The sequence below is a fragment of the Chrysemys picta genome, chromosome 1 (genome assembly GCF_011386835.1).
Source record: "Chrysemys picta bellii isolate R12L10 chromosome 1, ASM1138683v2, whole genome shotgun sequence".
In the NCBI taxonomy this organism is placed as follows: domain Eukaryota; kingdom Metazoa; phylum Chordata; order Testudines; family Emydidae; genus Chrysemys; species Chrysemys picta.
In genome coordinates, this window is record NC_088791.1 from 79,839,541 (window position 1) to 79,983,719 (window position 144,179).

At 45.4% G+C, this 144,179-nt stretch overlaps 1 long non-coding RNA gene across 2 annotated transcripts; it reads left to right on the forward strand.

Moving 5' to 3' along the window:
* The first annotated feature begins 12,168 nt into the window (after positions 1-12,168).
* LOC112059853 (uncharacterized) lies at positions 12,169-107,627 on the forward strand. Of its 2 annotated transcripts, none has more exons than XR_010591246.1 (3): positions 12,169-12,658; positions 22,831-22,920; positions 107,150-107,627. It is a non-coding gene; the product is annotated as an uncharacterized LOC112059853 (long non-coding RNA). The 2 variants fall into 2 exon arrangements; XR_002889116.3 differs by lacking the exon at positions 107,150-107,627 and adding an exon at positions 23,409-27,875.
* The last annotated feature ends 36,552 nt before the right edge of the window (positions 107,628-144,179 follow it).

Here is a 144,179-nt window from a genome sequence, read left to right on the forward strand (position 1 = left end):
CAGAATTGAACTGAGAGATATTTCAGTATCCAGACTACTGTTCCATTTACAAATATTTCATTGGAGGGGTGGTGTTTGAGCTCTGGAAATTGACAGAACAATCTGTCAAACATGAAAGCACACTGAATTCTTTTCTGTTTGCTTTCAAAGTGCAAGCAAGTGATAGTGCATTATGCTTGCATTCATGAACATTATACATTTGGCTGGAAAGCACAGTAAACAATGCACATAATCTATATACCTTCTTTTCCTTCAGATTCATGGACATTCAATTTTCATGTTTGTGATTACAATAAAAGAAATTTAGATATCTTACTGCCTTTTTATCACAATTTACACCACCCATACACAGCAATTTTCTGCTCATAATTGCTTTCACTCAGCACACAGAGAATAGATGTTTGCATTTGTTTTCATTGTATCTATACACTGTGAAAAGAGACAATAGGTACCATGCTGTATAGAGAGAGGGTTTTATTTTGTGTTTTTGGGGGGGATGCGAGTGTGTTTTTTTTAATTGGACTAAAACTTATAGAAGTGAAAGTTTCTGAAAGGAATTGTTTATAGAATTCACTGCGGGGGGGAAGGGGGGACGACATCTTTAGCTGCAGCTCTTCCCTTCAAACACTGGAAAATACCCTACTGGAAATTGTAATGGCCCTTCACTGAACCTCCTATGCTTTGAGAATCCTTCCCAGTACTTCCCTTGTTTCTGTGCAGTCTTTTCCATTCAAAATCCCTGACTGTTCTGTGGCTTTTGTGACCCCTCCTTTGTTCAGTCAGGCCTTGACTCATTGTCTCTTTGACTCCCTTGTGTGTGTTTGTCTCGATATTCCACACTTCTCATTCTTGTAGCTTTGCCCAGGTATTTCAACAGTCTTAAGGCTTCATATGTGTCTCTTCTTCCAAGCCTGACTCTTTTCAGTGCTTCTTAAGGGTTACCTTTCTCATTCCTACCATATTATCAGTTTTCAGTGATCCTGCTCAGCTCCACATTCCTATCTGCTCTCTTAAGGATCTTGTAACCTTTTCTGATTCTCTGTCACCATCCACTCACTTCCCTCTCCTGCTTATATTCCTCCTTTGTAGTGCCTTAGCTGCACTCTGATGTGTCCACTCAATTTCACCTCCTGGATCATCTTTCATGAATTAACAAGCTCCCCCAGCTCCCTTTAAATGGACACTTGGGATCTTCTGCTATCCTCTTAGCCTATTGTAACTTCCTGGTACCCTGCACAGATTGCCCAGATTCCTCAAGCATCCTTTTTGACTGCCTGTGATGCTAGCAGACCTGGTGCCAGCTCATGCCAAAGCCCCAGGCCTCACTAAATGCTTGCTGTGACATTCCCCCGGGTACAATATGGACTGATGGACAGCTGTGTCCCCTCAATTCTCCAACCTGGGGTGCCTTTTAAACTGCTTTGTTGTGAGAGCTGCCACTCTTGATCTGCTCTCACACCGCCTCCAACATGTAAATCACTCCCAGCTACACTATGTGAATACTATAGCAAGCCACCCATGAATTACATTACAGGGCAACACCAGCAAAGTCCTGGTTCCAGAATCTTCCCCAGAAATGTGCATCTTGTACAGCCCAGAACCCTCCTGGACAATGCAAGTTCATATAAAGTCCCTCATTTTATTAATAGAAAATTATATGTACAAACACTGTTATCTCAAACGGAGTTTCCCAAATACTTCAATCCAAACATGCATTGGTTTAGATAAAACAATAAAACCAGTTTATTAACTACACAAAGATAGATTTTTAAATGATTACAAGTAATGAGGCATAACACTCAGAATTGGTTACAAGAAAATAAAAGGTAAAATGCAATTGATATCTAATTTAACAAGCTCACTGGTTTCTCTCACCACATGCTTCAGCAATCTTACTGGCTGGAATCCTTTCAGACAGGACCCCTCCCCTAACTCAGTGTTAAGTTCGTTGTCCTTCAGGTGTTGTTGATGCTGTGAGAGAAAGGGAGGAATCATTGGGGGAGGGGGGTGTTCCCTATTTTTATATCTTTTCCTCTTCTTTGAGAATCCTCTCCAGTTCAGGTTCGGGAGATAGCCAGTCTGTGGGAATGGGAAATTCCAGCTGTTTCTTTGCCAAGATGTACATTTTTCATTCACACCCTTTTTCCTGCCAAAGAATGGCCACTTAACCAGGTGATAGTCCATTTGATTTTGTTGACACCTGGCTGAGGAATCAGTTTGCCTTTTGTCTCTAAGGAACTGGTTCGTGCCTGCTTTTCTAAATGTGGAACATGTCTCAGCAATACCATACAGTAGATTTTTTTTATAACTTTACATACAATGTTGCCACATGTATTTTACCATCACAGTAATGATCAGCAAATTATGAGTTTTCAAACGATACCTCACAAGGCATACTTTGTACAACTTTATCATAGTCTTGTAAAAGGGGTGAACATAAGGGTACAGACTGTCACACTTACGAATGCATAGCTTGAAGCCAGGCCAATTCAATTGTGTATTAGTATAGATCAAAATGATTTGTTAAATGTGTAAGAGTGAATTTGGTGTTTAAATTTTAAATTAATCAAAACTAATAGAATGTTACATGCATTGTTCATTGTGTGTGATGATCAGAGGTCAAAGAATCTAAATGCATTCCTCACCCTCTGTCATCAAAGGAAGAGCCCACGTGGGTAGTGACCCTGTCAGCTTGTTTTCAGTGAAAAGAAGTGATAAGTATGGATTCAGGGAAAGATTCTTCATTTTTGGACTGTTGGATTCTAACGGGTGGAATGACTGAACAAGAAAAGAGTGATTCACCCCAGCATTACTCTGGGTAGCCCTGAGAGAATTTTGGGAAACTGGCAGATTACTACACCTTTGCTGCCATTTGGAATTATAGACACCGACTCATCTGTACATATATTTAACCTCCTTTAACTTCTCAGTAACTTTCATTCCTTTTCCTTAGCTAATAAGCCTTTAATTAGTTTACTATAGAATTGGTTACTAGCGTTATCTTCGGTGTAAGATCTTGGGTGCCAATTGATGTGGCTTAAGTGACTGGCTTCTTGGGACTGGAAACAACCTAAATGTGGTATGATTTTTGGTGTAAGTGGCCATTTCTCACAAAGTCCAGTTTGTCTGGGTGGCAAGATAGACTGGAAAGTCTAAGGGGACTGTCTGTGACTCCAGGGTAAGACTGTTAGACTGATCCAGGAGTTGACATTTGCTATTGGTTTGGTGAAATCTAATTCTAGAACACACCATCAGCTTGGGGTGTCTGCCCTGTTTTCTGACAGTCTGCCCTGAGGTAGGCACTTACAGTTGTGAGCCACTCTAAACAGAATCTAAACTTGCATCTGAAGAAGTGAGGTTCTTACCCACGAAAGCTTATGCTCCCAATACTTCTGTTAGTCTTAAAGGTGCCACAGGACCCTCTGTTACTCTAAACAGTGTAACACCTCCATAAAAAAATTGTCCTACCTATAACCACTCTCCTACCACACCATACAAAATCTATTGACAAGAAGGTGTTGGGAGGTCTTGTCAAAAGCTTTAACAGAACCAGCAACCACACTAATGTATTAAAATGACTTTTAATAATCCTCATCTATGCCTTTCTACAACAAATGTGTCAGTTGTCTCCACTGGGAGCTCTAGTTTTACAAGGAAGAACACAGTCATACATCACCACAAACTGTATCTTACAAAATCAGCTACTGTGGCTGTTCTTGCATGCTATCCAGTGGTGTAGTCCAAAGACACAAATAGCAGAATCAAGCACTGACTTCAATGTAGCCTGGCTCAGTGCAGGAAATATATTGGGATTATGGTAGTTTGGAAAATATTCCCTCCTGACAATCAGAAGGATCTTCTGAAGTAGAATCTAAAACCTACATTGAAAAGAATGATTAACATTATTTTGGGACTGGAATATGTATAATGCTTTGGAATAAAATTGTTTCAGCTGCTTCAACTGTACTTCCTAAGCTTATGTGAAGTTCCCTGTAGATTGCTTCCAAAAGAGTCAGTCTTTTATTTCCTCTGATATTTTGCTGCCTCCTGAACTTAGTGCATCAGATTTATTGTCTGCAGAGGTTCCCTTCACACATTTCATTATGGGTGTTGCCTTTCTCTGCAGCAGCCTCTGTTTATAACTTAGCAGTTTGCCCAACTCTCTTTGCATTCCTAGGACTTACAACTCACTGCAATATTAGTTCTTGTTGCCAGGGCACTTTGTAAAACACTTGACTCTATTTTAATGCACATCTATTTTTGGAGCAGTGCAATGAACAGGCTTTCTTCTTGATAGTTTATTTTGCTGAGACATTTATTTGGAAGATGTTAGTCCTGCAAGGGTTTTCACAGCTGCCCCGTTTGTTCATTCAACAACTTGTAATAGACCAAATATGGCCAAGACCAGATGCTCACTGCTGAAATGTGAGCTAATCTTATACTACTACAAAAAGGGGTCTACTGATAGCATGGCTTTAAACTTGCAGAGTCTGATTCTCCTTTACCTTGAACTTGGTGTAGTGAGATCAAATTGGCTGTAAAACATGACCTCTTGGAGGGAGTGGAGAATTCTGACTCAGAAGCATTTTACACCCACTTTGTATACATAGGGATGTTATCACTTCAGGTCTAGCCCAGCAGAGGCAACACAGTACACAGTCAAGCTCATACAGTGTACTAATATCCCACTTTCTATAGCATCAGATCTTTCCTGCTCAAGTGGATACTGTGAGGTCTGAAATGGAGCTGGCCCTAACTCTCTGGGTAGAGCCTTTTGGTAGGGTTACCATATCTGAACTTTCAAAAAAGAGGACACTCCATTGGGGGGTAGCCCCACCCCCTATCCACTCCCTCCCACTTCCCGCCCCCTGACAGCCCCCCCCGAACTCCCGACCCATCCAACCCCCCGCTCCCCGCTCCCTGTCCCCTGACTGCCCCCCTTCTCCAACTCCCCGGCCCCCTTACCGTGCCACTCGGCTTAGAGCAGGTGTCTGGCTCCGCACCCCAAGATGAGCCCTGCCCTGCACTGCTGAGTGGCGTGCTGAGGCTGTGGGGGAGGGGGGAAGCGTGGGAGGGGCTCTGACCACCGCTGCCAGCCCCACCGCCGCGTTCCCTCACAGGCGCATAGCCCAGCGCTGCCGGGCAGCGTGCTAAGGCTGCAGGGGATGGGGGGAGCCGGGAAGGGGATTTAGCTGCTGAGGCCCCAATGCGAGCGGCGCTCGGCCGGCCTGTCAGCCGCTTTTCCGTCGATGAATAGCCAACCGGGGGGAAATCCTGGACATTTTTAGATTTTTAGAAATCCCCCCCAGACGGCTATTTAAAGAATGAAAAGCCGGACATGCCTGGGGGAACCCGGACGTATGGTAGCCCTACCTTTCGGAGCAGAAAGTCCTAGTGTGTCTGGTCTCTGCAGCATGTATGCAGTTAGTTAACCAGCACGGTGTTGCTCAGGGGTGCAATGAGGGCCTCGAAGTGTGGAGAGACACAGATGTCCCAATCCCACCTCCACCACAGTTGGAAATTTGGCCTGGCCGCCCCGCTCTGTAATGGAGAAGTGACAGGGCCAAATTAGAGTGGCACAAAAACCCCATATGCCTGCTTCCTCCTTCTCCCCCTACCATCTAGGCAGTCCACTGTCCTTGGACATTGGGAATCCTCTGTGCCCAGGAGGGTAGAAAGATTGGATCCAGGCTTTTGTGCTTCCTGAGGAAGTAGAGACACAGAAAGACAATGAGGTCTGGGGCTCCCAGAACTACCTGGCCTATGGGTGGGGATGGTACTCTTATCCTGACATCCTCTCCAGGTCAGAGCTCGGGGTTGGATGCAGGAGAAGGAGAGTGGGATAGGAGGGAAGTGTGTGTAGAGCTGGGCGCAGAGGGGAGAATGCAGGGCTGGGTGCTGAGACAGCATGAAAGAGCTCAGGAGTGGGTATGGGGGAGGCAGCAGGAGACACCTTGTGGGTGGGTGAGTGAGTGCAGGGGCAGGGAGGGGATGGAGTGTGTGGAGCTGAGTGCAGGAGGAGACTGCGGGGGAGAGAGCTTGGGGCTGGGTGCAGCGCAGGGAAGAGAGAGCTCTAGGCCCCTTACATAAGAAAATGTGGTTGCACCCCTGGTGTCCTCATTTGTAGGCAGGGAACTCTCAAGGGTTAAAAATATGGTGCACAGTGTACGCTGCCAGTTGTGCTAGTCCGATGCATGTAAGAAAGGCTCCCTAATGGGGACCTCTACCTCAGCTGTTACATGTTGAATTAAAGGGAGTTTTCCTGTTAGGAATCTTATTAGGACTGCTGCCTGCCCACCAGAAGGGCTTATGTTTAAGTCATAACTGAAGCTGGGTGCATATCACACAGCAAGACAAACCCCCCACAATAGGGACTACGGCTGACAAGTCTGCTGTGTCTGGCCTCCAGAAGGAATGCACCCCAGCCACAAGTACAAACGCATTGATATCTTCATGGAACACCCCAAATCACTGGGGCCTAGATTCCCAAAAAATGTTAGGTGCCTAATGCCCTTTGAAATCGATGGGAGCTATGGGGCCTAAAGACCTTTTGAGGATCTGGGCCTGAATGTTCAAATATGAAGTAAAAATAGTATAACATTTACTACGAGTGGCAGCAGTAGGAGGTGATTATAGTGGGGTTGCTGGTGGGTGAAAATACTAAGCACGAGAAGACTCCTCTAGTCTGTGACACTGGCATCCACCACATGTGATGTAGCAGGCCACAATTTGCTATCTTCTCCCAGTCCTTCCTGCCACTAACTCTGTTCTACCCTCCTCTCCTCTGTACCTCACTCACTTGAAATACACCAAGGGCAAATATTTAAAGATCTCATTTAAGTGGAAGACATCCTCCTTCCAACACCAACCTGCGTTTCCTACTGACACACTGTGCCTGCCCCACAGCATTCAGCCTTTCCTCTGAGGCTGAGAGGAGGCCCTGTGTCTGGTACTGTTCCCTCAGCTTCTTGCTTCAGGTGGATTGGCAGTGACAGCGGGGGAAATTTATAAGATGTAGACACTATGAAAATCTTTTAAAGAAAAAAACACTGGGATCTTTGCTACTCCTAAGACTAATTTTCCTCCATGAGAGAGTATGTGAGGGGAGGGGGAAAGGGCTGGGTCAGTGGAGAAGGGCTACAAGCTCTAGTGGGTTTTTCCATGGAACAATTTATCCTGGATTACCTGACTGGAAAACTAAGGCTAATTTATGGCCCTTGGAGCCATTGGTACACAAGTGGGGGAGAGTAGCCATAAAACTTGAGTGACCCCACTCAAGGGGAGGAGAGGCATTATTCTTGTTTGAGGCAAACGTAGTGCTTCCAGAAGTGCTGGAATGAACCATTGTTAACATCAGAAGATATACTCTGTAGGTAAGGCTGTTCCCAAAGCTGGCCTCCAGGCAACAGCCAGAATGCAGGGTGGAGGGTTGGACGCAGCCTAACCAAACAGACTGCCAGCAGCGTTACTAGGCCCTCTTATTCTGAAGCAGCCTAACTCTGTGTGAGTGTGAGAATTGCCCCCCCTCCCCGCCGTGCAGATCTCCCTAGGATATGAGTTATTACAGCCCCTTCTCCCCAAGGCCATCTCATTTTAACTCAAGCTATAGCAGCTCATCCTTTGAACCAGGGACATCAAGACCTAAAGCTCCAGTGTGTTGGCAAAGATGGGAGCCATCAGAGGAGCCTCTGAGACGACATTATGCCTGTCTACTGTGTATGAAGTGCTGAAGGGAGAAGTTCCTTCCACCCTCCCCATTAATGTACCCATGAAAGGGCAACCATTGTTTATATATATTGTCAAGTAAAGTGTAACTCTTAATACACAATGCACTCTAGATCTTGGGAGGCAAAGAGGTCATCTGAGCTTCTTGGGAGCTATGGGTGAGTGTGCGAGACTACTAAAGAAATAACCATCACAATAAATCATAGACTTAAACTCAATTTGAAAGTTAAATTGGCTCATTTTCCTCTAAACAGATTGTACTTGGGTATCTGAGTCAATTTTGGAAGCAAATAGCTCATGCTCTATCTTATTATGAATGTGGTAATACACCCAGAGGATGCCATTTGTTACTGTAATGACAGTTCCTCTATTCCCTGATCACCTAAAAGAAAAGATTTAAATATGGCATTAGTTTTGGATAAGGGACAGTCTTCTAAGACCTTGAAATCCAAGTCTCTAATTAGTTTTGCAATGTCTGGGAGATCTAGTTCCCGTAAGAAAGCCTTTCTTAAATCATTGGCCAGTTTCTCATGAATGATGGTTAATATGTGCAGGATACATAAATCATGTTAGTTAGGTACTGCTATTAGATATTAAAGGGATGGTGCAACTTGACGCTAGTCAGTTTCAAAACATGAGTTAAAAGTATTTTCAGGTATTATGTCTGCCCTTAATTCCTCTGGCCAGTTTTTCTGTGGTTTTATAATCACATACTCTTATTAAAAATGTTTTTCACACTCCTGTTGTTGTGTGAAAGACCAATACAAACAATATGGGTAGTTAACTAACAAGGACCCTGATCTTATAATGTGAAGTTGATGGGCCTCTGCACAGACTCAGGGGTTCACCCACATGCATCATTCTGCAGGATCGGTGCTTAGCTGACTATATACAGAGTTCTGTCACATGTACAGAGGAAACAAACTGGACCAATAAAGAGTTTTTCTCTATTTTCTAAATTACTAAGTTGACGGTGTCCTTGTAAGGTACTAACTAGATTTTTTGGAGTCCGGATAACTAAGTTAAAATCTGAACCAGATAACAAGTGAAATGTATTTGGTGGGAATCAACCTTGTACTCAGTGGGCATGTGTTCACATCCCAAAACCACAGAATAATTTTGAAACTTTACTTTACATATTTTGAAATAGCCCTTGTGGGAGAGTATCTAGTCTGTGGAATGCTAAGTCCTCCAGCAGAGTCCAGGAGTAAAGCCTTTGTAAATACCTACTCTTCTTTATATATATATATATATAAAAACACTAGTTCACTGATGGCTTGAGGCTTGGAGGTTGGAGTTATATTAGTTTCTCATCAATTTGAAGTAATCAACCGGAGACCTGATTAATATATCAGGATCAGCATGATAGGAATTTGGAGTGCTGTTAATTTTAAGCATGTGTGTGTTTTTTTTTTTTAATCTATTTTCCTTCTTCCTGTCTTCACTCTCTCCTCTTGCTCTCCCTGTCTGTCATCTTTGAGACTCAGCTGCAGCCGAAGAGTAATACTGGGAGCGGGTCCACTTGGATTGGGTCTGGGGATGGGAACAGGACTAGAGGGAAGATGCATCAAATCCCTAAATGGCCCCAGCAGGGTTACCTGGAAAAGAGGTTGGGGGTTGTATCTGTCATTTCAGAGGTGCACCTTCTGCACAAAGGAACTTGGTTAGTGTGTGACTCACAGAGGGGTGTGCTGCTGGGCACTCAGGGGCCTCAGAGCTGGCACAGGATGGCCCTGGCTTCGTGTGGATTCTGGGGGAACTGAGGAGTTTAGAGCAATCTGACCCCCAATTAATTCCCTCTGCAGCTAGTTCTGCTTCCAAATCACTTCAGTGGGGCATTTTTTGCTATGCCATTAATTAAAAAAAATAAATACAGGGGATCAGGATGGAATTCAGCTCCTTCTTGTGGACTTCCGGAGATCAGTAGAAGGGGAGAAACCCCAGCAAGCCACTGGGGTTCACCACCCCCTCTGAGTCTTAGGCATGTCAATACGGGCTCTCCCAAAGCTCCAAGGAGCCTTAGCAAGCTTGTTAGCCCCCTCATAATTTTGGGGGCCTGATGAGTGTATGCTGGATCCTTGGGGGCCTGATGAACCAATTTGGACTTATTTGAGGTTCTAGAACTGACTTTTGGCTCATGGGGTACTGGAACCCCCTGATGCTGGGGAATGGAGGGGACCTGGAAAACGAGCTAATGATATGTCTACACTGCACGTAGCTGGCAGTGACATGTAGGGCAGGTGTAGCTACGCACTGCAGTGAAAAGCAGGCTGTGTCCACGCTGCGGTGTGTAACTACACACATCAATGAAATGCTCTGGCAGTGGTGAGGCAATGAGAGGGACACTACACTGTTAAACATAGCAGTGTAGATTGGAGAGGCACTGCTTGGGTGTGTGGAGAGCCATGTAGGGTACGTACCACAGGTTCTGGTGTGTGTTTTGCTCTAGTCCCCTAAGCAGTGCCTCACCATCTACACTGATATCTATAGCTGTGCTGTGAGGGGGAGGGGTGTGTAGTGTAGACATCCCTAAGACTCATGAGGAGGTTTGGTTGGGTCCCCAATGAGCATCCTAACGTTCACAAGAGGTGTGATGCCCTGATGAGCCTTTTAAGAATTGGAGTGTAGGGGCTGGGGACCCCTGACTACTTCATAAGGAGAGGGCCTGGACTACTTGGACTCACAGGGAGTTCAGAGTGAGGGACAGGAAAAAGTAACAGGGTGAATAGCCCAACCCCCCCAAACCAACTTCCCCTAGGTCTGCTGATATCCAAGCCCCCTGCCTGCCCCTTCTTGCAGACCTTAGGATAAATACCCAAGTCCTCTGGACATTAGTCAGTTGACAGAGAGAGAGGCACATGCCTTCATCAAAATGTATTAATTTAAATCAGTCCCTTCTACAGTGCAAACTACATCAGGTGTATAAAATATATATGCTGTGTTTGGGCATAATACAGATCCTCCTGCAATGTATATGTGCATGATAAAGATTTAAGATTTATACTAGTTACCAGCTAAGCATCCATACCCTAGTAAAAATGTCACTGAAAGCTATCCGCATACTTGGTAAATTCTGTGTTTGAGTGGTAACATTTTAGTTTCCGCATTCCTTGTGGTACGGTCTATTAATTGTAATGAAAATTTAAAGCAGGGATGGAAATTTACTGGATGTTCACACAGTGCCTAGCCCAATGAGTCCTGGCCTTGCCTATGCCTCTAGGTACTACTGCAAACTACATGCTTAATATTAATATTTGGTAATAATTTAATTAATGTGTAAGAAACATTTTTTGTATTTTATCTGGAGCCATTTAAGTCTTTCGTATCAGACCGTCATTTTGTATTACAGCGTATACCACCTTTGGTCCATCATTCATGTTATGGATGATAGAGTATTAAAACCATGTCTCAAGTTATTTTGCATTAAATTAGATTTAAAATACCAAAACCCACAAAGAGTTACTGAACTCTGTGCAAACCCCAGCCTGTTCAGTTTCATACAACTCTAGCTGAGAACTGCCACCTTTTACAAAATGATTCTATGTGGTGTATTTTTCACATTAAGAAATATATTCTCATCTTAATTTACAGGGAATTATCTTGTGTGTCTGACCACTGTTCTCGTTAAACTGTACTTTCTCCTTCCAGGAAGCTTCAACAGTTTTTCTTATGATAAGAATGTGTGTATTGTGACAAACCAACCTCAGATCAGGGTTGCAGAAAAATGCACCATGACGCAACACTGGGGATTCAGCAGGAGCCGAGTACATTACAGCTGAAAGTGTGGTTTTGAATTCCAACACAAAACGGTAGCAGGGAGCATTTAAGCATGTCTTCTTCAAAGAGTCATTAAGGCTTTCAGGTACTATTTGACCAAGTCTACTTACAGCTAGTTTAGACTGGAAATTTTCCCTAATTGCACCCACTAGTGTCCAGTCATCAGCGCAGCTGCACCACTGCTAACCCTAGAGCGGACTGACAATGCCACTATTTATACTTGTGGTACTTACTGCATTTTCAAGCATTGTAAACAGCTTTGCCTGCTTATGGTGGGGTTTGCACAGTTCAATAGACTGAGAGCTGAAAATCCTCAGTCTAGACAAACCCTCAGACTCAGCTGAGTAACTGCCTTTATCTATCAGCGTTGGTAGATCAAAGTATCCTGGGCAGGGTAGATAGCCTTTCCTTCTGCCCATGCTGCCATGGCTACACTCTATTTTTAGCATGCTAGCTTTGTCAAAGTTAGTGTGGGCACATCTCCTTGAGCTGGGAATTACTCCCCTACCCCAAGTGTGTGTGATAGAATGTCCACCCCACACTGGCAGAGAAGGGGTCAAAAGCAGCCTAGGGAGGCTGCTCAGGAAGCAGCCAATCAGGGCTCAGCAGGCTCACATAAAAGGAGCTGCAGGGAGCCCAGAGAGCTGCATGAAGATAGCACCTTGGACAGGGCGGCTGCTAGCAGGGACCAGGGGAGCTTGAGAGAGAGAGAGAGAGAGAGAGAGAGAGAGAGAGAGAGGCAGAGGCTGGCTGGCTGGCTGCTGGGACTTGCAGGCTCAAGGCCCTGAGAAGAGGGTGAAAAAGGTGCTGGGACAGTGGAGAAGTGGTCCCAGCAGAACTGGTGAGAAATTAAGAAGAGGCAGTAGGAGGATGCTAGCTACAGGGTCCCTGGGCTGGGACCTGGAGTAGTGGCTGGGCCTGGGTCATCCCCCCCTGCTCACCACTGGGGAAGTGACTAAGCTATCACTTTCAGCCCCAGAAGGTGAAAACATGAACAGTGATATGGCTGGAGGGCTGAGTCATGAAGAGGACGCTGCAGTACTTGGACTGAGGCAGGTCTGTAGGCAGTGACAATGATGGATGAGACACCACCAGGAGAGGGTGCACCGGCTAGCAGCACTAATGCCTGTGACAGCCAGCTGGAGGCTCTGCAGTGGTGAGTGAACCCTGTCACCGCGTAGACATACCCAAAATGGCTTTCAGATAGTTCCATTCATGCTCAGCTCCTGCCACTTGGAGCCCAACACAGACCAGCCATCAGGCTGAGCCCTAACTCCTATCCAACTTCCCAGAAGCATTTGCATAGCTATCGTCCGTGTACTATGATCAATGTGGCACCCTAAGAACACCCCCAAGAAAGGAGAAAGTCAAAGTAGGCCTATGTGGTTGGGAGTGTTAGTATCTCCATGAGTACTCAATTCCTACCATTGTCCTGATTCCTCACCTGTTCTTCCCCATCTTGTACTTTATTTTAAAATAAAAACACTGGGAGGCTGATACAGTACGTGTTTACTGAAAGTGCTGGAGTACAGTCTAGTAGTTAAAATAAGCAATGGCACAGGAGCAGAAATAGCAATAAGTAAATACCATGATCACAGTATATAGTTCAGCATATCTAAGAGGAACAAGGCAAGACATTAACATGGGCTTTAATATGATTTTGGATGGTATTTTGAAAGGAACTTAAGGGAGTTAGGTGTCCAGTTCCTATTAAAATTCACTGGGATTTGGGTACTTGACTCCCTTGAAAATCCCAGATCTTATCAATAATGAACTGTGTAAATCTCCAGTTAACAAACTCACCAAGCTTAGCTCTGACCTTCATACAAAGCATACTCTTATCCTAGATAATTTACAGCAAAATGCCATGCAGTCAAAATAGCAATAGAAAACTTGGAGGGCCTCTCACAGCAGAGCTCGTCATTCCAACAGCATTTCCATGAATATTAACATTCACAGCAAGATTGTAAAGGCCAGGCCATTTTTTCAGAGCTTAGGCAAGACCCCCAAGGTCAATAATGGGTCCCTTGAGGAGAGCATTCCAAAGTATAGTAATGTACCAAACACAGGTTACTGTAGTAGGCTAATATACTGCAAGGGACATTGTGGGGATTTCCAATCACAGGTTGTAAAACCTGTGGCTAAATTATCTCAAGAAGCAGCTGCATGGGCCTCTCTGAGCTCTCACGGCAGCATACTGCCAAGTAACACAGAAGTGACCATTTCACTTCCCTTCACTTGGATGATACACAGTTGTAAATCTGCACAGTATTGAATTAAAGAAAAGTAGCCGCCCTGATATTGGAATTTCCCTCCCTACATGAGGATGCGTGTCACCAGTCATTACTGCATTGCTTGCCATCCAGCAGAAAAGTTTATAGGTTCTTTAGGCTGGATACACAAGTGGGGATGTAAGTGTGGCATAGCCACATGTTGATGTACCTAACTTTTAGATGCCCGGCTGTCTAGTGGGATTCACAGCCCCAAGTTAGGTGCCCTGGCTACCCACACAATGCATGGGGAGAGTTAGATGCCTAAAAAGGGGATTCACAAAAGCCAGCAAGTTGAGCAGGGAGCCACCTAAGCTAGCCAATAGGAAATGCCAAGCAAAGGGGTGTGGCCTAAGGTCAGCCCTTCAACAGCAGTTAGGTATATAACTCTGGGCCAGAGGTAGGCCCCTATCTCCACTTGGGATTCATAGCCATGACCCCTCTCCTGGAATTGGATGCCTAAACCAGGTCAGCCCTATGTCAAGAAAAACTAAGGAGAAAGTGGTGATGTTCCCCTGCTACCCATAGCCCAATGATTAGGCCACTCCCCTGAGACGTGGGAGCCCTAGGTTCAAATCCTTCCTCTAGCAATTGTGGAGCAGGGAGTGGGACACAGGTCTCTCACATCCAGGTGAGTGCCCTAGCCCCTGGGCTATTGAGCATTTTGTGGGATGGACACACCAGCCAGCCCCACAGAATTCTGACCTGCTTGCCCCTTTCTTGTGTGAGAACACCTACCAGATCAGGTCCCACAGGCAAGATAGGAAGAGGGATGCCTAGTCTAAGAACAATTGCATGGGCATAGACTTGTGCGAGAGCTCCTGGCAGTCCATTAGCTCTGAGGTGGTGTCAGGACTTGGGCAGCTGTTTGCATGGCTGTGGGTGGAAATGTAGGCACCTATGGGGATTGAGTACTTACAGGGTATGGGGGACAGCTGGGCAGGGGATTTAAGAATGTCAGTGGTGCCTGAATATTGGATTTGTGGCTCTAGCCCTAGTCCTCTAATTAGCTGGTGTTGTGTCTCACTGAAACAATTGGGAGTTATAGGGAAGGAAGGACTGGTAGGTCCTCTCCACTCATCTCTTTTGCAACTGGTTTTCTGTGGGAGCCAGACTCCTTGATTGACTAGTCAGACCTCCTCCTCCTCCTCCTCCTCGGGCAGAATGCCACTTGCTGACGGTAATAGACAGGGGTGGAGCTGCAGAGTCATTACAAGTTGGAGTCCCTGGGCAACTGATATCAATAAGAGTGAAGTCAATGCAATTGTAGAGGCTGTATGTCATTGATGAATATCTCATTACTTTTTGGTAGCCATGTGCTGCAGCAGCCACAGGTGATTGAGAAGGTCCTGCCTAGGCATTTCCCGTGTAAAGCCTCTCTATTCCCTCCAGTATATGGCAGGATGGACTTTGAATCCTAAAGATTCATGTTCACAACTGAAATGAACCAAAACATAAAGGTAGCTGGATTGTGGGCTGCAATCTGATGACTTATTGTCTTGCTGGTTTAGGAGCTGCCCACAGAAACAGCAGACTGCTAGGAGTACTATTAAGAAAGAGGGTTAAACAAAAGTCAAAACTGCTTGGGAAATACTCAATTTAAAAGTGTACAGTGTTTCTAAGCTCTCTGGCTTAATAATGTTTGTTTGCAGAAGAAATTCATTGAGTAACATTTATTATTATTGTTTTCTCAGCCTTGTTACTTCTTGTCTTGCTCAGATTCCCCTCTTGGCACTCAGCTCTGGCTTTGAAACTGCATCCAGACCCTGCAATATTTCATAAAAAATGCCTTGTTTATCTGTTATGAAATATACTTTAAGAGATTGCAATATATCTGTTAGCATCCAGAGGTGTTCCCAAAATACTTGCATCACAAGCAAATACAATGCATTGGGATGCCTTTCTCCGAATTACCTCTGCTAATTCATCCCAAGATAGATCATTGCTTGCTGATCAGTTTATCTGATGCTGAAACATCATTCTTGGAACTATGGGACTCTATGTGAAAGGACTTTTAGGGGTACTTGTTACTTTTGCCCCATGACAGTAGGTGGCAACAATGCTTCTTTTGCTGGCTAATGGGAACCCCTTATAGATACCATATAAAGATATGCATGAGACCCTAAGCTGAACTATGCCATGGCTATTATGGCAAGCAGGTTGTTTACAGCATGGAACTGCCCTGCTTGTTCTCCTCCCTTCCACTTTGCACTTGTTTGCACTTTACTTAACCATGTAAAATGGCATTTCTGAAAAAAACATTTTTCATTCAGAGGACTAGATTCATAAGCAGGATTTAAGCACCTAACCGTCCCTTTAGGTAGAGCCCTGCGCGGATACAAATTTATATCCATGGATATCCGCATCCGCAGATATAAATCTGTATCTGCGGGGCTGCGGGCGATACGGTCATGCCGTAAGAGCTGCCAGTGTGGGGCGTGCCTCCTGGGAGTGGTGGCCCCAAGTTCTGCTCCTTTTGCCACTGCAGTTCCCAGGAGAGTCCTGCAGTTCCACCGGTACTGATTTATATCCACATCTGCGGCTATATATAAATTTGTATCCGCGCAGGGCTCTACCTTTAGGTGCATAGGTCCAACTTTTAAGTATTAGTGGCATTCAAAACCACTGCTCAGCTGCCCCTAATCACCACAGGTACCTAAATTTCTGCCTGTGGGCATGCAGATAGCTGCCAATGTGTTGATTCTGCCCCCAGAGCTAACAAGCTTCTGAGAATCCTTGCTCACGCCTAATCCCGGTGGGATTCTCAAACTATTAATGGCTTGGCTGTAGGTATAGCGAGCATACTGATCAAATGTGCAGATGAGACAAAGCTAGGGGGAGTTGCCAACACTTTGAGAATAGAGCTAAAATTCAGAGGGATCTTGATAAATTGGAGAATGGGCCTATAGACAACAAAATGAAATTCAGCAAAGACAAAAGTAAGCTGCTACACTTTAGGGAAGAAAAACCAAATGCTTGAATACAGAATGGGAGATAACGGGCTTGGCAGCAGCATTGCTGAGAAGGATCTGGGAATTATGGTGGATCACAACCTCAACATGAGTCAGCAATGTGATGCTGTTTCAAATAAAAGCAAATACAGTTTTAGGCTGCATTAACAGAAGCAATGTATGCAAGTCATGGGAGGTGATAGTACTACTCTACTCTGCACTGGTTAGGCCTCAGCTAGAGTACTATGTCCGATTTTGGTTGCCCAGGTATAGAAAGGATGTGGAATACTGGAAAGGATCCAGAGGTGAGTGTTACCCGTTTTTCCTGTTACTTTGGGGTATGCTCATTTATTAGGGTTACTCTTCTGGGTGGGGGGAGGAGCTGTACTTCTATCAATGTACTGCTTACCCACTAAAGCTTATGCTCCCAGTACTTCTGTTAGTCTCAAAGGTGCCACAGGACCCTCTGTTGCTTTTTACAGATTCAGACTAACACGGCTACCCCTCTGATACAATGTACTGCTTGTGTCACTTGTGTTCTCATACACAGCTCTACTTTTCCCTGCTGTCAGTTCCCGCCCAGTGGAGATATCCTGCAGGACCTAGGTTCCCCGGGGCTGGGTTCTTCCAGCCCCAGACTCAGATAAACACACACACATTAACAGAGCGCGTCTGCGAGGACCGGGTTAATCAGCACTCCCAAGCTGACCCCTGATATGTCCCTGGACTCAGCAGGCTGGGTCGAGCAGCACTTCCAAGCTGTCACCCTCCTATACCATGGGCACCGCACTGGAATAGAGTACACCTGAGCAGGCTGGGTTGAGCAGCACTTTCAATCTGCCACCCTCATATATCCCAGGTTTAGCACATCCCTATCCCCACTTTCACGTTACAATGTTTCTGTAAGTAATCACTTGATGAGCAAATCCCATAGGATTTTGGGGCTCTGCAGGGATATTTTAGCTTAGGTATGAGGAGCGTTGAAGCAGAGCGAATGAGGAAACCAAAAAACACCCATGGGGGAGGGGGGAGAGAAAAGCAACCAGCTTAACCATGAAAGTTATTTATTGCCAGGTAATAACCATAGGGAAGCCAAACAAACAAAACAGTTATAATATTAAATCTAACTTCAATTGATTATAAAACTCAGGTGTAGAAACTGTAACTGATTACACAAGTCAGGGTCAGAAGGCTATACAGAGAGAGAGAGAGAGAGCGCGAGCTGGGTTCTCATCAGTCCGTGAAGCTTGAATCGATCAGGGGTCCCAGGTGGTGGTGGTAGCTGAGGGCCCAGAGTGTTGGAGACAGGCAGAGGCCCCCAGCACAATAGTCAGGAGAAGATGAAGTCCCAATGGAACTGATGCAGATTTTGGATCCAGGCATCAGAACATTTACTTGAGCATGGGTAGGGGTTTTTGTAGAGAAACACCAATGGTTCAAGGGAGAACACTAGATTTTTTTTTTTATGTGTAAACTGATGGCGCAAGGGCGTATACCATAGTTGTTTTGTTCAGGCTAGACAGTGGGAGCTGATCATTCCTGGCTATGGGTGTTGTTCCTTGGAGGGAGCTCACAGTGCAATTAGGGAGCTTCACTATTTTGGATGCCAATAAAGGATTTATTATTAGAATTGGTCTGATAACTACTGAGCTGGGTGTGTGCAGGTGTAGGTTCATTAACATCTGGAGCAGAGATTCGCCCATTATGCAGTGTTTCCCTGCTTTTCTGGTCCCAGAGTTCCATGCAGTTCTTGCCTTGGAATTTCTGTACTCCATTCTGTATGCTAATGGAGATGCCTCCTTGTCCCATCTTTGATGCCAATGAGGCTAGGGGAGTTTCCTTAATCCTGTCACCCTTATCCCACAGGTTTAGGTGAGTCTCCCACTGCCTTTTCATTGCTTTTGTAAGTCTTTCTTCTGATCAGTTTTGGTTCAAGCAGAGGCTGGAGGGGGGAAGGTCTTTCGTGAGTCAGACTGCTGGGTACTGCGCCCTGGTTCCCCAAGAACACAGAGCTGCTAGGTAACACTAGTGACAAAGATGATGAGAGGGATGGAATGCAACCCATACCAGCAAAGAATGAAGGAATGGGGTATGTTTAGTTTGGAAAAGAGGAGATTGAAGGGGGATGTTAGGCGGCTCTCCCTTCACCCCCTCCCTTGGTTCTTGTCTCACAGACAGAAAGCAGAAGTCCGAAGTGCAGGCAATGCAATGTTTATTTGGGTTAGTTTCAAGCAAGCGTATCCATAGCGCTGATGCTGCAAAGCCTTATTTTCCAGTGTCCCCTTCACCCCCCTCCTTAGGGGGGAGGGATAGCTCAGTGGTTTGAGCATTGGCCTGCTAAACCCAGGGTTGTGAGTTCAATCCTTGAGGGGTCCACTTGGGGATCTGGGGCAAAATCAGTACTTGGTCCTGCTAGTGAAGGCAGGGGGCTGGACTCGATGACCTTTCAAGGTCCCTTCCAGTTCTAGGAGATGGGATATCTCCATTATATATATATATATATATTAACAGGCATAAATATACCTGTAATACACACCCCTAGTCCTACCTCTTTCAATGTATGGTCATGTTCTGTTTTGGGAAGGGGGTCATGAGTCTGGACTCTTCGTCCCACCTCTTTTGTATCCCATGGGAGGGTTAAGGAGTGAGGTTGTGCACTGGCCAAGGCCAGGCTTTTCTTTGGCTTTTAGTGTTTCTTATGCCTCCCTCCCCCGATCCCTCTTGCCCCTGCTAACTGGTTTCTTGACCTGGGCTTGAGAGAGGAGCCAGGCAGCCTTTCAGTGTATGATCATATATTACATTCCCACCATGCCCAGTAACATGAACTTTAACCGTTCTTATCTGTTCCCATTATACTAACAAACCCATCTAGCCAGGCAGAAGCAATACACACAGTGTCTTTGTCCTTTGTTCGCACATTTGTAAAGATATAAGTGTATCAAAAATCAAACGGGCAAACAAGACCCAAAATTCTATCTCAGGTGAAGATACAGGCCTGAATCCTACATTATCACTAGCACTCCTAACAGGGGACATGATTGCGGCCTTCAAATACTTAAAAGGCTGCCATAAAAAAGATGGAGGAAAGTTGTTCTCTCTTGCCCCAGAGGGCAGGATAAGAGGCAATGGGAACAAACTACAGCAAAATGTGGTTTGTAGACCCAATGTGTGAACACTTTGGGTATGTCTACTCTACAATAAAAAACCTGCAGTGGGCCCGTCCCAGTTGAAACAGGCTTGCGGGGCTCAGGCTAAGGCACTGTTTAAGTGCAGTTTGGGCTAAGGCTGGTGCCTGAGGTCTGGGACCTACCCCATAGTGGGGTCCTAGAACCTGGGCTCCAACCCAAGCCCAAACGTCTACACTGCAATTAAACACCCTCTTAGCCTGAACCCTGCGAGCTTGAGTCAGCTGGCATGGGCCATCTGCGGGTGTTTAATTGCACTATAGACATACCTTTGAGTTTTAAAATTCAGCCTATAGCTGCCCTCAACTTCAATATAAGAAGAAAGGCCTTTGCATACTACAAATCCCAGGGTGTAGTGCTCCAGTTTGATCTAAATAGATCTGTGAAGGTTACATTTCTGCATTTAAAATAATGGTGGCTACAATGTTCATGTAACTCAGGCACGTCTCTCTGGCTCCAGTAAGCTGCCAGTGCAGCTCTTGATTGGGCAAAGTTTGAACAGTCTTGCCTCTTAAACACCTCCTGATAGCTGAGATTATATATTAGTTGTGTTTTGACTTTGGAATGCAAGAGTTTGTATTGGAAGTCACATAATTTCTTTAGGCCTACCAGTGTGCCATTCAAAAGGAATGATTTATTTTTAAATGTAAATTAGATCCTGTGTGTGATTAGCACCAAGTTCAAGTGCCTTACACAAGGACTAAAACCTGGCAATACTGACATGAAAAGGGGTTAATAGATGGCACAAACTAATTTCTTTTAAAATTATTTAAGGAAATATAAATGTCTTGGAATTAACTTTTTAATTTTTGTTTTTCATGAAAAGTTGGATCCCTATTGTTCAGCAATAAATTTAAATAATAAAGGGTAGGAAAAATCAGTGACAAAAATAGTCTGTTTCAGAGAGTTGGGCAGGTATAAATGGGAAAAGGAGATTCTGGGGGAAGATGTGTTAAACCTGACAAGGAAGTGATGCTAGCAAACTCACAAAAACTGAAATCATGGAAGGCTACTAACAATAATGTTGCACTCAGGTTGCAAACTCTACAACTAATCCTACAGACTTCAGTGAGAGTGTTCATGCAGAATGGTGCTATTCAATGTGAATAAGGGTATCTCAATTTGTCACAATAATATTAAGAATGTCAACAGTAAAGTGTGGAGTGAGGAGGCCACTTGCATGTGACCAAGGAAAGGAAGGAGAGAGAGAAATTTAAAGACCAACTGTTGTATAATCCATTAACAAATATAAAATCTCAATGGAGAGGAGGGGATATTTTAGCAAAAGTGGTATGGTATTCTGCATTGCAATCTGGCGTTTTCAAAGAGCACCTGTCACCATGAGAGGGGACCACGTTCTTCTCTCATTTATACTGGTGGAATACTATTGAGTTTAAGGGGGCTTGTAATTCTGTAGTTCAGAGGGGAATCTGGCCCAGCATATAGAAATTGTGTTAAATGTAGATAATTTATTACCAGTAATCCAAAATTTCTCTTATTCTGCTGTCATTTTAAACTCAAAGCACTGTTCTTGCAAGGACCCTTGGATTTTGGGTCAGCACCTAATTGTATTAGTATAATTATACGCAATATAGAAAATCCTATCTATGCTTCAATGGAAGTGAAGTGTATACGTGTCTAATCTCTCTCTCTCTTTCTCTCTCACAAACACACCCTTCCACTGAGACACAAATATTAGGGCTGTCAACCAATTAAAAAAATTAATCGTGATAAATCGCACTGTTAATAATAGAATACCATTTATTTAAATAGTTTTGGATATTTTCTACATTTTCAAATATATTGATTTCAATTACAACACAGAATACAGTGCTCACTTTATATTTATGATTACAAATATTTGCACTGTAAAAAATATTTTTCAATTAATCTAATACAAGTACTGTAGTGCAATCTCTTTATCATGAAAGTTGAACTTACGAAGGTAGAATGATGCACAAAAAATTACTGCATTCAAAAATAAAACAATGTAAAACCTTAGAGCCTACAAGTCCACTCAGTCCTATTTCTTGTTCAGCCAATCGCTAAGACAAACAAGTTTGTTTACATTTGCAGGAGATAATGCTGCCTGCTTCTTGTTTACAATATCACCTGAAAGTGAGAACAGGCATTCGCATGGCACCGTTGTAGCCGGCATTTCAAGGTATTTATGTGCAGGATGCACTAAAGATTCATATGTCCCTTCATGCTTCAACGACCGTTCCAGAAGACATGCGTCCATGCTGATAACAGGTTCTGCTCAATAACCATCTAAAGCAGTGCGGTCTGACGCATGTTCATTTTCATCATCTGAGTCAGATGCCACCAGCAGAAAGGTTGATTTTCTTTTTTGGTGGTTCGGGTTCTGTAGTTTCCGCATGGAGTGTTGCTCTTTTAAGACTTCTGAAAGCATGCTCCACACCATGTTCATCTCAGATTTTGGAAGGCACTTCAGATTCTTAAACCTTGGGTCGAGTGATGTAGTGATCTTTAGAAATCTCACATTGGTACCTTCTTTGCGTTTTGTTAAATCTGCAGTGAAAGTGTTCTTAAAATGAACATCATGTGCTGGGTCATCATCCAAGACTGCTATAACATGAAATATATGGCAGAATGTGGGTAAAACAGAGTAGGAGACATACAATTCTCCCCCAAGGAGTTCAGTCACAAACGTAATTAATGCTTTTTTTTTTTTTAAATGAGCATCATCAGCATGGAAGCATGTCTTCTGGAATGGTGGTTGAAGCACGAAGGGGCATATGAATGTTTAGCATAACTGGCACGTAAATACCTTGCAATTGCCATTCAGGTCCATCTACAACTACAGCAGAGCGGATTTATATTAAATCTCAGGAACAACTTCCTAACTGTAAAAACCTTTGGTCTGACCCGGTACAGCCTTTCTTATGTTCTTATGTTTAGGGCACCACCTGAGATGCAGAAGACCTAGATTCAAGTCCCTGCTCCAAATCAGTCAGAGCAGAGGGGTGAAAATATTCTCCCACATCCCAGGTAAGTGCCCTGATCACTGGGCTCTTGGCTAAAATGTGTCTCTCTCTCTCTCTCCCTCTGGGTTTTCCAAAGCAGGGGCTTATCTGGCTTAGGTATTTGACTCCAAGAGAGGGTGTGAATCTGAATGGAGACGGATGCCTCCCTCTGGCCCATCAGTTAGGTGCCTAAGTATCTTTGAGGATCTGGGACTAAATCCTGCCCCTTGCTTCTACATTACATTCTTGGCTGTGGTAGTTGGCTTCCTGCACAGCTTGCTGGTTATTGAGTCCTGGTCTACACTACAGAGTTAAGTCAATGTAAGACAGCTTACATCAGCCTCGCTCTACACAAGTCTACAGTAAAACGTAGCTCCCACCAATGTAACTCGCCTACTACGCTGACTTAACTCCACCTCCACCAGAGGCGTAGAGCTTAAGTCGATGTAGTTAGGTCGACGCAGTGTCAGTGTAGACACTGCATTGCTTACATCGTCTGTTGCTGTCTTTCAGAAACCTTCCCATAATGCCCCATGCTGGCAGTTAAATCAATGCAAGCGCTCCTGCTGAGGACATTCTCCGCTGACTCAAGGAGCGTAGTGTGGATGTGTAAAACCAATTCAATTATTGCAGTTGCTGTAACTCGATGTAACTTAGGAAGATGTGGTTCACAAGCCATGCTCTCGCTTAAATTTGGATCATGCTATGAAAATGTTGGAGAACCCTGATGTACAGTATGCAGTGTAGCCTCAAAGAAAAATCATCTTCTTAAAGGTTTATATATATAAATATATATAATATAGCCTTAATGGGCTCAGTCCTGCATTCTTGTGCACTCCAAAGTGCCACTGACTTCAGTAAGAGTTTAACATTCGCAAGGAATGCAGAATTGGTAACAATGTTTGTTTAAAATGTTGGTAGGAAATGAATGGATAAAGTGCATGATGGCTTCCTGAAGTATCCTGTCCATGGTAGATCATAATAAAATCACTTGGTGCTGTGGCATATAGATGCTAATGAGCTTAAGTTCCTTTTTTCTATGATTTGCTCTTAGAACAGCAAATTATTAGAACTACAGCTGTTCAGAACAGTTTGAAAGTTGTGATAGAAAACAGCAAAAATGTTTTATGGAATTTTTCAAAGAATTCTTTGATCAGCTCTAATTACAAAAAAGTATACCTTGCTGCTGAAAGCAACTGATCCTGTTTAATCAGTTAAAACTTCCTATATAGATTATCACTAATCATTGTTTACTTAGTTACAAAAATACAGTACTATGTTGTATTAGAATTAAAAAATGTCACTGGAAAAGACCAGCTCTCCCCCCTAAAGATTTAAAACATTCAAAAAGCTTCCCAGCCTTAAAAATGCCTACATCCCATCTCTCCAACTAACCCTGATCCCAAGAACAAGCCTGGTAAAACAGGTGAGTATTCTTTGTGGACAGAATGCCATCAAATCCAAAGTATGGTAGACCAAAGGATAAGCAAGTTTTCATAGTCAAGGTATTTAGAGACTGTGTTTCTATAATTGTGATAGAAGAATATACAGGAAAAAAATCTGAAATTGCATTGTAATTACTTAAACTTCAGACATTAGTGTCACTCATATCAATCCTCTATCACCATTTTCTCAACGTTTTAACTAGTTCATCAGACTGATAAAATCTCTTCTATGGATGTCTAAAAAGAAAAAGGAATGTCAGATTTATGTGCAAAAATTACTTTGGAAGTGTGACTATTTAAAACAGGATGAGTCAATAGCCTACAGCTAGCACAACTGGTGCACAAGAACTGGCTCACAAAGCAAGACCAGCATTTTTTGCTGATGAGTTTTAAGTATGTCAGAAAAAAACAATTTAACAAGTGTTTTCTTTTTTGAGAGATGTGGTCTAAGTGAGGGACATGGCACCAGGAACTCCTGTGTTCTACCACTTGCTCAGAATCTGACTTCCTCTGTGGCTTTTCTTAAGTCAGTTAACTTCTCTCTGCCTCCGATTCTACTCCTCTAGAATTGAGTTAATAACATGCTTTCCTCAGCCATGCTGGGTGGATTATGAACTAGAGTCACAAAGGTATTTAAATGTTGCAACACTCTTTTGGAGTAGGGACTTGAATCTGACTTTTCCACATCCCTCCTGAGAGCCCTGACCACTGACCTATAGAGTCAATATTTCTCCTGCTTTCTAGCACAGTGTATTTTTAATTCTTTATACAGCTCCAGCAGGAGCCAGAGAGAGCCCCGTCCCCCTCAGAGATCCAATAGCCAGATGGTTAGGGCACTCAGCTGGGAGATGGGATACCTGGGTTTAAGTTGTGGTTTCAAATCTGGCAACATGGGATTTGAAAACAGGTCTCCTACATCTCAGGGGAATGCTTCAACCACTAGGCTATTGTCTGTTCTGATGAACACACATGTGCACCAGCCAGCCCCCAAAAGTCCAGATCTGCTTTCCCCAGCTGGCTTCTGGGTGGATTAGGTGTGCTCAGAGCACACCTACCAGAGCTGGTCCTGCAGGCAAGATGGGTAGGAGAACACCTAGTCTGAGAGTCCTACTGAGGCTTATGCATGACTAGGGGTCCAAGCAGTTTGTTCACTGTGGAGCGGTATCAGAATGTAGGCAGCTTTGGATATGCCCACAGCTGGAAATTTAATTGCCGATGAGGATTTAGACACCTATGACTTAGGTGGCAGTTGAGTGCTGGATTGTGAATGTCAGTGGTGCCCAAGAATTGGATTTAGGCATCTCAGGAGGTAGGTGACTAAGTACCATTGTGAATCTGGCTCTATGCATTGATTTATTGTGTACCTATCATGCACTGTCTAGATACAGTTACAAAAATTAAAAATGGACCAAATTTATAACTGATCTGCGCTGTCTTGTGTAAGTCTTCTGGGGGTATCTATGGGTCAAAATTCTGCTGGGGAACAGCTTGCCACCTCAGTTACAGTGGGTTAAGGGAAAATTCTTAGATGCTGTAAACTTAGTTGCAAGGAGAGGGGAACAGGCTGGTACAGTGCCAAAAAAAAAAAAAAAAAGGCAGTGTGAACATGAGGGGCAAGACAATGCTGATGCAGTGGCTGTCTGGATACCCGCTTGTTGGCAGAACTCTTATGGTCGGGGGCTTTATCAAACATTTAAAGCTGACCCCTTCCTCGCACCAACTTTGCTGCAATTGGCCCAGTTTCTAGGATACCTGCAAGATACAAGGCACTATGTACATGTTTATTATTTATTATCATTATAAAAACTTAGGGGGTTTTAAAAAAAACTATAGTCCTATGATAATCCAGTAACTGTTCCAACACCACTTTTGGGATACATCAGGCCTATTTCTGTCATCAACGATTAAGGGAAAAAAACACTGGGTTTTCTTTTGCACAATATTCTCTCTCTCAGTAATGAAGGGCAGACATAACCTCAATGTTTAGTGACTTAAAGTGTTCTAGGATCCCTGTAGGTTGAAATGATTTGCAAGGTTTTTCATTCTAGCAGTTCTCTTTTGGCTGGGATTTTAATGGATCTTAAGGGAATTAGGGATCCAACTCCCTCAGGTACCTTTGAAAATCCCAGTTTCTGGTGGTTTGGTCTTCCTATTTTTAGTATGTTCAGGGTCATCAGTGTGTTACTATCACTTGAGATTGGGGACATGTTACCAGAAACTTCTCTGAATTTGGACTGTCCAGAGAAAGCTCCCATTAGCATCTATATTCTGAGCAGTACTATGATTGCTTGATCAGTTTCTTTCAGACCTAGAACAGCATTACTTTAAAATGTGTGTGCGCCTTATTCAGCCTTATTATGCAAATTTAGTATAAAATAGCACAGATGAGTCCAGTACATCTGGAAAACAAAACAGGCTGATTAAGAACTATTTACTGGCAACATTTTCAATAACATGTCTCCAAAGTGAAGCTTTCATTTGTCTTATAAAACAGCCCTACTTAATTTTTCTCTGTAAGGGCATTTGTGACATGTGTACTAAGCATGCTACATTAATATGTTGTATAAGTCAAAGTTAAACATCTGTTAAAAGGCTATTCCCAGAGAATGGAAATTAACCAATGATGCGGTGTTGAGAAGGCTAAAAATGGCTACTGATATACTTTTAGATGAATTATTACATTTCAGCAGTTGCTAACAATCCAGTTTTAGGGGGACAAATCCATTTCCCAGATCAGTTTTGATGACTAGATGTTATCATGCTAAACACCCTATAAATGTGGTAGATTACACAGTAATATTACGACTACTTAACTCTGATTCAGCACAAAACTAGAATAGATCAAATATTTGACTTCTGCATATAAATGCATGCAAACATGAAGTTTGTGTATGCTTGCCTGTTCAGATTCTGACACTTCCTTGTCAGACTCCTTCCACTGGCTCCACTTTGCCCTGCATGTTAAGTTCAAACCTCATGTTAGCCTATCGAGCGCTCAACTCAACTCTACCCCTACCTATTTGTATAAACTCACCTCCTACCCTGTTCCCTCCCACTGCTTTTCCAATGGCAACAACCTTTGTTTCCTCCTCCTAGTCCCTTCTCCTTGACTTTTTCTGTTTGTCTCATGTCAATCCCTGTTGCCAAGCTGTTTTCTTCCTATTCAAATCCTTCCTAAACACCCACTGCTTCTATGTTGCCCACAAGAAGTGAGTAAATTTAGACACACCAATAAAGAGATTAATGGAGTCATTTATACATGCGCAGTAACTGATCTTATTTGTGTTACCCACATGACACATCAAGTGGAAGTCTATTTATGTGATCTATAGAGCACCTACTATGTACTGTACCTTTTATTTACCTTTCAGTTTCTGATAACTAGTGATAAGCGTCTATTTCTGTGTATTTAACCATAAACTTACCTATGGGTGGATGAGCGGGTGGGGGGAATAATCAGACATGTCATAGCTAAAGGACCAGCCATTTTTCAGTCATTTACATTTTTATTGCTATAAAGTATGCTCATTCTTCGATCATGGAAATCTCCAGAGGCAGGTATAAATCAGTGTAGAGATAATGAGGTTAGTTCAATCAGGGAGGGTGAGGTGCTCTGCTAGCAGTTGAGGTGTGAACATATATAACATTGGTGGCCGGTCTGTGAAAGTGAGGGATCATTGTCCAGGATGGGTTGTAGATCACTGATGATGCGTTGAGAGGTTTAAGCTGAGGACTGTAGGTGATGGCCAGTGGAGTTCTGTTGGTTTCTCTTCTGGGCCTGTCTTGTAGCAGGAGGCTTCTGGGTACACGTCTGGCTCTGTTGATTTGTTTCTTTATTTCCTTGTGTGGGTATCGTAGTTTTGAGAATGCTTGGTGAAGATCTTGTAGGTGTTGGTCTCTGTCTGAGGGGTTGGAGCAGATGCGATTGTACCTCAAGGTAGTACCTTGGGAGGCAGGCCAGTCCTCGCCCACAGACAACCTGCCAACCTTAAGCATATTCTCACCAGCAACCACGCACCGCACCATAACAACTCTAACTCAGGAACCAACCCATGCAACAAACCTCGATGCCAACTCTGCCCACATATCTACACCAGCAACACCATCACAGGACCTAACCAGATCAGCTACAATATCACCGGCTCATTCACCTGCACGTCCACCAATGTTATATATGCCATCATATGCCAGCAATGCCCCTCTGCTATGTACATTGGCCAAACTGGACAGTCACTACGCAAGAGGATAAATGGACACAAGTCAGATATCAGGAATGGCAATATACAAAAACCTGTAGGAAAACACTTCAACCTCCCTGGCCACACAATAGCAGATGTAAAGGTAGCCATCTTACAGCAAAAAAACTTCAGGACCAGACTCCAAAGAGAAACTGCTGAGCTCCAGTTCATTTGCAAATTTGACACCATCAGATCAGGATTAAACAAAGACTGTGAATGGCTATCCAACTACAGAAACAGATTCTCCTCCCTTGGTGTTCACACCTCAACTGCTAGCAGAGCACCTCACCCTCCCTGATTGAACTAACCTCATTATCTCCACACTGATTTATACCTGCCTCTGGAGATTTCCATTACTTGCATCTGAAGAAGTGAGGTTCTTACCCACGAAAGCTTGTGCTCCCAGTACTTCTGTTAGTCTCAAAGGTGCCACAGGACCCTCTGTTGCTTTTTACAGATTCAGACTAACACGGCTACCCCTCTGATACTTCAATCATGGAGGCACTATTTGGATTCTGAATGACACTGAATCAGACTATGAATGCCTCACTCCCACTGCTGAGGCACACAAATCAATTGGGATGACTTGTATGAATTACCAATGTGAACAAAGATTTCACAATCTGTCCCATTACATTTAAATCCTTATTGCAAGTAACTTTGAGGCAGTTGCCTTGAGAAACCTCTGTTTCACTAAAGAAACCTGCTTTAAAGAAAACAAACTTTTCTCCTCCATCTCTGGGCTGCGTGCTTCAATTTAGTACAAAAGAATTAAAAATAGTCTCTATGAAATGGGATTACCTATATGAGTAGGAACTACTGTGCAAATAAATGCATGGTCAGTTGCTGTGCTCATGCTTTGAGGCAAGTGAAGGGCACCTTCACATATAATAATTATCTGTTGTTTGGGTGGTTTTAGCTCTTTCCGTTATTTTAAGGCCATCAGTGAAAGCAGCAGTGTGGAAAGTCTGAACATGTCAGATTGTGATAATAATGGAGAAATTTCCTTTAATGTCTACAGGGGAAAGTCATACCAGTATGCCAAAAGTATGAATTTGAACCATTATAATTATACTGGTTAAAAAAAAAAAAAACACGCAGACACTTTAAACTAGGTTTTTTCAATTTAGCTTGTGTCACTTGGGGAGGAGCTTCAGCTAAACCAAAGAGCACCACCATGCTTATACTGATTCAGAGTATCTGGGGGGGGGGAAGGGGCGAGAGGACGGTGTTATACCTCCACAACTATATCAGTAGAACAGGTAAAGCTTTCTTGTGAAGATAAGACCCCAATGACATCAATTTGGTTTGGATGATAATTCTATACCTTCTACAAAATAACTTGTTTCACGCACAGATGTCACTAATAGCCAAGACCCTAAGAGAGAAGGTGATTTTAAACTGTGGTTTCTACACTACACAGCTATGACCTTCTAAAGGCCCCATTCTGCAACCCTGCACTCATGCCAGTAGTCCCTACTCATATAGATAATCCCGCTGATTTAGAACTACTTGCATGAGTTGGGAATCACTCATGGGAAATGGTTTGGAGGACTGATCCTTGTGTGGCCCATCGTGTTTTCAAAAGATATTACTTGGAAATGCACACAGAAGCAACATTATACTTAGTTTTATAACATTTGCCTCCTCAAAGAAATACAAATAAGCATGAGATGAACTTCAAGTGTGCTAACCAATTTAGGAAGAGCTTAATACAGTCTCTAGAACACTAAAGTGCTTAGCATGCTGTTATGTCTATACAAATAATCAAAATAAGAATCCAGTTTGTTTTTTTTTAAACCACAATGGACTAAAGTCCTATTCCTCCAATAAAATTATAAAAAGGACATGTGGAACACAATAGGGCCAGATTCTGACCTTAGTTACATCAGTGTAAATCTATTTTCATATAAATACAACATATATCTTGTTTGTTTTCTTGTGGCAAGATATAAAATAATCCATTCAGTTACAAATGTTTTTTGAAGAGGACTGGTGCAAAGTATTTTCCTATGAAATGCCACCCTTTAGAAGGATTCGACTATTTTTAAAAGTAACAAGAGCTTTTCAGAAAAGTTTTATAAAATTGTTTAATGAAACAAGCCAGCTTTCTTGGTCCTGAAATGTGTGGCATTGAGAATCTCTTTTGTGGCATAGATAATTTGGATGTGCTGCAGAAAGCGTTAAAAAATAAAATGGAATACCTTTGAAATATTTCGGCTTTTTCTACATGTAGTCACAATAAGGCCAATGTTAATTTGGAGTCAGATACCTGATCTTGAAAGAACACAATGCATTAACAGAAGAGAGAGAAATTGCAATTTTTATTAAAAACCAAGAGCAGCTGATATTTTAGTTCAGGAACGTTAATTAATATCCTCTCTTTAATTTTCATTCAGTGTTCTTAGCAATTTTTGACCTGTCAAAGCAATTTAGCACTCAAGACAAGCTGTGAAAGGGGGAAGATCACAATAAATTTATTTTTACTTAGAGAAGGCCTGTTAAAGGTATTCTCCAGTGAAGCAACAAAAGAATTAGAGTTAGATGAACCATTTCGGGGGGCTGGGGCCGGGGGGGAGAAGTGCTGTTTTCCTCATAGACTTGTCATAGACTGGCTACCCCTTTAAGAAGAGTTAGGCTAACCTAGTAGTTAACTCCTAGCTGAACCTGATCTGGATTCAGTTGCAATTAGTGATCCCAGATGTGTCAGGGAGGACTACATAGAGAGAGGGGAGAAGCGGACCCAGGAGAAAGGAGGCGGGGCAGTGCCTCTCTCTGGGAAGGATCTGGTGAAGGAAGATAGAAGAGGGCTTTAGGGATGGTATTAGTCCCTGCAGTGGGTCCTGGAATGGGGCAAGGTCCAGTGAGACAGTCCTGGGTCTTGGTATTCCAGGGGGAACAAGGAGCTGGGAGGAGTCTGTGAGGCTTGGGAACCAGAGGAGAGGCTATATTAACAGGATACTGGGAAACAGCACAAGGCAGTTGGAGACAGAGAGTCCCCCCACAGAAGCAGCAGCCCATCTAAAGGAGCAGCCTAGCTGCTTAATACAAGGTCCCAGGAAGGAATGTTAGAAGCTGGACACAAGGACTGTTCATCCCAGGGTGAGGCTGAGGACTGAGCCCAGCATATGGATTAAGGAGTGGCCTGGAAGGGGTGAAAGGATCTTTTGTTCGGACTTTAGTCAGACTTTTGTTACCCCAGAAGGGAATAGAACCGGAAATAGGTGACTTGGCTGGAGGGCCAGGCCACAGATGTTGCCAACCAGCAGGAGCGGCGCCAGGGTTTTTGGCGCCCTAGGCGGGAGTCCTTCCGCGCTACCGGTCGTCGTCAGCAATTCTGTGGCGGGGGGATCCTTCCACGCTCCCGGTCTTCGGGGCACTTAGGCGGCGGTTCCCGAAGTGAGTGAAGGACCTGCCGCAGAATTGCCGCTGAAGACCCGGAGCGCAGAAGGACCCCCCGCTGCCGAATTGCCGCCGAGGGCAACAAAATGCTGCCCTCCAAATCCTGGTGCCCTAGGCGACCGCCTAGGTCGCCTAAATGGAAGCGCCAGCCCTGCAAACCAGGCCATCACAGGCAGGGCCGGCTCCAGGCACCAGGCAACCAAGCACATGCTTGGGGCGGCACCTGGTAAGGGGCGGCCAATCTTGGGGTGGCGGGGGGGCAGCGTGACGCGGCATTCCACGGGGGGCGCTCTGGCAGCGTGGTGCTCAGCGGGGGGGCAGCGCGGGGCGGGACGCGGCGCTCGGCGGGGGCGGGCTTGGTGGGGCAGTGCTTTTTTTTGCTGCTTGGGGCAGCAAAAAGGTTAGAGCCGGCCCTGGTCACAGGGCCAAAGATTTGGGCAACAGGGAGGCTGAAAACTAAGACCCCTCTAATTCCATACTTTGATGCCAGGGAGTGATATGGTGGTGAGTACAATCACTTACAAGGCTTCATTGCAAAACATAGAGGCACTCACACTCTGTGGCTAGCCAGATATTTTACAATTCATGAACCACCCCCTGAATGCGACCTCTCATCCAAATGGCTTCTGGGGTAAAAACATAAGGGCAAAAAAGGAAGCTAGGGGAGGCATTTTCTTATGTTTTATCATTCCATGCTATCTCATATGACCTCACTGGCCTTCTTGTGCTATCAACAGCTATTTCAGAAGTTGTGGGTGTCTAAATATCATTGCCATGGCAACAGATTATTTAAAAACAAAATAAACAATTAAAAAATGTAATCAAAGATACAAAAATCAAAGGGCCAAATGCTGTATTGGATATACAATGTCAATATCCACCTTTCAGAGTAGCAGCCGTGTTAGTCTGTATCCGCAAAAAGAACAGGAGTACTTGTGGCACCTTAGAGACTAACAAATTTATTAGAGCATAAGATTTCGTGGACTACAGCCTGGCCCTGAATCTAGTAAAAGAGCATATAATGTGGTTATAAGAATATTTACTTTTAAAAGAAAACTGCCAAGTTTATCAGTCTCAAAGGATAACAATCCCTTAAAATGATTTTAAAAATTAAATAAAAATCTGTCCTCAGGACAATGAAGAAATCTCTGTACTCAGGAAAGAGTACTATAGCTAAATGAGCCAGGAATCCTGCAGAAAAGTCATGTGATCGTATAATTAAAGGCTGTATCATCATGCAGATATACATAGATAGATATATACACACACACACCCCTATATAATTGAATGTTCTTATTATTCATATTGTCTAAGCCTGTTTGACTCCTACTAAGCCATTGACTTCAGTGTTATCTTGAAGCAATGAGTTCCACAGATTAATGATGTGTTGTATAGAAAACTATATTGTTTTAACAATATTAAATGTGCTGCCCTACAATTTCATTGACTGTCCTCTTATTCTTGTGTTATGAAAGGGGTAAATAGGAACACCTAGTTTACTTTCTCCATATCAGTCACTATTTTTTAATCCATCTATCATGGCCCACTCTTATGCATCTCCTCTCTAAAATAAAGTCACAATCTTTTCTATCTCGCTTCACACAAGTTTTTCTATGCCTGTAATAATTTTCACCACATCTCTGAACCCGTTCTATTTCTACTAAATGTTTTGAGGTGGGGAGACTAAAACACAACACAATAAGCCAGCTGAGGGCATCCTATTGATCTATATAATGCAATTATAATATTTTTCAGTGTTGTCTGCTCCCTTCTTTATATAATCTAACATTTTATTTACTACTACACATTTGCTACTACACATTGAGCAGAGGTTTAATTGATTGGTCTGAAGTAACATCTTGGTTGTATTCCTAAGTGATTACAGTTAATTTAGAATCCATCAATGTATATCACTAATTCATATTATTCCCTCCAGTGTGCATTACACCACATTTGTCAGCACTGAATTTTTTATACTCAGTTTCTATCCATTCTTTGTTAGGTCCCTCTGAAGCTCCAGCAGGTTTCTCTAACCTGAATGTAAATGATTTTGTATCACTTGCAAATTTAACCACCATCAGATCCTTAATAAAGCATCTGAAAATTATACAATTTGAAATCAATTACAGGACTATAAGCCACACATACTTAAGGTACAATGTGTTATTAAACAACAATTCAAAGAGAATCACAAGGGCAATGAATACCTTTCCTATTACTCTCAAAAACCCCATCAGCTCTCTCATTATTCTTACTCAATAGCTTAACATTTTTATCAGGAAAAGTCTTGGAGAACAATAATGCCTTGCAATGACAGCATGTTCATACTAGAACAAGGTGAAACAGGAAGTGAATTCCATACGGGAGGGCCACTCATTGACAAGACACTGCTTGCAGGCTGTCAGGAGTGAATCTTGAGTGCCTTGGACCATCTCCATTGTATGTGAACACACGGGGAAAGAGAGGCAACATGTGATACCCAGGACCAAAGTCATTTAAGGCTGATAGGTCTATGATTTATATGCCTTCTTTGGTCTCTCTCATTAATAAACTTCAGTCATCCTGTATAACTGGCATGGCTTGCCCACAAATATTTATCATGTTGCTGTTGTATTCCTCCTCAATTTTTCTATGGGGGGAGGAGGGGAATACAGGTTGCTTTCATTTAACTGCATGGTTCAATGAACCCAAGCTGGTGTGAGAATTTATTGGTTTTGGGTCTTGCACAAGAATCCAGAGAACTGGTTACTGCACTGTCCTTCTCTAATTAGAAAGAAAGGCCCATATTCTCTGCAGGGTGCAGCAGAAATGGCAGCAAGGGCGGGAAGAAAGGGGCATGAAACCATTTATGCTTCTTTGATTTTTTTTTCAAGCCAGGGCAGAGTTGCTCTAAAATATGCCAGATGGTAAAGGCTCTGAATCCCAGCTGTGTGTATCCCGTCTGGGGATAGCCAGGGTGCTATCCTGGCCACACCTTCTCACCAGCCTAAAACATGTCTTAATCTGGGGATTGAAGGCAGAGGCTTGGTGTAGATTATGCCAGCTCTGTGACTGCTGGGGACTTCACAGTTTTGATGGAATCCCTATTTGGAACGATGTGGCCATTTTCTATTTCCGGTGCTGCACTAGAGTGGGTCACAGAACAGGGCACAAACTTAGGCCTGGTCTACACTAGGAGGTTATGTCGAATTTAGCAGCGTTAACTCGAATTAACCCTGCACCCGTCCACACAACAAAGCTATTTATTTCGACATAGAGGTCTCTTTAAATCGATTTCTGTACTCCTCCCTGACAAGGGGAGTAGTGCTAAATTCGACATGGCCATGTCGAATTACGGTAGGTGTGAATGGAATTAGACGCTAACAGCTCCGGGAGCTATCCCACAGTGCACCACTCTGTTGACGCTCTGGACAGCAGTCCGAGCTCGGATGCTCTGACCAGCCACACAGAAAAAGCCCCAGGAAAATTTGAATTCCTTTTCCTGTCTGGCCAGTTTGAATCTCATTTCCTGTTTGGACATCGTGGCGAGCTCAGCAGCACTGGCAATGATGCAGAGCTCTCCAGCAGAGGTGACCATGCAATCGCAGAATAGAAAGAGGGCCCCAGCATGGACTGATCGGGAAGTCTTGGATCTGGTCGCTGTGTGGGGCAATGAGTCCGTACTTTCAGAGCTACGATCGAAAAAACGGAATGAGAAGATCTACGAGAAGATCTCAAAAGCCATGACGGAGAGAGGATACAGCCAGTATGCAACGCATTGCCGCATGAAAATCAAGGAGCTGAGACAAGGGTACCAGAAGACCAAAGAGTCAAATGGACGCTCCGGATCCCAGCCCCAGACATGCCGTGTCTACGAGGCACTGCATTCCATTCTAGATGCAGCCGCCACCACTACCCCACCACTGTCAGTGGACTCTGCCGATGGGCCGCTTCCTCGGAGCTGTTCGCAGACGGGGAAGATAAGGAAGGAGATGAGGAGGACGAGGCAGTCGACAGCGCTTTCAACTCTGATTTCCCCGACAGCCAGGATCTCTTCATCACCCTCATGGAGATCCCCTACCAACCCTCCCAAGGCCGTAACCCGGACCGTGAATCAGGGGAAGGATCAGTAGGTAAGTGTTTTAAACGTTTATTTTGAACAGAATAGGAATGGTATCTTAACAATGGGTTTTTCATGATTAGTTTGCCCTAGGCGCTTTAGTTTTTAGTCCTTGCCAGTGCAGCTACTGGAAAATTCTGTCAATATGTCCGGGGATAGAGCAGAAATCCTCCTCGGACATCTCCCACAAAGCTCTCCTGGAGGTACTGTGAAAGCCTTTGCATCAGGTTCCTGGGGAGAGCGGCCTTATTGCGTCCTCCATGGTAGGAAACTTTTCCGCGCCAGGCTAGCAGCAAGTACTCCGGGATCATTGCCTCGCAAAGCATGGTGGCATAGGGCTCAGGTGTTTGCTGGTATTCACACAGCATGCGCTCTTTCTCCGCCTCCGAAATCCTCATCAGAATGATATCACTCATGGTGACCTGCTTTGAATTAGGGGAATGTTAGTATTGGGACTGATTGCCTGTTCCTTTACATAACTGTAACCGGCGGTTTACAGCCACGCGGTGGAGGCGGGACAGGGGCAGCATGCAGGGATCTTTCCCGGGGACAGCCGCGAAGGGGGCGGGACAGGGACAGAGTTCATGCTGGCCGGATTGCCGGCAGCAGGAACTGGCCAATGCTAGGAGCATTGCTTGGAACGTGAAAGGAGGGCAGCGCTATAAATTAAGCTTTAAGCAGCCAAAAGTCTACGGCTTACTATGTCTGCCTGCTAGCCGAATTCAGTTGTCCGGCCCCGCTTGTGTGATCTGTATAGCAAGACCCCAGGCGCTCAATGGGAAGGCCGAAAATTCGACCTTGTACTGAATGCGCATGCGATAGGTAATGTGCATGGTCTTGTTCACAGAGAGACTATATTCATTGTTCACAAAACTGTATCTTTGTGAGGAATTCGCTCCCTTTTTCCCATCCCACAGCTGCGAGCGTCTCCCGAGCTACCCTGGCATCCCCCTCCCAGAGGCTGGTGCAGATCAGGCGACGAAAGAAGGACACGGGACGAGATGTTCTCAGAACTTATGGGCTGCTCCCGAGCCGAGGCAGCACAGCAGACCCAGTGGAGGAAGAACATGTTGCAATACCAGCGATCACACAGCGAACGGGAGGACAGGTGGCGGCAGGAAGGCCAGCAGGTGACTCAAATGCTGCTTGGACTAATGAGGGAGCAAACGGATACACTCCGGCGCCTTGTAGATGTTCTGCAGGAGGACAGAGCCCTGCTGTATTCTATCTCTAACCGCCCTCCCCCGCCACAAAGTCCCATCCCCCCCCACCCAAAGTCCCAAGAAGGAGGGGCGGCAGGGGCCGTGAAAACAGTCACTCCTAGGGTGACCAGATGTCCCGATTTTATAGGGACAGTCCTGATATTTGGGAATTTTTCTTATATAGGTACCTATTACCCCCCACCCCCGTCCCGATTTTTCACACTTTCTATCTGGTCACCCTAGTCACTCCACCCCTGCAGCCTGCTCAAGTAGCAGAAGGTTCTCATTCCTCAAGATTTGATAAGTCCTTTCCTTCACTCCAAAAGCACCTCACCCAAGCCTACGTCCGTTTTATCCCCTAACTGTGTAGTCGTTAATAAAAAAATATGTTTGTTAATTACTGTTTCCGTCATGTTTTTAGAGGACAGTGTGTTTGAAGGGGGGAAAGGGGGTTGGTAATTGGAGAGGACAGTCACCTTTACCAGGGTACAGACACGGGGGTAGGTTCAGCAGAAGGTCACACACACACTGCAGTCACTAGGCACCCTAGTCAGTCTGGGAGGTGGTTTTCATGTTGTGTGGGGGGCTATGTGAGTTTGTGGCGGGGGAGGGCAGTTACAGATCTTATACAGCGGTCCTTAGCCTGGATGACAGAGCCACGCAGGAGGGGATCTGTAACCTCCCTCCCCCGCCACAAGGTCACATAGCCCACACACACACACACAGAGTCCCGAAAAGGAAGGGTGGCAGGCTCCCTTGAAACAACCAGTCCACCACTGCAGACTGCTCTGGGAGCAGTAGCCTGTCATTCCTCAAATTTAGAAGCATCCTTTCCATCACTACACCCACTCCCCACCACAGTCTGTGTCCCAGTTTCAACCCTTTACTGCAAAATCCTTAATAAAGAAAACTGTGTTAATGAACAAAGTTTCATTTATTTTATTTTTAAAGGTGTGTTGGAAGGGGGGAGGGGGTTGGTAACTGGAGAGGATAGTCAACATTAAGTGGGTAAAGAAACGGGGGCAGGTTCAGCTTCTGTTTAAACAAACTTAATAGTCACAGGTTACCCTGCTCACTCTGTAACCTAGCTTTCAAAGCTTCCCGGATGCACAGCGCGTCCTGCTGGGCTCTTCTAATCGCCCAGGTGTCTGGCTGGGTGTAATCAGCAGCCAGGCAATTTGCTCAACCTCCCACCCCGCCATAAAGGTCTCCCCCTTGCTCTCACAGAGATTGTGGAGCACACAGCAAGCTGCAACAACAATGGGGATATTGGTTTCGCTGAGATCAGAGCGAGTCAGTAAGCTTCTCCATCTCCCACAGCTGCCCACAGTGCACCGCTTCCAATGTTGACGCTTGCCCCGTTAGTGTGGGCTCACAAAGTCAAATTACTGTCCTTAGTGTGGATACACACATTTGACTTTGTAATATCAGTTCCACAAATTCGCTTTAAGTAAAATCGATCTACTCTCATAGTGTAGATATACCCTTAGTAATTTTTAATCATGCAAGGCTGCTCTCAGTTAAATCATTTTCCCCCCCACCCGATTTTTGCTGTTTTGCTTTGTGTTTATTTTTTTTAAAATCCATCTCCACTCACAAGCCTTTTCCTTATGTGACATGGCATCATCCCAAAACCACTTTCATCTGTATTCATTCTTCTAAATATCATAATGGCTGTGTCAACTTCCTGTAATTGTTCCATTTAGGTAGGATTTCTTAGTCCCCTTTAATAACTCTTCTAATTTTAAAAAGGCTTCTAATGTGCTTTTGGTTTATACACTAATACACTCGGATAGCAGATACAGGTGGAGAGAATGTATCGATGCATTTTGGAGACAGACAGCCTTAAAGATCAAGAAAAATAAATTAGTAAAAGAAACTCTGAACTATTATTGTAATTTATCTGGCTTGCTCAGAATCTGAGGATTCTGTTCCCTTCAAGCAGATGATTTACAGTGATGTCTTAGGAAAAGGAAGAGGAAACATGAGAACACAGATGTAAAATAAAACAATGATGTAAAGAAACCACTGGCATTGTCAAAGCTTTCACTAATCGCTAGCATTTATGAAGCGCTAAATGCTAAGTAACCCTGAGGAAGAGCCAGGTATCATCCCCATTTTATAAAGCAAGAACAATATACAGAAGACCAAATTCACTGCTGGATGTAGCACCCTTAAGCCATGATACCAACAGTGAATTTAGCCCAGAGAGATTAAGTGATTTGACCAAGGCTATGCAGGGAGCCATTGGCAAGAAACAGAGTTAAAATTCTGCAGCTTATGGCTTCCAGGCCTCTAGACTCTGCTGCCTTTTTGCGAGGATTTCACATCAAATTTACATAGTAGTATTTAGTTTTCATTAAGGAATCGGCCAAGAAATGTTTCCACAGCTGGTTTACTTAGAGGGCAGGAGATGTGCAAGGACAACCAACACAATGTCCCCAATATGCCAATCAGGGAAAATTGTATCCTAGGAATTGCCACACTGGCTCCGACCTGCCTATCTAGTCTCTCTCTCTCTCTCTCTCACACAGTAGACAGCACCGGATGCTTCAGAGGGAGGTGCATAAAACCCCACAGAAGGTAGATGTGGAATTATAAACCCCCTTTAAAGGTCTCATTCTAATCCCACTTTAGACCCTGAAGCAGGAAGCTTTATAATTAAGGCTGTAATTTAGTCAGAGGTCATGGATTCTGTGACTTCCAAAGACCTCCATGACTTCAGCCAGCCCCAGCTCGGAACTGCAGGGTCCCTTCCCATAGCTCCAGCTGCCACAGATGGTGGGGGGACCCCCCCCAATCCTCCCCATGACCGCTGGCAGCAGGAGGATCCCTGCAGCTCCTGCCACCACGGGCAGCAGGAGGGACCCCTGTAGCTCCCCGCTGTCACGGGCAGCTGGAGGGACCCCTGGAGCGTCTAGTCACCGCGGGCAGCAGGAGGGACCCCTGCCACTCCTCGCCACCCCAGGCGGCACGGGGACACTTGTAGCTCTCGGCCTCTGGGTGGCAAGAGGGACCCCCAGAGCTCCTGGCCACCATGGAGGCAGGGGAACCCTCAGAGTTCAAAGCCCCCAGTGGAGGGTGACCCTGAAGCTCTCAGCCCACCCACAGCTGCCAAGGCTCCTCATTTTATCATGGATATTTTTAGTAAAAGTCAGGGACAGGTCAGGGCTTCTGTGAATTTTTCATTATTGCCCATGACCTGTCTGTGATTTTTACTAAAAAAATCAGTGACAAAATCTTAACCTTATTTATAATTATGCATTGTGTGAAAAAAGTTCTGGGCAGTAGTATTGCATAATGTTTTCCAACATCAAGGATAAGCATGCGGTTTCAAGGACAAATGAGGAGGAGGAGAAAGAAGAATTGTTTAGAGTGCTACCAAGGGGTATAACTTAATATAAAGAAACAACACAGAAAATTTAAGCTAAATATCTGGAAGAGTTTCCCTGATATTGAGATGTAGTCGGCTGTGGAAATATCTTTCCATAAAGTGGTGGGCAGTCCCCTCACTTGGATATTCTAAAAGTAGACTGTACAACGTGTATAGTGATTTGTTGTCTATTCAAGTACTCATACAATACCCATCAGTATGGTGTCTGAGAGCCTTCCAGAATTAGGAAGTCAGACAAAGGGCTGATGTCTTGTATGTGTGTGACAGGGTGTACCTGATCTTTGTTGCACCCTACAGGAGCCCCCATGGTCTTCCTACACCCCAACCCAGAAAGCAGTCATGTGGGAGGAAAGGAGCAGCAAAGGGTTGTCCTCATGGTCCAGGCCTGACTAGAGGCCTATCTGAAGCAGCCATTTTGGAAACTACAGAGACCTGATCCTCCAAGGGCTAAAAAAGTTAGCAATAGCCAATTGGAGCCCAGCACACTCCGGTAAAAGGAGCTGCAGGGCAGTGTTTAACAGGGAGCAGGAAAGGGTGCTCCTCTCTGGCTAAAGGAGCCTGACAACTAGCCAGGGTCTATATCTGGCTGGCTGCACTTGCATAGCTGGGTTTGCAGGAGACAGACCTGAGAACTTTAGCCCTGAGCTAAAGATGAAGATAAAGGGGTCAGGGAAGAGGCCCAGGGAAGTAGCAATAAATTAAATTGAGCAGTATATGGCTGCTGGCTAGTGTCCCTGCAGTGGAACCCAGAGTAGTGGGTGGCCCAAGGTTGCCCCACCAACACTGGCATGAACACTGAGAATGGGGGACAAACCTAATCTAAGCCCCGAGAAGGGCTTGTCTGGAACGCAGAGCAAAGAGCAGTGTGACGGTGCGGAACTCACCCCTGCAGCGCCTCCTGCTGGTCATCTCAGGGAATTAGCGTTTCCAGCCTCTGGAGCGCCCTCTGCAGGTCATTGTCCCACTGCTGCAGGCCCCCTGTGTCCCTCCCAGGACCCAGGTGCCCCTTGTCTTTGGGGTGCTGCCCCCTGGCAATACCCCTGAAGTCTCAGTCTCCCCACCCAGGGGAACCCCCAACCCTCTATCCCCACCTTGCCTCAGCCTATGGGCTACTGCCAGTCACCATCTAGCCCTCTTTCACTGGGGCAGACTGCAGTCTGTATAAGCCAGTCATCACAGGCAAGGGGGGGGCAGGGGTTTGACCCGCTGCCTTTCCCTGCAACCCAGTACCTCCAGAGACCATGTACAAGGCCCTGCAGCCCGGGGAGTTGCTGGCTTGGAGCTCCCCAGCTTCTCTGGCCTTTCCCCAGCTCTGCTTCATTCCAGTACCCTTTAGCACTCAGGCAGCTAGGTCCCTCTCCTTCCTCAGCTAGAGGGAGAGTCTCTGGCTTTTGGCCCCAGCCCTCTTATAAGGGCCATCTGGGCCCTCATTAAGCCAGCCTCGGCCTGATTGGGGCATGGCCTCCAGCTGAGGCTGCTTTCCCCAATCAGCCCCACTTTTCCTTCCCTGCCACAGCCCTCTTCCTGGGCTGTTTTAAGCCTTTTAAGGCAGGAGCGGGTGACCACCCTGCTACAAGCAGGATTTAAAGGGGCCAGAGCCAGTGCTGAAAACATTGGTAAGGGCAGATAGACTGTTGGCTGGATTCTTTGCTACCCTGGAAGGGGTTCTCTCTGACCGTGTGATTTGGTTGGAGGGGTGAGCCACTGAAGACCCACCAAGTGAGGTTGACAATCTACCGGAGTGCCAGGAGTGGGAAAAGTACGGGAGGACCCAGGGCCGGCTCTGGCTTTTTTGCCACCCCAAGCAAAAACAAAAACTTTGCGGCATGGCCAGAGCCAGGGTGCAGGGGGACTCCCTGCGCTGGTGCCCTGGCTAGCTGGGGGAGAGAGAGAAGGGGGCGGCTAGGGCTTCAGTGGGGCGCTGTCAGCGGCCCCAACCGCCGAGCCACCTGCCGGGAGGGCTCCGTGCCGCGGTCAGCTGGGAGGGAAGGACGCGGGCTGCCCTGCCGAGCTTGCTGCAGGGCGCTCCCCTTCTCTGCACTGCCGCCCCCTACAGGGCGGCCGGAGCGGAACAAAAACAAACAAACAAAAAAAGCGGCTGTGCAGCCCTATGACTGTGCCGAATGCCGCCTCGTACAATCTGCCGCCCCAAGCACGAGTTTGCTCGGGTGGTGCCTGGAGCTGGCCCTGGGAGGACCACACTCAACTGTAAGGTGAGACTCAGGAAGTGAATGTCCCCTTTACAATGTGGTTTCTCTTTAGTCTCCCCCTTTCCTCACAGGAAAACTGTATGTATTGCAAGTGTTTGATCTTTGTTTCAAATACATTTGCTGTGTGTTCTTGGGGAAGGCAAGTTTCAAGGAGCGTGACAGAACACTCCTTATGTTCTTATACGGCAGGGGAATGGGCTGAGCGATCTAAGAAGTCTTTGGTTTCTTTGATGTGCTGTTTTTGATGAATATCTTACAGGTTAGACGTGGGTACAAATCTGAATCCATCCAAAATAGCCATGTTCCAGTTTACAAAGCAGAGCTTGACCTTGGAAATGTACATTCTTTATACGATGCAGAAGGAGCTGTGTAGCCATTTTTAATGTAAAATGAAAGTATCCCATTAAATACTGTGAAATTCAGTATTTAAATTTAAAAAATTGAGGTGTCTAGTAGCTGAGTGCTAGCAGCTCCCTCAGCTGCAGTGTGGCACTACCATAAAAGTGTAAGCACAGGCTACTCTCTCTCTCTGTCATAGAGCTTGCAGGAGGGGGAAGTAAGCCATGTGGGTGCTATGGGGGCTGGAGGGACTAGTTTGCAGGAGGGGGTTCAAGTGGGGTTGGTCTTTACTCCATGTCAAGGGAGGTAAGGGGATTTGGGGCAAGTGCCATTGATTTGCATGGTTTGGATCAGTTCCCAGAGCAGGGCCAGGTCAGGCGCTCTGAGAACCCGCCAGTATCCAAACCCTTATTAGCAGGCACTGGCGGCCAGGCGGGGTGAAGAGGCAGGAGCTACCCCAGAGTGGAAGGTGTCAGAGTGGCAGGCAGGTTGGGGCTGCACCCTACTCTGAGCAAGAGAGTTGGGAGGAGCAGGAGCTAGGTTGGGGGGTTGGAAATGGTTGAATCTGATGGCATGGTGAACACTGGGAGATAGTACCATAGAGCTGCCTTGATAATAGATGCAGATTAAAAAAAACCCACCAAAGCTTAATGAGCTTGACTCATCTAAACACTTTATTTTTATCAGTATTTTCCTATAATAGTTTTGTTGGTGTCTCCTGATAAAAATGTATTACATAACTTGGAACAAATTTTACACTCACTGAATGCAGAGAATGCTATCTAAAGTGAAGATAAAGCTGCACTAATGTATTTGAGGACAGAGTTTGACCCCCAAATGGGAAATAAAATAAAAAGTTTTGTCACTTATAGTAAAATCTACAGAAGCTGTTGTAGGACAACCAATTAGAAAACTGTTAGTATAGAAAAATACTTGCTCAAAATGTGCTCCATATCTCACACTCCATTCATATGAACTTGACACTGAATGCTACAGTAACGGAGCTGGACCTTTATGTTTGGATGATCCTTAGCTGACCAAAAGGCAGTGGATACAGTGTATCTGAGAACACTTAGTCTGTGAAACAGCACTGATATAGTACACTTTACTTAGGTTAAATCTGCCCAGAGGATGAGAAATTCAGGTGTGAAAATGTGTGCAATAACCATGCAGATTAAATAAGATATGATTTTTTTTTCTCCTTTGTGTTGTATCGACATGCCTATGGCTGCAGGCAAATGAAAGACTAAATATAAAAGCGGCTTTTCACATGCTAGGTGCTAAAAGCAGCAATCAAAGTTGTAGTATATTAAATATTTCTTAATACGCCCTGGAAAGTATCTGATAAGATCTCCGGTTTCTGGGAGAGAGGAAACTCTTATTTTGTCTCATTCTATTCCACATACATAAACTTGTATACAGCCCTCATCAGCATCATGTCTGAGTACCTTCCAGTAGTATATCAAGTGCTGTAACTAACATCTATCACGTGTCGTTCATTCTCGCTCACCTTTGCTCCATGAGGAGAACTATGTGAGCTGTGGAGTGTTTTGCTTTTAATGTACATGCTGCTCTGTGTTGGAGAAGGCAGGATGAAGTGTGTCCTGCTCTTGGGTTTTGGGGTGGTCTGTAGTTCCTGGGGGACTTTATTCCATAGTCTTGGAGCAGCTCTGAGAAAGCTTTGTTTCCCCCACAGACAAGCTTTGTTCTTGTGGTAGGAAGTTCCATTGTGCCTGTGGAGTTATTCACCTTGGTCCTTATCCCCAGCGGCAGATTAGGGGTTTGTGGTATCCTGGGCCAGAGCTAGCAGTGGCCTCTCCCCACTCATTCTGCCTGCAGTCCCCGCTATCTCCCCCGCCCCCTTCCCTCTGGTTCACCTGCTGGGGAGTGGGGTTGGGATGCAGGGGCTTTCCCCACTCCACCTGCCTGGCGCTCCTGCAATGGAGCAGAGGTCAGGGTGTGGGGGGCTTCCCCTGCTCTCTGGCAGGAGTGCTGGGTGGGGGGAGTGGGTTGGGGTGCAGGGCCCCCAATTGGCTGGGGTCCCTGGCCAAGGGCCCCATTGGCCTAGTGGCTAATCCGCCACTGCTTATCCTAGAGTTGTAGGGGATCTTCCAGATGTGCTGGCCTCAAATCATTGAACACCTCTGAAGGTAAGAACCAAAACCTTAAACTTGATTCAATAGTCCAAGGGAAGCCATTGTAGAGGGTAAAGGACAGGTTCCATTTGTTTCTGTGCCTTATATATATACTCCTGCATTATATACAGACTTTATACAGTATTTGTCAACAGTAAAGTGGCACGTCCACTATAATCAGACATACAGTTTAGTCACCTATTTTACTGAATAGCTGTAGCTAATATAAAACCAACTAAGCAATAACTGCTGGAGATAAAACCACCGTGCTGCCAGACACACGCTTACATGATGTTGGAATGCAAGATTAACAGAAAAAAGCCACATTAGAAGGTCCTAGTATCCTCCAGAAAGAAGAGACACAGCAGCTCCAGAGGGCTGGGAGAGAGGGCTAGACCTTCACAGGTACATGGGTGCAGTAGCTATCCCTCTCCCCCGTCCCTGCCCATTTGAGGAGCCCCATGTTGGCTGGTGCCATCCACAAAATTTCTCCATGGGAGTGTCCCTTTAAGAGAAAAAGGGGATAAGTGAATAGGGGGCTAGGTAATGGTCTAGTGCCAGCAGCACCTTCACAGCCACTGACTGCAGTGCCATCAGACTGTACTCCTTATAATTGGTCATTGGACTTTCTGCCCTCTTGCACCTGCGAGAAGCAGGGGATCTTATATAAGGAGAATGATGGAGACCATTTATATTTAAAGGGGGGAAAGACCTAATCATGCTAGGTAGAGGGGCAACTGGGCATTGCCTGTATGGAGGCTGAGGGATGGGAGACGAGCAATACATTCTGTCCGAGACTAATACAAGTTCGAATGAGGATCGAGTGGAAGGGGGAAAATTGAGACAGAGGCAGATTGCAATTCAAAACAGGTGGCCGTTTCTTAATGGGGAAAAAAATCACAACTTGGGCTGGGGAGGAGCACTTTTACCAACTAACAATATAAACTCAATTGAAATAGGAACAAGTAACCAACCAAAACTGTCACCAGAGCAGCACTATAAAACAATCTATGTACACTTAACAATAAGAAAGCAGTAATATAAAACAAGCTATATACATTTAACAACAAGGAATCAGATAATTTACAACCAACTATTTACCAAAAACCAGAACAAGCATACAAAACTGAGCGAATTGTAACAATTTGCCCTCTATACACTGTATCTGAGATTTGGTACCAAGTAATAAAGAAAAAGGGCCTAACCAACAGAATGTCTACAAAAATTAATATACGCATATCACACTCCAGGCGCAGCTGACCAGCAGTACAGACACCAAGGACATGATGATTTGTAACCCGAAATTACACGACACGAGCCGGCTAAATCCGGAGGAGATCCTGGCTGAAAGGGTGATCAGGCCTTCCAGCTAACACGCGGACACTCCTGCTGATTTAGGCGAGGGACATAGTTTTGTTCGAAGACCCTTGCACATGTTGGCATCTAATTGGTTCCCCGCTCCTACACCAACCAACCCTCTACATAACAGGCACTGCACACGGCACACTAGGCTTATGCACACGGCCCGCTGGAATTGTAGCACACGGTACCAATGTGACCTACAATTGACCAGGCTGAAGGTTCGAGAATGGTCACACGGCCCCAATGTGTTGCACACGGCACCAAGGTGTTGCACACGACACCAATGTGACCTTCTGACAGACAATTGGCCATCCGGACGCCATGACAGAGCATAGGGCTGCGACACATTCATATAAAAACAATGAAGCCCATTGCCCTGCTTTACTGGCGCATAAAGAAGGGAAGTATTAATGGAGTGCCAGGTCATGGTTTGATTGGGAATTCTTGATTTGAAACCATCACGTTGTGCCCTTTAGTAGTCCATGTCACTGCATGATAGTAACTTCCTCCCTTCCCTCTTATTATTCATAAAACTCACTTGTTGCATCTTGTCTTTTTAATTAGGCCTGGATTCAGCAAGCTATTTAATTATGTGAGTAATACCATTGAATGCAATGTTACTACACACTTTCTTAGAGTTAGACACATGCTAAAGTATCTTGCAAAACTGAGTCCTTAGATTGCAAGCTCTTTAAGGCAGGACCTCTCTTACTATGTATTTGTGCAGTTTCTGGGACAATGGGGCCCTGGTTTCTGTTGGGGCCTCGAACCACTATTTTAATATAAAGAATAATTGTGGTGATAAGCTTTTGGGGCATAAGCCAAGAATATCTGTCCACTATTTGTGTGTATATAGTGCCTAGCTCATTGGTCCCGATTCTAAATGGGACTACTAGGGGATCATGCTTAACTTCTGGCCCTTGCTCTACCAGTTGAACAGGTAGAGTGTGAGCTTCCCTAGTGCTGCTCTTCATCTATTGGCTGGAGGGAGGGGGCAGGGTGCTCAAGCATGGTCACTACAGGTATGCGTACACATCTGCTGGGAATGAGTCTCACACCCTAGGTCAGGGGTCGGCAACCTTCGGCACGCGGTCCATCAGGGTAATCTGCTGGCAGGCTGTGGGACATTTTGTTTCCATTAACCATCCACAGGCACTGCCCCCCTGGAGCTCCCAGTGGCTACAGTTTGCCGTTCCTGGCCAATGGGAGCTGCGGGAAGCGGTGGCCAGCATGTCCCTGCAGCCCGCGCTGCTTCCCACAGCTCCCATTGGCCGGTAATGGCGAACCGTGGCCACTGAGAGCTGTGGGCGGCAATGCCTGCAGACGGTCAACGTAAACAAACTGTCTCGTGGCCCGCCAGCAGATTACCCTGATGGGCCACCTGCTGAAGGTTGCCAACTCCTGCCCTAGGTTGACAGACTTGTGCTAGCAAGGCTCCGGCTAGCACACTAAAAATAGCTGTTTAGATGTTGCCTTGATGTTGGGCTCAGGCTCTGAAGCCCACTCCCTCCCTTATCTTGAGCCTGGACTAAAGCATCCACGTTGCTATGTTTAGCATGCTAGCATGAACCCTACTACCACAAATCTGTTGACCTGAGACGTGAGACTTGCTCCCAACAGGTGTGTAGACACATACCCTATGGGGCCTGGAGCTTGGCAGACAGCTTCCCTCCCTTGTGCTCCCCAGCACTTGGCAGCCAACACTGTGGTGCCGCTGCTAGGGGTGGGATAGAGAAGAGGAGGCTCCCTTTGCCCTCTCCCCCTTTGTGCCTGATCTTATATGGATAGAAATCCCTTTAACTTTCATACCAACAAGAGGAGCTGAGTCATTTTGTCAATCTAGAGCATAAATCTGATCGATTCCCTCAAACATTCTAAAACTAGGTTGCTCTGGGAACTGCAGCTGTTGGCATCTTGATGATTGGGATACTTGCCAGTAAATAAACTGCCTAGCTGTGTAATATAATTTCTCGCTAAGTATATAGGTCAGGCCTGCACAACTCGTAAAGCAGTGAGGGCCATATTACTCCAAAGAAAACAGCTGAGGGCTAAAACCCCCCAGCCCCATGGAAACAATCCCCTCCCCAGCGCCACCCGCCCTGCGGAAACAAACCCTTCTTCCCCAGTGCTGCCCCACTGAAACAGTGGTATTGAACCTTGGTAATATGTTATAGCGGGCCCCTAAGGTAGTATAATTAAGGTAAAAGAAAAATGTCTTTTTGCTAGAAGTAGAATAAGATCTTCCTCCCACTTTGTAATCAATTGCCCTGTTGAATGAATGAGGTGTGAATGAGGACAGCATGGAAGGCAGGCACCTCCAGACAGCTGCATACCTTGGAGAGGGGCTGGGAGCAGACCAAGGACAATCAAACTTGTCAAATGGTCTGACTAGAGAAGAGCAGACATACTGACGGCCTAGGGAGTTAGAAGCAAGCACCTTCCTTTGGGAACACCCTCTTTGCAGCATTGGGACAACCCCCAGCCCAGAGAAAAGCAGCAAAAAGGACCAATTTTTATGAGAGACAAGATCAATAGAACAGGTCAGCCACCAACTCGCTGCTCGCCTCCTCAACCCCTCCCAAGTATAAAGCCCCCTCCCCCCCCGCCACTGCCCGCCCACTCGGCTCATCGTCCCTCCCCCCCCCCGGCTCGCCTACGCACCCCCTGCCGCCCGCTCGTCTCCTCAGTCTTCCCTCCCCCGCAGCTGGCTCACCTGCCCGCCCCGCTCAGCTCGTCATCCCACCGCCCCCAGCTCGCCTACTCACCCCCCACCACCTGCTTGCCTCCTTCCCTCCTCCCCCCCCGCCGCCGCCACTGCCAGCTCACCTCCCTCTCCACCGCAGGCTCACCTGCTCCCCCTGCCGCCCGCTCGCCTCCTCACACCCCGCCCCTGCCGCCGCCGGCTCACCTGCCACCCCGCCACTGCCCGCCAGCTTGTCTCGTCATCCCTCCCCCACCACCCGCTCGCCTCCTCAGCCTCTCTCCCCCGCCAGCTCACCTGCCTGTCTGCTGCCGGCTCCCCTGCTTCCCCCACCGCCAGCTCACCTGCCTGCCCGCCACTGGCCTCTTACCTTCTCCTGCTGCCCCTACTCCCTGCCGCTGGCTCACCCTCACTCCCCAGCCTGCCACTGGCCTCTTCACCACCCCGCCCACCCACCAGCCAGCCAGCCAGCCAGCCGTTGGCTTGCCCCACCCCGCCGCTTGCCTACTCACCCCCCGCGGGCCGCACAGTGAGCCCACGCGGGCCACATGCGGCCGCAGGGGGTATGTTGTGCAGGTCAGTCTTTTCTATATGGGGTGGATTAAGATGAGGAGTCCTAGAGGAATCAAAGAGTGGAATAGATCCACAAATATTAGGGTCTTTAGCAAAGTATGAGGTCCCTGATAAATGGACTCTTCGGTCTGTTCTTAGCACAAACAGAATCCTTGCTTTCCTCCCTCCCAGGCAGACTCATGAATCTCTCCTCTTTATCTCATTCACTTCCAAGCCCTGGAGTGAGCCTGACCTTGGTGGTTCTGTTTTTGCTTTTTTCAGGTCAACATTCTCTTTTTGGGAGAGTTGAGAGGAACAATAATTGTAGCTGATAGCCACCCTTCCTCTTTCCGCTGCCAGTGTGATATTGGAGCATGGGTATTGCAGGACAAAAAGGCTCTGGTATTGCACTGGGAATGTGGCCCACCACCACAAATTTAGCCCTGGCTTTCTTGTCCAGATGCTACAAGGTCACCAGTCAGACCTTGACTTTTGTGGAGCAGCTACTCCCCACGCCAGTCACCTCCTTGCCCTGTTGCCATCTTCTGTCTCTGTTTCTTCCTTCCAATCGAAGTATAAATGAGTCACAAACCATGACACACACTGAGGACGGCAAAATGACTCAACTTCCTGGAGATCTTCATGCTCTGAACATCGTTGATAAGAATTCTTTGGCTTGGCTTGACAAGATTGCATATGCCAAATAAAATAATAATAATAATGAGTTCAAGGGGATTTTGACTTAACAATGCTAAAAAGTTGTGCTTTCACAAAGGAATTGCGTGTGCGCACTTTACTGATTTGCCTGATTCATCTGACACTGCCCTTTTCTCCTTGCCAACATTCTATGTTTCTGCCTAGTTTAATTTCACTTAACATCTTCATAGCCCAGACTAAGCACCATTCTCCACCACCACATGATTCTGCTGTGCCAACTTCATTGTAATTAGCAGATTCCCTATCCTTTTATCCTGCTGTGTTTGTGTGTTTCTGGTAGGTTAATTTGGACTTAATTGTTTTACCTCAGACAAATCGCACTGAAGCCTGTATCTCATAAAAATGTAATGTAATGAATTCAAAACAGAACAAGAGGCTGGCTCTGAATTCTACTACCCACAACTTAATTCCATGATCTAAATGCAAAATTGAAGAATAGATAATCATGTGTACTGTAATTCTGCTATTTTTTTAATGTATAGGATGACCAATTTAAATGGAGGCTCCTCTCCTAGGATGGGGGTAAAGAGTATGTTCTGGAGGAGTTTAGCATCTGGAGGTGGGGAGAAGATGGCTAATCACCCTGCTCATTTTCAAGTGGGGGGTGGGGGTGGGAGGGAGAAAGTGGCATGTTAAAGAAATAGGAAGGATTTACCCTTCCATACCCACCTTCCCCCCCCCCCGCCCCACCCTCCACACACACTGGCAGTGCAGTGTGGAGAAAGCTAACACAGCTTATAACTGTTCTGTTAAAGAACATTAATCTGGCACATTGCAAAGGCACAATATTTATTTTAAAAATAAGTATCTCTTGGGGGAGAATCTGTTTAGTGTATAATTTAAGGGCTGGGGGGCGTATATGTGTGCAGGGGAGGGAATCATCATAAAAGAGGTTGACCAGCCTCCCTCAAAATACCTCAGTAACAAAATTATTGATTTTTGAAATCTGGGATCAGATCTGCAATGTAGCTGCAGGGTTTAATGTTGGAAGACTGAAATGTTTAATGGTAGTAAATTGAATACCCAGAAAGAGCTATACATCTCAAGACACTCTGTGTCTGAGAGAAACAGATGCAAACTACATAATATAAAAGGTAGATAACTAAAATGAAAAACTCAAATTACAACCATGACTAGTAATTAGAGATGATACGAGAAGGAGGAAAGGGAGAGCTGCTTTGAATTACACCACTTTTATTTTATTGGTGACTAAATTTGGGAAGTTGAGCAGCCCTCATCGGGTCGGAGAGTAGACCGTAAGAGAGCTTTTTGGCCTACTAAAGGCTTTTGTTAAATGGAAAATCTCCATTGGCAGGGAGTGATCTGGGTTTAGACAATGCGGAGGCGAGAGTGCGTTTCAGTGCCCTCTGATGTGTAATTTGTACTTTATTTCAACAGTAGAACCTTAATGATTCAAAGGAAACACTTGCTTTGATCATTGGCAGACTCTGCATCTACGTCTATAAATGTCATGCAAGATAAGTTAATTGCTGAGTTCTTGCATGCAATTGTATTAACAGCTTTCTATATGAGCAAGAAATTTTGGAGAAATTAAGGCAACATACACACCCAGATGGAAGGACAGATCCCCTCTCCTTGATCACATGTACCAGAGACATCCCATTTTCAGACACATGAAGCCCAGTGGAAGAAGAGTGCATGAGGTATATGACACTTTCTGTTCTTCTCATGCAGCTGTTATCGACATTCCTGGCTGTATGTACAGTCACATGCCAAAGGGAAAGCACTTGGAAGCAAAACTTTTTGGCAATTGTTGCACAATCACAAGAATGAGATATAGGCACTGATCCTGCAGTGAGCTCTACGTGGGCAGTGTATGGGTCTGACCTTGGTGAGCCATTATGTACATGAAGGTTATGCTTCATCTACTTCTGCTCTTGCTTTTGTGTCACTTCATCTCTTCTTTCTGCTTGTCTGATACGCTGGTGGTTTGACAATGACATATCTGGATATCAGTTTTCCTTCCCCACATCTCTATTGCATATTTCTCTCTGCCACCTTTATTCCCACAGTTTAACTTTGCTGTTCTGACTCATTGTCTCTAATAGCCTTGTTATAACAAATGTAATTATTACCAATGAAGAGCAAGATTCATTTATTAGGATTGCAGTTGTGTTCCATGTAGTATGTGCAGGGCTTCACACATCACTTCCAGTCACTAAGGGGATGGATCGGGTCTAGTATATGTATTTTTGTATTATTATTTTTTTCTTTTTTCCTCAGTCACTCTTAATGCCACAAGGTAAAACAGATGCATCTGGTCAAATGAAGAGATGCTATAAAAGAAACATAATCTCTTTCTCTTGCCTGCATAGATTATTTCTTCTTGGTTGTTAATGTCATTTCATTTTTGTTTAAATACAATGTGGATTGTAGTAATCATCCTATTTGAGCACAGGTTCACTGGAGTCTCTTCTGGCAGTTTGACAATCCTCTGCCAAATGTACTACTCCTCGCTGATAGAGCCTCATTGCCACAAGGCTGTTGTTGGCCTTGACGAAAACAAGTTTGTCTACTATTCTGAGTTTCAAACTTGACCTTGGTGGGCTTACTAAATTAACCACTGTTCTAAACACACAATATGTAGCACAAAGGCCAAATATCTAAAAAATGTCCCAGCTTTTCTCCTTCATGTTCCTCTAAGACATTAATTTCCTCTTTGGCACAGTTATTGTAAAATACTCTGTGCTGTGGCTAACATCCATGAGCAACAAGCTTTCAGCAAAGAACACACAAACAAACAAAAAAATCCTGTGTTGCTCATCAAAAATACTTATACAAGCATAGCACATCCTCCCTGACCAGTCCTGGGTTCAAACATACCAGTACCTACCTGTAGGAGGATGGCATGTGTCCACCGGCATTGTGTTCCCAGGCTGGGGGTGAATTGAGGGAGGGAGGGAGGAGAGAAATGTGCCTCTGTTCACACAATAGGCTCTGCCAAAATGAGACACTATGCACTATGATTGTGCGTGTTTGCTTGGATCCACTGGGCTTGTTGAGCTTGGTTCCCCCTTGATGGGTCTTCAGAATACCTGGGGACTCTGCTAAACTCCTACGCTGGGGGGGGGGAGAATGCCCACCGATGGCACCAAAACAGGCAGTTCGTCTCAGTAAATTGTGCAGATCTGTGTTTTTTTTTTTCCTTTTTATTTTTTTATTTTTAATTGAAGGAACAAAAGAGTTAACACTGACATTTAAATCACCAGCAGTGGGCACCAGAGTTAATATCTCACTGAAATGAATGGGGCAGTTCACACTCCTCAGGGCAATATACCAAGTGCTTTGTAGACCCACTAGACATTGCTGCAGGGGCTACACTCGATGTGCTTTCTCCCAGCCCTCTGCTCTGTCCCTGGGTTTTCTTCACAATCATAAGTTAGACTTTCTGGGGGGGAAAGCTGAGATATTGGAAAACAAGACAGCACTGTCAGAGAGATTCTGGCATGCCATACCACTGCCCACTGGCTTAATCCAAGCCCAGGGCTGGACTGGTGTATGTCCGGGATCTTTCATTTCCCATTCTCAAGGACCCGTGCAAGGAAGCAGTGAAGAAACTATTGTGCAGGAGTCTTAATTCCCATATCTTTTACCCCTTGGAATGAGGGGAGGAAGACAGTGGGGCAGCCAGGGAAAAGGAGAGGGTAGGAATCACTAGCAGGAGTAAGAATACCAAGTTGACTGTTAGTTACTGGAAGGAGAAAGGCTGTGAAGAAGAGAGGGGGAAGGGGTTTACAGACAGGAAGAGGATAGGGCTCATGGGTGAATAAGGTGACCAGATGTTCCGATTTTATAGGGACAGTCCCGATTTTGGGGCCTTTTTCTTATATAGGCACCTATTGGCCCCCACCCCCAGTCCTGATTTTTTACACTTGCTATCTAGTCACCCTATGGATGAATGATAGGGTTACCATATCTTATAAATAAAAAAAGAGGACCCTCCACGGGCCCCGGCCCCGCCCATTTCCCCACCCCTAGCCCCGCCCCAACTCCGCCCCTTCCCCGCCCTAACTCCGCCCCCTCCTCCCTTCCACTCCCAGCCAGGGGGAAATGGCTGCCCCAGTGCTACCGGCTTCAGGGTTTGCCGGGCAGCCCCTAGACCCTGCGCCCCTGGCCGGCGCTTCCCCAGCGCCGCTGGAGCCCGGGAGGGGAAGCGCCCAGCCGGGGGCACAGGGTCTGGAGGCTGCCCAGCAAACCGTGAAGCCGGTAGCACTGGGGCAGCCCGGCTCTTAAACAGAGCCGAAGAGGAGCAGAGCCTCCAGCCGCGGTGGCTCTGCGTAACTGACACTGTGTCAGTTACACAGAGCCGAAGAGGAGCAGAGCTGCAGCAGCTGGAGGCTCTGCTCCTCTTCGGCTCTGTGTAACTGACACAGTGTCAGTTACACAGAGCCGCCGCGGCTGGAGGCTCTGCTCCTCTTCGGCTCTGTTTAAGAGCCGGGCTGCCCCAGCGCTACCGGCTTCGGGCAGCCCCCCTGCCTCCAGACCCTGTGCCCCCAGCTGGGCACTTCCCCTCCCAGGCTCCAGCGGCGCAGGGTCTGGAGGCACGGGGCTGCCCGAAGCCGGTAGCGCTAGGGCAGCCCGGCTCTTAAACAGAGCCGAAGAGTTGGGGAGGAGCAGAGCCGCCATTTTCCCGGACATGTTCGGCTTTTTGGCAATTCCCCCCGGACGGGGGTTTGACTGCCAAAAAGCCGGACATGTCCGGGAAAAAGAGGACGTATGGTAACCCTAATGAATGACCCAGCATGGCCCTTCTGAGTGAGGAAGTAATGGACAGTGGCTATTCCTATGAAGGCAGCGGGGGAGAGGGAGGGGGGAAGAGGAATGAGTAGGGATTAGTACATGAGGCAGAAGAAGGCAATAAAGAAAGAAACAGAGGGCACAATTTATCTGTGGAGATCAGAGTGACAGCAGCAGTGGAAGGGAGATGGGGGTTTCCAGGGAAGGTCTGAGGGAAACACGGGGGCATGGAAGAGGAAGGGAGCTAGAAACTGCAAAGGAGGCCAAGCCATGACTCTGCTCCCCTTCTGCACCAGCCAGGATTGCTGAGCCAGGATATGTGGAGGAAAGGCTGTTGCAGCTCCTGCTCTGCGATATGCTCAACCCCCACTCTCAGAGATATTCTGTGTGAATCAGACCAATTTGGCCTCCAGGGCCTTAATAATGGGGTGGAGAGCACCTCTACCTCCTCTCAGCATGGACTCTGGCTGTTCACTGGCCTAACAGTGGCCTCCAGTGATCTCAGAGGAGCTGTTCCTCAATTACACTGTGTAAATTAGACCAGAATCAGGCCCTTGGTCTCTAAGGAGCACTGGTACTGAGAAAATCATGCCCCAGCTGCCATCAGCAGAGGGGCTCTAGCTGAACTACCTTTGATTTAAGCCTGACTCCAGTGTTCTCTGTCAGGGGCCCCTCAACTCTGGAACAAGCTCCCTCAGGTCTGAATTAGCTTTGATTTGTCTTTTTTTTTTTTAAGAGCACTGTAAGGTGAATCCATTTGTGTGGGCTGCTGCAGGTCATGGGTTGTAAAGTGTGTGTGTGTGTGTGTGTGTGAATTGAGTGAGGTTGCATTTGTGGGGAGAGAAGAGTTCTGCTAGTTTTTAATTTGATTTTTTCCCCCTCTTATGTAGCCTATGGATGAGGCACCTAGAGGCCTGGAGTGGCCCTTTTTGTGTGTCCCAATCTGAATGAAAATTCTATAATTTGGTATAGTATTTCATTGTGCTAAAGCAGAGGTGGGCAAACTTTTTGGCCCGAGGGCCACAGCGGGGTAGGGAAATTGCATGCAGGGCCATGAATGTAGGGCTGGGGCAGGGGGTTGGGGTGTGGGAGGAAGTGCGGGGTGCGTGAGGGGGTGCAGTGTGCAGAAAGGGGCTCAGGGCAGGGGGTGGGGCACAGGAGGGATGCAGGGTATAGGAGGGGGGGCTCAGGGCAGGGAGTTGGGGTGCAGGAGGGGATGTAAAGTGTGGGAGAGGCAGGGGGCTGGGGTGCAGGAGGGGTGCAGCGGGGGCTCAGGGCAGGGAGTTGGGGTGCAGGAGGGGTTCAGCAGGGGATTGGCAGGATGCAGGAGGGATGTGGGGTGCACAAGGGGGCTCAGGGTCGGGGGTTGGGGTGCAGGAGGGGTGCAGCAGGGGGTTCAGGGCAGGGGGTTGGTGTGCGGGGTGCAGGCTCTGGCCTGGCGCCGCTTACCTGCAGCAGCTCCAGGATGGCAGCGGAGAACAGCGGGGTTAAGACAGGCTCCCTGCCTGCCCCGGCCCCGCACCGCTCCCGGAAGCGGCCGGCACCACGTCCCTGCAGCCCCTGGGGGGGAGGAAAGGCTCCGCAAGCTGCCCTCCCCTGTGGGTACCTCCCCCGAAGGTCCCATTGGCTGTGGTTCCCCATTCCTGGCCAATGGGAGCTGCGGGGGGTGATGCCTGGAGGTGAGGGCCGCACACGGAGCCCTCTGCCCCCACCCCCACCCCCAGGGGCTGCAGGGAGGGACATTAGGCCTGCCGCTTCCAGCAGGGCCTGTGGTGCCACGGAGGTGGCAATCCCGCAGACCAGATCCAAAGCCCCGATGGGCCGGATCCAGCCCATGGGCTGTAGTTTGCCCACCCCTGTGCTAAATGGGCACTGAGGCAGCATAGATATGCCTCATGGCAAAACTATTGTAGCTAAGGCGAAAGTCAACAGGACTGGATGAGTAACTGAGGGCAGAATTTGCCATAATGTCTATAGCAGCCAGTTACTTGCATCACTGCTGCATGTCACAAGCCTAACCTATGGATGAACCAGAGTAGGGTACACTTGCTGTTTGTCTCCACGGGCAAAAAGAATGGCCTAACACAAACCCTGAACTCTCCAGGAGGTTCAATCATGTATTATTACTGGAGCAGATCAGAGCCTTGGCTTGCATGAGTTCATGCTTCCACTTTAAACTATGCTTTGTGTCTCAGGACAATGTGTTTAATTATTTGCTATGGGAACGCTAGAAATAACAGTTCTCTGTGACTCACTCATAAAAGTGGCTTTCACCTGATAGCCCTCCTGAAGGTCTCTTCCTCTCCTCACCACACCAGCTGGCAACATGGGCTAGATTCTTGAAAGAGATAATGGGTAAACAGTACTTGGTTGAATTCTAATCAATAAAAAGCACTTCTTACTATCTCTGTTTTCAGAAGAATATCAGTAAGGAGATGAGTGTTCTATTTATATTTTAGTCTAGGCATTTTTATTGTGCACTTCACTTTGGTGAGTCCCTCATTTCATTAAATCCAATTACTTCAAAAAGGTGGAGCTCACCACCCTTCTTCCATTAAACTGTCTCCTTACAGAGATAGGGACTAGTGCAGGGATTGGCAATCTTTGGCACACGGCCCATCATGGAAATCAACTGGCGCGCTGGGATGGTTTGTTTACCTGCAGTGTCCGCAGGCTCCCACTGGCCACGGTTCGCTGTTCCAGGCCAATGGGGGCTACGGGAAGTGGCAGCCAGCACATCCCTCGGCCCGCACCGCTTCCTCCAGCCCCCATTGGCCTGGGATGATGAACTGTGGCCAGTGGGAGCTGTGATCGGCCGAACCTGTGAACGCTGCAGATAAAGAAACCATCCCAGCTCGCCAGCGGATTTCCCTGATGGGCTGTGTGCCAAAGGTTGCCAATCCCTGGACAAGTGGCTGATTCCATCTGCATCAAGTATCTCTGCATGTGTGTCTTTGTTTAACCAGTACTTTATGGTGTCATTTAGCATCTGTCTGCTCAAGAGTCAGTCCTGCAAGGCACTGAGCACCAATGTAGGGTCATCCTAAGGATTTATGGGGCCCTATGGAGTATTATTAAACTGGTGCCCCTATGCCTGATTGCAGCCTGGGCTCGCATGTATATTTTAGATAAGGGTGGTCTTTTGAAGGATTTATTTAAACAACTATATGTCTGAAGATCCAAGCATTTAAAGCTAAAGATGAATACTCAGATTATGCATCTAAAACTCCATGCAAGGATTTTTTTAGAGATGTGATTTTATAATCTTCAGCAACACACTAATAAAATATTTTTAAAACAAATTTTAAACTAAGGTCCTGTAGACTAACATGTTCTGAATAAATATTACAGTAATGCGCAACTTTTTTTGTCAGTAAATTCAAAAATTGACAGTATATACCTGTTAAATGGCTTCATTACCACTTGAATGGCTCTTTAACAGTTTCAATGTTGTGCTAATAGGTCTGGCAGGCTGGAGGCTTTTTTGCTTTTAAGTACTAGATCCCCTTTGGAGGAAGACTCACCAGGCTGCAGCAACCACCTGTGGTGGGAGCCTGCAGAAAGGGTCAGAACAGGGATAGGAGGAGGCGGGAGGGTACACTAAGACCCAGGGGTGCCCCAAAATTTTGGGTGCCTTACGCAGCCGCGTATGCTGCGTATGCCTAAGGACAGCTCTGCACCTTTGTTTATAATTGAAATCACAGGGGAGCTGAGGGCACTCAGCACTTTGGAGGAGGTACCCAGTATCAGGCCCTAAGAGACTGATCCTACATAAGGATGGCCCTACTGGGTCCATGTAGCCCAGTATCCTGTCTTCTGACACTGGCCAGTGCCAGGTGCCCCAGAGGGAATGAACAGAACAGGTGATTATCAAGTGATCCATCCCCCGTCGCTCATTAGCCATTGATGGACCTATCCTCCATGAATTTATCTAGTTCTTTTTTGAACCCTGTTATGGTCTTGGCCTTCACAACATCCTCTGGCAAGGAGTTCCACTGGTTGTTTGTGTGTTATATGAAGAAATACTTCCTTTTGTTTGTTTTAAACATGCTGCCTATTAATTTCATTTGGTGACCCCTAGTTCTTGTGTTATGAGAAGTAGTAAACAATACTCCTTATCTACTTTCTCTACACTAGTCATGATTTTATAGACCTCAATCATCTCCCCTTAGCTGTCTCTTTTACAAGCTGAAAAGTCCCAGTCTTATTAATCTTTCCTCATACAGAAGTCGTTCCGTACCCCTAATCATTTTTATTGCCCTTTTCTGAACCTTTTCCAATTCCAATATATCTTTTTTTGAGATGGGGCGATCACATCTGCACACACTATTCAAGATGTGGATGTACCATGGCTTTATAGAGAGGCAACATGATATCCTGTGGTGTTACTCATATTTGTAATTTTTATTCATGCAGATATTCCACTGATGTTACTCTGCTGGTGAGATTTAGGGTTGTAGCATGGGTCCCATAGCACTTTTTCTCACCCACACTTTGTATATTATATAATACAAAGAGTATTATTGTAGGTGACCTGTATTATATTGGCCTGGAGCAGCGAATCGCAGCCAGTGGGAGCTGTGATCGGCCGGACCTGCAGACTCGGCAGATAAACAAACCAGCCCGGCCCGCCAGGGGGACCCTGGTGGGCCGTGGGCCAAAGGTTGTTGATCCCTGTTATAAATGGATGATGACTGATCACAAGGGAATCATGCTTATGTACATTTCTATGTGGGAGAAAAATATTTTAGCTTAAAGATTTAACCAATTACTGAATCATTAACTGCAGCGCTGAATGCTTCCATACAAGCTGAAAAGAATCTGGCTAGTTCTGGTTCTAGTTTAATCATTCAAGTTTGGATTGATCTGCCAAAACATAACTTGTGAAATGCTCTCACGTGCCCATTTGAGTTCAATAGGAACAAGAAGGAACTCCTTAGATAACTGAGTGTGCAGAATCGTTCCCTATATTCCAGAGTATCTATTGGGTTTGAAAATGCTTTTTGTTTCTATTCCACCACCCCCAAAATCTGAGGCCAAAGAAAAGGGAGAGACTGGGTAAACGTGTGCGCTACAAACAAACAAATCCTCCAAACCGACAAAGAGTCCTGTGGCACCTTATAGTCTAACAGACGCAGATGTCTGTTAGTCTATAAGGTGCCCCAGGACTCTTTGTCCCTTTTTACAGATCCAGACTAACACGGCTACCCCTCTGATACAAATCCCCAAAAGATTATTTTAAACAATTGCTAATATTTCAAAGGACAGGATTTTCTTCAGGAACAATGCACAAAGGAAAAAGGAAATTTAACTAACTTTTGAACTTACAGACTATTTTATGTCTTGTTACTTATTTATTTACCTTGCATCATAAGATAGAATGTTGTAATGTAACAATACACGCTGGCATTGTGACAAGCTTGGACCCAGTTTGCCAATGCCTTACTAACCAATGCACAGTGGAAATCTCAGTGAAATGAAATGAAACAACACCAACACTTAAATATTAATTTTTCTTTGACTGTAAACACCTTTCATCCAAGTTACTCAAAGCACTTTACAAACCTTAAGTAAGTAAGTTTCACAACACCCTTGTGTAATCTACCTCTTTCACTCATTTTATAAACTCAAGCACAGCAAGATTTAGTCCCAATTTTTCAAACAGGTTCACAGATTTTTCAGGTGCCACCTATTAGGTATCCAAACACTGAACCTGGGGTGGTGGTTGTGTGGCGTCTCGGGGGGCAGTCAGGGGACAAGGCGCAGGATGGGTCGGGGATTCTGTGGGGGACAGGAAGTGGGTGGGGGTCAGATAGGGGGCAGGGCCAGGCTGTTTGGGGAGGCACAGCCTTCCCTACCTGGCCCTTCATACAATTTTGGAACTTCAATGTGGCCCTCGGGCCAAAAAGTTTGCCCACGCCTGCCCTAATGTCACAAAAAACGTGGCTTTGCGTTTTAATGTAATCGCATGATACGCTCTATATAGAAAGCCCATGTTTGCTCGTAGCATGCAGCATGCGTCCCCATCACTGTGGTGCCACATTGCCATTGGTCCTCCCCTCCGACTACTATTCTAGAAAATTCTTTGACCCATAAAGCATTATGGGGTACAGCATCACACTACCTAACAAAATGAAAGATACCAAGAGAATTAATTTGTTTGCAGGTATCATCACATAGTCAATGATCGTAGGGGTTAGAAAAATGAAACGTACATATCTTTCAGGATTTGAGAAGAGAAAGCAGAAGAAAGCTAGACAGACGCAAGAAAAAAAGGGAAAAATAACTCTTCACAAATTTCTTCAGGCACAATCCAAGTCAAGTCAGTTGACTGAGTTTAGCGATGCTGACATTCAAGGCTCTTCAGAGGTGGGAAGTGAAAGTGGCGTTGTAAAAGAAAAAGAAAAAACGGTGTGTGAGGAATCCAAAATATTACCACATTCAGAAAACAATGTTATGGTTGCGGAGGGAGAGAAGGAAATCCAGCCTTTTTGGATAGACAATGGAGAACACAGCGGTAACACTGCTATAACTGAGAAATTGGTACAGTCGACTAGTCCTGCTGCTGTAGATGGAAATGACGAAGAAGAGTTGTGCAGTAATGACCCAGCTTCTTGGAAGTACCTAGATATAAAGAAAAGAGACCTTATTGTATTGAAGGGTCCACCACATAAGCCCGAAAACTTTCCCCGTGATTCTTTTGGCGGGAAATTGCGGATAACAGTTTTTTCTAAACATCTGAGTAATGGCGAATGAAAGAGACTGGATGATGTGGAGTAAAGATGCTGCAGCAATATTTTGTTTTCCCTGGGGTCTCTACAGAAGTGAAACTCAAACTAACCAATTACATCATTCAAAATTTGTCAAAGGTGGAATTGCCAATAATTGGAAAAAGATTTACGAGAAAATCAAGAGTCATGAAGAAAATGCTTTACATTTGAGCAATTACATTAAGTGGAAGGAATTATTTCAGACACTCAGTGATAAAAGAGGCATTGATGCATCATTACAGCATAGTATTAAACAGGAGGAGGAAAAATGGCGTAAAATATTAACTGCCGTTGTTGACATAATTCTTTTCCTAGCAAAGAATAATCTGCCATTTCGTGGTAGCCATTCTACTGTTGAGTATGACGACTGTGGGCTTTTCTTGTCAACACTGAAGCTTGTGGGCAGGTACTAGGGTGACCAGACGTCCCGATTTGATCGGGACAGTCCCGATTTTAGGGGACTTGTCCCGCGTCCCGACCTTACATCGGTCGGGACGCACTTTGTCCCGATATCGGGGGTACCGCGGCAAGCCAGCACTGCTCACGTCTTCTTCCGGCCCCTGGGGCAGTGCAGTTGAGTTTCTGCTGGGCTGGCCGGCCGGCAGGCACCTCCAGAGTGCTGCAGCTCCACTCCCCAGGCACGCACAAAGGCAGGGGCGGGGCTTGTAGGCACCAGCAGCAACCTGACCCGTGCCGGAGCTACACGGACAGGAGCCAGAGGGACACTCCCTCCTCCCCCCGCTGCCAGCCCTGTGAACATGGCTGCAGCACGGCCCCGCTTCTCCCTCCTGCTCCTCGCCCTAGTTGCCCTGCTCCTGCCCGCACAGTGGCCCCTCTGCTTGGCCGCCAAGCACCTGGACCGGTGCTTCGCCGAGTGCAAGCGCTGCACCGACCCAGAGTGCAGCAGTAAGTGGGTGCGGGGTGCTGGGGTCCCCGGACGGGACCTGCCTGCTGGATCCTGAGGCTAGCACTGCGGGCGGAGGGGGGGGGGCGGGGAGGGACTGTGCCAGGCAGGCTCTGGGAGGGAGGACGGGGGGTCCGATGCTGCTCTGGGTAGCCCGTGCGGGGTGGGGTGATGATGCTGCAGGGACGGGAGACCCATGGGGAGGCCGCGGTGGAGGCAGTGCTCTCGGGGCCGGCCCTCAGGCAGGGCCATGGGGCTGCACTTGTGGGCACCGCGATCCGGCCATGAACCGGACGTTTCTCCGTCCCTTTAAAGGGCCAGTAGCCCGGCGTCCTGTCGGGTGGGTTCTCCCACACGTGCCGGTCCAGCCCCAGTGTGGGGTGTGTTTGGTCATCGGCTCCCCAGCCCCATCTGCAGCGTTGGTACGTTCCAAGTAGAGCGGGAGGGGGCGAGTGGCAGTTGGCCGAGAGCGGGTGGAGGGAGGGGGCTGGGGGACGTGGCCTGAGCGCACCCTCTGGTGCTGGGGGGGCGGGGGGGGGGGTCCAGGCACGCACGGGGGAGGGGCTTATTGTTGTTTTTTGCTCCGCCCTCCTCCCCCCCCCCCCCCCCCCCCGCGTCCCGATTTTTCACTTCTGTCATCTGGTCACCCTAGCAGGTACAATACTGAGAGTATGATTGAAGAATGCAGGCTCACTACCTGTCATGGCGTAGTCAGAATGAGTTCTTGAAACTGTGTGGGGAGAAAGTTTTAAACTCTATTCTTGAAGAGGTAAGAAAAGCCTGATATTTCAGCATTGTTGTTGATGGTACACCTGATGTTTCACACACAGAGCAGTTAGTTTTTATTCTTAGTTATGAGATGCAAAAAGATGGAAATTGGGATGTGCATGAAAGATTTGTTAAACTAGTAGATTTTGAAAAGAAGACTGGCGCAGATATAGCAGAACAGATAAAGAGGTTTTTAAAAGAATGTGACTTAGAACTATTTTGGTGCAGAGGGCAGGGATATGACAATGCCTCTAACATGTCAGGAAAATTTCAGGGCATAAAGACTAGAATTTTGGAAGAAAATGCCCAAGCCTATTTTTCTCCATGCAGTGCTCATGCTGAATCTCTGTGGCACCCATGCTATGGAAACCAGTGTAGAGGTAAAAACATATTTTGAAAATGTTCAGAAACTCTATAAAGAATTTGCTCTTAGCCCTGCGAGATAGAAAATTTTGCAGACCACTGCGAATATATCTCTTCATGCTATATCTAAAACTAGGTGGAGCGCAAGAGTTGATGCTGTTCGCTCTCTAATCAAAAATCACACAGGCATGCTGGAAATTTAATTAAAATTGAAGAGGAGTTTCATTTACCTCCCGAAATCCAGGCAGATGTTGACTGTTTGATTAAGTGACTTAAGTCATTTGAATTTGTACTTCTTACTACAGTATGGTTTAAAGTGCTTCAGTGTATTGATGATAAGAACAAGGTCCTACAAAGCGCCAAATTAACAATGGAAGAGGGAGCTAAACACGTGAGCAACTTAGTCAAGGAAATTCAAATAATGAAAGATTCTTGGCCAATTTTTTTTGAAGAAGCCAAACAAGTCGCCTCAACCCTCGGCATTGACCCAAAAATGAAAAGTGACTCAAGGATCCAGAAGAACAAGCGATTCTTTGACGACACAGGGGATGCAGACTATACGTTTGACTCTCCCGATATTCAGTTCTAAGTACAGGTGTTCTTCCCAACAATGGATTTGCTTCTATCAGAGCTAGGAGGTCTTGGCGAAAGAATGGCTGAAGTCTCAAATTTATTTTCACCATTTTGTGTCCAGCAGATAAAGTGGATGAATCTTCTATAGAAAAATTTGTTGACACTTTGGCCACAGCATATCCAAAAGACCTCCAGAGAGACGATCTTTAAGAGGAACTTAGAATCTCTTACAAAATAAAACAAGATTCCAACTTAAGAGTTGATGGACATATAACCTCTGCACTTACACTTCTTAATGCTCTCTTCAAAAAAGGGTTGGAAAATGTGTTTCCACAGATTTGTATTTGTTTACGCCTACTAACAGTATTGCCAGTGTCGGTAGCATCAGGAAAGCGTGAATTTAGTAAGCTAACATTGATTAAAAATCATTTGCGTTCAGCCACCGGGGAAGACAGGCTGAACCATTTGCTCACTTTGAGCATAGAATATGAAATGGCCAAAGACATAAGTTTTGATGACATTATTAATGAGTTCGCCAAAATGTAAGCGAGGAAAAAATTTGCAGCTGTATAATTAATGTTCAGAACGATTTGTAAAAAAATGATTTCATAAGAAGCATTATGTAATTGAAAATGTATACATACCATTAAAGCATTTAATGTTTTTAAATAATGTATTTCACGTATTTTCAAATTATTAAAAATTAATTTTTGAATGTATTTCACTGGTTATTTTTTACATTTACAAATACGTTACTATAGTGTTGCAACTTTTTTTTATGGAAGGGACCCCCAAAACTGCTTTGCCCCAGGCCCCCTGAATCCTCGGGGCGGCCCTGTCCCCATGAGGCCTCCAGAGTCTCTAAGCTGGGGCTGGCTCTAGAGCACAGGAGCCGGGAGGCTCCACCCTGCCCTGGGGATTGGATATATGCCAGGTGGTGGGACAGGAAGTGAGTTCACAAAAAGCAAATCTTTTCCCATGACAGAAGCAAGCAGGGAACAGGCAACAGAATACTGGCATAGCATGTCACGACTTTATTAAGGGCACATCTACACTGACAAAGTTACTGCGCCGCTCAGAGAGCGCAGAAGGAAAACCGCTGTTGTGTGCTCACACAGACAGCTGCTTATGCAAAACCTTCTTCACACTTGCAGTACTTGCAGTGGTATTTGGAGCGGTACACTCTGGGCAGCTATCCCACAGAGAACCTCTTTCTCTCTTGCCACTAAGACTTGTGGGAAGGCGGAGGGGGTCACGGGGCATCCTGGATCCTGTCCCAATGCCCCGTGATGTATTGCTTCGCAGCCCAGCAAGCCCTGTGCTTCCGTCTGCATTTGGCGCCATCTTTCAACAGTTTGTGTACTACGCGCCCTGCCTCTTTCGGACTGCAGGAATAGATCCTGAACTGCTGACCAGTATGCTGCTTGCTCTGACCAACACGTCACGAGTGGCAGTGGAGTTATTCCTTAAACTACAAAGGCAAGAGAGTGCGACATTGATCTCACCACATGTAGTAGCTACGAATGCTTGTGGCATTCATGGAGGTGCTGACCACAGTGAAACGTCGCTTTTGGGCTCAGAAATCAAGCACTGAGTTGTGGGATCACATTGTGATGCACATCTGAGATGACAAGCAGTGGCTGCAGAACTTTTGGATGAGGAAAGCCACATTCCTGGGGCTGTGTGATGAGCTCGCCCCAGCCCTCTGGCACAAGGACATGAGAATGAGAGCTGCCCTGCCATTGGAGAAGTGGGTGGCAATTGCACTGTGGAAGCTGGCTACTCCAGACTTCTACCGATCGGTCACTAACCAGTTCAGAGTGGGAAAGTTGACCGTTGGAGTCGTGTTGATGGAAGTATGCAGGGCCATTAATTGCATCCTGCTCTGAAAGACTGAGACTCTGGGGAACGTATGTGACATTGTAGATGGCTTTGCACAAATGGGCTTCCCTAACTGTGGAGGGGCGATAGATGGTATGCACATTCCAATTATGGCACCAGACCTCCCAGCCACCAAGGATATTAATCACAAGGGGTATTTCTCAATGGCTCTCCAGGCACTTGTGGATCACTGTGCGCGTTTCACAGACATTAACGCACGCTGGTGTGGAAAGGTGCATGAGACACGCATCTTTTGGAACACAGGCCTGTTCGAGAAGCTGCAAGCAGGGACTTCCTCCCCGGACCAGAAGATCACCACGGGGAAGTCGAAATGCCCACTGTGATCCTGGGAGACCCCGCTTACCCCTTAATGCCATGGCTTATGAAGCCATACACGGGGCAACTTGACAGCAGCAAGGAGCGGTTCAACAACAGGCTGAGCAAGTGCAGAATGATTGTTGAGTGTGCATTTGGCTGTTTAAAAGCCTGCTGGCAATGCCTGTATGGGAAGCTGGATGTGGCCAATGACAATATTCCTATGCTTATAGCCATGTGCTGTATGCTTTGCTCAGGGCTGGACCGCAGAGGCTCAGTGCCTGAAGGCTTTGAACAGCCAGAGACCAGGGCTATTAGAGGGGCATAGCGCGGGGCCATAAGGAGCAGGTATGCCTTGAGGCAGCAATTTGAAGCTGAAAGTCACTAATATTTGTTGCTGTGCTCGGGATTGCAGTGCTTGTAATGCTAGGAGGTGATTGCTGCACATGATGCAAGAAGGAGGCTTAACATAATTGTATGTTGCTTTGCAGTGCTCTTTTTGCTTTCACTTAATAGAATAAAGAGTGCTTTCAAACCAACACAATTATTTTATTAAAAGACAACAACCAGAAGAGAGAGAGTCAAACAAAAATATTCATCAGCAGGGAGGGGGATGAGGGATGGGGGAAGGGAAGGTCTCAAGACGAGGGGGGATCCCGGGACAGCTAAAGATTTGTGTATGACCAGGGATCATACCCAACCTTCTCCTTTGGAGTACAATGCAGCAGGTGCTGTACTTCAGCAGGGCCAAACTGCAGAGGGATGGGTGTTGAGTGCAGTGGGTAGTGGGAGTCCACAGTGCTGGACTGTGAGGAGGGAGGAGTGGAATGCTGCGGGTAGAGAGTGGAGCCAGGAGGTTGATAAGAGTGTGTTGGCGGTGTGTGTGTGTGTGTGTGTGGCACATGGGAAAGAGTTTTGCAACAACGGCTGCACGGGAGGGTGGGCACGGAGCTGCTCGGTTTGAAGAGCTAGTATCGCCTGGAGTGTGTCCACTCGGCGCTCCATAACCTTTAAGAGCTGCTCCGTGGCGTCATTCTGGCATGCCATGTTCTCCTTTTGGTCCCTTCTCGCTGTCCTGCCACTCCTTCAATTCCTGTTTCTCAGCGGTGGAGTGCATCATAACATCATGCAGAAAGTCCTCCTTAGTTCTTCTTGGCTGCTTTCTAATTCTGCGCAGCCATTCTGCTGCCAATAACAAAGAGGGAGGCTGGGCTCCCAAGGTCATCTCAGTGAAATTTAAATGCAACATTTACAGAAGCAGTCTTGTTTGCAACACAGACAACACTGATTCAGTGATTTAAAACACAGCCAGTACTTGCACACCTGTCACTAACTGGCTGACCCCAGGCAAGCACACATGAGTCACAAGACCCCCAAAATGGTGAGTAGCTTCAGGGGCAGGGGAAATTAGTGTTCCCAGACCCTGCTGTGCACTGGGGCACATAGCTCTTGGGGAGAGCCAGGACAGTGGGTGGGGGAGGGGAATAATCATTCCTGTCCCCACACTTTCCACAGGATGTGATCATTATGGAAGATATCTCGCTGCTGAGGGTGAGCAGGGAATCAAGGGAGAGTCTTCTCCAAGCCTGCGGGTTCTGCCCTGGCCCCTATGTGGCTCTCCTGTGTGCAGCAATGGTCCCCCCCTCACCCCAGTGATGGCAGAGTGGCATGGGAAAGTTACCGTTAATGGGGCAAGCAATAAAGCAGCTCTGCCAAAGAAGCTGCAGCAGTGGATTGCCCAGTATCTCCACAAAAGTTTCCTGGAGATCTCTGAGGGAGATTCCCATGAAGTGAGGAAGTCAATCAACAGCATGTTCTGTTGCTCAGACTGGGCAGGTGGTGGGAGACAAGCCTGCTTTCTGCAATCCTCCTCCCCCAACAACTCGCTTCAGTGATTCCCAAAATCAGATCCACTTACCAGGGGCCTCCTCTCCTGTTTGTGCTTCGCCAAGATCCGATGGCTGTGACTGGCTAGGCTCCTCTGGGGTAGAAAAGAGCTCCTGGCTGCATGCATCTCTGGCCTCCGAGTCATCCTCTGCCTCTGGGTCCCCCTCCCCCTCTTCATCTAAGATTTTCTCCTCCTGGTTCATCCACTCTCAACTGGCATGCGAGCCAACCAAGTATCCACAGGGGCCTTCGCAGTGGAGGTGGGATCGCCACCGAATATGGCATCAAGTTCTTTGTAGATCTGGAATCTCATGGGCACAGCACTGGAGGGGTGGTTTGCCTCCCGTGCTTTGTGGTAGGTGTTCCGCAGCTCCTTCACTTTGACCCTGCACTGCAATGTGTCTCAGTTATGGCCTCTTTCTGTCATGCAACATGAAATCTGTCCGTAGGTATCATAATTCCTACGGCTGGAGCGCAGCTGGGACTGCACAGTCTCCTCTCCCCAAATGCTAATGAGGTCCAGCAGCTCCACATTGCTCCAAGCGGAGGATCACCTGGTGCGTGGAGCAGCATGGCCATCTGGAAAGATGAGCTGAGCCCACTGCACACATCACCGAGCAAACAGGAAGGGGACTTTCAAATTTGCAAAGGAATGTACGGGGTGGGGATGATGGTTGGTCACCTGAGGGCAGGGCAGTAGAGTTCAAACTGATGACCAGAGAGGTGAGAACAGGCATTGTGGGATACCTCCCTGAGGCCAATCACAGCGTTGTAATCGCCACAGTGTCTACACTGGCACCACAGCGCTGTAGCCTCGGTGCAGAAAGCTGTACGCCTCTCATTGGGGTGCTTTTTTTAGAGCGCTACAACTGTGCAGTTTCTGCGCACTAAGTGGCTTGGCAGTGTGTACACCTTGGGAGTTACAGCGCAGAAAGCTGCTTTACTGCACAGAAACTTGCCAGTGTAGACAAGGCCTTTGTGTTCTTTTAATTGCATAGGATGAGAATTAGCTACTGAAGTCAGAAAAGTGTGACATACCAGATGACAACCAAACGTCTCCCAAGATCTAACTGTAAATTAAACCCCCTGCACTAAAACTGTAACTTTAACGAAGTGTGGCCGCAAATTTTGAACAAAAGGAATCAGTTGGCTAAGCATTCCTCTGACTGAGGGCGGGAGCTTAGCTGAGCCAGACTTGTAAAGACAGGAAATTGGCTGTAGAGAGGGTTGCTGGGAAGGTCTACAGTCACTCCGTGGGAGAAGGGAGGAGTGTTTGGAGGCTATAGGGATGGGTAGCTCAGTTACTCCCTGGGAGGGGGGAGTGAGGAGGCTTGCAAACCCAAAGAGGGGAGTGCCACATGGTAAGGGTGGTTTGCCTCCCGCGCTCAGGAAAGGGCTCAGAGAAAGGCAGTAGGATCTAAAAGGGAACAGACCTTGACTGCTTATTAGAGGGTCTCTGAGCTGGAACCTGGAGTAGCGTGTGGGCCCAGGTTCCCCTGCCAGCCACTGAGGGAGTGGTGCTATGTGGCAGTGAATGGGAAGACTGCCCAGAATTGATGAAGGAACCCTTTGATACCCCAGAAGGGGAAAAACATGTATAGTGACCTGGCCAGAGGGCTGAGTTATGAAAAGGCAGCTCATGGAGCAAGAGAGGGGCTGCAGACCTAGACGAAGAGACAAAGACATAGTGTGCAACCACAGGAAAGGGCATTAATGTTGTGAGCTATTCCCCAGAGTGACCAGGAAGAGGCGCCATCTAGCAGTGAGTGGAGCACCCTGTCACACAGCGTTACACATGCCATAATTGCACCAGATTTTAAAGGTGTTAAAGTTCAAGAACATCTATGTAAAGTCAACTTTTTCAAGTACAAGTTCACCAGCTTTCCAAAAAAAAGTGATCCTTGCATAGAAACCTGTCATATTGGCGATTTAACTTCTTTGCACAACTTTCTTGGACAAGATGTTCTGCAGTCAGGGAACAACAAAATGCCCCTAGGCTCTTTTTCTCCCGTTTGGAAGAATAGTGTATTCTAACTGCATGTGTCACATTTCATATACTGCCCAGATATAAAACATATCTAAGATATACTTAATGATGTAAAGGGTGCTTAAATATTTCTAAAACGGCCAAGTCAGGATATTTAAAATATATGGAGGATCTAATTTAAAATGCATTTTAAAGTACAATAAAATATTTGGAGGACAGTGTTGCAGCTCGTAGAGCAGGTGAGAAAACTTTCAGGGATATGGGGAAAATGTTCACGACATTCCTCACTCTTCCTCCTCTCACCCCTTAGTTTTTGACCAGGTCTATTGAATGCTGTCATAATTCAGACTAAAGGCAGGGGAATTCTATGTGCATGGGGACTGCAAGACAGGGCCGCCCAGAGGATTCAGGGGGCCTGGGGTCTTCGGCGGCGGAATTACCGCCGAAGACCCGGCACTTCGGCGCCGGGTCCCGGAGCGGAAGGACACACTCCCCTACCCCCCCGCACCGCCGAATTGCCCCCGAAGACCCAGAGCGGAAGAAGCTCCGGGGGCCCGGGCCCTGCAAGAGTTTTCCGGGGCCCCCAGAGCGAGTGAAGGACCCCGCTTCAGGGGCTCCAAAAAACTCTCCTGGGGGCTCCATGGGGCCTGGGGTCAAATTGCCCCACTTGCCCCCCCTCTGGGTGGCCCTGCTGCAAGATCTCTGTCTCTTGAATATTATTGTAGCTAACTGAAACAACTGTGAGAGTGGTGTGACACTCTCTCTCACCTTAATAGGTTAACAAGACTTAACCCCCATCCCAGAAAACAGTCAAAGAAAAGCATGAAGTACATTTTGTAAAGCAGAATCTGACTATCCTGCCAGTACAAATGCAGAATTCCCAGTTAGTTACTTGAGAAGAAAAACATGCACTGTTTACATGTGTAACTGTCATAAATAAATCCCAGACTGTGTGTGTTTGTACAGGAACGAATATTAGGAAGTCTGCAAGGCCAAATCCAGCAGAATTTATGGCATGGCCTTTTGAGCTGTAGAAGATGACTAGCACAGAGTGAGGCTGACATCTACAGTTGGCATGCCACTGAAGCCACAAAACAACACTGACCAGTTGGGGAGAGCAGAAGCTGTTTTGGGGAAAGAGAGCTGTATATTAGAAATGTCACTGGCCTTTAAGCTAAAGCATTATCTTATCTCTTGTTCTGATCTAAAAGAGAAGAATTCTAAGAATTTAGTCAGTTCAGCCTATGCTTTTGACCTAATGAATCTCAAAGTAGATCAAGGGAAAAGCATAACTACTTTGCTACAATAGCATCTGTGTAAGGAGGACTTCTAGTTGCCATAACAAAGTATTGCTCATTTACACCTCTTCTGCCAGGGATCTATCTTACCCAAAAATGTATTGAAGCCTTAATGAGATTTAGATGCCTAGGTTGAAATTCACCTCCGGATAGACTGCATATTTTAAGGGCTTAAGTGGGAGAAATGGATCATACTGATGTCAGTTACCAAACATCTGGGTTTTATAAAAACAATCAGTCATTAAACAGCTAAAAACCAACTCCTACACCAAAAGACCAGCAACAATAGGGTTACCATACGTCCGGATTTTCCCGGACATGTCCGGCTTTTTGGGCCTCAAATCCCCGTCCGGGGGGAAATCCCAAAAAGCCGAACATGTCCGGGAAAATAGGGAGGGGCCGGCGCCGCTGGGTGCTGGGCCGGGGGCCGGCGGTGCTGGGCCAGGGGTGCTCGGCCGGGGGCTAGCCTGGGGCCGGCGGTGCGGGGCCGGGCCGGGCCCGGCGGTGCGGGGCCGGGGGTGCTGGGCCGGGGCCGGGGGTGCTGGGCCGGGGGTGCTGGGCCGGGGGCCGGCAATGCTGGGCCGGGGGTGCTCGGCCAGGGGCTGGGCCGGGCCGGGGGCCGGCAGTGCTGGCCCGGGGCTGCTCGGCCGGGGTCTGGCCCGGGGCCGGCACCCCAGGGCCCGAGCCGAGCCAGGCTGGAGACGCTGGGGCCGGGGCCGGCCGCCAGAGGGAGCCACTCGGTTGGGGGGGCCAGACTGGGCCGCGCCTCCTCCCCCCACCCCACCCCAGCTTACCTGCTGCCTGCTTCAGGCTTCCCGCGAATCAAATGTTCGCGGGAAGCAGGGGAGGGGGGACTTTGGGGAAGGGGTGGAGTTGGGGCGGGGGCGTGGGCAGGGCTGGGGGCGGGGCCGGGGCCCCGTGGAGTGTCCTCTTTTTGGACACTCAAAATATGGTAACCCTAAGCAACAAAACTTCTTGCTTTGTAATAAAACCTTCCAATTCAAGCCCTAATATTGAACTAAATCAAAATATTAAAAGTTGTGATCAGTTATTTTTCGCAAATTAAGAGTTTGTTCCAGCAAGGCAACTTCCCCCTTCTGCTATAAACAGAGAGGCACAGCACTGTTATGTAACCTGTTCCCATTGACATCATTCTGCAAAATGGGAGTGCCCTTTTTCCCTAAACATTTGCACAAAATGGGATTGGATCAATTTATTACTGAACTGCTAAATCAAAACTAAGCATGGCACGTCACATGTTAGAACATCACATTACATCTCAACATTTAGATAACATCCTTGATACTCCTATTTGCCTTTCTCAGCACCACATTCATTCAGGATAGTACTGTGTATCAGGTCTAACATTTAAAACATTTGTGCAATAAGGTTCAATTCTTACTGAAATTCCTTTTAAAAAAAGTTGGCTCGTGAAAGTTTTTAAACCTATGAGAACTAAAGATTTTTATTCTGTGTTTTTTATTTTATCCTAAAAGTATTAAGAGCAATTAGTCCGTGTTTGAGATCTTGTTTACAAGATTTTATTTTAAATGAAGCTGTGTTTGAGCCATATGAACCAGAAACCATTTTAGCATGTGTGTATTTTAATTACTAAATCAGTTTGTTCTGGTTTGAGATATCTTTAAAACCAATAATTAATTTCAGAGAAAAAATTCCTTGTGACTAACAAATTCCTAAAAATATAGAGAAGGAAAAAGGCCGTACTACTTTAAAGTTCCAACCTAGCTTTCACCAAAAACCAATAAGTAGATCCTCTCCACTGTAGCCTTTCCTTGCATCTTGTCAAAACTTGCATGTTGAATTCTTTGGGACGGGACTGTCTCTTAATACATGTTTTCCCAGTGGCTAGCGCAATGTGGCTTGTTGGCACTACTGCAATACAAATAAATAATATTAAATATCAAGACATTTAAAGGAAGAATTTGCTGATAAAAATAATCATTTCAAGATGCGGCTTTTTCTGCCATTGTGACTATAGTAAAAACTTTAATAGATCAAAGGGTGTTTCAAAGGGCGGACCCAATACTGCTCTCTAATGATCAGGAAGTTGTGTGCTATTCCTTTAACAAGTAGCTAACCCTGTCTTGTAGCTCCACCTAATGTGTAGAAACAGGTATTGCTGTGAGGAGATGAATATAGATAAATTTGGAAGGATTCGACTTTTATTGGTAAATGTGAGTAGATGTCGACTTCACTGTAAAAAGAATAGGAGTACTTGTGGCACCTTAGGCCTGGTCTACACTAGGAGGTTATGTCGAATTTAGCAGAGTTAATTCGAATTAATCCTGCACCCGTCCACACAACAAAGCTATTTATTTCGACATAGAGGTCTCTTTAAATCAATTTCTGTACTCCTCCCTGACGAGGGGAGTAGCGCTAAATTCAACATGGCCATGTCGAATTAGGGTTAGTGTGAACGGAATTCTACGCTAATAGCTCCGGGAGCTATCCCACAGTGCACCACTCTGTTGATGCTCTGGACAACAGTCCGAGCTCAGATGCTCTGACCAGCCACACAGGAAAAGCCCCAGGAAAATTTGAATTCCTTTTCCTGTCTGGCCAGTTTGAATCTCATTTCCTGTTTGGATATCGTGGCGAGCTCAGCAGCACTGGCAACGATGCAGAGCTCTCCAGCAGAGGTGACCATGCAATCGCTGAATAGAAAGAGGGCCCCAGCATGGACTGATCGGGAAGTCTTGAATCTGATAGCTGTGTGGGGCGAAGAGTCCGTGCTTTCGGAGCTGCAATCGAAAAGACGGAATGCGAAGATCTACGAGAAGATCTCAAAAGCCATGACGGAGAGAGGATACAGCCGGGATGCAACGCAGTGCCGCGTGAAAATCAAGGAGCTGAGACAAGCGTGCCAGAAGACCAAAGAGTCAAACGGACGCTCTGGATCCCAGCCCCAGACATGCCGTTTCTACGAGGCACTGCATTCCATTTTAGGTGCAGCCGCCACCACTACCCCACCACTGTCCGTGGACTCTGACGATGGGGTATTGTCGACGGCCGCTTCCTCGGAGCTGATCGCAGACGGGGAAGATGAGGAAGGAGATGAGGAGGACGAGGCAGTCGACAGTGCTTTCAACGCTGATTTCAACGACAGCCAGGAGCTCTTCATCACCCTCATGGAGATCCCCTACCAACCCTCCCAAGACGGTAACCTGGACTGTGACTCAGGGGAAGGATCAGTAGGTAAGTGTTTTAAACATTTATTTTGAATAGAATAGGCATGGTATGTTAGCAATGGGTTTTTAATGATTAGTTTGCCCGAGGCGCTTAACTTTTTAGTCCTTGCCAGTGCAGCTACTGGAAAAGTCTGTTAACATGTCTGGGGATAGAGTAGAAATCCTCCTGGGACATCTCCACGAAGCTCTCCTGGAGGTAATGTGAAAGCCTTTGCATCAGGTTCCTGGGGAGAGTGGCCTTATTGCCTCCTCCATGGTAGGAAATTTTTCCGCGCCAGGCTAGCAGCAGGTACTCCGGTATCATTGCCTGGCAAAGCATGGCGGCATACGGCCCTGGTGTTTGCTGGCATTCACGCAGCATGCGGTCTTTCTCTGTCTCTATAATCCTCATCAGAGTGATATCACTCATGGTGACCTGCTTTGAATTAGGGGAATTTTAGTATGGGGACTGATTGCCTGTTCCTTTAAATAACTGTAACCGGCGGTTTACAGCCACGCGGTGAGGCAAACCATTCATGCTGAGCGGTTCGCCGGCAGCATGCAGGGATCTTTCCCGGGGACAGCCGCAACAGGGGTGGGACAGTGGCAGAGTTCATGCTGGCCGGATCGCCGGCAGCAGGAACTGGCCAACGCTAGGCGCATTGCTTGGAACGTGAAAGGAGGACACTGCTGTAAATTAAGCTTTAAGCAGCCAAAAGTCTACGGCTTACCATGGCTGCCTGCTAGCAGAATTCCATTGTCCGGCCCCGCTTGTGTGATCTGTACAGCAAGACCCCAGGCACTCAATGTGAAGATAGAAAATTCGACCTTGTACTGAGTGCACATGTGATAGGTACTGTGCATGGTCTTGTTCGCAGAGAAAAACTATTTTCATTGTTTGCAAAAATGTATCTTTTTGAGGAATTCACTCCCTTTTTCCCATCCCACAGCTGCGAGTGTCTCCCGAGCTACCCCGGCATCCCCCTACCAAAGGCTGGCGCAGATCAGGCGGTGAAAGAAAAGGACACGGGACGAGATGTTCTCAGAACTTATGGTCTGTTCCTGAGCCAAGGCAGCACAGCAGACCCAGTAGAGGGAGAACATGTCGCAATACCAGCGATCACACAGCGAACGGGAGGACAGGTGGCGGCAGGAAGACCAGCAGGTGACTCAAATGCTGCTTGGACTAATGAGGGAGCAAACGGACACGCTCCGGCGCCTTGTAGATGTTCTGCAGGACCGGAGACAGGAGGACAGAGCCCCGCTGCGTTCTATCTCTAACCGCCCTCCCCCACCACAAAGTCCCATCCCCCCCTCACCCAAAGTCCCAAGAAGGAGGGGCGTCAGGGGCCGTGAAAACAGTCACACCACCCCTGCAGACTGCTCAGATTGCAGAAGGCTCTCATTCCCAAAGATCTGATACGTCCTTTCCTTCCCTCCAAATGCACCTCACCCAAGCCCCCGTCCCAGTTTCATCCCCTAACTGTGTAGTTCTTAATAAAAAATACGTTTCTGTTAATTACTGTTTCCGTCATGTTCTTTTAGAGGAAAGTGTGGTTGAAGGGGGGGACGGGGGTTGGTAATTGGAGAGGACAGTCACCTTTACCAGGATACAGACATGGGGGCAGGTTCAGCAGAAGGTCACACACACATTGCAGTCACTAGGCACCCTGGTCAGTCTGGGAGGTGGTTTTCATGTTCTGTGTGTGGGGGCTATGTGAGTTTGTGGCGGGGGAGGGCGGTTACAGATCTTATGCAGCAGTCCTTATCCTGGATGACAGAGCCACGCAACAGGGGATCTGTAACTGCCCTCCCTCGCCACAAACTCACATAGCCCCCACACACACAGTCCCGAAAAGGAGGGGTGGCAGGCTCCGTTGAAACAACCAGCCCACCACTGCGGACCGCTCTAGGAGCAGGAGCCTGTCATTCCTCGAGTTTAGAAGCGTCTTTTCCATCACTACACCCACTCTCCACCACAGTCTGCGTCCCAGTTTCAACCCTTTACTGCAAAATCCTTAATAAAGAAAACGGTGTTAATGAACAAAGTTTCATTTATTTTCTTTTTAAAGGTGTGTTGGAAGGGGGGGAAAGCGGGGAAGGGGGTTGGTAACTGCAGAGGATAGTCAACATTAAGTGGGTAAAGAAATGGGGGCAGGTTCAGCTTCTGTTTAAAAAAACGTAATAGTCACAGCTTACCCTGGTCACTCTGGAACCTAACTTTCAAAGTTTCCCGGATGCACAGCGCATCCCGCTGGGCTCTTCTAATAGCCTGGGTGTCTGGTTGGGCATAATCAGCAGCCAGGCGATTTGCCTCAGCCTCCCACCCCGCCATAAACATCTCCCCCTTGCTCTCACAGAGATTGTGGAGCACACAGCAAGCTGCAATAACAATGGGGATATTGGTTTCGCTGAGATCAGAGCGAGTCAGTAAGCTTCTCCATCTCCCCTTCAGACGTCCAAAAGCACACTCCACCACCATTCTGCGCTTGCTCAGCCGGTAGTTGAAGAGTTCTTTTTCACTGTCCAGAGTTCCTGTATAGGGCTTCATGAGCCAGGGCATCAGCGGGTAGGCTGGGTCCCCGAGGATCACTATAGGCATCTCCACATCCCCAACAGTTATTTTGTGATCCGGGAAGTAAATACCTTCCTGCAGCCGTCTAAACAGACCAGAGTTCCTGAAAACGCGAGTGTCATGAACCTTGCCTGGCCATCCGACGCTGATGTTGGTAAAACGTCCCCTATGGTCCACCAGTGCTTGCAGCACCATTTAAAAGTAGCCCTTTCGGTTAATGTACTGGCTGGCCTGGTGGTCCAGTCCCAGGATAGGGATGTGAATTCCATCTATAGCCCCACCGCAGTTTGGGAATCCCATCGCAGCGAAGCCATCTATGATCACCTGCACGTTTCCCAGGGTCACAACCTTTGAGAGCAGTAGCTCAATGATTGCATTGGCTACTTGCATCACAACAACCCCCACGGTAGATTTGTCCACTCCAAATTGGTTCACGACTGACTGGTAGCTGTCTGGCGTTGCAAGCTTCCAGAGGGCTATGGCCACTCGCTTCTGGACAGTCAGAGCTGCTCGCATCTGGGTGTCCTTGCGCTTCAGGGAAGGGGACAGCAACTCACAAAGTTCCAGGAAAGTTCCCTTCCTCATGCGAAAGTTTCGCAGCCACTGTGATTCATCCCATACCTGCAGCACTATGCAGTCCCACCAGTCCATGCTTGTTTCCCGGGCCCAGAATCGCCGTTCCACAGCATCAACATGACCCATTGCCACCAGGATGTCCACGGCGCGGGGTCCCATGCTTTGTGAGAGGTCTGTGCCCCTCTCAGACTTAATGTCCTCACCGCACTGCCGTAGCCTCCTTGCCCGATTTCTCAGCATCTGCCTCTGAAAAAGGTGGATCATAAGGCGCAAGGTGTTGACAGCGGCCATAATCTCAGCAGGCTCCATGCTCGCAGTGCTGTGGCGTCCACGCTGTCAATCACCAGGAAAGTGCGCGAACTGATTGCCCACCAGCGCTTTCACGGAGGGAGGGCGGGAGTGAGGGTTGAATGATGACAGTTACCCAAAACCACCCTTGACACATTTTTTGCCCCAGCAGCCATTGGGGACTCAACCCAGAATTCCAGTGGGCCACGGGGACTGCGGGAACTGTGGGATAGCTACTCACAGTGCACCGCTTCCAATGTCGACGCTTGCCCCGTTAGTGTGGACTCACAAAGTCGAATTACTGTCCTTAGTGTGGATACACACGTTTGACTTTGTAATATTGGTTCCACAAATTCGCTTTAAGTAAAATCGAACTCCTCTCGTAGTGTAGACATACCCTTAGCGACTAACAAACCAACAAAATACTTCCATTAATGATTGAATTTTACAGACAAAGTAAGAAAAATGCTGCTTGTGAACTGGAATTTGATTTTTAAGGATATTTACTTTATATATTTTCACATGTGATGTTTCCAGTGTGTGTGTGTGTGTGTGTGTGTGTGTGTGTGTGTGTGTGTGTGTGTGTTAATGGTTATCAAGCTCTACTGTTTGAAGCTCAACCTCTCCTTAAATTACTATTGTCCAACCCACATCCCATAATTTCCTGCACCAATGAAAATTGAAATCAATAATAAAAAAATACTTAAAGCCCATAACTTTGCAGAAGACTCACAGATAAAAATCTTAGATGTTTAACAATAAACATCTATCTATTGAAGTTAAACAGAAATAGAAATTGAATTCTGAAAAGTATAGCTATAGTATATTCCATATAGAGATGGCTGAAAAGCAGAGCAATATCATCCTATGAGTCTATAAGACTGTCCCATTTCAGTAAATCTGTAGCAGGAAGCCAGGCAAGAAGGAATATAAGCAAGTTCTACATAGAAGCTCCACAGTGCAGGAGCGAGCGCTACAGACCAGCTTTTAGGGATAACTGTTTCATATCCTAATAAATTTCCTTGTTCTGTGTTAGAAAAAAGTATTTATTTGCCATACTTACATCCATGCCATCCTGAGGCCTCCTTGAACCCAAAGACTTTGTGGGGAATAAGTCATTATTAAGGCTACGATTTAGTCACGGGTATGTTTAGTAAAAGTCATGGACAGGTCACGGGCAATAAACAAAAATCCAAGGTCTGTGACCTGTCCATGACTTATATTATAAATACTCCTGACTAAATTTGGGGGGGCTGCTGCAGGGGGAGGGGTCACCCCATGGGGGGTGCTCCTGGGGGACTGCTGCCTGGGGCCGCCGAGCAGCGGCTGCTCCGGCTGCCTGGGGATCACTGCTGGGGTCCACCGACAGTGACTGCTCCGGCTGCCCGGGGACTGCTGCCAGTGCGGCTGGCCCTGGGGACCACCTGAGCAGTGGCTGGCTGCAGGGCCAGCCCAGCGGCTGGTGTGGCTGTTCCTGGGGCAGAAATCATGGAGGTCACGGAATCCATGACTTCCGCAACCTCCGTGACAAACATGGAGCCCTAGTCATTATTAAGTTATCATTATTTGTATTAAAGTAATGTCATTGAGCCCCAGCCAAGTTTGGGGTACAATTGTCAGACATTGTACAGGCATACATTAAAAAATAGCTTGTGCTGCAAAGACTTTATAGTCTTAGGGCTTCTTTATACATACAGCACTGTAGCACTTAGTGAAGATGCTACCTACACTGATGGGAGAGCTTGTCCTGTCAGCACAGGTACTCTACCTCCCCATGAGGCGATAGCTATGTCAACAGGAGGATTCCTCCCAGCGACAAAGAGCTGTCTGTACTGGGAATTTGCTCAGTATAACTGTGTACCTTGGAGGTGTGGATGTAGTTATACTGACATACATTTGTAGTAGAGACCAGGGCTTAATTCAAGAAGGACATAACACATTAATTAAACAAATGAGGTGGGGGACAGGAATACGAGCAAACAGAATGTGTAGGTATAATAACCAGAGCAGTAGCAATCATCTCAGTTTACAACCTGCACATGAATGTACTTCTTATAATGTAATGAGATTACAAGTAGTCAGTGCCCAAAGGACCAGGTAAATGGTGTGAATCTCTCTAGACCAACTACTAATTTTGGGCTTTCCCCCCTACAGCATGTTCAAATTTTCACCTTACAGTGTCTAGATGGAATTCAAAGAAAAGAATATTTTTAAAAAACAAAAGTGGCATTATGAGGATGAGTGGCTAATAGAAATGGGCATGTATTTGGATACACTATATTTTGATCTTTAAAGAATGCTTTCAGTAGGTTTCTTTGGTAGCGAATTGCTTACATGCACACACATCGTCATTGTGATATATGTGTGGTAGTGGAAAAAAAGCGCAGAAATCTTAGTCTTCTAGGAAGAGCAAGAGTCAGGCTAACTCTAACGGCTAATAACGCGAGACTTCCAGGCAGGGCCTGGGTGAGTGGAAAAGAACTGTAAGAGAGGTTGTTTTGACCTTGTGTTAGATAAGAATGGAATGCAGACTATAGCAAGAACTGCAGAGAAAAGTAAGATATCAGGAAGGAATATGTATAAACAAAATGCAGTTGTTGATCATTACTGTATGTAACAAAAGGTATAAATGCTTGCCTTAATTGTTTATCTTTTGGGAGACCTGCCGTTGTGCACTCTCCCCCTTGCAATATTGCTTGAGAATAAGCTGCCTCTGACATGTTGCAGCCAACCTCAGAGTGAAGACTGTTATTCTTCCACATATGCTACACTAGAGTAAAAAAGACTGAGCTGCCTTTAAAGAGTTGCTGAATTGTACATTTTCCAGATCTCTCAGCTGCTTTATCCCCCTGACCAAAGGTTTATATTTATTATTACTCACTCACTCATGCCCGTCACCCCAATCGGGGTATGGGCCGCCAACCACAGATCTCCAGAGTCCTCTATCCTGGGCCATTTGCTCTAGCTTGGTCCAGGTATAGCCCATTTTTATGCTATCAGCCTGAAGGTCGCGTCGCCAGGTGTTTCTTGGACGGCCTCTTTTCCGCTTGCCTTGGGGGTTCCACCGCAATGCCTGTCTAGTGATATTGGTTGGCTGCTTGCGTAGTGTGTGTCCTATCCAGCCCCACCTTCTCCTTCTGATTTCTCCCTCTGCTGGAAGTTGACGGGTCCTCTCCAAGAGGTAGATGTTGCTGATGGTGTCTGGCCAGCGGATCTGGAGAATCCTTCTAAGGCAACTATTTATGAAGGTCTGGATCTTCCTGGTGGTTGTTTTAGTTGTCCTCCAGGTTTCAGCTCCATACAATAAGACTGATTTCACATTGGAATTGAACAGTCTAATCTTTGTTGCCAAAGACAGCTCTCTGGAGCTCCAGATGTTCTTGAGCTGTAAGAAAGCTGCTCTTGCCTTACCAATCCTTGCTTTGATGTCTGCGTCCGTGCCACCCTGTTGGTCGATGATGCTACCTAGGTAGGTGAAGGACTGCACTTCTTCCAGAGGGCTTCCATTCAGTGTGACTGGGTCATTACTGATGGAGTTAATCTTGAGGATCTTGGTCTTGTCCTTGTGGATGTTGAGGCCAACCTGTGATGACGTGGCTGCCACTACGTTAGTCTTCTCTTGCATCTGCTGTTTGCTATGCGAAAGGAGTGCAAGGTCATCGGCAAAGTCCAGGTCATCAAGCTGGGTCCACAACGTCCACTGGATTCCAATCCTGCGCTCATAAGTGGATGTCTTCATAATCCAATCAATGACAAGGAGAAAGAGAAATGGTGACAACAAACATCCTTGTCTGACTCCGGTTCGCACCTGGAAGCTGTTTGTAAGCTGCCCTCCATGGATCACTCTACAGTATATGCCGTCACATAAGTTCTTAATCAAGTTAACCACCTTTGCTGGGATGCCATAGTGCTGAAGGAGCTTCCAGAGAGTCTCTCAATCCACGCTATCGAATGCTTTCTCATAGTCAACAAAGTTGATGTACAATGAGGAGTTCCATTCCATAGACTGCTCGACTGTGATGCAGAGCATTGCTATCTGGTCCGTGCATGATCTATTTTGCCGGAAACCTGCCTGCTCATCTCGTAGCTGTGGATCAACGGCATCCTTCATTCTCTCTAAGAGAACTCGGTTGAAGACCTTCCCTGGCACTGACAGAAGTGTGATTCCTCTGTAGTTGGCACAATTGCTGAGGTCTCCTTTCTTGGGGATTTTAATAAGGTATCCCTCTTTCCAATCTGCCGGAATCACTTCTTCTTTCCATATCTTCTCAAAAAGGGGGTACAGCATTTCCACTGAAGCATCCAGATCTACTTTCAGGGCCTCTGCTGGAATATCGTCAGGTTCAGCCGCCTTCCTGTTCTTCATCATAGTGATGGCTTTTCTGATCTCATCTCTGGTAGGGCTATCACAATTGATTGGAAGGTCTTTGTTGGCTGGGTCAATGTCTGGTGGATTTAGTGGTGCTGGTCTATTTAGGAGTTCCTCAAAGTGCTCCGCCCATCTATTCATCTGTTGTTCTATTTCTGTTATAGACTTTCCCTGCTTGTCTTTGACGGGACGTTCTGGCTTGCTGAACTTTCCAGACAGTCGCTTGGTGATGTCATACAGCTGTTTCATATTACCGTTGTATGCTGCCTGTTCTGCTTCTGTTGCCAGTCCATCCACATAATCTCTCTTATCCTTCCTAATATTCCTCTTCACTACTTTATGGGCTTCAGCATACTCTTCTTGCGCTTTAGCCTTTGCTGCTCTAGTCCTGCTGTTATTAACTACTGCCTTCTTCTTCTTTCTATCTTAGTCAAGGTCTCTGCTGTGATCCACTCTTTCTGCTGGTATTTCTTGATTCCAAGCACTTCCTGGCATGCTGACCTAAGTGTCTCTCTCACTTTCTGCCATCTGTTGGATACACTGTCTTCCTCTTCCTCAGACCGATCCTGTAGTACTGAAAACTTATTCTTCAGCGTCAGTACAAAATCTTCCTTGATCTTATGATCCTTCAAAAGGCTGACGTTGTACTCCGCTCTTCTATCTGACGCGTCAATACAGTTCTTCTTCAGCTTCAGCTTCAATCTGGCCACCACTAAGTGATGGTCAGAAGCTACGTCTGCTCCTCTTCTAACTGTAACATCCTGCAAAGATCTTCTGAACTTCTTGCTAATACAGACATGATCGATCTGGTTTTCTATCGTGCCTGCTGGCGATACCCAAGTACTCTTGTGGATCTGCTTGTGAGGAAAGATGCTACCTCCTATGACCAGGTTGTTAAGTGCACACAAATCCACAAATCTCTCTCCATTCTCACTCATCTCTCCCAGAGCGTGGGTCCCCATGACTTGTTCATATCCTGTGTTGTCAGGTCCAATTTTGGCATTAAAGTCTCCCATAAGGATGGTAATGTCTTTGTCTGGGAGAATCTCTAATATTTTCTGAAGTCTGTTGTAAAAATAGTCTTTGTCCCCCTCTTCACTGTCATTGGTTGGAGCGTAGCACTGTACAACATTCATCTTAATCCTCTTCATTTTAGTTCTGAAGGATGCTGTGATAATCCTGGAACCATGTGCCTCCCAACCAATCAGTGCTCTCTGTGCCTACTTGGACAACATGAAGCCTACTCCCTGTGTGTGGGGTGCGTCGCTCTCTTCATGTCTGGAATACAGCAACAGCTCTCCTGTCAACAATCGTCTCTGTCCAGCTTGCGTCCATCTTGTCTCGCTAATGCCTAGTAGGTTCAGGTTGTTGCTCCTCATCTCTGCTGCGACCTACACCGTCTTTCTTGACTCGTACATGGTCCTCACATTCCATGTACCGATGGTAATCCTCCTAGTTGCAAGAAGGGTAATCGGCCTAGTGACTTCCTCACGACTTTCACCACCCAGCGTCATGCGTCTTCGAGTTGAAGGCCCTTCTTTTTCCAGGCTAAAAGTCTCTGTTATCTCTATTGTTGGCGTTTCTGTAGCAAGTTAATTGATAGTGACAGGCAAATCAACTACATCGTTGCACTATGGAGTTAGCTGCAATTATTCCACATTTTTGAGCCCTCTGGGGTGCTGCAGTAATGCTCACAAACTCTGACCAGTCTTACAGACCTTAATACAGCCAGTATTGTGAAAAACTGTTTTCTCATTCTTACTTATCAGGATTTTAAAACTCTTGAAGACTGTAGTGCTGCTGGCATAGGATTTGAAATGCAGCACTTCATCTGATAGACAGCAGAGTGCACAGTCAGTTCCTAATTATTATCTTTTTCCAAGTCATGGCACTTTGCACTACACGTTGTGCTGGTTCTAAGCAGCAGCTTTGGCATCTTTTGAGGATTGTTTAATATTCAGCGAGTGCATCTTATTAAAATCAGTGCATGTTCACTGCCCAATGAGGCCTATCTGCTGCAAAAGAGACTGGACGGGAGAGGGCACCCCAGGCACTATGCCTGAAGAGCTCTGACTGTCGATTGGACGATCCCAGGGACTCAAACAAGAACCGCTCTTGCTCACTTTGAACTGTAGCTGTTTAAGCCTCGGAATCTAGGGTATCTGTAACCTTTCCCTTTCCTGACAGCCCTAGTAAAATACCATTTCCCTTAGCCAAGTGCCTGTCTGAATGGATATTGGGATCCACCAGGGTGGACTAGGATCTACAAACCTAGTTGTTGACGGACCTAGAGCGCTTGCCTCCAAGCTGCAGTACACCTGGCATGCTGCTGGCATACCAGGAGTTTGGTGTAGTAGGCAGCCACAATAAAGTGTCTCCATCTCCCAGTGACTTCACATAGATGTTGAATAAGATAGGGGATAAGGTTTGTCCAGGATACTCCACAGCTGAGGGCTCTGAAGGAGCGTGTCAGAGCAGTTGTCCATCTAGGTGTAGTCCAAGAGGAAGGAACTGAGCCATTTCAGAGCATGTTTGTTCACCTTTGCAGACCCTTTAGAATAAAGTGTCAAATGCTGCAGAGCTGTCCAAGATGAGCAAAGGTGTACTTCCCTAATCAATGGGCTGGACAAGAAGAAGTCAGCCAGCAGAACTAGCGCAGTCTCTTCACCATGTGTTGGCCTGAACAAAGGTATCCAGGTTACTGGCAGTTGACTTTGGAGACTTTTGCCATTCTTGATTAGTTTGTTTAGGAAAGGGAGGTTGGACTGTGGGTAGTAGTTTACAAGGTCACTAACATTGACAGATTGCTTTAGTTGGTTGGACTATTGTATATATTAGCGTGGGAGACAGAAGATGTCCCCCACCTCCCTTTCCAATCTCTATTAAAAGGAGTCCCAGATTTTGCCTACCAGCCAGGAAGGAAAGGGGTCAGAATCAGAGATAGTGGCCTCGACTGCTCCTAGTGCTTGCATAATTATAATATTAATAATAATAATAATTAATGGAGATATCCCATCTCCTAGAACAGGAAGGGACCTTGAAAGGTCATTGAGTCCAGCCCCCTGCTTTCACTAGCAGGACCAAGTACTGATTTTGCCCCAGATCCCCAAGTGGCCCCCTCAAGGATTGAACTCACAACCCTGGGTTTAGCAGGCCAATGCTCAAACCACTGAGCTATCCCTCCCCCTCTTGTTTGAATGGGATGGAGGCTCCTGTGCTCAACTTGTTGTTCCTGGTGTCCCATGAAGCTATCCTGGCATAAGAAATCATCTCTGAATATAAAATGATAGTTCCTCACTAAACTCTGGCAGAATGTGGAGACAGTTTTGGCTTATGAAACAATGTAGGCTGGGATTTACAAAGGAGCCAATGGAAGTTGGATAGCTAAGGGTGGGATTCACAAAAGTATTTAGGCAAATAACTCCCATTGAAATCTATAACGATGATCGTTTGAAAATCTCAGCTTGAAAGTAAAGTAGTGGCCTAAATTGATACATTCAGTAGCCCATACTTTTTCTAGATCTACGTGACTCTAGCTAAGACATTCCTAAAAATGATGCTACAGCAAATCTGAAGATTGGACCAAAATCTAATGTCATTCATACCAGCGTAAGTCCATTGAAATCAATAAAGTGGCATTGTGAAGGGGACAGCAGAAAGTGACCAAGTGTGTTTTTGTTCTCTTGAGCAATATTTTTTAAAAAGCAGATTCAAGTTAAGTGACTAGCACTATCCTCGGTGATATTTTTAAGTTTAACTGCAACCAACAGATGGCAGTCCATAGTCAATTATAAGTAGTACAAACTCAAAAGGAGCGTTGTAACCAGGAAAATTATATACAGTATTTGCATCCAGGATTCTTTCAGTGCAGCTGGCAAGAAGAAAAATCTAACAGAAAAAATTACACTACAGGTTCCATTTACCTTTACAAATAGCTTCTCTCGTCGGGTGACCACCTAGCCTATATTTTTAAGGAAATTCTACAAGCCCCAAGATCATCAGGTACAGCTGAGCTCCACTCATGGCTGAAAAGAACAACCCAGAAAGAAGGGTTGAGGGAGAAGACTCCGAAATTCCCTTGAGTTGGATGAACCTGAAGACTTCTGTGTTTGGACGCAGGTTTGGGATTTAGCTAAAATATGATCAAATACATTATGGAATAATTGTAATCATTAGAATACATGTATTGGAAATAGCATATGACTGGCAAGAGAGGACTGCATGCATAAACAACTTGCCCTCATTTTCTGCAATCCAAGAAGGGGCTGTCAGAGTTCAGATCTCTTCTCAGCAAGCCACTTCTCGATGCAACTAGCCTCCTCGATGCAACTGCAACTCATATAACAGGAATGGGTCCCAGAGAGTAAAACTTCTGGGTTAGATTTATGGGGCAATGGTATCAAGAACTTGAACCTGCGGTATTCAGACTTATTCTGATATAAACTTGTTCCAAGTTTGCATCAATTTTTTTGATGGCCCATCCACCCAGCCCTACTGAGGACCCTATTTCTCCGGATGCCTACAATAAACATATTTGGAAGCTGAAAAGTCCCATTGAATGTTTATATCGATTTAGCTGAGGAGACACAATATGTAACTGTACACAAGAGACTAGCAATTTTGTCCCACACTAATACAGTCGTCCATCAGTGTTGCTTGTCAGTCTGTAATTTTAATGGTAATTTGCCACATTGTTATTGCTTTGAAAGCCTATATACAGCAGGATAAATAGCTGCTTTCACAGCCAAACTGGTTGCAACCCATTTTACATTGTCTATAAGAACACATTTCCTTACCACTTAACTACCTCAGATTGTTAGGTTGGGTAATGCAAGGCATGACTAGTTACCAATATTGTGTGTAAAATTCTCATGAACATCTATACTGCAAAACATTTTACCATTATGCTGTCAAAATACAATGCTTAGAGGATTGTGAAATGCTTCACTCATTTATCACACTACTACATGTAGCCACAGGTTACAGGACTTGGCAATTCTGCGTCCCTGTGACTGACACTGAACATAAAGTCAGCACCAGTGTTGCACCATGGTCATACACCAAGGTGACCCAACCTGAGGGTATTTTGTTGACTTTAATGGAAGCACATTGGTGCTTTCGGCTGGGTGCACTCAAAGGGAATTGTAATAGTGACACGTGATGAGGCAGACTGTAATACTTTCATATCAGATCAACTTTAAAGGAAAAGATTTTTCTTCCTAGACCAGATCAGCATTCTGTTCTAAAGAAGTAAAATTTGGAGACAAATTTGAGCTGAACAATGTCTCTTTAAAAAATATAGCCTGCATGCCACCTGTAGCTTTTGTTTTTTGTTAAAGCTCATTGACTTTATAGCACTGGACTGGATCAGTACTTGGATGGGAAACTTCACTGGAAAATCTAGGATGCTGCAGGAGAAAATTATTAACTCTGGTATCCGGGTCAAGGTTTAACTTGAGACATGACACAACACCAGTGCCTCATGAGTCACACTGGCTGCAGTTTCTGAGTAGAATTCAGGGTGATGGTTTAAAGTCCTAAATGCTTTAGGGTCAGGAAGACTGTCTTGATCCTCTGGCGTTTGCTTCCTCCCTTGGGCCTCACAGCCCAGAGCTGCTAACCTTCTGGACATACTGCAAATCTTTGCTTTTCTCTCGGTTACTTGCAGGATAGGTGGAGTTACGAAGAGGGGATTTTGTTATCCTTATGGTCATTTTGCCGTTGGATGTTTATAAGAGCTAACTGAGCTGTACTTTCTGTGATTTTTGAATTTTCTGATGCTGTGGAACAGTGGCCCAAGCTTGGGATGGGGGCTTCCATTTATAAATGGAAATAAATAAATAATTTAGGCAATTACATTGTGCCTACTGAACATGCCCTGGAACTTCAACTGGAGAACATGTTCTTTTCACGTACCACTGTTGCCATGTTCCACCCCAGACCTGGCTCCATATCACTGGTAATAAAGTGTGGTAATCATTATGGACTGGATAGTGGCTATGGCCGTTTTAGGGAGGGAAGATACAGAAGGACAACTACAGCAGCAGCTCCTCTAAGCACTCTGCCTACGGAGGCAGGCAGGATGATTCTTTGGGCATTATAGGTATGCATACAAATCTGGCAATTGCTACGTTCTTTTTAAGGCTGTGAAGTAGTGGGATAAACTCATGCCCATTCCGGTCACACTTCTTTTGAGGTGTGTAGCACTTCTGGTAGGACTAGGAGTCCCTCACTTGGGCAAGGTAGGCACCAGAATTCTTGCTGTCTCTTTGCAGGTGCATGTGTATGGGAAGTAGAGAATAAGTGCTTACTGTGCCCTCTTTTCAACTATGGGCACCTGTTCAAAAGCAGCCAGAATTCACCGCTAACTATTTAGATTGTTTGTAGTTCTGTAAAGCACTGTCAGGCTCGTGAAATTCAACTATCAAATTAAGAATCAACAGTAAATCTCCTATTCATGTGATATTCCTGGCATAGAACATTCCTTGTTGGCAGCCAGAAGGGCCTGCCAGGAATTCCATGTCTTGTCTTTGACTGCTCAGATATGCTCTGACTAATGTACAAGTGTCAACAGGCGTTAAGAAGAAATGGGCATGTGGTACCAGTGCTTCAGTGCTGTGACACAGGGAAGACCTGCTAAAGAGATGGCATTCACAGAATTATGCCATGTATGTATCTCAATGTATGGTTGCTTGGCATGTACACCCAAGGACCACTGACCAACTTGTGAGAGGGCACTAGGGCATCTGAACAGGTGGTCATGAGCAGTGGCACACAAAGATGCTCCTCACGTGTGCTTGCTGAGGGTATGATTTCCTGCTGGACCATCGGGAGCTTATGCACAGTTAAGGGGATGTGCAGTCATTAATCCAGCTCTGAGCTGTATTAACTTTAAAAATAGCTTATGTGGCAACATGATGTTTTGACCCATTTAAATTCAGCAGAGCAGTGTATAAGGATCAGAGATGTCTGGTAAAGCTATGTGCCTGTGGATCTTAGAAGCCCTCATTGAATCCTCCTAAGGAGCTTCTATACTCTGCGGAATAAGGTAGCAAAGTGCAGGTTTTCAGAGCCTGTTTTACTTAAAGCCAGTCACTGCAATTCCACAGTGCAGTGGGAAAAGATAAGGGTAAAATGTAGTTAATATAAATTAGTATAATTGATTACTTAGCCTCAAGGGATTTATTCTTGCTAACAGGGAACTCCTCAGCATCTGTCATTATGGAAGATTCAGGTAAGGAAGTTAATATATTGCTAACTATGTAATAAACCTAAATCCAGATTCTCAGCCGGCATAAATTCATGTAGCTTCTTTGAAGTCAATGGAGCTGCACTGACTTACACCCTTCTTATTTGTATTACAGTAGCTCCTAGAGGCAGCTGAGGCGCTGGCCATTAAATTAACCACAAAGGTTATTTGAGGCAGTGTGGGAGGGAATCTATGAAAGCAGTTTCAATAAAAAAGACCCATTCCGTCCCTGTTGCTGTACTCACTAGGCTCCAGTGGATCCCCTACAGAGTGAGTGCTGGTCCAATGATATGACAGCATCAAACAGTGAGTATTTCCAAAGGAACTTTAATGGGTGCCATCCTGACCAGTGCTGCCAAATACAGCAACATCCACTTTGTAGCTAGTGGTACTACTAGCCAATTTGAACCTATGGTTCATAAGAACTACTGTCTTTACAGGTACCAGTATTCCAGTCCTCAGGTGTGCAGCATACATATCTCGAGTACATTATACTACACTTCACATATGTTCTAAAAAGCATCCTGACGTTTCAAGATCTGTCTGCATAATAAGCACTCTCGAACCTTCTCAGTTTGTCAGGGGAATCCTTTTCTAAGGGCTGTTTTTGGTGGAACTGATTTTGAAGTCAAACCACTAGAGGGCATATGCACACTGTGAAGCAATTCCTTGTTAGCGAATATACAAGCTCTGAGATGGCTACACGATGCATTTCTGTGACGAGTCAATGAAAATGAAATAGCTTTGGCTGCACTCACATCCTCTTATGTTTGTTTTCTGTGTGCATTAGACCCATTGATATTCACCCACAAGACTGCTCAAAAGCGAATTTTAAGTTTGCATGTTCATGTATCTGCATGGAAAGTGCTGTATTTTATATAGGATAGAGCAGTGCTTAACACCATAACTGGAGGAGAAGAGTCACAAATTCCCACAACAGAGTACTAGCACACAGGCAGTTAATGAAGCAGACAAAAATCTGACCATATCCCTTCCAGGTAGGACCATGTACACACGTGCAATTACTTTGTGTCAGCAAAAAAATCATATTTTTAAAGCCATACAAGACCATTGAGATCATCTAGTTGGATAACCTGTACAACACAGGACATAGGACTTCCCTGAATTAATTCCTGCCTCAAGTCCTATAGCTGTGGCTGAACTAGAACATATCTTTCATTGACATCCAGTCTTGATTTAAAAATTGCCAGTGACAGGGAATCCACCACAGCCCTTGGTAAATTATTCCAGTGGTTAATTATCCTCACTGTTAACATTTGAGGCTTCACTGTAAGTCATGTTTTCCAATACTTTTTCATTCTCTTGGCCCTTCTCTGAACCCTCTCTAATTTTTTAACTTCCTTTTCAGAGTCTGGACACAGTATTCCGGTGGTAGTTTCAGCAGTGCCAAATACTAAAGTAATATAATCTCCCTACTCCTACCTAATATTCTGCTATTCATACATCAGTGGATCGCATTTTTTCCCTTTTGGCCACAGCACTGCACTGGGAGCTCATGTTCAGTGGATGATTCACCATGACCCCAAGTCCTTTTCAGAGTCACTGCTTCCCAGGATAGAGTTCCCCCCATCCTGTAAGTATGGTCTATATTCTTTGTTCCTAGATGAATGACCTTACATTTGGCCATATTGAAATGGATGTTTGATTGTGCTCAGCTTACCAAGTAATGCAGATTGCTCTGTTTCAGTGACCTATTGTCTTCATTATTTACCACTCTCCCAATCCTTTTGTCATCTGAAAATTTGATCATTAAAGATTTTGTTTTCTTCTGGGTCATTGACGAAAAAATTAAGTAATGCAGGGCCATGACCCATTCCCTGCAGAATCCCACTGGAAACACATCCATTTGATGATGATTCCCCATTTACAAATACATTGAGACCTATTTATTAGCCAGTTTTAATCCATTAAATGTGACACGTTGATTTTGCATCATTCTAGTTTCTTAATCAAAATATCGTGTAGTACTAAGTCAAATGTCTTACAGAAGTTAAGCATATTACTTTGATTACATCAACACTATTACTTTTGTTCAAACCAAAATTGTTCAAATTACAATTTAAATCCAGTGCCCATGATATAACTCATCTGTGTTGAGATAGAGAAAGAGGAGAGAGTTCTCTCACCAGAGCCCTGACAGAGACAGTTAAACAAGCCTGGAGTAGGTTATAAAAACACCCTTTGCAGCTGGGATCACACATACAATTACTGGGTGAGAATGTGAAAAGAGAATCAAACCAACTGGTTTGTATCCATCCAGTTCATCTCTTTGTAGCATCTCTTTGTAACTTGTCCATTAATGAGGCTTTTGGGCAAGGCTTGGGTCGCTTAGAGTTGACACTTTTCTAAAATCCCCTAATTCTGCTATCCATCCCTAATTACTGCCTCTCCCTTATAACCAAATGACTGCTTCAAGCCCATCCAGTCAGGAAACAGGAATAATACCATGTAATTTATATAACTAATTACAACTATTGCAGTTATTCTCCAGTGGGGTGCTCAGCACAGCATGAACCTACAGAGATTTGATGAGTAGGTGGCTCATATCGCTGGTCACATCTGATTTTACAATGCTGAAGGCCTCCTACCCCAAAATTAGATCTGATACACTGCATCTGCCTAGTATGTGAAGCCAAGAGTAAAGTTAATATAAATTCCAATGTACCCATCACTGCATTGCACCAGAGTCCCTGCATGGACTGGACAAGGTTTCTTCTTGCTGTGGCACTGTAGGCATTAAAGCTGATAAGCTTTGTGATTTGTAGCAGTCACATAGATGAATTAGCTCAGGATTTCCTGGCTACCATGACTGCCATGGGATTTTAAGTGGTTAGAGGCTCAACTGATACAGCCGGTTATGCTCTGGATCTAGAATTTTAAGTTGGCATTGGGGAACTGGAACACTGTCAGTTATACCAGTGACATGGACAAATTGTTGACCTCTGAGGTTAACTCACACCTGTCTTGTCAAGATGAAGAATTGTTTTGATGATATGCCCTTAGACTAAAGGGACCAGAGGGGTTCCAGAGGATTGTGGAGGAACCTATTCTTATTCCATTCTATTGATGCTTTGTTAGGATTTTGATTTTGTTTGTCTAGTGAGCTAGTCAGTCATTGATATAGTAGTCTCCCCCCTTCCTCTGACTTTGCTTCATCCTCACATATCATCTTGATTTAGAAATGTACAATTGCAATTGAAGCGACAGAGTAAATAGCTAGAGCACCAGTGACAGAAGGCTAGTGCTGAAGCAGATTGTTTGTGGCATAGAGTTTTTAAGCTCCTATTGCCTACAGCGAGGTCCTCCCTACTTCTGTCTTCAAGTCCTTGCTTCCATTGAGCCTTTAGGGAGAGTACAGGATAGCTGCTCTAATACTCTCAGCAGGATCTTTGTGGGGAGTGCCCAGCAAGGGCCACTGCCTCCCAGTCCCAAAGCCAATGCTTAGATATCAAGCTAATAGATATCTTGTAATTATCTTTTAAAAATTACCCTGTCTCAGATAAAGTATGTGCTTACTTAGTCCCCAGAATTAGAGTTGGACCAGGGAAACCCTCCTGGCTTTCACTGCAGTTGCTGTCTCTAGAGAACTCAGAGTTTGAGATGTCCTGTAAATCCCTAACACAGTAAATAGTAGGACCACAGTTGGTGAGGGCAGTAGGTAAGGTGCTATGCAAGAATATGAGTTTAGGTTCCCAAACTGCTTGTCAACTTGGATTGCTGTTCAAAAACAAAATAGAATTCTAAGTACACCTTGATTTTTGATTGGCTTCAGGAGTCAATGAATATTTAAATTGGCAGCCTTGACACAGATCCTCGAAGGAGGCTTTAAAAAGGCAGTGAGGGTGATGAAAATCCTTAGAGAACCCTACTAGGGGAAAAGGGATCTTCCCCAGTGATCTAGTTATTTAAGCAGGAACACAAGACAGGCACTGACTGTTTGAGAGAGAACTCTCCTCAGATGCTTTGAGCATAAAGTTATATGGCAGGCAATCAGCAATGACTTTAACTAACTATTAAGCACAATGATGACATTGAAGTGCACTAACTGGAGTATCACATGATTACCATATAGCCAAACACATGCATAAAAATAAAGAAATTTAATAACTTCTCAAAGTATAAAGGTGAGCAAGGAAGCAAATCCAAACACCTAAGATCATGCTCTGATGGGACTGGAAATCTGAACTCAGATGCCAAGTTCAAAACTTAAAAGACTTTGAATGTGGGTTTTGGTTCATGCCCATCTTTATACTTAACACACATTTTTACCATTTATATTTCAGTCTAGGAACCCTCCTTCTCTAAGAGCTAAACTTTTGTCATATAAGGCAGACTGATGCAATATGATATAACAGGCTCTGCTGCTTTTCTTGCTAGCAAGTGATATTCTGTATAACACAAGCAGCTACAGCATACGGTCTGCACTACTAGCAGTACTACCCAATAAGTATGATCTGACAGCTATCCAAATTACTTGTGGAACTAAAGGAGGATTTGGTCTCTCAAACAAGCCCATTGCATTTAGGAAGGATTGCTGCTGAAGTCATAGTTGCCCTAAACAGGCATATCTCATATGCCACCTCTCATCATATCTAAAATCTGAGCGAGATAATGCATTGCAAATTGCTTCGATTTTCATATGAAGCTTTTGTGAAAGAAATAAAACTATTCACTTATCCAGAAAATCGATGATCACTACTAATAGCAGTTATCTACTCCTGCCATCCTTCCTGCACTGCAATAAAAACATCAGTCGCATTAAGTACTTGTAGCAATTATTTGTAATAGGTAAATTCATTCTAATCACTTGAGAAACTGTTTGGTTTCATTATTCCCAACATTTCATTGATCATATCATGAACTCCTAAGGAGAAACTGAAATATCAAATGGAAGATATGGCTAATAACTGAATAAGGAAAAAACCTAAATACTTTAGTTTAAATGATAGTGTAACTCTCCAAAAAGAGGGGAAGCCATTGCCCAAAACTACGTTAGCAGCTCACCCACGCACAATTGGTGAAGCTCTGTGATGACAGGCAATGCATCCACACTAGACAGGAAGGTGTTAAAAAGTAGCTGTGGGTTCAGGTGGCCCTGTCCCTCCATATCTGTGAAGCATGCTAGATTTGGAGAGGAGCCTTAAAAGGAGACGCTGCTATAGCTGCTGGTCCCCTGCAATGAGATTTTCAAAGATAGAAGGGAAGGAAGTGCATGTGAGGTTCACTGAATACTCATGGGAAGGAGGGGAATCTGGCAGGACCTACTGGAAGGTGGCAGTGAAGGATGGAGCAGAGACCACACTGAGAACAGTATTTCCTACCTACTGTCAGGATCCTGAGTGAAGGGAGGCAGGAGTTTGGGAGCCAGGAACTGGAGTCAGAGTCAGGAGTCAAGCCAAGGGTCAGAGCTAGAGACAGTCAAGTATCAGGGTCAGTGTTGAAGTTCCAGACGTTGATCAGGAGTGAATCCAAGTCAGAGCCAAGGTCAATACCAGGACTTCGGAAGCAGTACAGTCATAGCAACTGGCTAGGGATACACATTGTTGCCTGGTCTCTTCCTGGCATGCTCCATCAGCTTATAGAGGATCAAGTAGCCAATCGGGGAGCACTAAGACAACTGTCAGTTGGATCACTCAAGGTAGAACTTCCTGTCGTGTTCAACCTATGTGGATTGTTTTGGGTCTCAGGGAGCAGCCAGGTTACAGCTGTTGCTGGGTGTTAGGATGAGACTGTTGGTTGTCTGGTAGCCTTGCAGACCTGTGTTCAAGTCTCACTGACCCTTATACCTATTATCAGATTTCTCAGGATAATCCCTATTTTGATAGGTTTGTCTTGCATCATCCATGTCAAGACCTTAAAATACTCAGAATCTAATTCAGATAGAGAAAGCTGCGTGCATATGCAAGTTATGCAGTGACTGGGAGGGATGTGGTAGCTGTTTACACCCTTCACGTTTTGGTAAACTTCAGGCAGAGAAAGGAGCTATTTGGAGTGATACAAGGAGTTATAAATAGAAGGAATTGGATGAAGCACAAGCGACCAGGGAGCTTTTGCGAACAGGGGCTGCTAACAGGGAGTTTTGCAAGGGAGTTTGGGAAGGGAGTGGGAAGGGAGCGAGGGTCCCTTGCCGTTTCTATCTGTTTTCTCTTTATTCCCCTTAAAACCTATAAACCAACTACATTCAAAACTTCTTGCTTAAACAACCCTTTCAGCGGGCAGGGGGCTGCAGACAGGGGAGTTTGAGAGGGAGGCTTACGATGGTTAGGAAGACCCGTAACACCTGTGCCAGCACTGCTTCTGTCTCCTCCACCTGCACCTGTAGCCAGACAGAGCGCCTGAACATGGATACTTCTACCCAGATCCTGGTGTGGTTTTGCAGAGACTATAACTTGCAATTTCTACTTACTGATATCCAGGCTGGGGGGAAAATCCAATGTGAAAGGTGCCTGCTGGTGGAATCTCTCAGGCAGCAGGTGGGAGAGCTACAGGAGGAGGTGGCTAGGTTGAGGAGCATCCGAATCCACGAGCAATTCCTGGCAGTGTCCATGTGGAGACAACTGAGGTAGCTATCCCAGAACACAGGACTGCTGATACACCACTGGTGGAGGATGAGATAGCTCAGGGTGGACACTGGCAGCTGGTTTCTTCTGGCAGCAGGTAGTGCTCCACCCCTGCTCCGAACCCTCCCACCGTGGTAATAGGTAACCGTTATGCTCTTCTTGATACAGGAGAGAAGGAATCACCCCCTGCAGTAAAGGAGGAGAAGCCTCGTACTCCTAAGGCTGGGAGGTCTGCTGCCACCACTGCGAATAGGAAACGTAGGGTAGTGGTGGTCAGAGACTCTCTGCTGAGGGGGACGGAGGCGCCCATCTGTTGCCCTGACATTTCATCTCGGGAGGTATTGTCGAGGATTATCCAGCCCTCTGACTACTACCCCATGCTACTCATCCATGCGGGCACAAATGATATTGTGAGATGTGACACTGAGCGGATCAAGAGTGACTACAGGGCTCTGGGAGTACGGGTGAAGGAGTTTGGAGCACAGGTGGTATTCTCTTCGATTCTTCCTGTCAAAGGTAGGGGCCCGGGCAGAGACAGATGCATCATGGAGGTGAATGCCTGGCTGCCAAGATGGTGTCGCCAGGAGGGCTTTGGCTTCCTCGACCACGGGATGCTATTCAAGGAAGGATTGCTAGGCAGAGATGGCGTTCACCTTTCGAGGAGGGGAAAGACCCTATTTGGACACAGACTGGCTAACCTAGTGAGGAGGGCTTTAAACTAGGTTCGACGGGGACAGGTGAGCAAAGCCCACAGGTAAGTGGGGAACATGGAGACCTGGGAGATGGGTCGGAAATAAGAGGGAGTGTGTGCTATAATGGCAGAGAGAAAGGAGGGTCAGGGCAAAACTGGGAGGCAAGATCGAACCAGTATCTTAGATGCCTATATACAAATGCGAGAAGTATGGGTAATAAGCAGGAAGAACTGGAAGTGCTAATAAATAAATACAACTATGACATTGTTGGCATCACTGAAACTTGGTGGGATAATACACATGATTGGAATGTTGGTGTGGATGGATACAGCTTGCTCAGGAAGGATAGACGGGGAAAAAGGGAGGAGGTGTTGCCTTATATATTAAAAATGTACAAACTTGTACTGAGGTGGAGATGGACATAGGAGACAGAAGTGTTGAGAGTCTCTGGATTAGTCTAAAAGGGGTAAAAAACAAGGGTGATGTCATGCTAGGAGTCTACTACAGACCACCTAACCAGGTGGAAGAGGTGGATGGGGCTTTTTTTAAACAACTAACAAAATCATCCAAAGCCCAAGATTTGGTGGTGATGGGGGACTTCAACTATCCAAATATATGTTGGGAAAATAACATAGCAGGGCACAGACCATCCAACAAATTCTTGGACTGCATTGCGGACAACTTTTTATTTCAGGAGGTTGAAAAAGCTACTAGGGGGGAAGCTGTTCTAGACTTGATTTTAACAAATAGGGAGGAACTCATTGAGAATTTGAAAGTAGAGGGCAGCTTCGGTGAAAGTGATCATGAAATCACAGAGTTTGAAATTCTAAGGAAGGGTAGAAGGGAGTACAGCAAAATAGAGACAATGAATTTCAGGAAGGTGGATTTTGGTAAGCTCAGAGAGCTGATAGGTAAGGTCCCATGGGAATCAAGACTGAGGGGAAAAACAACTGAAGAGAGTTGGCAGTTTTTCAAAGGGACACTATTAAGGGCCCAAAAGCAAGCTAGTCCGCTGGTTAGGAAAGATAGAAAATGTGGCAAAAGACCACCTTGGCTTAACCACGAGATCTTGCATGATCTAAAAAATAAAAAGGAGTCATATAAAAAATGGAAACTAGGACAGATTACAAGGATGAATATAGGCAAACAACACTGGAATGCAGGGCCAAGATTAGAAAGGCGAAGGCACAAAATGAGCTCAAACTAGCTACAGGAATAAAGGGAAACAAGAGGACTATTTATCAATACATTAGAAGCAAGAGGAAGATCAAAGACAGGATAGGCCCACTGCTCAGTGAAGAGGGAGAAACAGTAACAGGAAACTTGGAAATGGCAGAGATGCTTAATGGCTTCTTTGTTTCGGTCTTCACCGAGAAGTCTGAAGGAATGCCTAACATAGTGAATGCTAATGGGAAGGGGGTAGGTTTAGCAGATAAAATTAAAAAAGAACAAGTTAAAAATCACTTAGAAAAGTTAGATGCCTGCAAGTCACCAGGGCCTGATGAAATGCATCCTAGAATACTCAAGGAGCTAATAGAGGAGGTATCTGAGCCTCTAGCTATTATCTTTGGAAAATCATGGGAGACGGGAGAGATTCCAGAAGACTGGAAAAGGGCAAATATAGTGCCCATCTATAAAAAGGGAAATAAAAACAACCCAGGAAACTACAGACCAGTTAGTTTAACTTCTGTGCCAGGGAAGATAATGGAGCAAGTAATTAAGGAAATCATCTGCAAACACTTGGAAGGTGGTAAAGTGATAGGCAATAGCCAGCATGGATTTGTAAAGAACAAATCTTGTCAAACCAATCTGATACTTTCTTTGATAGGATAACGAGCCTTGTGGATAAGGGAGAAGCTGTGGATGTGGTATACCTAGACTTTAGTAAGGCATTTGATACGGTCTCGCATGATATTCTTATCGATAAACTAGGCAAATACAATTTAGATGGGGCTACTATAAGGTGGGTGCATAACTGGCTGGATAACCGTACTCAGAGAGTTGTTATTAATAGTTCTCAATCCTGCTGGAAAGGCATAACAAGTGGGGTTCCGCAGGGGTCTGTTTTGGGACCGGCTCTGTTCAATATCTTCATTAACGACTTAGATATTGGCATAGAAAGTACGCTTATTAAGTTTGCAGATGATATCAAACTGGGAGGGATTGCAACTGCTTTGGAGGACAGGGTCATAATTCAAAATGATCTGGACAAATTGGAGAAATGGTCTGAGGTAAACAGGATGAAGTTTAACAAAGACAAATGCAAAGTGCTCCACTTAGGAAGGAACAATCAGTTTCACACATACAGAATGGGAAGAGACTGTCTAGGAAGGAGTACGGCAGAAAGGGATCTAGGGGTTATAGTGGACCACAAGCTAAATATGAGTCAACAGTGTGATGCTGTTGCAAAAAAAGCAAACGTGATTCTGGGATGCATTAACAGGTGTGTTGTGAGCAAGACACGAGAAGTCATTCTTCCACTCTACTCTGCGCTGGTTAGGCCTCAACTGGAGTATTGTGTCCTGTTCTGGGTACCGCATTTTAAGAAAGATGTGGAGAAATTGGAGAGGGTCCAGAGAAGAGCAACAAGAATGATTAAAGGTCTTGAGAACATGACCTATGAAGGAAGGCTGAAAGAACTGGGTTTGTTTAGTTTGGAAAAGAGAAGACTGAGAGGGGACATGATAGCAGTTTTCAGGTATCTAAAAGGGTGTCATAAGGAGGAGGGAGAAAACTTGTTCACCTTAACCTCTAAGGATAGAACAAGAAGCAATGGGCTTAAACTGCAGCAAGGGAGGTTTAGGTTGGACATTAGGAAAAAGTTCCTAACTGTCAGGGTGGTTAAACACTGGAATAAACTGCCTAGGGAGGTTGTGGAATCTCCATCTCTGGAGATATTTAGGAGTAGGTTAGATAAATGTCTATCAGGGATGGTCTAGACAGTATTTGGTCCTGCCATGAGGGCAGGGGACTGGACTCGACGGCGTCTCGAGGTCCCTTCCAGTCCTAGAATCTATGAATCTATAAATCTATGAAATTTTAAACAGATAAATGAATTTTCCTGATATTCAACTTAATTTTATTAAATGATGGACGTCTATCAAGGGAAGTTGTAAATGCCTTGATGCGGACAACATTTATAGCTATCTGTCCCAAGTAGGAAGGCACGTTCATGTAATAAAAAATGTTTCATGTGAATTTAATGCTTGTGTGAGGAGTCCATTGACAGCCCTGGAGCGAACAGACATGATCCAGTGCCTGTGGAAGTTGATTGAGGGGAAGGGGGTGTCCTTTCATTGAAATCAGTGGGCTTTGGCCATGCCCTAAAAGCCTATGTCTCTCACACACGTGCTTAACTACAGAGTGAACAGTCCTGCTGAAATTAATGGAACTGCTCACGGCAGGGCCGGCTTTAGGCCAATTCAATCAATTCCCCTGAATTGGGCCCCACGCCTAAGAGGGCCCCGTGCCCAAGAGACGGTGTGCCGTACCGGGATGGCCCAGCTTCCCCAGGGCCTAGGCCCTTTAAATTGCTAACAGAGGCCCACTGCTGGAGCCCTGGGTTAGGGCTGCGGGGCTCTGGGGGCTATTTAAAAAGTCCAGGGCTCCCGCTGCCTCTACCACCCCGGCCCTTTAAATAGCCCCCAGAGCCCTGGGATAGCAGGGGGCTCGGGGGCTATTTAAAGGGCTGGAGCTCCAGCTGCCTCTGCTGCACCCCCTGCTCGCACCAGCCACGCACCACCTGCCCTGCCCGCAGCCAGCCCCTGTCTCCAGCCAGCCCTGCACCCCCTGCCCGCAGCCAGCCCTGCCGCACCCCCTGCCCTGCCTGCACCGGCTCTGCACCCCCTGCCCTGCCCGCAGCCAGCCCCTGTCTCCAGCCAGCCCTGCACCCCCTGCCTGCAGCCAGCCCTGCTGCACCCCCTGCCCTGCCTCCAGCCCCGCTGCACCCCCTGCCCTGCCCGCAGCCCCGCACCCCCTGCCCGCAGCCAGCCCGTCTCCAGCCAGCCCTGCACCCCCTGCCCGCAGCCAGCCCTGCTGCACCCCCTGCCCTGCCTCCAGCCCCGCACCCCCTGCCCTGCCCGCACCAGCCCTGCACCCCCTGCCCTGTCTCCAGCCAACCCCTGCCGCACTCCCCTGCCTTAAGCCAGCCAGTCCCGCACTCCTCTGTCTCCAGCCCTGCCAACCCCTGCCACACACCCCTGCGACCCTGCCTGAAGCCAGCCAGCCCACCCCACACACCCCTGTCTCCAGCCAGCCTTCCCCTGCCTGCAGCCAGACTCTACTTCCAGTCAGTCCCTGCCCTGCCTCCAGCCAGCCCCATGCCCACTGGTGCCCTGCAGTTCCCAGGGCAGTAACCCTGCACACCTGCTTCAATGAGGGGGGCAGGGAGCAGCTGGGACAGCTGCACACACACCCTGGGAGTGGCAGGGACCCACACATGTGAAACGGAGCTCATTAATAACCGATCAACAGCATATATGACGCAATGTACATAATATATAATTTTATTATTTATATAGTTATGGAAAATAAATAATACATGAAAGAAATGAAAGGGTTTTTTTACAGTTGTTTTTTTTTTTTTTTGTTAGTCATCCCTGCTGGGGCTCCGTTGAAAATGTTCCTAAAGCCGGCCCTGGCTCGTGGTACATGAAATAAAGCACATGTGTAAACCTTTATGGGATTGTGGCTGTGATGATTTTGGGGGTATAAAGGACTGAGAGTCACTTTTTATCCCTTTTGTTGAAGGCAAGGGGGGTAATTGCTTGTGCTTAACTGAGTGTCAGCTCCCTGTTACCCACTCAAACAATCTCTGCCTGATTACTTCCTATGTACAGGATTAAGAGTTGGCTCCTTGCCGCCTACTTATATCCCCAAAGTGCATTGTCTGTCCTCAGGGAGGTTTAAAACAAAACAAAACAAAACAAAACCCCACCACTAACAAAAATCCCTTTGTTTATTCTCTGGTGTGCTGCCTCTTCCCTGGTGATTTCACATCTCCCTGTTGACTTAGTATGTAGATATGCAGCTATTGTTTTAGCTTACAATGTTTAATTTACATGCCAACAGATAGGTGAATAAACATCTCTTGTCTGACAAAAACAACAACAACCGTGCTTGTTAACTCTGCCTTGATACAGACTATAAAACAGTAAAAAGCAACAAAGAGTCCTGTGGCACCTTGTAGACTAACAGGACTCTGTCACTTTTTACAGATCCAGACTAACATGGCTACCCCTCCGATACTATAAAACAGTATACTATGTAATGACTTATGAATGGATCTGTATATACATTTCACAACAATAAGAACGAGGAGTACTTGTTGCACCTTAGAGACTAACAAATTTATTTGGGCATAAGCTTTCGTGGGCTAAAACCCACTTCATCGGATGCATGGGGCCAACATCCCCTTACAGGAGTTAGAAGGAGCTGGTGGGTGGTCAGAATTGAAAATGCAGACTATCAGCACCATAGCAGAGGACAACAGGACAGTAGGAAGTTGAGGAAAGACATGACCTCTTCTGCACATGGTTACACCTATGGTTCAAGCTATTGAAATGTATTCATATTTACTCTTTGGTTCTCAAATCAAGAAATTCACTTAAATCTGAATTCTAAACATTTTCCAAACACAATATCACAGGACATAAGTGAGATCCTGGGCTTGATTCTCCACTCCATTTCAGTGGCTGTATTCTGGTAAAACTCTGTTCAGTCAGATAACAAAACAGAGAATCAGGCCCTACATATACTAAGTGATGCACCAGACAAAAGTGAACCTGTTCTAGAGAGTTTGACTTCTTCCTCATTTCCTGTTTACTGGTATAAATGCTAAGCATCTCACTGTCTTACCACAGTTCATGACAGTTCTTAATGAATGAATGATGAGCAGAAAAGGTTTCTAGCCAGCTAACAGTCAGCTTCATTCATGCTAATTGTTTGAGGGGATTGAAAATTACTTAGCAACCACTTCAGTAAATGGTGGGGAAGACACAACAGAGCAGTTTCATAACTGTAATGAAGCAAACATCATTAAAGCCTTTCTGCTGATCGTACTTCCTGGTTCTATGTGAGTGGCCTGAACAAACAATACACGCACTGCATTAATAATGCATCCCCCCAAAACACTGACTTTCTCCTGCTTTGAGGAATGAGTTAGCAGACACCACTTACTCCTCTGGAAAATATTAGCATTCTGCACTGAAAAATATTTGAACATTAATTGTTTTTAAACAAAAGGATAAAATATCCAAGTAAAATTATAGGGATAGTTCAGAGTCTGTTTATTGAAAATGATAAATAATAGGGATCAAATGCTCACCAGGCACAAAACAGTGTAGTTCTACTGAAATCAATGGAGTTACACCAAATAATACCAGCTGTGGATCTAGCCCTAAGCGGCTTTGCTTATAAGTAATAAGAGGGTATTGCCTTTTTAAAGTATAAGGAAAGTTTAGAGTGATATCATAAAGATGTCTTCAGAATTTTAAAAATATTTTTCAAACACAGTTTATAATGTTAAGAAGCTTCAGTCTGAAATCAGATGCATTAATACAATTATTTGTTTACCATCATGTGCACACACACTGGCTTTGTTTTTCGAGGGTTGTTCACAATGGCTAAACTCGGGGCTGCTTTTCTATGTGTGCCCGTAAAACACTGAGTCATTTGCTTTCACAAAAGATACGACACATTTGAAATGGCTTTTTTTTTAAAGGTAAATTCACTAAAGAACTTCCTAAATTTAGTTTAACTACCTCGTGGAGTCCAGAGAGAACAATTAAAACATCTCAGTTATATACAAGACTATTATATTATTACAGCATAGCTTTTAAGAAGAAAAATTATCCAGAAATAGCACCCATTAAACAGTAGGTAAAAGTCTGTCATTGAACATAGGCACTCAGATACCACAGTGGGGGCACTGAATGACAATCTTGGTGGGTAAATAGGTTAAAACTCAGCAATAAAAAGAGAAGATAAAACTAACTTGCATAGCATATTCTATTATTCATACATTTAGTTAATGACAATATTGACAAGTAAAAATTTACCTTACACATTTCAATACCTTTAACTCTGACCTTCAAGAAATACAGTATTTACTGTTGATAGATGTTGGGCTGCATGTGTTCCCTCTGTATGCCATCACAGCTCTGCACAGGTAGCTGGCACAGCAGACCTTGAGCGAACTGCCCAGTGACCACAAGATCCATTAAGATGTGAAGGCACTTGGTCGGGTTTATTGTCAATGAAGCACTCGGATCAATGTTTACAGTAATACTAGCACATGTATGCCCGTGACAATGGATGCAGCTCAGTGAATGGCAGGACTTTCTATTCCCCCCTCGGTTGGCCAAAGAAACTCCCTCTGAGATACTTCTTTGTACACCAATTCAAACAAGTTATATATTGCCCCTCTGACGTATCTAAGTGCCACCCTCTGACATGTTTGGGTGTCACCCATTTCCTTGTACCTGCTGGTTTAATCAAAACATCTCTATCCATCATGCTGTCATCCTGACCTTATCTTTAAGATGGGTCAGCATGTTCCTGTTATCTTTGGGGAATGTGCTAGTATCGGGGTGTTCTTGTACCGTCCTTCTAGAATGTGTTTGCATGTATATTCTTGTACCTAGCACTACTTAGGAATGAGTGTTTCTGCAATATCAGCCCTGTTCTTGCCAGCTTCTGTGAGCCTGGCCTGCCTCTTGTTCACAACTTAACTTTGCTTTATAGTAGCAAAGCTTTGACCACTACTTTATCCCAGGCCTCAGACCTCATACCAGGCCTCTGATACAAGGGCTTCTGTTTAAGGCCCTCTTCCTACTACACTTACAAACTCTTTCAACATATACATAACTATGCAAAATATATAATCCATGATGTATATGTTAAGAGCTTGCAAGTATGGACCATGGTTCGTAGTTAAGATTGTTTTCAGAATGTGAAAGGTGAATTTTCATGTTAGTGTTGTCATTAGATGATTGTGTGAACTATACTGATATTAGTGTATGTGTGTAAATTACTTAAACTGGTCACTTCCATTCTTAACTGCTCAGGTTTTTTTTAATTGTAATGTTTGTCATATATTTTGTATAAAGGTATGTCTACACTGCCAAAAAAGGTTTGTTCTTCACTCTGGTTAGCTAACCCTCATTAACTGCCTCTCATTTAAATAGAAATGAAGATATGGCAACTTAGCTTTTTACTTGTGTTAGTAATTCAAGTGGAACCTCAGGCTCCGCTATTGGCTTTAACTCAAGCTGCTAGCCTGAGCCGCTGTGTCTTCACAGCTATTTTAATCCAAGTTAGCTAACGTTGGTTAGCTAATTAAAATTAAGAACACACCTTTTTTTTTCCAGCCTAGACATACCCTAAAGGATCAGTTATGTGCTGCAGCAAACAACAGTAAATTAACAAAGATTTTTGTGTGTGAATAACATAATGTGTTGATCTAAATGTATATCATCTTATTCAGGGAAGTGGGCAATGCTCTTCTCTTTTATGTAATCGGTCTAATGCAAAGATAAGTCATTCCTATTCTGTATGAGTCAATGGCTTCGAGGCCAGTCTCTACAGTTGACCTGTAATGATGTTTGGCAAACATGAGGATGAAAGGATGGAAATGCATCTAGAGCAGCGACATTTTTATTGAGCATCATATGAAAGTCCCCTTTCTTCCTTCTCCCTGTGCCACATTATTAATTAGTCCATTTCAGTGGTACATTTGTCTAAGGATAGGGAGGCTATCAAAGAGATTCTTTGCTTTTATGTAGAGACAGCTGGCACTAATTACCAAACTGGGAATGACATGCAAGCAGATAAGTGAGAAACTCTTGGCGAGCACAAAGGGAGAATTTTTGTAGCACATTTTTAAATTTATATTAAAACTTTCATTTGGCATGGTATCTATAATGCAGCTTGAAGTACAGTACCATCAACAATCCAGTTGTCTTCCTTTACTTCTACACTAGTTGCACTCATAGGGCACAGTATGGCCTCTATGGGTCGCATTTGGATCCTCTGCGCTCACTGTATGCCAGGGGTGAGGTCAGTGAAGGGGAGGAGAGTGAGAATTGTCAAATATCATACACTTCCATTAGTGAGGAGAAAAATTATTAATCTATAATAATCCCCAACACCACTCTCCAAGAGAGCCATGGGTGCATCCCACTCTCTCCAAAACCAAATTGCAGGTGCTCATAAATTAAACAACTTTGTGGTTTCTTATCTTCATCATTATATGTCCTACATGATGTTGTTCCACAGATTTTCCTTTACATTGAAAGATGCACCTATCCAAAGTTTTATAGCTAACAGTAATAAAGACAAGTTTGTAATCTATTTTCCTGTTCATAGGAGCCATCCATAAAAAGTGTTGTCATATTTTCCAGAAATTTACACCTGCCCTCTCTTTCTCTCTCTACAGTTACCATATAGTTCTCACTCTCCTTGGAATTTCATGATGACGTCCTAATCCTCACCATGTTTGCCCAAAGGACATCTTCAAAAGTGTAATTGTTTAAATTAATTTTTGTTCAGTTTATTTACTATAAATTTGTTTGCATAATCCAATCACAGAAAAATGGTGAATAAAATAGGAACAGCTGTGAAGCATTCTAGTCTGCAGAAGTCTGACCCTGAAACATTCCTTTCCTCTGGTGTCTGCAGGGCATAAATTCTCTGTTACACCTTGTTGGTATCTCTACTGATGATCCTTACCATATGTTTTTGACCTTCAAAATATCCTGTACATATCTCCGTTCACTTACCATGATAATTTCTTAGCATGATTTTCCATATACAACTTCATTTTGCATATTAGACCCTAATACTGCACTGTATATTGTCAGCTCCAATAATAAAGAAGCTTGTACATGAGAACATAATCAGCAATTAAATCTTGAACAGACAGATTTATTTACAGTAGGGAGTATTTTGTCTGGTATTTTTGAGCCTCTTCGGTTCATTGATATTTTTTTTTCTATCAAGTATCAGAGGGGTAGCCGTGTTAGTCTGAATCTGTAAAAAGCAACAGAGGGTCCTGTGGCACCTTTAAGATTAACAGAGGGTGAGATGTTCTGCTAGCAGTTGAGGTGTGAACACCAAGGGAGGAGAAACTGCTTCTGCAGTTGGATAGCCATTCACAGTCTTCGTTTAATCCTGATCTGATGGTGTCAAATTTGCAAATGAACTGGAGCTCAGCAGTTTCTCTTTGGAGCCCACATATCCAGACAGGGAGTAGGGAGTCCACATATCCAGACAGTCCTTCAGTGAGAGTGCATCCCACTGAGGAATACACTAAGAAACTGCACCATCTACTCAGGACACTCCCTACACTAACACAGGAACAAATCAACCTCCCTGGCCACACAATAGCAGATGTAAAGGTAGCCATCTTACAGCAACAAAACTTCAGGATCAGATTCCAAAGAGAAACTGCTGAGCTCCTGTTCATTTGCAAATTTGACACCATCAGATCAGGATTAAACGAAGACTGTGAATGGCTATCCAACTACAGAAGCAGTTTCTCCTCCCTTGGTGTTCACACCTCAACTGCTAGCAGAGCAACTCACCCTTCCTAATTGAACTAACCTTGTTATCTCCATACTGATTTATACCAGCCTCTGGAGATTTCCATTACTTGCATCTGAAGAAGTGAGGTTCTTATCCACGAAAGCTTATGCTCCCAATACTTCTGTTAGTCTCAAAGATGCCACAGGACCCTCTGTTGCTTTTTTACAGATTCAGACTAACACGGCTACCCCTTTGATACTTGAGTAGTGAAGGGTATCCACAATAGCCCTTCCAGTTTAGCTGTTTGCAAACTCTCTTTCAAACTTCTGTTAAACCGTTCAATTTCCCCATTGGCTTGAGGGTAATATAGGGATGACCTCCTGTGTAAAATGTTCTTCTCTGCTAGAAAAGTTTCAAACTCCAGGGAAATAAATTGACTACCATTATCTGAAACCAGTTCTTTGGGGTTACCTTCCTGGCTAAAAACTGAAGAGAGGAACTTAATTACTGTAGCAGAAGAAATTTGCAATGTAAACACTACCTCAGGCCATTTGCTGAAATAGTCTATTAAAGTGATGGCATAACGACAGTTAGTTGGAGCAGTATCAAAGGGTCCTACAAATGTCAGTCGCCACTTTTTCCCATGCAGATTCAGGAAGAGGAACAGGCTGTAATGGAGGGGTACATGTCACTGCTGTCTTATCATGCATTTGGAAAGTGACACAGGATTTTTGAGTGCTTCAAAGGACTTTGAGAGTCCATCCCTGTCCACCAATACAGATCCCGTAGTCGTTGTTTGGTTCTGACAATTCCTTGATGAGTATCGTGTGCTAGGTGTATGAGTTTTGACTGTAATTCTTCTGGCGCAAGTAGCCGTTGTGTACCTCGTAGCACACACAGCCATCGAGCAAAGAAAGTTCATCCCGAACTCTAAAGGCAGCAAAACTGGGTCAAGATTTTTAGGGTTACTGGGCCATCTCTTTGTCAGAAATTCCCGTAATTTTTGTTGAATTGGACATGCTGAACAAGCAGCTTGAAATTGTTCTCTTGTAACTGCAGTAAGAGTGCTTGTAATAAGCGGGTTTCAGAGTAGCAGCCGTGTTAGTCTGTATCCGCAAAAAAGAACAGGAGTACTTGTGGCACCTTAGAGACTAACAAATGCATCCAAAGAAGTGGGCTGTAGTCCACGGAAGCTTATAATCTAATAAATTTGTTAGTCTCTAAGGTGCCACAAGTACTCCTGTTCTTGTAATAAGCGCAACTACTACATCCTCATCCTCCTGTGGACCATCTGGTGAAGGTGAAGGCAAAGGCAAGTGAGAAAGGCAATCAGCTACTACATTTTTGTTTCCAGGCTTATATTCCAGTTCATAATTGAAAGAAAGTAGTCTTGCAGACCATCTAGCAATACGATATCCTGCTTTTCCCAGTCCTTTCGTGGTGAGCAATGTTGTCAAAGGGCTGTGGCCTGTGCGCTACTTGAACGTGCGGCCCCCCAGGTAAGTTCTCCATTTTTCAGTAGCCCAGACACAAGCAAGTGCTTCTTTTTCAACTGTAGAATATTTTCTCTCAGCATTACTTAGTGTCCTTGAAGCAAATGCAACAGTCCTCTCTGTGTTGTCCTCATGAAGTTGTGTGAGGACAGCCCCAAGTCCATAATCAGAAGCATCAGTAGTTACAATTGTGGGCAATGCAGGACTGCATAATGCAAGTACTGGACTATGTACAATCAAGTCTTTCACCCTTTCAAAACTAACTTGTGCATCCATTGTCCACACTAAGGTTGAACTTCTCCGTAGTAATTCTCGTAAAGGTTCAATGACAGAAGCATAATTGGGAATGAATTTTGCATACCAGGAGGTAAGACCCAAGAAGGAACGTAAGGTTTGCAAATCTGTTGGAGGAGGAGCATTTGAAATTGCCAGGAATTGATCTGGATCAGGTTTTAGTCCAGCCTATGAAATTGTATGCCCCAGAAAGGAGAGTTCAGTTTGTCTAAATTTGCATTTGGACCTACTGAGCTTGAGGCCTGCTTTGCTGATGCAGTTTAGTACAGACTGCAGGTTATTGTCATGCTCCTCAGTAGTATTTCCAAACACAATAATATCATTCAAATAGCACTGAACTCCATGTTGATTCTTCAGAATCAATGACATCATTTTTTGAAAGGCACTTGGGGCTGATGCGAGACGGTATGGAACACGTTTAAAACAAAATAGTCCCTCATGTGTAATAAATGCTGTGAGGTCTCTGCTATCTTCATGCAACATAACCTGGTGGTATGCGCTCTGCAAATCAAGAGTAGAAAACATCTTTGCTCCAAGGAGTTCTGCAAATACTTCCTTTATGTGAGGAAAAGGATGGCTGTCAATCACAATAGCTTTATTTGGCTCCCTTAAGTCCACACAAAGGCGAATGTCTCCACCCTTCTTCTGCGTCAGTACTATAGGTGAAACCCATTCCGAGGAGTTAATCTCTTCAATAATGTCCTTTTGAACAAGTTTTCTAAGTTCCTCTGAAACAACTTCCCTGACTGAAAATGGTAAGCGCCATAATTTCTGTCGTACAGGCAACACATTATTCCGCATTTCAACTTTATGCAGAAACCCATAAGCGCAGCCGAATTTCTCCTCAACCTGGAGTTGGGTCCCAGCTGAAACTGGTGTGTGTACCGCAAGAGTGCTTTGCTGAGGAAGATCAATTCGTCCATTAACTACCCTGAGATTTAAAGCAGCTAATAAATCTCTGCCAAGGATAGGAGTGCCTTTGTGAACAATGTAGAATTCCGCAGTTACACAGCGATCACCAAAAGTAATTATTGCTGGCAGGCAGCCAGGTACTGGAATATGGTTTTTCAAATAGCATACCAAGTGAAGTTTGGGTTCAGTAAGAGACACATCTTTAAAGTAATGCAAATAGATGGAATCAGGTAGTATAGATACTGCTGAGCCAGTGTCCAACATTAGCTGAACAGAGCGTGATTTGCCTGAGGGTATGGCAGAAACATTTACAGTGCACTTTATCTGTTCTGGAATATGTGCAGTAGTGATTTTGTCTACACTCAGCACAGTAACATCTGGTATTGTAACTGCATGCACCTGTTGATTGAACTGGCTACTGCGACATACTTTAGCAAAATGCCCAATCTTTTTGCAATGATTGCACTGAGCTACTTTTGCTGGACATCCTGTGTAGCTTGCAAAATGTTGTGGGGATCCAAGCGAAAGCATGCTTTTACTGTATTTTGCATTTGCTGATTCAGTGCCTTTTCATTAGTTTTCCTTTTGCAATTGTTTGTCTGCAATGACAGTGAACTTTTCTGGAAAGGTGTCACAGTCTGGACTGGGCCTCCTGTACCCTGGCTCATTATTTTGGCTTCAGCTGTAGCTGACTCAATCTGAGTAGCAATGGTTATTGCTTTTTCTAGTGTAAGTTGTGGTTCTAGAAGTAAGCGTTCTCTTACACGAAGCATGGTTGTTTTCTCAATGAGCTGGTCTCTAATCATCTCATCTGCCATATTCCCAAAGTCACAAGTTGCAATCAGACTCCTCAGGGAGGCAATATACTGCATTATAATCTCCCCTGGTTTCTGCTCACGCTGGCGAAATCTGTAGCGATTAGCTACTACATTCACTTTTGGCACAAAAAGTTCTTTAATGCAGTGAGTGCAGTCTCATATTTATCATCTGCTAGGGGAAAAGTGTAAAATATACGCTGCCCTTCTGCTCCAAGGCAGTAGATTAGCAGAGCATGCTTTCTTACTTCAGAAATCTCTGTAGCACTGATTGCAAGCAGATAAGTCTCAAACATACGGATCCAGGCAGTAAAAGCAATTGGAGGCTCACCTGGGCTTTGCAGAAAGGGTGCAGGTGGGTTCAGAGGCAGAAGATCCATCCTCATCGCCAAAATGTTGTATCCACCACGCAAGGTACTAACAAACTTTAACAGAACTTTATTTACAGTGGAAGTCTCTTTTCCAAGCTGTAGCTGCACACCCTGTAACTCTCCCAGCCTCGTCAACTCCTCCCCCTCCTTCCTGTTTCCTGTCCTTTCAGACTCCCAACAGCCAGTGCTCCCAGTTCTAATAATCACATGCAGCATCTAAACACCACATTTCTCTCATCCCATCTGAAGAAGATTGTGGAGCTTGTAATGAGCTCGACTCCATGCTCCCTTGTCTGTTTATGTATGCTATGGAAGTTGTGCTGACTGTGAATACAAGTATGTGTCAGGAGTTTATAGGTGGGGAGGGATGTCTGAAGGGTTAGTCAAAGCACCTGCAATTCCAAACAGGTTATGCTGTAGTAGGATTCCATCCATGACTACTGACCTTGTACCATGTGTCGATGTGTGAGCTCCCATTCTTCCAAACTGGTATCCATCATTATAGTTTCTCTCTGCTGCTGTTACCTGAATACCATCTGTGAAACTTGTCTGATGTAACCACCATCTGAAAGACCTTTTACTGTGGAGGAAAGTTTTAGAGTGTTGGAATTGCAAATGAGGGTGGGAAGCTCAGTAGAGCTGTTTCCCACAAGAGTAGTTATAGGCATGAAATGAACATGCCTAAAAGATGTAGTAAGGCTTTCATGTGGGAGTGTGGGTTAGGAAGCTTCTTGTATGTTTTCTCCAGAAGCTGTGCCTGCCTGTCTCTGGTGAGGAAGACCCTGTGGAGTGAAGTCCAGCAAAACCCCTAACTGTTCTATTGTCTGTGTAGGTATGAGTTGGCTTTTCTCCAGATTGATTACAAACCCATGTTGTTCAAGGTTTCAGAGTAGCAGCCGTGTTAGTCTGTATCCGCAAAAAGAAGAACAGGAGGACTTGTGGCACCTTAGAGACTACAGATGCATCCGAAGAAGTGGGCTGTAGTCCACGAAAGCTTATGCTCTAATAAATTTGTTAGTCTCTAAGGTGCCACAAGTCCTCCTGTTCTTCTTTTTTCATGTTGTTCAAGGGTATGTACTGTCAGTTGGGTGTCCCTGACTGACTTCTATAGGGAGGGGCTCTTATCAGAATGTTGTCAAGATAAATGTACTGATGTACTGCTTTCTGACACAGGAATGCCCCTATTACTTCCAAGATGCAGGACTATCCTGGGGGCTATGGCAATCCCCCCCCCCCCCCCCCCCCCCCACAGTATTACATGTGCAAACTGCCGTAAGCAAATCTTGGGTACTGTCTATGAACAGAAGGATAGGAACATGGAAATACTCCTCCTTCAAATCCACAGAGGTTAGGAAATCTCCCTGGGTGATGTCCATTTTGAATTTGTGCAAGTGGATCAGCTTGTTGAGTGTCTTTAAATCCAGAACAGCCCTGTCCTCTCCTGACTTTTTTGGAACCAGGAATAATATGAAATATAAGCCCCAATATCAATCCTAGTCCAGGACTGGCTCTATTGCCCTGATTTGGAAAAGGTGGCAGATGGGCATGATATTTTGGATATATCGATGCAGCTGTGGGGGGGGAGAGGCGGATGCCTAGAGTATGAAAATATTTTAAAATCTCTTTGCTATTATTAAAACAAGAGAGCAGGGACAGTACAAACAACTACCGCTCTGGTGGAAAAGTGGCCTTTGCTGAGGCTCTAAGGGCTGCCAAAACCACTTTATAGTCTTTGCAGAGAACTGATTCGACCCTTCTGTCAGTGAAAACTTTGGGTAGGAACTGGAAGTCCCCTGCAGCGAAGAGGACTGTGTCCTTGCTAAGAGTTGACAAGGCTGTGTCCATTTTAGGTAAAGCAACCAAGAACACCTTTGACTGGTGGATGTTATAGAATTTTTTTCTCTTTTGCCTCCTCCTCATCCTCGTCCCCTTTTTAAATCTTTTTGGCTGAATGCTCAGGGGAGACACCCAAGAACAGCAACTGCCTTACTCAGAATAGACTCAAACTGTTCAGGGAACAATAGTTCCAGGGGATCCTCTAGGATTTCTTTGCTTTGTCTGTGTTTGTGACCCTTACTCCATTTAGAGGGAGGACTAGCAGGAGAGAGGGCCAGTGATTTGGAATCATAAGAGTGGAGAGGATGTTCTTCTGCTTTTCTGATGAAGGACTGTAGAAGGGCTTGGCCAAGGCTCGTCCCTCCGCGGGGCTGTGAGGTATCCCACCGCCTCGCAATAGTTCGCTAGGAGCCCAGGCCCTGGATCAGGGCAGGGCAGTAAACAAACAGTCAGGAGCTCAGGCCCTTAGGCAGGGGCTGAGCAAGTAGTTCAATATGCGCCCACACCCTGGGTCAGGGCGGGGCAGCAAACAGTCAGGAGCTCCGGCCCTTAGGCAGGAGCTGAGCCAATAGTTCAATATGAGCCCAGGCCCTGGGTCAGGGCGGGACAGCAAACAAACAGTCAGGATCTCCTGGTTCTGAGCATCTGGTGCGAGGGGGAGACTGCAACCCGTGAGTGGGGTGGCAGGGGGGACTCAGGCCCACCCACTCCACTGCGTCCCAGCCCGGGGCCCTAGCAGCAGCAGAAGACTCGCTGCTGCGTCAGTGGGGATCCTGACCGCAACACACTGACATTGGTTCTGGCAGTGCTGCGGCCAGACCAGGGTCGGCTGCCCCCGGGCTACTTCCAGACTCCCCCTCATAAGGTACCTGGGTTAGGGCGGTGTCCTCAGAGGTCTCCAGCACCATCGGTTCCTCTGGGTAGCTGGCGAAGGGTAGGCTTGGCTGGCCCAGCCAGTTCCCGGTGTTTCCCAATCGGGAGCTAGGCCACAGGCATCTGGCCTCTCCGGCGGCTGGCTTTGAAGTGAGCTCTGCAGTTGAGCTTTTCTACTTCCTGTCCTGCACTGTGATCTCTAGGGGGCAGGTGCAGGATCCTCTGGCTCCGCCCACATTGGTGCTAGGGGAGGCTCGTCCGTCGGCGGGGCTGTGGGGTATCCCACCGCCTCGCTGCAGGGACTCTAAAATGGCCATTGAGAAAGCAGGCCAAGAGCTCTTGCCACCAAAATGGCTGCTGTGACCACACTACAGAACCAAGAGAGGATGAGATGGGAAATTAATTTATCTGTTCTTGAGACTTCTGAGGAAGAGGGTGTGTCCTGATCACAGCACACCCACTAGGGTGGCCAGATGTCCCGATTTTATAGGGACAGTCCCAATTTTTGGAGCTTTTTCTTACATAGGCACCTATTACCCCCCACCCCCGTCCTGATTTTTCACACTTGCTGTCTGGTCACCCTAACACCCACTAGCAGGAAGAGGGGTGTCCTGGCAATATATATAGATCCCCTCAGGAGGTGATTGGAGCCCTAGGGTGTTACCATGTGACTGTAGTGCCTGAGACCTCCTTGGTTCATGCCCCTGAGGTGGGACACCAGTGATGGTTCCCAGTCCATGTCAGTGGCCTCGGATTGGGCCCCTGTGTCCTGGGCATTTTGTTCAGCACCTTGTCTTTCTGGGCCCCTTGATTGTCTGCAGCTCCTGTTTCACTGTCCTGTTGGGGCAGTCTGACAGCCTGCTTTCTAATTGTGATTGCACCAAACCTGGGGGAAATGTTGCCTTTTTGTTGATTTTTTTGAACAAGAATGCCCCCCTTGTTTGTAGTTGTTATTCCCTTTTAACATACTCTAAATGAAAACAAAAGTTGTCAGAGTGAAAGGAGACGCTGTATAGATCAATGGATAAATGCTACCTGCTAAAGTAAAAACACATTTTGCATTAGCATCACTTAGACTGCACCATGGGGAGAACTCAGGCAAGTGTATCAATCAAAAAGTATTGAGAAATACACACCAACATAAACTTGTATGAAAAGGCTATATAGGGTTTTTATTATTTGTTTATTTAAGGACGTGCAATGCTAGCTGTCATCTGAACACCTCTTAAAGTGGCAGCATCCAGTTTAGGGCAAGATTGTTGTTTGCTCTGTGCACTTCGTATGCACGGTAAGGAATGGGTGGGCAGGAGCAGGGAATAGGCAGATTCTTGACTCTATACCCTACAATGTGCTAGCCAGCAGAGTTGATCTATCAGGGATGGGGAAGAAAACTGCTACTGATGCAAACCAGTAGCACATTATTTCCCACCTGGAACAAGGAGGTTTGTCTTTAAGACTCACCCAGCTCATTCCCTGGTCTGCTCCTGGGACAGCACAGCTATATGTTGTCCCTTATTCATGGCAAATTGTAAAAACCTATTCAAGCCCTTACTGTAGACTATCATAGCGTCAGTTGTGCATTAAGGGGTTGTTTCTTTGCTTTCAGTTCTGAGGTTAGTCCTGTTCTTTCCCCTGCATTTTTGCAGGAGGACTATGATTTTTCCCAGTCTGCCAGTGGTTTGTTTCTGTCATTTGTGTAACAAGAACAAGGAAGATGAGAAACAGCTCTCTTCCATGGGGAGCTAAACACTTTGTTTAGTCCATGCTGGTCATTCTTCTCTAAACGTTTGGGCCTGGGCTGGAGCCTGGGCTCTAGGATCCTATGAGATGGGAGAGTCCTAAAGCCCGGGCTCCAGCCCAACCCCAAAAGCCACACCACAATTAAGTAGCCCATTAGCCTAAACCCTGTGAACCCGAGTCAGCTGGCATGGGCCAGCTGTTGGGTTTTAATTGCAGTGTAGACATAACCAAAGTGTCTCACATGATGTGAACCATTTTCTTAATTTCTTCCTAGTGGATCCTGTTTTGGGATAAATAGAGGTGGATAGCTTTTTCTAATTTTTGAGAGCCAGAATAATAATTAGTTATTAATCATTCAAGGCATATCTGTTCTATATATCCCTTACAGCACCTCCTTTCACAGTAGGCAAGCGAATAGCTTAATTTTTACAAATATTATTAATAAAATACTTCTTCCCCCTGCCCTTTATTTTTGGAATACATGCTTGTCAGGCCAGGGATGGTATCTTCCTATATATTTGTTCAGAATGCATAGGGGCCTTTGGACTGCCCCACAACAATAAAACAAATCATCATCATAATAGAGTCAACGGTCAGTAAATAATGCATGCACATACCTTTATTTGCATATAGAAATTCAGCGGTTGTCTGTGTAAATGGGTGATTGAGTATGCAAATACTCATTTTTGTACACGGTTAATTGATTTCCATATGGAAATAGAGGTTTGCTTGCATAAAAGTTTATAGAAAGATGTTTGTACCTCTTTTGTGGGGAACCTCATAAAAGCTTTTATCATTATGACTCCCAGTCTTTAGAAAACATGTCCCCATTTTCTTTCCGTCAGAGACTGTCCCTGACTTTCATGACTACTATTCCTCTAGGTACAAGAAGCATTTGCTTTTTGATCCTGTGTGACATTGAACATGTCTGTAAATCTGCTTATTGTTACCACCACAACACTGCCCGTGGATAGCACTGCCTTGATTCCAGTTCTGCAGAAATACTATCTGCACCTTCAACTCCTTTTGCACTATTGCATCTCTCTGCTCTATATCCTATCCTAGTCACTGCTTTGCAGACTAATGTTCACAGTGCTGCTGCTGCCCATTAGCTATGTAACAAGCAGCAGGACAAAGAGGTCTAGTAGGACTCCTCGCTCATCTACCCTCATGGAGGGGGAGGGATAGCTCAGTGGTTTGAGCATTGGCCTACTAAACCCAGGGTTGTGAGCTCAATCCTTGAGGGGGCCACTTAGGGTTTTAGGGCAAAAATCAGTACTTGGTCCTGCTAGTGAAGGCAGGGGGCTGGAATTGATGACCTTTTGGGGTCCCTTCCAGATCTAGGAGATAGGATAACTCCATATATATATATATATATATATAAAAAAAAGATGCTGGACCCCAGTGCTGTCAGCAGCATGATTTCAGCCATCTGAACTCAGATCCTCTGCTTGTGTTTGTTGGCATAGTCCCATTGGCTTTGTTGAATCTTTAGCAGTTTACAGAATCTGACGATCTGACAATATTTTCTGTCTGCTAACTAGCAGGTTATGCCAATCTTCCCTCCGCCTTCCTCTCATAGTAGTCCCTATGATGCCAACCCCATTTTCTCTGACATCTAAACCTCCCTCCATCCTTCCCTTTCTCCTCTCCTCTTTCCTCCCTGCTTCTTGTCCTCATCCCCCCTCTTTTACCCTAATCCCTTGCTCTAGCTATTCACCTGTCATCCCCCCCCCCCAATCATTCCCCTGCCTTTGTAATATAATTGAATAGATAACTACATTTTAAAAGTAGAGCCAGCAAGACAGGTACCTATCATAATCCTATTTATTTATTATGCTTGTATGCTATTATTTGTACTACAGTAGTGCTTAGCGGCCCTAAACAAGATCAGGCTTTCATTGTGCAAGCTCCAGTACAAACAGAGCATAGGAGACAGTTCCTGCTCCCAAAAGTTTACAATCTAAATAGACAAGATAGACAAAGGACGGAAAGGAAAATGGAGGCTCAGAGAAGTGAAGTGACTTGACCAAGGTGGCAGATCTATTACTTGAACCTAGGCCTCCTAACTTGTAGTCCAGTGCCCTATGCCCTAGAACAGTGGTCTCCAAAGTGGGGGTGCGTGTTCCAGGCCAATGAGGGCTGCAGGAAGCGGCGGCCAGCACATCCCTTGGCCCGCGACGCTTCCTGCAGCCCCCATTGGCCTGGAACGGTGAACCACGGCCAGTGGGAGCTGCAATTGGCCGAACCTGCGGACGCTGCAGGTAAACAAACTATCCCGGCCTGCCAGCAGATTTCCCTGATGGGCTGCGTGCCAAAGGTTGCTGATCCCTGGTATAAGCCCTGGTTGATACCTGGTGGGAATGCAAGGAGGGGACACAGCGATGATTTTTGAAGGTTTGCTGAGGTATACAATTTGTGGAATACTTTTGTGTCAGTCACAGTTGGCAGCATGTAGGCTGCTGCCAAAAGCTAGCTATTGTCTTTCTTCCTGAAGTATTACTGTTTTAACATTGCCACACAATGCTATTTTCAGCTCCTTGACAAGATGATTATAATGTAAAACTGTGCTGCGTGACCAACATACCAGGTGTTCACTATTCTAACTCCACTCTTATTACTTTTGGAATGAAGGAATGATGTGGGGAGGAATCAGAGTTAGGAGAATTTCAAAGAGCAGGTCAGACTGGATTGTTGGTTTTGCTTGCTTGGGGTAGGTACTGTTTAGTTCTAATCTGTTATCTACTCTGGCATTCAAGCAATTTCCGCTTAGAACAGTAATACTAACCCATAATTTAATGCGATCGGATATGGATTTTTCTAAGTGGATTTAGTGCTTGTGAAAGATGCTGATTGACAGTGCTGGACGCTGAAGTTATCTGTCCAGAGAATTGATACTGCATGGGCTGAAGCAAAGCAAGCTTCTCAACACTGCCCTTGCAGCTCACCTCACCTACTGATCTGGAGGAACCACTTCCAGGGTGTAGTTCAGTCTCCATTCCCATTCAGCCCTTATTCTCCCTGCCAAGTCTAAAAAAGGTTGAGAAGTAATGACAATGACAATAATTTTGTTTGTGATTTCAGTCGGAATTTGAGTAAGACCAACAACCACTATTCCTGTGGCAGATACCCTTATGTGACAACCAAGGAAAAGGAACTTGATGTCATGTACGCATAGCTATTACGAATGAACCCAGCTTTTTCTAAATCTGGGGTCTACTTACTGTACTTGAGTAGATATAATACCCTTGAGGTCTACGTAGGAAAGGTGCTACAGAAGACCTAAGTATTATTATTGCAAAGAGCATTGAAAAAGATGCAAAATTTCCTAAGTCTGTGTCCTCAGTGTCTCTGTCCTCTCCCTGATTCATTGCCCCAGTGATGTCTTCAGGCACTCCTTGTTTACACAGTTTAAGTCATCCAGTCAGACAACTGCAATTGTCCCATATGACTTTGGTGCCAACTACACAACTCAACGTGCAATTTCAAAATATCAAATATTCAAAAGAATATTCACTGTAGTTTGTGAATGATCCATAGATGCAAATATATTTCCTATATTCATAGGTTTTTAAGGCCAAAAGTTACCATTATGATCATGTAGTCTGAATTTCCTGTATAACACAAGCCATAGACTTTCACCCAGCAATTCCTGCATCCAGACCAGTAACTTATGCTTAAGTTAGAACATACTTAAAACTATACACCAAACAATTATGAATGATAAACACATTTGTAAAAATAATTAGTTCAGAAACTATTTGGCAAACAGGAAACACTTGTAAATAATTTGGCAGAGTTGGCCCAAGTATTTTGACCATCTCTTGTTGTGGAATAGTCTCTAGTACTATTATTTGGGACTTTGAAACTTAAACAGGACCCAGCACTAGAAAATATACTGTAGGGAAAAAATTCTGCATCAGCAGGGAAGTGAACTCTAGTATCTAAAAAGACTTTTTCATCTCACGCTGTAGCAGTGATCACACAGCCCAAGATCAATACTTTCAACTGTATGGCACAAAAGAAGTGGGTCAAAAATATTTTCTTCTCAAAAGCAATAGCATTCACTAAATTACACCCAAAAGGACTGTGCCAAAGAGCAAACCAGCTTATTGATCTGGAATATCTATCTGAAACCTCAGACACAAGCCCTTTCAGATACACTGTGTTCTTATCTTACTTTATTAAAAAGATCAATAAAATCGGAGATCCCTTGTAAAGGACTGTGAGACCCTGGCAGAAACTCATCAGACTTGGGCCATTTAATTCACTACTGGTGAATGAGACCCATGCCATTGACCTGACTAGGGAAGGCAAGAAAAGATGGTTTAAAGTCGTTGCTAACTGACATTATCAAGCCCTTCTTCAACAAAAGCTCTGTTGTCCTTCATGTGCATGCAGTAAAGTTGCCAATCTTGAAAATGTCTACACTTGCCACAAATATCCTTATAAAGTACCTCCTCATTTTCAAAACACTCTTGCCCCTTGTACTAAGAGGCTAGCCTATATTCTGGATCTATCTGGGTTGTTCTCTTAGGAGGAGACAATGATGATAGTCAGGTATTTCTTTGCGATCCCGCCCTGGACACAGTAGTAACAAACAGGCGGCAGGTTCTTTGCTCACAATTTCCAACCAGTGCTCTTCCTCCCAAAAAAGCTCACTCTCTTGGCTTCCTCCCAGGGTCACATTCAGACCTCTTCTCTTGCTGTCTGTTCTCTTTCTCCCTGCTTTCTGGTTTCTTTCAGACACACACAGCTGTAACTGTTTGCAGTCAGTTTCCAGGGAAACCCCCACTTATTCTCCCAGAGATAGGGCTTGTCTTCACAGACAGTGCTACAGCAGTGCAGCCACCCTGCTGTAGCACTTTAGTGAAGACACTACTATGCCAACAGGAGAGCTTCTCCCATCAGCATAGTTAATCCACCTCCCCGAGAGGTGGTAGCTGTGTCGGCGGGAGAAGCTCTCCTGTAGACATAGCACTATCTATGCCGGGGGGGGGAGGGGGAGGTTATGTCTGTATAACTGTATAACATCCTCAGGGATGTGGATTTTTCACACCCCTAAGTGACATAGTTATACAGGTATAGGTCTGAAGTGTAGACCTGGCCTTAGTTGTTGCTCAGGCCTCCCCATTTTAATTTTAATTACAAAGGAGTTTAATTGCTTCTTCCATTTAACTTGTATGAAGGCTAATAACTTTGCTAGCATGCCCATTATCTTCAGTGAGATCTGTGATTGCTTGTAGATGAAAGATGTGTTTGATGGCAGTTAACACCTTGTAACATAACAATACCCTTCCTGGACAAAATCAAGGAGGAGATAACAATCAAATTGCAACAGCACCTACTCTCCAACTTCTCCTTCAGGTTGACCCACACAGGAGGGAAAAGCAGGGGTCAAGATGGAAAGAACATTGTGAGAAACAGAGGATGAAAATAAAAGGATTTAAAAGTCCCACAAAAATCTCTTAGGAAAACAAAAGAAATAATGAGATTATTCATCCTTATGGACATACTCAATGTTTTTAAAGTATTGTGCAAAGCTTAGATACCACAGTAATAGGTGTCTTAAAAATATGTCCATTAATTTCTTTAAAGTCTTTATGTGTAGGGTAGTGGGGGAATTTGATGTTTTCTCTTCTCACCTCAGATATAGATTGCAATGCCTTTCAGCATGTCCCAGTGGCTGACCATATGCCTACACTGAACTTAGACACCCGTGGCTGGCCCGTGCCAGCTAGGGACTGTGGCGTTCAGTCTCAGGCTGGAGCCCAGACTCTAGAACCCTGCAAAGTAGGAGGGTCCCAAGCTCAGGTAACCTGAAAGTCTACACTGCAATTAAACAGCCTTTTAGCCTGAGCCCGAGTCAGCTGGCACCGGCTAGCCCAGGCTCTCTAATTGCAATGTAAACATATCCACAGTGATATTTCACTCACAGAGCTTTCTGTCTGAAAGCCTTGACAGATGCAGTGTTTATTCTATGATGTAGCTGTCTGAGAGAGAGATTGGATTACAAGAAAAGAGTGCTTGAAATCCCCATGGTACCCCCCCTCCCATCTCCTTATGCAAATCCAGACAATATAATCATCTGAGTCACTGCTTGGAGGAGGTGAGTTTATATCCTTAATAAGGATAGCACATGGTAAGCAACCCCTAGTCAGATGCTGAATGATATCACAAAACCCCCTGACTAAAGCAATTTTTAATGTATTTGGTACAATTCTAAAGGAATCTACTGAAAGACAAAACCTTAATGGGAAAGAAAAAAAATCTATCCCTACAAGAATTAAACCCAGTCACATGGTTTAGGTTTGTTTGTAATTTATCACCTTTGCTTAGGATTTCATGTCAGTTGCTTGAGGGCAAGGACTGTTTCTGCTACTGTAGGGCAGTGAGCAGATTGTTGGCATTCAATAACTATAACTAATTGTAATGATAGATGATAACGTTTTAAACCAGGTGCATCTGCTAGTCAATAAACATTAAACTGCCAGATAGATGACAGCTGACATCATATGCAGCAAGTTAAAATACTTGCCTTCTACTTCCATTGGCTGCTTTTCATCTCTCTCTCTCTCTTTTTTGTTTTTTTGTTGCTGTCACAGCTGTACTGGTCCTGTTGTAAGTAATCGATACCTCAGGCAGAAAGCAGGTTTTCCATTTGCATCAGTGGGTAAATGAATACAGCCAACAGGAAGTTCAGTGACTCAGGGAACCTGTTTTCAGTTGAAATCAATACCAGTATGAAATAAAAAAAACACCTGGAAGGAAAAAGCTATCCTGTGACAGAATATTTTCACATGTCTTGCCAGTTTTAAAGCCATTTCAGAAGTGTAAACCAGTGACTCACAAAGTGTCCCTGGGAGGGAGAAGGTTACAACTTTTGATGTGACTTTTAAACCAGTCGGTAGTTTCCTAACAATGGGAGAGAAAAATAATGTAAATGTTGTTTGTAATACTTTAGACACATCAGATGCATCTCAACCACCTTTCCCATTGGAATGGTAACAGCTACAACGGATTAAGGGGCAGATTATGGCACAGAGATACATACAGTATAATGCAGTTGTGACACATTCAACATTGAATTTAATAGCAGTGTAAAATAAAAGGCATTTAATATCAACATAAATAACACAAGGGATACTGTCCCTTTATATTTACATTACCATTATTGTTTATATTACATTAGCACCTAGGAGTCCCCACTGAGACGGGAGTCCCATTGTGCTAGGCTTTGTGTGAATACATAATGAGAAACAATCCCTACCCTGAACAGCTTCAAATTGAAATAAATCAGACAAATAAAACATGGGAGGGAAATGCATGACAGAAGAGAGAAGGGACTTGCCCACAGTCATACAGCACGTCAGACTCTGGAACAGGTCTTGACACCAAATCCAGTGCCCTATTCATTATCCCACATTGCATCCCATAAGGTATCTAATTTTACAGAAATCTGCATTTTAAATTGACATGAAGATACTCCAGACTTTGACAGTCCAGTGCAGTAGACTGGAAAAGCAAGGGGATGGGGGTTATGATAGAATTTATTTTCCAGCTTGGTGCAATGCATTTTGGGCCCTGCATATGCCGACAGCTACCTAACCTGGTCTAGACTAAATCTAATTTACCAAAATAAAGCCGACAAGTGTCTTTAACCAGTGGACACTGTTACAGGCTATTCAAATTATAGCATTTTCCAATTACACAAAATATGAGGCCTGAGTATGTTCTCACTTGCCTTGGGGTAAATCCACAATAATTTCATCAAAATCACTGCCATTACACTGGTGTAAAAGTTAATGGGTGTAGGAGCAGAATCACTTTTTTTAATTAATATTTTTACTGAGCTCAGTATTAGGGTGACCAGACGTCCTGATTTTATCAGGACTGTCCCGATATTTCCTTGTTTGTCCCGCGTCCTGACCGACATGCGGTCGGGACACTGGACAAACAAGGAAATGCCCCGGAGCCTAGAGCCCGGAAGTGCTCGCACCCCCCCCGCCCCGACTCCGCCCCCTCCTCCCCCGATTGGCTCCCTCCCCGAATCCCCGCCTCTTCCCCGGGCTCACCATTCCCCCTCCCTCCACAAGCGCTGGAGGGAGGCCCCGGAGATGCAGGGGAAGCGCGGGGCCGGGGTGAGTAACAGTCCGGCCTGGCCCCGAGCAGGCAGGACTCAGTCGGGTGGTAGGGAGAGGAGGGGGGCGGCCCGCGGTGCCAGGCGGCGGCTGTTGTTGTCCCCCCGGGCAGCAGGACTCGGGAGCAGACGCTGCTGCAGCTCCCACTGCCGCGGGGGAGGAAGCGGCCAAGGCGCTCCGCGGCTGCGGCGCCTCCGAACCCCCCGAGCCGGGGCCTGCTGCAGGGGACCCAGCAGCGCGTACGCTGGGCCCAGCCCCTGGCCAGTCGCATCTGGGCTGCTGCCCAGCTGGTGCTATCCCGCGGCGGCCCCGGGGCGGAGGCATCGGCAGCCCAGCCCCGTTCGTTCCCCTGCGGGACGGGGGGGCTGGGGCCTGCTGCCCCCACTCCGGGGCCGCCGCGGGATAGCACCAGCTGGGCAGCAGCCCAGACGCGACTGGCCAGGGGCTGGGCTGGGCGCAGCGTGCGCGCTACTGGGTCCCCGCAGCAGGCCCCGGCTCGGGAGGTTCGGGGGCGCCAGAGCTGCTTCCTGCCCCCACGGCAGTGGGAGCTGCAGCAGCGGCTGCTCCGGAGTCCCGCTGGCCGGGGGTGAGAACAGCCGCCGCCTGGCCCCGCGGGCCGCCCCCCTCCTCGCCCTACCACCCAACTGAGTCCTGCCTGCAAGGGACCAGGCCGGACTGATATTCACCCCGGCCCCGCGCTTCCCCTGAGTCTCCCGGGCCTCCCTCCAGCACTTGCGGAGGAAGGGTTTTTTGTTTTTTTTATCAAAAGCTTTGCTAAAGTCAAAAATAACATGTCCACTGCTTTCCCCTCATCCACAGAGCCAGTTATCACATCATATCTTCATGTATGTGCAGAATATTGCTTCACATTTATTTTTAAAGGAAATTCACTACATGAATCTGTTCTAACAAATATATCTGATAAAAGAATGTATTAGAGGTATTTGAACATCACAAGCTTCCTGGTAACAATATCACTAAGTAAAAAATGGCATTCATTCCAAAGGCGCCTAGCGTGCATTACTGGGTCTGTTTCATATATCTGTAATGTGAAGCACTATCCAGGAGAAATGATTTTCAGGGAACCCTAATCTCTAAATCTGAACCAGGATTTCCTCACTGAGCAGACCAAGCTTAATGCACAAAATCACCTCCTCTTGCATTGTTTTCTGCAAGGATGCAACCAGCAGATGGTGGCATTTTCACGGCATGAGGTACTATTAAGACATTTGGAATTGGCACATAATTAATATTAATCACATGCTTGGTAATATGTAGTGCAATTTCCACACTAAAAGATAGTGGTGCTTAAAAGGGAACTGTGAATGTAAAACAACTGTCCACCTGCATTTTCAACAATAGTTATCAATTTAGCAACAGCAGTGGTCTTTAAGTGAGCAGTATTTTTCAGCTGCTGCAACTGGGAATAAACAGAAATGGCTCAGGGAATTGGTAATGGGATACAGAGGAGAGTATTTTGTCTCTGGGTCCCAGTTCACATCTGGCTCAAATTCCTAATAACATTGGCTCAGATCATCTCCTCCACTAACCTGCATGGAAGGCATCCAACTCAGGAAGCACTTCCCCTTGGGATGCACACACAAAGACCCAGAGTGCAGAAGTGGGGGTGGGGAGAGGAGCGCTGCATCCACAGTATCATTTCCTCTCGCTGGAACCCCATGGAGCCCATCCATGGATGCATCACATGACTAGGCTCCGCAAGATTTTATAGAACAGGGGAGTCAGGACTAGCTGTTCTTTTTGGCATTAACATAAGAATGGCCATACTAGGTCAGACCAATTGTCCATCTAGCTCAGTATCCTGTCTTCCAACAGTGGCGAGGGACAGGTACTTCAGAGGGAGTGAACTGAACAGGGCACTTTATCGAGTGATCCAGTCCCTGTCGTCCAGTCCCAGCTTCTGGCAGCCAGAGGTTTAGGGACACCTGGAACATGGTGTTTTGTCCCTGACCATCTTGGTTAATAGTCATTATCTAATTTTGTTTTGAACCCAGTTATACTTTTGGCCTTCGCCACATCCCCTGTCAACCAGTTCCATGGGTTGGCTGTACATTCTGTGAAGAAGTACTTCCTTCTGTTTGTTTTCAACCTGTTGCCTAATTTCATTAGGTAAGCCCTGGTTCTTGTGTTATGTAAAGGGATAAATAACACTTGCTTATTCGCTTTCTCCAAATCATTCATGATTTTATAGACCTCTATCATATCGCCCCCAGTTGTGTCTTTTCTAAGATGAACAGTCTCTGTCTTTTTAATCCCTCCTCATGTGGAAGCTTTTCCATACCCCTAATCATTGTTGTTGCCTTTCTCTGTACTTTTTCCAGTTCTAATATATCATTGTGGAGATGGGGTGACCAGAACTGCAAGCAGCATTCAAGATGTGCATGTACCATCGATATATATAGTGGCATTATATTTACTGTCCTATCTATCCCTTTCCTAATGATTTCTAACATTCTGTTAGCTTTTTTGGACTGCTGCTGCACATTGAACAGATGTTTTCAGAGAACTATCCACAGTGACTCCAAGTTCAGTTTCTTGAGTGTTAACAGCTAATTTAGACCCATCATTTTGTATGTATAGTTGGAATTATATTTTCCAATAAGCATTACTTTGCATTTTGTTGGTTTCTGGCCCCATAGTTATCTGCGCAGAGATCCCATTAGCAGTTAACTCCTTAAGCCACTGAGGGCTAGTTTAACTGATGCTGAGTCCCTACCACAGTTTCTATTGCTCAGCTGCATGGACTCAGCCAGTGGTAGCATGGCTTCAGACAGGCGAGATGGAGTAACAAAGTGGAGAGGCACATCCATGCAGACACAAGTTCCTTCCTCTCTGATCTCCAAGAAACTCTGTCCTCTTGTCTACTCCATGCCCACAAATCTCCTTCCCTCTCCTCAGGAAACTTTGTTGTGAATCCCACAAGGCTCACTGTTTGTTTTTCTTGATATCTCCCAAAGCAGGATGAGATGATCCAGTTTCAAGTCAATACTAGCAGATAGTTTGGCAGTGGTCCATGTGAAAGGAATTTCAGGTCTCAGACTAGTTCCAGGAGGGCACATCTCTCACACACACTAAATTGACATGCATCCTTGCAATCCTAGCACTGAATAGGTAGTAGAGATGAGCTGCTTTCTCACCCCCTAGCAATAGTCCCTCCAGAAAAGGGATCTGGTTGTGCTACATCAGTAGGTTGCTGCCAGGAAGTTCAGACTCTCTCTGCCTGTGTTGTGCCTGCTCAGTTATGAAATGGGTAATTTCAGTATACAGGATTATGAGATAGGAAACTTTCAAGAGCAGAGAATTCACCTAAAATACTTAACTGGAGTTTAACTGAAAAACAGTCTTTTCTATCTAATTGCATTCATCAATATAATGTTGCTCTTGTTATGTGCTAAAAGGTCAATTTCATTCCTTGGTACCTTCTAGAGCTATATGCTAATAATGTAATAGCATGCTAAATTGTATTATACTGTTCAGTCACTAGGTGGCAATATGTATATCAGACCTTAAGCTTACAATGGCAGTTTCTGGGAGAGCATTAAAACATCTTATAGTGAACACATCTGATGTATCGCACTCTGCGAAAGAAGCTCTGTAGTCAGTCCATATGTGGTACTGAAGCCTGACCTGCTAGTAGCAGTCCTGCAACCTACCATTACTAGGTGTATGTGACATGGTGTCCGAAGTAAAGATGGCATGAGTAAACAGAGACAGTGTGAGTGCTAAAAGTCACTATCATAAAAATCCTGAGGCTAAAAGGGAGTCTCAGGCTACCTACAAAATCTTTCAGACTAAATGCATGCACTATGAAATGTTCTACATCTTAAGAGTTGAGTGTCCAGCTAATGGTGATATATGAAAGAAATGCACACAATATAAACAAGTTGTAGCTGTTTGCCATACTAAGGCAGTTAATAGACCATGTACAAAGTGTATGTGACAGAAAGTAGGAACAAAGTGATGGAGGTGAACCTTGATTTTATAAATATCTATGGGGAAGGCTATCATAGACCAGACCAGCAAGGACCAACTGCTGACCTGCTCCTTCCCTAAATTCACTGCTAGGCAACCAATGAGCCCAGCTGCACTGCCTTGGAACTGAGTGGCCACAGTCCTAACTGGCTGCTGGTTTAGCAGCCCTGCTGTGAGGGCCATAAACCTGGCCCTCACAGCAGATCAGTGACTGCTCAATATGTACCACATCTGCAGCTGCACTTGCCTCTGCTCCAGTCCCTGCTCCTGCTCTGCTCCAGTTCTTGCTCCTTGCCACCTCTCCACAGCCAGTCTCTCTCCCAGGCAGCTGGCTTCGCTGCACAGATCAGTGACGGGAAGTGGCTCCGTCCTGCACCCGTCCAGGGGAGCTGCTGAACATGCGGGAGTGGAAGAGCCAGCACAGCAGGAGGCCAGAACCCTCTCCCTCCCATGCAGGTAACGTGGGGCAAGGGGGGGGGGGAGAGAGCATGGGGGCCCTGGGCTGGGAGGAGACATGTGGGGAGGTCACATGTCCTCCCCTTTAGATTGTGCCCCTCCAGTATGGGGAGGCACCAGTCATTTATGGATGTTGGTTAGCTTCAGTGACTCCCACCACACCCGAACTGCAGAAGCCGTGCTGCAAACGCTCCAGCAAAGGCATCAATAGGCTGCCCAATATGCTGCTGAATTCTGTTGCTTATCTGCGGACACTGAGTGGAATGAGCCACACAGTGTTGTCAGTTTCAGATTTGGCTGAATGATGGTCTAAAGGATGAACTGTTGCGGGTTGAGCTGCCATCCTGTCATGATGACCTCATCCATCTATGTATCAGAACTGATGATTGCCTTACCAAGTGACACCATGATCGTGGCCCACACCTTTCTGATATGCCCTGCAAAGTTCCAGCCTTGAGGTTGGGAAACATCAAGCCCCAGCCCCAATAAGGGGGTTGAGGCTGGGCCAATCCACTTCCTCCTCCAAAGACTCTTGACCTCCACACACCTCTGTCAGGATGATAGGAACCACAAATCCACCCTCGATGCATCTCCGATTGCCATGGCAGCTCCTACTCTCAACACGCCCAGTGATCCACCTCGAGGCGCTGGCCATCTTGAGGGGCTTCCGGAAACTTTATGGACTAGGATGTGACTAAGACCCATGGGATCCCTTCCATGAGTAAGAATTCCGCAGATCTGGTGGAAACCATTTATGGGTTGCTCCTGGCCTTGGGGCAGATCACCCACCCACTCCTTTAGGGGTCATGACCCTACAGAGGCACCAGTTAGAAGTAGCTAAGACAGTGTACAATAAGGTTACCATATTTGCACAATGAAAAAAGAGGACACGGGGGGGAGGAGCCCCGCCCTAGCCCCGCCCCTGCCCTGCCCCACCCCCATCCACTCCCTCCCACTTCCCACCCCCTGATTGCCCCCCTCAGAACCCCCAACCCCCCCTGCTCCTTGTCCCCTGACTGCCCCCTCCTGAGAACCCCCCACCCTAACTGCCCCCCTAGGACCCTACCTGTCCCCTGATTGCCCCGACCCTTATCCATATCCCCACCCCATATTCACACTCCTGCCCCCAGACAGACCCCCGGGACTCCCATGCCCTATCCAACTGCTCCCCGCCCACTGACAGGACCCCCAGAACTCCTGACCCATCCAACCCCTCTGCTCCCTGCCTGCCTCAACTCCTCTCCACCCCCCTGCCCCCCTGACAGCCCCCCCAGAACTCCCAACCCATCCAACCCCCCTCCCTGTCCCCTGACCAGGGCCGGCTTTAACAAGAGCTCAGGAATCAGGCTGCGCTCCGGCCAGAGTCGCGGGGCTTGGGGCCGGGCCGAAGGTGCTTGGCCGGAACCAGGGCCACCGCCCTGGGGCCCGGGCCGGGCCGGAGCCGCTGGGGTCGGGGCCGGCGCGCTCGGTCAGAACCGGAGCCACTGAAGCCGCGGCTAGGGGTGCTCGGCTGGCACCACTTGGCTGGAACTGGGGCCGGTGCCCCGGGGCCCAAGCTGGGCTGGACCAGAGCTGCTGGGGCCGGCCGGGGCCGGAGGTGCTTGGCCGGGGTCGGGCTAGCCGCCCTGGGGCCCGAGCCGGGCCAGAGCCGCTGGGGCCGGGGCCGGTGTGCTCGGCCGTAACCGGTGCCGCTGGGGCCGGGCCGGCGCGCTCGGCCTGAACTGGGGCCGGTGCCCCGGGGCCCGGGCCAGCCGGGGCCGGAGCCACTTGGCCGGGGCCGGACTGGGCTGCGCCGTGCCTCCCTGGAGCCCGCCTCCTCGCGTCCCCCCCGCCCCAGCTTACCTGCTGCTGCCCGCCTGCCCCTGCTTCTTTTCAGACTTCCCGCGAAGATCTGATTTGTGGGAAGCAGGGGAGGGAGAGGAGCAGGGGGGCGGAGCATTCAGGGGAGGGGAGGAGGGGGAAGACAGCTGTGGGGCTGGGGTCGTGCTAAGGCTGCAGGGGATGGGGGGAGCCGAGAAGGGGCTTTGGCTGCCGAGCGGCGCCGCTTTTCGATCTATAAATAGCCGACCGGGGGGAAATCCCGGACATTTTTAGATTTTTAGAAATACCCCCGGACGGCTATTTATAGATCGAAAAGCCGGACATGTCCGGGGAAATCCAGACATATGGTAGACCTAGGTACAAGCACCACACTGATTGACACCATCAGTTGATCCCCAACTTCCAGGTAGGGTTAAAGTTTGCCTGCTCACCCGACACTGTGCTCCACCTGTCTATCTGCAAAGCTGGACCAAAAGTACTTGGGGCCATTTGTGATCATGGAACAACTTAACCCAGTAGCATTCACTTGCAGCTGCCAGAATCCCACAAGATCCGCACTGTGTTCCTCGTCTCCCTCCTGAACCCTTTCATCAAGAATCTCTTCCCACACCACACTACTCCCCCCCCCCCTCCACTGATAACCATGCAGGGCCAAGAGGAATATGTGGTCCAGCAGATTCTGAATTTCCGCCAAGTCCGGGGAAGACTCCAGTATCTGATTGACTGGGAGGGATACAGGCCAGAGGACTCCTTCCCTAACTTGGCTGCTAGGCAACCAGTGAGCCCAGCTGCCCTGCTTTGGCACTGATAGCGTGACCACAGCTCCTGATTGGCTGCTGGTTTAGCAGCCCTGCTTATAAGCCTGGCCACCACAGCAGATCAATGGTTGTTCAGTGTGTACCATGCCTACATCTGCACTTGCCCTTATTCCAGTCTCTGCTCCAGCTTTGTTTTAGCCTTGCTTCCACTCCCTGCTCCCACTCTGCTCCAGTCCCTGCTACAACTTCAGATTTCTGGCTTCAATCCCTAGCTCTGCCTTTGGTTTATAACTCCAGCTGACCCTTGAGTTCTGGCATTCAGCTTCTGTTGCTCCAGTACTGATCCCTGGTTCCACCTCTGGCTTATAATTCCAATTTACCGTCTGGTTCTGGCATTTGGCTTCTGTCCCTCTGTTACTGACCCTTGGCTTTTTTTCTGGACTCTGCCCCCCTGGATGTAGCTCTAACCGGTAGGCCAAATTGTTGCTTTTACCACTCGGCCTGACTGCCCACAGCCCAATCTGCTACAAAGACATACAAAACGTCCCTTAAAAATCAGGTTTGCATGAGAGAGAGAGAGAGAGAGAGAGAGAGAGAGTGTGTGTGTGTGTGTGTGTGTGTGTGTGTGTGATACAATAGCCTGCTGTTAGGCCAGGAGAAACAAAAGAATTTCAGATACAATAAAGGGAGTTTCATCAAATTAGAAATCCTAAATTAGGGCTGACTTGCACTATATAGGAAAATCTTCCTCTGGCTTTATGAGTTTATTTATTGACTCTTGTCAAATCTCATCAGAATTTATTTGCAGAATGAAGCATTCACCCTGGTCACCTCTAATCCTCCACATTTGTTCCATGCAGGACCTTATACATTTGATCTTTCTTTTCTACATCTCCAGTGAACTTCCTGTGAATGCAATGAGGGCATGTGCACCATAAGGACTGCCCAGCTGTTAGCAAATTGTTTTCTCTGGATAAAAAGTCTTCTATTGAGATCACCAGGAAGGATACATATTTTAGAATGTCACGAGCTTTAATGAGATCAGTATTGCACGTTCACATATAACAGCAGTACACTCAGGCAAATACAAAAAGATCACTCCAGGCAGACCACATTCCAATTTGACAATTCCAGAACAAGATGAAGTATGCTGCCTGGCATCTCTCAAAAAATATTATTAGAATACCGTAATGTCAAAAACACTACGGGTAAAATCCTGGTTCTATAAACTGCAACTGACTTCACTGGGGCCAGGGTTTCACCCTCCAACTTGCATAGTATCACTGTAGTGTTTTAGGCCATTACTGTAGCGTACTAAAGCAGTTGCATCAATGCTAATACTGCATTTTAGATAATCTTTGAACCTTCTTTTAGCCTCTGGCTGGACCAGCTGCCCTTATTCTCACAAAAACATAATATCTTTTCAGTGCACGCACCAAGTGACAATGTCCTTTTTAGCCTTACATTAAATGTTGAAAGTCACCTTTCCTAGACTTTGCTACATGACCCCGCATACGAAAGCACAGGTGGAGGAGGGTAGATGTTACATTGTTTATCATGTCATTGAAATCATGGCAATAATTCTGGAGCAGGTGTAGACTTTTTCAAATACTGCTTCTCAGATGTTCGCCACCTTCCCCTCCCCCCCCCCCCAACCTGTCACCCACACACTTTCCACAGAATACAATAATTTGTAAAGAGTGGGTAGCCAAAGGGTAGTGGGGGTGGGGTGGTGTCAGGATAATACGATCAGCTTCTGCTATTTCATGATGTATAAGAACTGGTCTCAGGACTGGAAAAAAAGACTTGCCTAAAACAAATGGCATGAAGCATGAATTCAGGTAAAAAAAATAACTTCTCGAATAGTTGAAAATTCATTCTGTTTCCAGATACTATTTTAGTTATTCTTTTCTCTTAGAAACCAAATGAAGGAACTACATCAACTTGTAAATTGCATACTGCAGACAGACTGACCGCCCAACCTTTTTTTTTCTTTATGACAAACTAGTGAGGTGAAATCCTAGCACCATTCAAGTGAATGTGAATGTTGTCATTGTCTTCAGTTGGGCCAGGATTTCACCTCTGATCTTTAAACCTATAAAAGTTTGGTATGGATGTTCAGCTAAACCTCTCAAGTCTTCACAACAGAATTAGAAATTAGATGTTCAGAAATTCCTGTTGGCTGAATGCAAATTACAATAAAATCAACGTCTGTCATGGTATTTCGACAGTTCCACTTGTGGAATCTGGAACAGGGAAGCAATCGGGCATGAAGATGGAAAGAATGGGGGAAGTAAGTTATCCAAACTTATTCAGATCTCACAAATGACTTGATTTCAAATTGTTCAAGTTCTAGGTGAAAGTTCAGGTTGGCCCTTAGTTTATAACAATCAGCTGATCCATCTCTCAAGGGCTTTTAACTGTTAAGAACATAAGAACGGCCATACTGGGTCACACCAAAGGTCCCTGTAGCCCAGTATCATGCCTTCTGACAGTGGCCAATGCAAGGTGCTTCAGAGGGGATGAAGAAAACAGGTAATCATCAAGTGCTCCATCCCATTGCCCATTCCCAGCTTCTGTTCTCTCTCTCTCACACACACACACACACACACACACACACACAGAGTAGATCTTTGGTTGATTAAGATTCACATTATCATGACACAGTGGGCAAAATCCTCAACTGTTGTAAATCAGTATAGTTCCTTTGAAGTAAATGGAGTAATTTACATCAACTGAGGATCTGGCCTGTTTTGCTTCCTCAGGTCTGTGTGAAAGCAGAGATATAAATGCATTACACCTTGTTCCAAGCAAGTAGAACTGTTACATACGGTAGACATTCTCTATTGGTAGAGTGTTTTTAATTGCATGCTTTGAATTTCATGCTTGTGCAGGGACAATCATGTCTCTCTGTTTCCACCTATGTGCCTTGTCCTGTTATCTGCCCTTAAAATAGCACATTAAAGGCAGTAAAAATCTATTTTGCTTGAATGAACTCAAGGTATAATTTAAAAAAATGTGAACTTGCGTTAGCTGTGCAGTGAGTCATCCCATCAATTGTACCCTGAATAAATGTGAGCTGCATCTGTTGAAATGGAATCTGTGGGCTTGCTTTTAATGGGCCAAATGTCTCCCAGGACAGCCTGGTGGGAGGAAGTGATCCAGCTGTTTGGGCTGCAAATCTTTTGTCCTCAGAAGTGCAATTGTGCAAGCAACTGAAACAAAGTTTCTGTTCTTACAGAAACAGGCAGACACCCTAGTTGAAATGGATGTAAAACAGACTGTTCCTGGTTGTTAGCATAAAAGTTTCCAGTGGATAGGATCAGACACTAAGAGTACTACTGAAATCATTCCTGATATGGATCAATATATTAGTTTTCCAGCTACTGGCATTATTATTTTATTGCAATAGTGTCCAAAGTCTATCAGGATTTGTCTTCAGTGTATGAAGCACTGCGGTAATATGTATAAAGACAGCATAGGTGCTGGAACTAGGGGTCCGGGGGGTGCTGCAGCACCCCCTGGCTTGAAGTGGTTTCCATTATATACAGGGTTTACTGTTTGGTTCAATGGCTCTCAGCACCCCCACTATACAAGTTGTTCCAGCACCCCTGGAAGACAGTCCCTGTCTCCTAGTGTTCACAATCTAAAGATAACAAACAGAGTAAGGGGGAAAGGGGTACAACACACAAGCAAAGGGCTGATTCTCACAGCTGCTCACTTAGAGTAGAACCTATATTTTGGATAGTCCCATTGATTCTAGAGTATTTGTAGCGTAAGATACACTTAGTATAAGCAAGGATATCAGAATCTAGTCCAAAATGATCATTGTAATAAAAGGTAGGACAGTAGAACACAAGTCTTTAGTGACTGGCCCGTTACCTTGATGCGTCGCAGGTAACAAAACATGTGCCACATGGCTCCTTTGACTCCACTGGCTACATTATATCATCCCATTTACCTGAAAATCAAATGCAAACTCACAACATGCACAAGCAGTGATGTCTATGATGGAAGTTAGGATACAACCTTAAAATGAAAGGAGAATTCTGGCTGGTTAGCTGTTAATAATAAGTACTGTCTCTGAACCCTGATGGCTCTGATCCCAGAGGTACTGTTACTTCTCAAAGCAGTTTATTCTGCACTGGCTTGCTAAGCTCTTCATGTTTCTGATTGTTGCTGTCAGGGAAGGCATGGGTTACTCTTGTCAGCACCAAAGCACTGTCAGTAATACTGTGACATACTAGGGTGCAGTCCAGACCAGTGAGGGGCTGTCACCCCTGCCCTGCAACTTTGAGTGCCTTACAATACCTTGCTGGTAGTAGCTCTCACCTGGACTGTTCACAAACAGGCTTTCAGTGTGCAAGTCACACCCTGAATGTCTGTGTGCAACTGCAGCCTTCCAGCCACACAAGGGTTACATTCTGGCTCTCACCAGCCTTTGTTATACTGCAGGGTGACCCCAACACACTCACGGTCCTGGATTTTCTGTCAGAAATGTATATCTTGTGCTACCCAGCCCTCTCCTGGACAGTCAAAATATATTAAGTCTATTATTCCTTTAAGGGAACAATATATATCAGCTTGCCACCTTAAATGGAGTTGCCCAGACATTTTAAACACACTGGCTTAGATAAAACAATGAAACAAGTTTATTAATTTACAAAGAGATGGATTAAGTGAGCACAAGCAATGAAGCATAAAAGTCAGAAATGGTCACAAGAAAATACTGATATAGACTCTTTATAGTGCCTAATTTAATGAATTGTATTAGATTCAAAGCAAAGATTCTCAGCACATTCTTCCCACAGCACCACTGACCAAACTATCAGGTCAGGACCCCTACCCCAGAGACCAGCGGTTGCTTCTTTTGTCTTCTCAGGTGCAACGAGTGAGATAGAGAAAGGGGGAGGGTCTCTTGGGGTGTTTTCCACTCCTTTATATAGTTTCAGTTCCTCTTTGAAAAACATCTCCAGCTGAAAATCAAGAGATTGGGGGGGCGGGCTCTAGTGGAGGAAGGAAACCTCCTGCTGTTTCTTTGCTAAGATGCAGATCTTTGTTCCCGCCCCTTTCTTGCCAAAGAATGTCCTCTTGATAGGTGAAGGCCCATCAGCTTTGTTGACACCTGGCAGTGGCATCCGCATTCCCTTTGTCTTTGAGAAACTGGGTTAGCCACTCCCCAGCCTTATCTGGGAAACAAACTTCAGTCATTATTTCAGTTTATGTTCATAGCTTTATATATAATGTTGCTACATGCATTTTACCATGATATTACTGATCAGCAAGTTATGAGTTTTCAAATGATACCTCACAAGGCATGCCTTGTACAAAAATTATTATGATAGTGTGTGTAGTGTGAACACAGGGGTGCATTCCATCACAAACATTCTGGATGTTTTGAAGAAACAGAGCGTCAGTGTCTTCCTTCGTTTTATTTAGGTGTCTTCTATTCCTTGTGTGGGACTAACCATCTGGCATTTGGCATATGGCCTTGATGTCTATGGGATAGCCATTGTTGCCTTGGTACATTACCTGCCCCTTTGTTTGAAATCGTTCCCTCCCATTTGCACTGAAGGCTTGCTCGTCATAGTCATTCCTTCTGTTCTAGTTTCCTGGCATCTAATGCTTTTTTAAATTTGGCTCAAGAAGATTGCTAGATGATGGCACTAAGGCTTTTGTCCCTTTGTCCGTGAGTCTCTAAATTAGTGATCTTAGAAAAATGTTGGGGCATGTGGAGATATTTTGAAAGTGCTAACTATGGGTGCCTTGAATCCACCAAGTGTTTTTGTTTTAATCAGGTTTTTTTGCTATTTGTATTGACTTGTGCTAACATTTGACTGTCTTAGTAAGCACTTAATGTGGTGCATTTGAACTGAATAACTGCCAAAATGATAATTGTGGGTCATTATCTATTAACCATTTTGGAATCCCATGTAAGCAAAGTACAATTTACAATTTTATTACATTGCTACTTGATGTGTTGTGCAATATCTCAGTTTAAAAACAAAAAAAATATTTAGTAGCCTACTTTCAAGATGCAATCCTTGTCACTTAATTCAACTATATCTGTGACAACCTTGGACCAAGGGAAATCAGGACTTGTGTTTTCAGTGATTCTTCTGTAGTCTTTATATGGTATTTAGAGCAAGTATCACACTTGGATATTTTATCTCCAATGGCAGTAATTCAGGCCTGGCTGGAATGGATGTCTCAAGCTCTTTTTCTCTGTACATTTCACAAGACCTGGAAAGGCACTGTGGATTATGCTTAGTAGTTCTATCCTCATGCTGTTTGGTATTATCACACAATGTCCTCTTCAGAGAATCTAGGGAAATATTGACAAGATGAAATCACCTGCAAGGTGGGTGCCACTGTTCAGAACAACTGCACCTATATTCCCTCCTCCATGGTCCAGCAATGGCACCCATTCTAGGCTCCCAGCTCCTCAGCTTTCACCTCTTTTGGGCAGAGATCTGCATCACTCTCCCTCCTGACTGGGGTATTTCCAAGAGGCAAAGTGTCCTGCCTACACTGATTCCCCCAGCAAGCCAGACTGACTAAAATCAAAACCTAAATGCATGCCAATAAGTTTACCAGAGATCACAGCCTACTCCAAAAAGGGCTCTGATAGGTGATCAGTCCTTCAAATCCCCCACTTAGGGTTTTTCTGTGGTCACAAGTTTGTAACAGCTTCAGTTAAGAACAAGCACCCCCATGAATCCACACGTCTCTCTTTTATACAGTTTGAGTCTTTGATCTTCTGATTCAGGGAATAGATAATCAGCAGGTTTCTCCCCTCAGGGCATAGCTTCAGAAGGTTGGGTGCAGAGGTGCTAATTTGCATTCACCTCCCTCCATGTATTTCCAAACCCACTTAATTTTGTTAGTCCCAAAAGTTCCTTCTTGATTGGCACATTGTTTAAAACAATCCTTTTAAGCTCCTAACTCTTCCCAGGGTTTACATTGGCCACGTGTTCCCGCTAAAGAAGTTGCACATAATCCCACAATACTACATGAATTTTGCATATACAATACAATGGACTCCAAAGCTACTTAAACTTAATATAATAAGATCTCCTAAAGATATTGCAGGTAATTTTCATATCTGACACAGCAAGTGCTGTGTCACTCCTGGGTCTGGTACTATTGAATATTTTCAGTAACAACTTGGATAATGGAGTGGAGAATATACTTATAAAATTTGCAGATGACACCAAGCTCGGAGATGTTGCAAGCACTTTGGAGGATAGGATTAGAATACAGAATGATCTTGATAAATTGGAGAATTGGTCTGAAATCAATAAGATGAAATTCAATAAAGAGAAATGCAAAGTACTACACTTAGGAAGAAAAAAAATCAAATGCACAAATACAAAAAGGGAAATAAATAGCAAGAGTGTAATACCACAGAAAAGGATCTGGGGTTTACAGTGGATCATAAATTGAATATGAGTCAGCAGCACAATGCCCGGCAAAAAAGTGCAAATGGTGAAAAGGGAAAATGTCATTCTGGGATGTATTAGGAAGAGTGTCATAGATAAGACACAGAAGGTAATTGTTCCACTCTATTTTGCACTGCTGTGGCCCTAGCTGAAGTATTGTGTCCTGTTTTGGACACCTCACTTTAAGAAAGGTGTGAACAAATTGGAGAGAGTCCAGGGGGAAGCAACAAAAATAGTAAGAGGTTTGGAAAACATGACCTATGAGGAAAGGTTGAAAGAACTGGGCATTTTCAGTCTAGAAAAGAGAAGGCTGAGGGAGAACCTGATAAGTCTTCAAAATGTAAAAGAGGACATTGTTATAAAGAGGACATTGATTAATTGTTCTTCATGTTCACCTGTCATGCTGTCTGGAGTGGATCACAACTGTGAGTGCCTACTTCCGGGCAGACTGTCAGAAAACAGGGCAGATACTACAAGCTGGTGGTGTGTTCTGTAATTAGATTTCACCAAACCAGTCACAAATGTGAACTCCTGGATCACTATACCACTCTTACCATGGAGTCGCAGACAGTCCCCTTAGACTCTTCAGCCTATCTTGCCACCCAGACAAACTGGACAATGTGATAAAAGGTCACTTAAACCAAAAATCACACCACATCAGGTTGTTCCCAGTCCCAAGAGACCAGTCAGTCACTTACCCCAGATCAATTGGTACTCCAGATCTTATACCAAAGATAATGCTGGTAGCCAATTCTATAGTAAACTAACTAAAGATTTATTAGCTAAGAAAAGGAAATGAGAGTTATTGAGAGGTTAAAGCAGGTAAAATATATGTACAGGTGTATCACAGTTTGTAATTCCAAATGGTGGCAGTGATGTAATAAACTGCCAGTTTCCCAAAAGTCTTTTCAGGGTACCCAGATTGTCTCTGGGGGTCTCCGTTTTGCATCTAGTACACTTCCCTGAAAGAGTCCAAACAGTCCAGAGATGAAGGAATCCATATATATAACTTCTTCTGACAGAAAACAAGCTGACAGCATCTCTATCCACAAGGGCTTTTCTTTTGATGACAGTGAGTGAGGAATGCACTTTGAGTCTCTGACCTCCGGTCATCACACACAATGGCTATTTGCTTTGAAATTAGCACTTTTTCTGACAAAGTCCTTTACTGGCATTCCACAAGTCCTCTTTGATGGGTTATTTAGTTACAGGGCTATACAGAATGAAAATGTTTGCTGATGCATTATAACAGGATACAGATAAAAGAAAACCATCCAAGTAATATCCCATTAGTTTTATGAAGTCTAAACACCAAATACGTTCTTTTACCTTCAGCAATCATTTTGATCTATACTAATACACAAGTGAATTGGTCTGAATACACTCTGACATGACCTGGTCTGCCAGAGTCACACTGTCAAGGGTAGGATAAGAAGTAATCGGCTTAATTTTCAGCAAGGAAGATTTAGGTTACATAATAGGAAACACTTTCTAACTAAGCACTGGAACAAGTTACCTAGCAAGGTTGTGGAATTCCTGTAATTGGAGGGTTTTAAGAACAGATTAGACAAACATCTGTTAGGGATGGTCCAGGTATACTTAATCCTGTATCAGCCTGGGAGGGGGGGGCACGTTATAGACTAGATGACCTCTTGAGTAACTAACATTACTATTAGTCTAATCTCATCAATATTGTAACCATCTTATCTCTATAGACCCAATAATTTTTATGATTGGAGGTGCTTGGGGTTTTTCTGTTGACCATCGGTTAGAATTATTCACTCAAGTCCTTGTAAAATTGGGTCATTTAAGTCTCTCATGTGAGCTTGTCAAACCTTGTTTTGGCAAGTGGGTAAACTTGAGTCCAATTTACTTCAAATGCCTCTCCCAGCAGCGCCTTGCTTTCACTATTTGTCTGCATTCTTGAAAGCATGTCTTTCATACAAAACCCTGCTCGTTTCCAGCTGCTGTATTAGTTCCTTGAAGCTGTTGATAGCCAGCGCAAGTTAGATCAGTCAGAAGGTAGCTCTAATTTATACTAGAGGACTGGTCTGGCAAATAGCTTACTGAGGATCAGGGGAGCACTAAGGTGGCTAAAAGGCAGCTTTGCACTGTTCTCTTCTGAGTTTGACTAAGTATTCAGGCACAGAGGAGGACTAGTACCACAAAATCTAGCGATAGAAGAGACATATTAGGTCTTCCTTTTAGTATAGAATTGTCCCCAGCTGTATATTTTCTAGTGCTTTATCTCCTACACAGTTATAAATTACTTCAGCAATAGGGTGTCCACCACTTCTTATGGGAGACTATTCCATGGTGTAATAACAGTGTTAGGACTAAATTGAGCAAAGGAAAAAATTACAATTTTTGTAAAAAGGGAAATTCTCTAATCAGTTTCTAGTTATATTTCTTTGGGTGACTCCAAACAATTCCTATCACTTTGGGGCCCTTCTATTACTGCGTGTATCTCATGCAGTGTAGTTCCACCTTGCAGTCAGCTGTGGTGCTGGGAGTACCCTTCCCAGACTTGAGAAGAACTCTGTGTGGCTCGAAACTTGTCTCTTTCACCCACAGAAGTTGGTCCAATGAGAGTTATTACCTCACACACCTTGTCTCTTTATTTTAGATATTTCTAGGACAGCATAGCATCTGAGCATTGAGACATATACTTGTAGATAGCCATTGTACTCCCACCTTCCTCTTAGTCATATTTATCCAGGCTATGTACATTAAAGTCCAAATGTCCAGTGATTAGGAATGGTTCAGTTTATGGATGTCCAACTTGAGATGCCTAGGACTTGATTTTCAGAGTTGCTATGCACCAAAACTCAACTGAAGTCAATAGGAGCTAGGAGTGTTCATTACTTCTGAAAGCTAGACCTCTACTATCTAAAGTGAATACCCATGAATTCAGACACCCACATTTAGTAGACATATTTGAACATTTAAACTGAATTCTATTGCTCTTTCACGATGGATCAAGTCCCCTAATCATTTGTGTTGCTCTCCTTTGAATTGCTTCTAATCTTCTAAAGAGATATGGCATATATGACAGCAATGAGTTCAACAATTAGTTGACATTAATTGGAGAGGGGAAAAAGGTAATTCTCTGGGTGGGACTAAGTGTGGCCCTCAGGTGCAGAAGCACAATTCCCATTGAAATATGGAAACAGGGAAGGAATATTAGTGATGACTGGAGGAAGGAAATGGGAAAGGAGTGAAATAGGCATGTTCGGCCCCTCAATGCAATTTACTGAGGATGATAATATTTGTCTTCTGTGTCCTAAGGATTAAAAGTTATTTTCTTACATTCCAGAATTTTTTCCTGGGATGTTTCCTATTTGATATCCCATTAGAATCCAAATTGCATCTGAGAAGTATAGTGGAAGAATTTGAAAACAAAGCTCAGTTTGCGTCTCCTTTTTGATTTCTAGCTCAAACTCCCATAATATTATTTGTTAGTGACATTTCACAGCATCTCACCTCATTTCTGAGTGCAAGCCAAGGCATACTGTGCATGATGTGAATAACTGAAAAGAGGAATCATGCATAATGAGACATACATAGCTGTGCAAGTATAAATACCTGGCTCGTTTTGAAAAAGAGGGCTGAGGGAGAGATTCTCTGTGATAGAAATTTTTAGACAGATTCTCGAAAAAGCCATTTTTGGAATGATTTTGATTACTTGATTTAGTCACTCAGAGCTTCAAATACACTGTTAAAAGCTGCCTTCATCTGTCAAACCACTTACAGGCTTTTTACGTGATACAGAGATTTATGCAAGAGGAATATACAAACACAAGATTTTCCTGACAAAATTACAGTTAAATTACAGTGAATTAAAGTTAATTTTATTTTAAAAATTAAAACCCAGACAACTGCTAGGGGAGAGGTGGAAGAAATTTCTGCGGTCAGCCACAGACATTACAGTAACCTCTAGTGTACTCAGATCAAAAGAAGGGAAATGGTTTCACCAGGGCTTTGTTTTGTAAATGTAGTCTGCAAGCCACCTGAAGGTCATCTCGTCTTCTATATTCCCCTGTCCACCATCTATCTCACTTGAGCGGGCAAACAAGGTATCCTTTGATTGGCCAGTAGAAACAAAAGCTGCTATTAAGATGATGGAAAACAGAAAGAAGATGTAACACTAGGTCATCCTGGGTTATGGAAAATCATTTTTGTTAAGTTGCAGCACATGCTTCCTGTGTCTGGGATGGGTTTTTTTTTTAATTAAGATCAGTAGAATAGAAATATTTTTTCAAGAAGTATTGAATTGTCTTGTAATATCTGCTTTCAACCTCTCTACCATATATTGATTTCAGCACAGTATGTAAAAAGCACAAAGAAAAGGAATGCTGGAGACTTTGTGTGCAAGCCCTGATCTCCCCCTCCCGATCTATGCCACTAATATTCTGAACATATGTGCAGGCTTCTGTCATGTTCTTTCCAAGTGCCTATAACACAAATACTATAACAAAAACTGCAGTAATATGGGCCATTGGTAATAAGTGCTTTTGAAATTCCGTGACTAGCACCAACAATATTAGTAGCAAAATGTCCTCTAAAAATAACTGGGTGAGGTCATGTTGCAAAGGTATTTAACTTGCATCTGAAAATGTGAAACATCTTGTACCATAGGCAGATGCTCTTCTCTTACCATGCAACAAATGAAGGCAGTGGCGTTGGAACAATTTTTATAGTGGGGGTGCTAACAGCCATTGAACAAAACTGTAAACCCTCTACATGATGAAAACCACTTTAAGTCAGGGGGTCCTGTTGCACCCCCCGCACCTTTTGGTCCAGTACCCCTGAATGAAGGGCTATCACATTTGGATCCTACTTGGTGGCTGAAAAAGAAAATTGCTTATATTTCTTTCTCTTTCTTCTTTAAACTTTGAAGCTACTTAAGCATCTTAAACAGCTCCACTGCCTGCTCTGGGCAATAGCTCCAAGAAGTCAAAGCAGCTATTCTTAATACTTTCAGCAATTGTAGAGCA